This window comes from Lissotriton vulgaris, chromosome 3_1, assembly GCF_964263255.1.
Source record: "Lissotriton vulgaris chromosome 3_1, aLisVul1.2, whole genome shotgun sequence".
Classification (NCBI taxonomy): domain Eukaryota; kingdom Metazoa; phylum Chordata; class Amphibia; order Caudata; family Salamandridae; genus Lissotriton; species Lissotriton vulgaris.
In genome coordinates, this window is record NC_141689.1 from 1,209,901,270 (window position 1) to 1,210,045,448 (window position 144,179).

At 45.8% G+C, this 144,179-nt stretch overlaps 1 protein-coding gene and 1 long non-coding RNA gene across 2 annotated transcripts; both read left to right on the forward strand.

The window, feature by feature from the left end:
• The first annotated feature begins 26,810 nt into the window (after nucleotides 1-26,810).
• LOC147727658 (uncharacterized) lies at nucleotides 26,811-112,612 on the forward strand. The gene is made up of 4 exons (XR_015309336.1): nucleotides 26,811-26,898; nucleotides 82,060-82,242; nucleotides 85,048-85,101; nucleotides 112,093-112,612. It is a non-coding gene; the product is annotated as an uncharacterized LOC147727658 (long non-coding RNA).
• Nucleotides 92,790-94,658, forward strand: CCIN (calicin). The gene has a single exon (XM_086963152.1). The coding sequence runs from the start codon at nucleotides 92,790-92,792 to the stop codon at nucleotides 94,656-94,658; it is 1,869 nt and encodes a 622-aa protein (XP_086819278.1).
• Nucleotides 112,613-144,179: the final 31,567 nt, after the last annotated feature.

A 144,179-nucleotide genomic window follows, 5' to 3' on the forward strand; every position in this document is an offset into this window, starting at 1 on the left:
TATTTTCTGTAGCGGGTTGTGGGTTTATAGGGGAATAGGGTGGGAAGTAATTTTATTATAATTAATTAATTATGTAAATTAATAATAATTGTTAATTCATTAATCATAGGTAATTAATTAAATTATAATTGGTAATTAATTAAAAATATTTAATTGATAAATACATAATATTTAGTAAAAAAAATTCTGTAGCGGGTTGTGGGTTTATAGGGGGATTGGGTGGGAAGTAATTTAATAATAATTAATTAATTATGTTAATTAATAATAATTGTTAAATAATTATTAATTGGTAATTAATTAAAATATAATTGGTAAATAATTATAAATATTTAATTGATAAATAATTAATATTTAGTAAATTAATTTCTGTAATGGGTTGTGAGTTTATAGGGGGATAGGGTGGGAAGTTATTTAATAATAAATAATTAATTAAGTAAATTAATAAAAATTGTTAATTGTTAATTATTTCATAGTCATTTTAACCCCTACGCTATCCAGCGCTTTCCCTACTGCTGCACCCACTGGAGAGGGAATAGTAATTTTAACCCCTACGCTATCCAACGCTTTCCCTACTGTTGCACCTACTGGAGTGGGAATAGTAATTTTTACCCCTACGCTATCCAACGCTTTCCCTACTGTTGCACCCACTGGAGTGGGAATAGTAATTTTAACCCTTACGCTATCCAATGTTTTCCCTACTGTTGCACCCACTGGAGTGGGAATAGTAATTTTAACCCCTACGCTATCCAACTCTTTCCCTACTGTTGCACCCACTGGAGTGGGAATAGTAATTTTTACCCATACGCTATCCAACGCTTTCCCTACTGTAGCACCCACTGGAGTGGGAATAGTAATTTTTACCCCTACGCTATCCAACGCTTTCCCTACTGTTGCACCCACTGGAGTGGGAATAGTAATTTTTACCCCTACGCTATCCAACGCTTTCTCTACTGTTGCACCCACTGGAGTGGGAATAGTAATTTTTACCCCTACGCTATCCAACGCTTTCCCTACTGTTGCACCCACTGGAGTGGGAATAGTAATTTTTACCCATACGCTATCCAACGCTTTCCCTACTGTTGCACCCACTGGAGTGGGAATAGTAATTTTTACCCCTACGCTATCCAACGCTTTCCCTACTGTTGCACCCACTGGAGTGGGAATAGTAATTTTTAAACCTACGCTATCCAGTGTTTTTCTACTGTTGAATTCACTATAGTTGTTACACTAAGTTTTAAACAATTTGATATGCTACGGTAAAAATATTATATATGTTTAGTTAATAATATGTATTTATATATATATATATATATATATATATATATATATATATATTTATTAATTTTTTTTATTTTTTATTTACATTAATTATTTATTTATATTACATTTATTTAATCATTTTAAGTAAGTTTATATTAAATATATATATTTTTTTATTACTTTTAACTTAATTTAAAGACATATAAAAAAAACGATATTTTGACAGTCTATATTATTTACAGTCGATATTTTAGAGTCTATATTTTTGTACTTACCTGTATAAAGATAGAAACTCGATATTTTGTCCCTCGATATTTTTTCATCGATATTTTTTCAAGTCGATATTAATGGGCTCGATATTATTTCAGTGATCCCTTTTAATTTCTTCCTGGCTAGCTTCCAGGTTCACCTGAGCTAGTTTCCTGAAGCGTTGAGTATGGTTACTGAAGGCCAGCACATAGCTGAACACATCTTGGGGGGGTCTTACCAGGGGATTTTTCCCAACCCTCCTTCACCAGACTCAGAGGTCCTCGCACAGGGTGACCATAGAGGAGTTCAAAGGGACTCAACCCTAAGGACTTCTGGGGTACCTCCCTGTAGGCAAACAACAAGCATGGCAAAAAGACGAACCACTTCCATCTCATGGGTTCCGCAAGACCCATGATCATACCTTTCAGGGTTCGGTTGACCGTCTCAACCAAACCATTCCCTTGAGGAGGGTAAGGAGTGGTGAACTTGTAAGTTACCCCACACTCCTCCCACAAAGACTTCATGTACTTCGAGATGAAGTTGGTGCCCCGGTCTGAGACCACCTCTCTAGGGAACCCCACATGGGAAAAGATCCCCATCAATGCACGGCCCACCACGGGGGCTGGGATTGTCCTGAGAGGGACAACTTCTGGGTAGCTGGTGGCATGGTCCACCAAAACCAAGATAAACTTGTTGGGGGGCCACTGGAACACAAGTCAGCCGTCTTGGGCTTTGGTGGCCCCACAATGTTGACGCCCACCCGCTCAAAAGGTGTGCTTACCACAGGAAAGGGTTGGAGGGGAGCCTTACACTTCCCTCCACTCTTGCCACTTGCCTGACAAGTCTGGCAAGTCCTACAATGTGTACTGACGCGGTTCCTCATTTGGGGCCAGTAAATGTGGGTGACAAGCCTCTGATAGGTCTTGTCACACCCCAAATGCCCTGCGGCAGGCACGTCAGGAGCCAGACTCAATAGGAAGGTCCTGAAGCGCTAGGGTACCACCAGCACAGGGGCTGCACCGGGATCAGCGACCTTAGGCTCACTATAGAGTAATCCATCTTCCCAGTAAATGAGATCTGTTCCGGCCTCGCCACCTGCTGCTTGATTGGCAGCCTGTTGCCGCATACCAACGAGAGAAGGGCATTCCATCTGCGCCTTGCAGAACTCCTCCCTGGAGGAGCCTCCTTCCTGCTGCCAATGGGTCAGCTCAGGCAGGTCTCTCAGTTCGGCTACCTGTTCCCCTGCAGGTTCCAGGGCATCCCCCTCAGGTCTGCTTCCTCCTGCACAGTGGGAACGGCTTGGGCTGGTTTCCCACACCCCCTCCCCTCCTCTTCCTGGCAGGCACCTGGGCCACTATTTCAGGCTCCAGGTCCTCTTGATTACCCCTACTGGATGCCATTGACCGAGTAGTCACACAGATCCACTCAGGCAGTCCCAACATCTCTAAATGAGCCTGGCGTTCCACGTCCTTTCATGGGGAACCCTCCAGGTCATTTCCAAGCAGACAGTCTAAAGGTATGGATTGACTAACAACGACCTTCAAGGAACCTGAGACCCCCTACTCAAAGGGAACTAGTGCCACCTTACATAGGAGCACGGAGTTGTCTGCTGCAACTACACAGTGAGTACATTGGGAATAACCTGCTCCTCAGACACCCATTGACACCTGGCAGATGTCACACTGGCTCCTGTGTCTCTCAGAGCCTCCACCCTCCTCCCATTGATGGTCACCCACTGCCTGTACATTTTAGTGTTCTCAGGCAGGTAAGACTCCTGCACCATCTCTCTGTCTCCTAAAGAGACAAGGGTCATCACTGCTTGCTCCTCCCCTTTACTGAAAACTAATTCCTCCCCAAACGCTACACTCACTAAACCTAGTAACTGAGCACCAGTGGGCGCTTGGGATTTCTTGGGGCACTAAGGGGCAATGTGGCCCTTCTCACCATATGAGTAACGGATGGGGAGACCCTGTTGGTCATGCCGGCCCTTAGGGGGCTGTGACGTCTTAGGCGGGGGGCTGGGACTCCTTTCCCTCAGAACTGTTTTGGGGCCCTTTAGAGAACTCATTTTGGTTACCTTTGTCCCCCCCACTCTTCTGCTGGGGACCCTGCCAACCTTGGCTGTGGTACCCACAATCCCCTTGTGGATCCTGGTGCTAGTCCAGCGGTCCCCCTCCTTAACTACTCAAGTGCTCCCAACTAATTAAATGGCACAACCCCTCATAATCAGTAACTTTGCTGCCCTTCATCCAACCTTCCAGTACACGCATATACAACCTCACACATTCAACCCAAGTGTCTGAATCATACTTCCTGAAATTCCTGAACTTCACTCTGTACTGTTCTGGGGTAAGCCCATACTCGAGGCCTATGGCCTCCTTCATATTGGCGTAGGTTAGGGTTCCCGCCTTCACTAAGGGTTGTAAGACATCCCTCCCAGAAGCCTCAAAGTGTTTCCATAGCCCCCCCCCCCCCCAGTTCTTCTCAGGCACCTCATTCATCTTCAATGCAAGCTCATATGACTCAAACCATGCATATATGTTATCTCCCTTCTGGAAATTCTGTACTAAATACTTGGGTATTTACACCTTAACCTCATGCACTGGCTGTGCGCTGCCACCATTTGAACTGGACTCCAGTTGCTTGGCCTTGATGTCCAGTTACCTCATGCTCAACTCATGAGCCAAAAGCAATTTCCTCTCTGCCATTTGTGGCCTTGAGCATCAGAACTTCCAACTCATGCTTGTAGGAAGCTGGATATCTGACTATATGGTTACCCCAAGTTTTTGCCTAGTGTTTAGCTGTTTTTTTACTTAGTTGGCCTGAGACCCTGCTATTCAGGGCCCCAGGCTGTCTGCTCTCCCTGTAAAATGGACTCCATGTACTTTAGGAACATACCTAATTGGGAATTGGGTCACCTCTGTCAGCCCCTGTATACTGTACCATAGGTACCCAGGGCATAGGTGCATCCAAGGCCTACCAGGGGCTGCAGCATGTATTATGCCACCCTGGCTGGCCATCCAAACTGACACCACAGGCTGATCACTCAGCTTGGACAAGGTGGTGTAATCACCCCTTGCTTAGATATAGTATACCTATATCTACCCTTATATATAGACACATATATACCTATAAGTCACTCCTATGTCAGGCCTTGACAATCCTGAAGGCGGGGTGCTTGGTTTTATGTGAGAGGGTGCCCTAGCATGAGCTGAACCCCTCTGCAGCTTTCGGAACCATGTCCTTATAGCTGTTCTATGATATAGCCATACCATATACTCTTAAGTGCATTATAATCCTCGCGGTTAATGCTAACTTTGGTTCGGCTGTATCAAAACATGTTGTGTAAGGTGTCAAACACTTTGGAATACTACCCCCCCCGCCAGTTCTGGCGGCGGGGGTAGCATTCCACCCTTCTAGATGGAGAAGACATGTTGGTTACTGCTTTACCCGGTTAAAGTTAAACAGATGGTGTGACAAGCTATATCCATCGAAATGCGTCGACGCAAATCAGAGGACAATCCAGTAGACTGACACTATTGTTGAAATACAGATTGTATTGATGTATTAGACAAGGTAAGGTGTTATTATAGTACATTAGATGTACAAAAGTATTGGACAAGTCTTAATGTCTTACAAAATTTTTTTCTGTCTGTCTTTATTATGCAGGTCATAATTATTATGTATTAGATACGATTTTATGAGATTATTATGTTTGTTTTTATTTAGGTGACTATATATTGTATTGTGTTTTTGCATAGTGGATATCATTGTGTATTTTAAGTGAACTGTTAGAACAATATTCTTTCTTAATAAAGTGTCATTTTAATTATACAATAGGTGTGAAGGAACTGATATTGAGTACACTACTTTCTGTCTATATGATTGTTGGATCAAGGGGATCACATTGTGTTCTGGTACACGTAAAGTTAAACAGAGCCTCACCATCACAAAATGGATGCTGCTGCCACAGACACGAGTCTGACCTCCTGCTGCTGGATGAAACTCCGGCAGGGGAGGCCTGGACAATAGGGTTCCTGCCTTGGGAGGTGCTAGCACCTCCCCAGACAGGCTTTTAGTGTATTGGGGCATCCTGGACTGAAACTCTGAAACAGAACTCTTGGGCCTTCGACGTTCTATACCGACTAGAAGACTGAAGACATCTCCCTTGTGATCAAGGAGTGGCCACCCTGTGCAAACAGGCACCACCAGTAACTTGTGGGTTAACTTTGTCGATGCTCCTGCTGGAACCCGAAGACTCAGCGACTCAGGAACTGGACTTCCAGACTTCTCTGAGTCCGACCCACATCCACAGCAGAGCTGAGACCCGTCGCGGACACGAGAGACATGGGACCGGGCACCCTGGACTACCTGCTCTTTGCTAAACCGTGCAGCTTCTGAGGCACCCTCGAAGTTGTGCATTGGGGTTTGAGAAGCCCCAGACCCGAGCGCCATTTGCATCGAAGCTCAGCCCTCCACACTCAACGAGTGCCCTGTGGGAACTGCTCCTTCATTTCAGCTCAACGCATCTTCCCGGTCACTAGCCCGTTGGCTAGTTAGCCCTCCGAGGACTTTCTTGTAAAACTACCCCACTTGCCTGGTTGCTCCAGGCTTGCTCCAGCTTCCTTGCGAAGGAGAAGTTCCCCAGACCTTGCTGGTCGGACCTGAAGCCAATCTTCCCTTCCTGAGTGGATTGTGTTTGCCAAGGCTTTTTGGGTCCAATCCGGATACCGACACCGCAGTCAACTAGATCCTTTGTGGGACAGCTCGAATCCAGCTCCTGGTCATCGTCGACGCCCCCTCGTCCTCGTGGCTGCAGAGACAAGCTTCACCTCTTCACCTAATTGCATCTTGACATCGCCTGGTTCCTTCCTGGTTCCTTCCTGGTCACTGGCTAGTGACCCAGGCTCTGTCCCCTCTCTTTCAGGTTCTTCTCATCTTCGATCCACCCTTGGATCCACCCGGACACTTTTCTCCTGGTCGCCTGCAGCACTTCTTTGCAGCTCTCCATAGGAAACAGTGACGAAACCCGAAACGAAAGAACACTATGTACCCGGCTTCCCTGGGTGAGGTAACTCGAGTACTCCAGTGCTCTCGTGGGTGTTGACTCTCGAAGTGTCCTAGTTTAAAAGGGTTTTACCGTAGTCCGTCCGGAAGTGTCCTTAATTAACTACTTTGTAACTTTTACGTTCCCAATGTAACTCTAAGGTAACTCGCGACTGTGTTCCCACACTGCACGCGTCTCCTGTGGGTCTCCTACTTCCTAACATTTGGTTCTGTAGTGTAGCCCCAGCGATTCACTAGGCCCTAGGCCTATTCACTATTCCTGAAGTGGTCCTTATACCGCTTACTTAGTATATGGTTCGTGAGGCCCCTAGGGCAGAATTGTATTTGTGCAATTTATAGTATGTTTAATGAGTAACTTGTAACGTATGTCGAACTCTGACCTCATAAAGAGTGCAGAGGGGTTGTGTTAGTAATAAATACATATATATTTGATATATACCTTGTGTGGTGTCCTTTCATTTGGTATTCAAATGATTATATATGTTAAAACAGCTGGCTTCACATGCTCTCTGAAGTTTTAGCCTAAAACTGCTGGTCCATGCTACCACTAGGATAGCTGATCTATAAGGATGACTTTACAACCACCATCATAAGGGTCGTTTAGACTGGTGCAAGTTGCCCACTAGAATAGTGGACAACATATGCCAGGCTAACTTAACACAATGCTCTCTTATTCTTTGGTTCTCTTCCTGCTCCTCTGGGCAAATACTTCCAGCGGAATGGATGATGCTAGCCCTGGTGGCTCATCTTAGCACAGGCAAATCCTGTGACCTGAACCCATCCCCTTGTGCATCCTCATCCACCTCTGCATTCTCTGTCTCCTCAGCTTCTTTGGTCTCCCACCAAGCTTTTAAAGCCTTCTCTAGCTCATCCTTCTTAGAGCTACTCCTCATGGGACATCCCAAATCCTTGCAAAATCGCTTGAGTTGATCTATTCTGTAGGAATACAAATCCTCAGTGCAAAACTCCAATTCTGCCTTCTCACTTGCTGATTTACCATTTTGAGACATGATGCGTGGATGACTCAGGGATCAGATCAAAAATAGAACCAAAAATAAAACACAGTGTGTAGTGGCGTAGCGATCTGCACTAGTCTAGTGATGTCCACCAATCACTGTGGGTCAAGTACAAATACAAGCTCAAATCATCACCGCTGACCACCAATGTTAGAACTGGGGGTCTCTAGTTGGAAGAGGTAGGTACCTTTGTCCAAATAGGGACCCTTGCTTCTAGTCAGGGTAAGGGGGATACACACTTTAGATAACCCCTGCTAACCCCCTTGGTAGCTTGGCATGAGCAGACAGGCTTATCCCTAAGGCAATGTGTAAAGTATTTGTACAAACACTCACAGTAACACAGTGAAAACAACACAAATGGACATCACCACACGATGCGACAAGATGGCACCTCGATGTGTTGCGATGATCTGGTGCGATGCGATAAAATGGAGTCTCTGATGCGATGCGACAACGTGGATGCGATGCGTGCCCGCCCGACAGCCGTGGGGCGCAATCAGTGGTTTCTCGAGCCGCGACAGGCCCTGCGACACGCTTCTCCGGTGATGCGATGGCAATCAGCGGCAGCGGCAACACGCTTCCTTAGTGAAGCAACGGCCCGGCAACATGCTTCTCCGGTGATGCGATGGTGAACAGCAGCAACGGCAACACACTTCCTTGGCGATGCGGCAGCAGCGTCACAATTATCCCTCGTTGCCTCACGCTTCCAGCTCCCAACAGTTACAGGCACCTCAGGGTAGGTCAGAACTTCCAGCAAGGAAGTCAGCGAAGCTGGGAGTGAAGTCCTTTTGTGCCTGGGACTTCAGAAACAGGAGGCCAGCTCTTCTCAGGCCCTTTAAGACTTTTCTTCAAATGGACACAGCACACAGCAAAGTCCTTCTTCAAGCAGGGGACACAGCACAAAGCAAAGTCCCTTGACCCTCCCTTCAGCAGAAACAGCAAACTGCAGGCCAACCCCAGACACACAGCAAGGGCAGTACTACTCTTCAGTCTCTTCAGCTGTCCTCTTTGACAACAGTTTCCTCTGGATCACAAAGTAGTCTAAAGTTCAGGGGTTTCAGCTATCATATTTATACCCCAAAGGTCTTTGTTCTATATGTGTGGGGGGTCCTGGACCCAGTCCAACCCAGTTCTGGGTGCACTCTGCCAGTGCACAATTCTTCCTTTGTCAATGTGGGTCAGTGTCATCAGACGCACCACAGGAGGTGGAGCCAGAATTGTGTAAGGCAGGCACAGCCCTATTCAGGCCCAGGTGCTACTCCTCCCACCACTCCAAATGCAGATAAGTCTATTCAGCCTAGTGCTGACTCCCCCAGGCTCCTGGAGCCAACCCAGCCCCTGTCACTCTCAAACCAGACAGTCAATCCACAAACAGGCAGAGGGACACAGAAAGGTCAAACAAGAAAATAGCCACTTTCTAAAAGTGCTATTTTCAACACAGAATTTAAAAACCATCCTTCCTAAAAGATGTGTTATTAAATTCTGAGTTCAGGGATACCAGTCTCCAGTTTTATATCTCACTCCTATGGGAAGGTATGCAGGTCAACATGTTACACAGCATTCCCCATTCTGGCCTATGGGTAAGATAGCCTTTCAATAGTGAAAAACGAAATTGGCAGTATTTCACTATCAGGACATTACCCACACTAGTACATGTCCTACCTTTTACATACACTGCACCCTGCCCAGGAGGTACCTTGGGCCTACCATAGGAGTGTCCAAGGTGTAAGAAATGGGATGGGTGAGGCCTGGCAAGTGGGTACACTGGTCAGGTTGACATGGCAGTTAATAAACCGCACACAGGCACTGTTTCTTGGAAAACTCGGCTTCAGCAGTTAGGGACTTCCCCTTGCTGAATATTGATTTGTCCAAGAACTCATGGAGTTTTCAAAGAACTGAGACTCTTTGATGACATTATTATGTCCACCTTTACGTCAAACTCGGCAACTTCAAGGTATAAATATGCCCACACTTGCCATAGCAAATACATGGTGGTTTGAAGCAGTTCGACTATCTACTTGCCTGGCGCATCCTGCTACAGCAAGTGCCGAAGGAAGCCGAACCTCCAGCAGATGCACTGATAGAGACGCTGTCTTTTCTCCTGCCGAGAAATCCAGCTCCAGTGTTTCCAAGCTACCCTTGCGAGTTGTTGGGAAATCGAGTCCTGAGTTTGACCTTCTTCATTCTAAACCAAGGTACGGAGCTGATTAGACCCTAAGAGAAATCTTGGATAGATTCTTGACAAAGAATACTAAATTTATGCTACACCTCACTTACTTCTTCCCTCGTACTAAGCTTAGGTTAGGTACATCGGGGTAGGCGTATTTTAAAAGCACCAGTTTAGTACTTTTTAGCCTCTGTTATTTATGTATGTATTTATCTATGGTCTAGGAACCATACACTGCTCTTACAGTATTATTTTATTCTACTCTTTTTACTGTATGCACTATATTTTGCAGCCAGTATTACGATTGTAGCAGTTCATTTCTTATGCTTGAGAAAGAAGACTGTTCAATAAATCCTTTTATTGAAAATGCCCATCTATCTATATCTCTGCACCTCTGGTGAAACGAAGCATGCACGGATGACTGAGTAAAATATCTATCTATTGTTTTCACAACTCTGAAGATCAGTTTTATCTTGGGGAAACAAAGTTGTCATGTTTATGCGGTTGTCAGAAACTAATCCCTTCTTGTTTATTCAAGAAAGTTTCTAGTGACCTCTGAGCTAGCTGGCACTCACAATTAAGTCTAATATATTTCGATAGAGACCTAGTAGACATAAGTCCTATGTCACATCTATAGGATATATTATTCCAATGCACAGAGCCTATTGGGAATATAGGAACTACACTACATGGCGCCCTACGTTTGGTAAGGCACTAATTTAACGCTAGATACTAGAGTAACTCAGTCGTGTTTTTCACAGAGACCCCTTTAGCCCGTAAAATACTCCAATAGACGTCTGGAGTGGGTTAAAGGATAAAATATCCGCCATAACTGTGTAGGACAAAAAATCCTATGTATTAGTTTTTGGTTTTGTTCAACGTTGAAGGATACAGTGTTCCAAAATATTGTGCACCTTATCTTTATTTCCTTGAAACTTGCTCTGAGAGACTTTCAACAAAATGTCAAATAGTGACGAAGAAAACAGTAGAGATACAGTAAATGCAAACCAACCAGGTTTTGACGTTACAGGTTTCCAACATGACGATGCGGATGCTACAATCATCCCGGAAAATATAAGGAAAACCATAGCTATAAAGCTCATAGAAAATGGCCCATCAGCAAGAGGTGGTAGGGTAATTTTTGTCATAGAGGCACATGAATATCGGCAGACAGAGGAATTCTATTCATGGATTATCTTTCCACAAGCAAATCCAACAACACATGTGTTCCACTTCTACAAGATAGAGGAACCTCTAGCGGAATACGTTCCTTTTGAGGACATTGAAATTCCACTAACCTACCAAGAGCATCAGCTTTGGTTTAAAGGTGCCCTACAACATCAAAATCACATTACCAGGCTCGGTCCACAAGGTAGACCAGGAGCAACATGGCCGGGACTAGCCAGCTAAACACCACATCCTGCCATTGAATACACGACAGGTCCAGAACTATTAGCTCAGCTAAAACAATTAATTAAAATCCATAGACAATTGGTACAATATGACATGCAGACTCTAACAGTCCAACCTGCTATAAGAATTCCACAGCACACTCTCATCAGGGGAACACAAACAAAATTATACCGCAGACTATACAATCAGTCATCTGTAAATTACCCACAAAAAGGGAACAAATTCCATTCTGGTTAGCTCAAAAAATTACTCAGATCGAGGCACTATTTCCCGATAGTACACCTCATGAGAAACACAGGATTCTTACAATCTGTTTACCAATGGGGATTGCACCACACCTGGAAGACTGTGACACTTGGTGTAGTGTCTTTGCTGCTATCTACATAAAAACACATGGTGTTCCGTCCATGGCGGGAATACCAGACGTCCTGAAACAGATTCAAAATTAATACGGGGCAGAGCCTGCTTTAAATCTGAGTATGAAGTTACTGAAAGATTTCAAACAGGTCTCAGCTATAATATTAGCAAATATTAAAGGTGAAGCAGCATCTGTGGCAATCCGCCAAAAACTAAAAGAACTTGATGTAACTGAACAACCATATGAACTAGCCAGAATAATAGAAAAATCCTATGAAGAACTAGGAAGAGATAGTTTGAGAGGGAAACCAGTAAAGCCCGAACTAACAGAAAATCCTTTAAAAGTTTTTATTAAAAACACTCTCACTACTCCTAAAAAGAAGTGGGAAAATACTAGACAGACAGTTCCTAAAGAGGTAGGTCTCCTCAAAAGGAGCCCTCTGAAAAGAGGTATAACTTCAGAAACAGGGATAATTTGAGAAAACCTGATAGATATCAAGATACTGATACACGTTCCTCTCTTACCTTTCATACTTCCTCGCAGCAATCTGAAAGAAGAGGACGATCAGAACACAAGGAAGAACGCGTGAAGTCCAAAGACGATCAACACGTTCCAAAAAAAAAAGAAAACTCAATTCAGCAAAAAGAAGGTAGCAAGTCTTAAAATCAGACATGGCGAGGATCTTGAGGACACAACTCAAGAATGGGGAGTGGGCCCAGACAATGCTGGACAGCGCAGCAGAGGTTACCATAGCTCGCAAGATCCTGAAAGATCATCTGGAGACAGTGGACCTGAATGAATGCATTCAGGTTGAAAATGCAGATACGAGGGTTAGTGTACCACTTAAGTTATATGAAGTCACACTCCAAATAGAGGGGGACATAACTAGGAAAATAAAAGCACTATTTTGGGAAAAACTATCTAAGGGTTATGAAATTCTTCTGGTTGAAAAAGACTGGCAACCTGAATTTGTCAGGGAGAGCCCACATAGCGAAGAGATCATTATGCCAGCCTTCTCAAATCATATTCCTATTCATAAAAAAAATACACCTATGCCAGAAAATGGGCTGTGGCCCAGGCACCTGCTTTATATAAAAATCATGTCGGATGGGATGAGGATTCTCCTCACCGTAAGATCCAGTTAAAAAATCAACCAACTGCTCAGAAGCAGTATCCAGTTAAACAAGAATCTAAAAAGCATGTCAGGTAGATCCTAGATCAACTTGAATACCAAGGGGTGATTGAAACATGCACCTCGTCCATGAACAATCCTTTGTTTCCTGTCTCCAAACCAGACAATACATGTCGTCTAGTTTTGGACTACAGACATTTAAATTCCTGTTGCAAAACGTTTGCAGTACAAAATGCACACAGTGCAGCACTGATGAATAACATTGTGCGCAAAAAATATAAAACAACATTAGATATTTCAAACAGTTTCTTCTGTTAAAACGTTGCACCTGAAAGCAGGTATTTGACCGCTTTCTCGATAATAGGGACACAACAACACTTTTGGCATCTCCCCCAGGGATTCAAGACCATTCCTGGATTATTTCAGCCAGAGTAACAGAGTTACTACAAACGTATGTTGATGAGGCATTATTTTATGTCGATGACATCTATCTTACAGCAGTGGTGGCTGGTGACATTTGAAAGTGGTGAGGCGTAATTACTGTACTGTGGCGAGCGAGCATAGCGAGCGAGCCCGATCCACCTACAAGGGGTTCCCCAAGAAAATTTTGAAAAAAGATTGGGCAAATGGTGCATTCTCAAGCAAATTTGAGAAAGAGGTGGCTTGGCAAACACATCTCTGTGAGTAACCAGACAAGTTTATTTGCACTTGCACAGATATATCACTCTCCCTGCATTCACATAGGCACACTGCTCACCCTACACTCATAGACCCATTGCTCACCCTTCCCTGACACATCACTAATCCTGCATTCACCCATCCACATCACTCACCCTGTACTCACACAGGCACACTGCTCAAACTGCACTCAAACAGACATTACTCACCCTCCTCTGCACTGCACTCAGTAGGTTTAATTCATTATAGCCTGTCTAGGCCTGACATTGCCTGGTAGCAGACTGCAGTAGAACAGGCTTCAGCAATCCCCAGGAAAGCTCATGGAACATAACACCCTACAACATGACTTAAAATCATAACAAGTCCCCACTGCCCACTTCCACGTTTTCTCCATGGCCACCATATGAATCACTGGCATAAAGCATTATCAAGCCACGACTGTGCTCGGTCCCATTGCTGTCTTCCACGCTCCTATCAGTAGCCTTATAATTATCCTGAATGCTCTTCAACCCACCGCCTCCTCTTCAACTCCTGCACAGTAGACACACAAATACACTTAAACGCCGCAGGAGACAACAACAAATTCTCAACTATATTCCCAACAGGGGCCTAGCAAGGGTAACATGGAGCTAATAGAATCAAAGAAAATTGGTTCTCGTGCCAGTGGCTGGACCCTAAAAGACAGTTTTAAATGTGGTGTAGTCGACCCTCATACCTCTCAGCCCCAGAGATATGATACCTGCTGCCCCAATAATAGATACGCCCCATTTGAAGCCTACTGTATAGTCCTGGATCTACCAACACAGCCTAAACAAAATGGCTCAAAATGGAAATCCTCGTCCTAGCGCTGTTCCAAGTGAAGGCATGTTCACGGTATGCATTGTCAAGAGAAACAAGTCCCATCAATGGCACAGAGAGGCACCTAGAACAATTCTTGACATGGATTTCAGTCATAGCACCTAGATGGGAGCGGTGGGCAACCTTCCTTCTACTAATGGAAACCCCTTCAGATAAGCACTGTCCCCTTTGTGGCTGAAATCCACCTCATGCAAGTCAGTAGAGTGCCGCGCATGCCTGGACAGTGACTCTGCCCTCCTGTCAGTGTTCCAACAAACAGAATTAAAAGATTCAAAGGGCTTTAAATGAAACTCTCTGCACTGGTTAAATTAGGGCTAAAAGACGCCATTTCATAAAACATAAGAACAATTTACTGGTTTAAAACACAATCCATAAGCCCGCTTAAAATGTATAAGTGCCTCGAAGGGTCTGTATGCACATAGCACCAGGCCATACCCGACACTGGGGCGTCTCCTGCACGCTCACCTCTGATGACGCACACTTCCTAATGGCGCCTTCAACAAAATGCGGAAGCAGGGAAACCAGGCGCTTCTATGCCATGTGCCAGCCCCAACAACCTGGACAGCGACAGTCGTTCTCTCTGTTATACTTTCTATTTATAAATGCACCAGCATGTTACCTAAGGCCTCAGTTCGACGGTTCTCCGCTTACCATGCTGCTGCTCTCCACCCTCCTCCCCACTTCCTGCTTTCTATAAACATGCAGTGTCAATGTGTGTCGTGCTATTTGATGCAGCTATGTAGCAGCAACGTTCGAAATACTATGTCAAACGAATAGCTTCAAACATTTCCGTTTGTCCTTCTAGAAAGTACAGTTTCCCGCATGTAGAACAAGTCACGGCTCGCGGAGGTGGGGAGGGGGATGTTGCGCGGGGAGGGGGGGAGAATTATAAAACAAAACTTACCTCACAGTCACCGTTGGTCCGGGTCCATGCCACCTCTGCTCTCCTTGGCGCCTTCATGTCACGAATGGTGGCACTGGACTGGCAGCCCCTCTCAGCCAATCCTGGTGCTGCTGCAGCGCCAGGATTGGCTTGGGGCAAAGGTTACTCTTCGCCCGCAGCACGCCCATTAGGAGCCCGAAGGGCTCCTAATGGGCATGCGCAAAAAAGCGCAAACACAAGTGCGCATGAGTGGGCACGGGTAAAAAATTCACCCTCCGTCCCCACTCATTCGTACTTGTGTTGCTGCTTGTTGCCCTGTGACAATCATGTCAATCAACATGAAGCTAGACCCCCCACCCCCTTCAGACCCTGAAGGGAGTAGGCGGTCTGACGTCATGCTGACTGACATGATTGTCAGTTCTTCTGCCTTGGTTCGCGTCTTTGAACTTAAGTAAACTCAGTTTACCTAAGTTCAGATAAATGCAGAGGGAGCTGCGGGTGGCTGTGGGTGGGGGGGCTACGCCCCCACGCCCCAATAAACGAACTGCACCTGTCTTACAGATGATGATTGGGACAGGCACTTGAACAGGGTGAACACCATAATACTTGGTTTCGCCTCTGAAGGGTACAAATTCAATTTTAAAAAATCAAGAATTGCCCACCTCAACGTCCTATTTTTGGGATACAAACTCTCAAGTGAAGGTAAAAGCCTGGCAGCAAACTTTTTAGAAAAATGTGCGCTGCTCCAACCTCCAAAAACACTGAAAAACTTGCAGTCAGGTCTAGGATTCCTGACTTTCGGAAAAACTTATATTCTAAACTACGCAGAATGGGTTAAACCTCTCTACGAACTAATTAAACCTGATTTCAAATCTCCTAATTGGACTCAAAAACACACAGAAATTTTGCGTTCAGTGCAAACAGACATGTTAGCAACAACACATTTACAGACACGCATAAATGAACGCAACCTTGTATTCCGGATCATCCCAGGGAGATGCGGACTCACATACCTAACCTTTAATGAAGGTGGAAAGGTACCAATAGCTTACAAATCACACTTGTGCACACAAGCTGAAATGAAATTCACTACAACAGAAAAAATTCTGACAGCGGTTCAAACTGCAGTAGCAAAAGAGAGAGCCTAGCGCAGGGAAAACACATAAAAGTGGTTACGCCTGTACCTGCCTTAGAGGCAGTGACAAAGGCAAGCATTCCAAATACAAAAGCTTTACATCCAAGATGGATACAATGGGTTAATTCTCTTGCTGCTACAGACGTTGAATACGTTTTTGACCCCTACTTGAAGACACAAGAATTTCTCCAATACGAACAAGAATGTCCTCTGCCCACTGAAATTCTGCCTCTAGAACATTACGGCTGTATAATATATACAGACGGATCAGCACAGCCCGCAATTGGGGGAAAACAAGATTATAGTGCTGCGTGCGCGATTGTTAAAGGTCGCTGGCGCGATGGTAAATTCAGACCTATGGTACCAAAAACTCAATCCCTAGGAGACTGTACAGCTCAGCGAGCTGAACTACAGGCTTTCAAGTTGGAGCTTGAAAATACCAATCGCGAATTCCCCACACTCATAGTGTGCGATTCGTATTACTGCATACAGTCTTATAATGAATATCTGCAGAACTGGGTTCAAAATGGTTTTAAAGATGCAAAAGGTGGCACAATCAAGCATAAAATGCTTTGGGAACAAGTAGTTCTTTTGCAGAAAGAACTATAAAAGACTCACGTGATTCATACACTGAGTCATCAGCGTGATGGCTTTCACGTTGAAGGGAATTCATTGGCTGATGAAGCCGCGAAGGCAGCTGTGTAAACAGCTTCCGTAGCTGCAATCACTCGTTCAAAAACAAAAATAGATGGTGAAACGATGCTCGCTGTCATTGCTACAAGCAAAGGCAGCGGAGCTGTGTTACCTCTAAATTTTCCACTCGAATATACATACATAATTGATGCAAAATCCGTTCCTTTTGCTCGAATCCCTGGAGTGGGGGATAGAGTAATCCCAAACAGGAATCGGAGAGGTGCTTTGATTCAAGAAGCACATATGGGAGAGTGTCTGATACATCAAGGGATCTCAAAATCTCTAATAGAATTAAAGGAGATGTACTGGTGGCCAGGGATAAGCGCCCACATTTACGAATTTGGAATTAATTGCGATGTCTGCTACAGAGTTCACAGCTTGGAGCGCCACCAGACTCCTGACTACAGTGTAGGCAGCCCAGTACAGACAACATTGTTAGATAGCATTAGACTATCCATGCTCAGATCTCCCTATGGATAAAAGCGGTCCCACAACTATTAGGACAAGATTCATTTGGATGTGGCCTCAGCGCTCGGCTGACACCCAAACTGTTATAAAAGATTTGCAAGTCTTTATCGGCACATACGCAATCGGCATGCTACATTCTGACCAGGGTCCTGCTTTTAGCTCTAGGGCTTACCAGGAGGCCATGGCCAGCTTGGGCATCCATTCCATCCTGAAATTCGGTTGTGGAAAGAAAAAACTGTGACAAAAAGCAATCTATAACAGCTAGGGTATTAGGTTCGGGTGACGAGTGGGTCAAACATCTAATAAGTGTCCAACGTAGTCTTAATAACCTTCCTGGGTGGAATCACTCCATATGAAATCCTTTTTGGTACTAGAATGATGGTTGAAGACCTCGATCGTCATACTTCAGTGGTGGAACAAAACGCTCTTTGATATCAAAGATCGTTTGGCTGTTTTACAGGACTTAAATGAAACAAGAAGAAGTATAAGCAACACCATACAAAAGCCAATGACCACTGAAGAAAAACCACCTGTCCCAGCAAGACCTGTCTGGATTCCAAAGATTGGGGGTCTGGTCAGAGAGAAAATAGCGGATGAGAAGGAATTTGGGCCTTCTTACAGAAAACCAGTACCTGTACTAGCAGTCCACGAATCAAGAACAGTGTTACTGCCGCCCCTTTCTGGAAGAAAAGAGAACCGGTCTGTATCAATTGATCTGGTAAAACCACATCATGTGGCCAATAATAAGTAGTAGGCCCAGTGGACTCCAAAGATGTAGAAGACGACCAAATCTTGCTACTATCCAAGAGGTTCAAACTGAAAGACTCATCACCTTTGAAGAATCTGCAGTGAGAAAAGAAGGACAATGCAACAGAGCCATGGAACTTGTGCCTCTTGAAACCCAAATAACAGTTCGTCAAGAAACTCCCGTCCACAATGATGTAGCATCTGACTATACTAATATTTCAAGGGAACAAGCAGCTTCAGCGATTTCAAATACTCCGGATGCAATACCAACAATTGACAGAACGGCCTCTGGCTATTTCATCAACTTTGATACCTTTTCTGAAGATCCTAGTGAACCTGAAACTACACCAACAAACAAGACTTTCAAGGAACAAGTAACAGAATTTTTTCACCAGTTTGCAAATACATATCTGACTTCACCATGGGTTGAATTTTGGATTGTGTTTGGTGTACTTTTTCTCCTACTATGGCTCATTCTTCTTTTAAGTTTGGGAAAGCTGATAGATGGAAAATATAGTAAAATGGACACAGCAAGTAAGAACATTAACTTCCTCCTGAAACCACACAAATCATCTCATCGTGAACAAAGAGACCTGTCATCAGTGAACATCACAGCCGTTCTTCTACCTGGTGGAATAGCATGGGATAGAACTGATTATGACATTTATGGCCCTGTCGAGCTGCTGAAGATTCTACACCAATTTAAGGTTTCCTTGAGTGATTTTGTTTCACCGAGTACATTTTCTGATGATTGGGACTTCGAGACTGTTAATAACATGATGGCAGACTTAGAAATGTAGGCAAAATTTGCAAAACATGAATACTTAGAAGGTTCATCAAATTATGAAGAAATGTATTGTTTTAATCATTTTGGTCATCATTATTTGCACAAATCTGCAAACCCTAGAAATGTTTTAACTTATAATCAATGGGAACATTGTCCAACGCCACAAATTGTAGCTCAAAAACATTTTATGAAAAATGTCCATACTTCTCAGGTTTTAATGTCACAAATCCAGAATTATTATTATTTTTTTTAAACTTTATTTTGGAAATTTACAGCAATAAACGTCATCAAAGAGTGCATTACATGTACACATTTCAGTCCATTATCCACAATGCATGTATATAACCAGATCACCGGATACATATTCTTCAGCATATTGATACAATATTATTATCAGTTATTCTAATAGTACATTCAGCTATAGCACTTATCACAGGCCAAGCCTCTCATATCAACACTGTATGCCCACAAAATGAGGCCTTCCAGAAAATAGCGTATTTCGAGCGAGAACGTTCAACACATGGCAGCCCACGTCACAAACAGCCTCAGAACAGGTTGATCTAATGCCTGCCTGTATAGTACCCCCCCCTCCAGAAATCCTGCACACAGTACCCTTCGCAACAGGCTGGGTCCACATTTTCAGTACCCCACACACATTTGTACATTGAAAGAACACCCCAGTGAGGCAACCAAGGGAGCATTTAAACGGTTGGCCCCTCCTCGGCCTCGACATTCTCTTGCAATAGATAACATCGCAAAGGGGCCCAGACATCCCTGGGCCGTGAAGCTATTGGCAACAACTCGGAATATGTATTTAACTGTTCCTGGCAATAAGTAAGATCATGCAGCCATTCCTTGAATTTGGGGGCCCTGTCCCTACCCCATCTACATGCAACTCTCCTTTTAGCCACCAAGAGGGCTAGCGCAACAAACTTGCGGTGTACTGCCTGCAGGGGCTCCACATACCCTAATAGCGCCAGAGCAGGAGAGGGAGTCATCTCAGCGTGAATCATTTTGGACAGTGCTGTGAGTACCTGAACCCAGTAGAGCTGGACTGCATCGCATGCCCATGCAAGATGTAAAAAATCAGCCCCTGGAGCATGGCATCTGTCACAGTTGTCAGTAGTGCGAAGTTGAAGTCTACACATTCGGGCCGGGGTGTAATATATGCGGTGCAGAAATTTGTAATGTATAATTCTATATCTACTGCTAGCAAAAATGAGTTCGGTTTGCTGGAGACAAAATTACCACTGTCTGTCCATGAGTGGTGTCTCCAATTCTCGGTCCCATTTTAGTCTGGCTGCTAATGGTAGGTAATCTATTTGTGTGTGTACTGATCTGTATATTGTCAATACCAGCTTACAAGGGGTGTCATTTTGAAGTATAAGCTGCAGAGGAGCTAAGGCCAAAGGTTCATTTGGAAAGTCAAGCGTTAGGGTTTTCAGTCCTTGACGAAGCCGGATGTATAGAAAGACATCAAGCGGAGATGGTTGTATGCCTTCATACAGATGTTCCATAGAGCGAAACGTACCGTTATGATATAGGTCTCCCCATGTCTCAACATGCACCCTGTGGAGCAGCTTGCGAAATCCCGCTTCCTGTAATAAGGGCATATTCGGGTGGTAGGCCAGTGGCAACAGCGGCGCATAGAGCATTGTAGCCTCCAACCTAGCATCCAGTCGGGTCCATGCAGTAACTGTGCTCATTACTGTTGTGGGCGTCTTATCTTTGCCTGGCACCAAAGCATATAATGCTCCTTCTATGGGGATAGGATGGGCTAGCCAGTGCTCAGCGGCTAGTTGAGGCATGTATCTAGGCTGATGTACCCAAAAATAGGCATAATGAGCTTGAGCTGCCTGATAATACAATTCAAAATCTGGTATGCCAAACCCACCTTGATTATAGGGCCTAATCAGGGTGTCCCATTTTAGTCGAGGCGATTTCCCGCCCCATACAAGTTTGATGAGTTCCGTCCGAAGTTGCTGAAAAAAGAACCTGCCCGGGTAGAATGGAATATTCAAAAATAGGTAGAGTATTTATTTATTTATTTATTTTCAAAGTTTTATATAGCGCGAACAAGATCTTCGCAGATATCAGAGCGCTTTACATAGAAGGGTACATGATGGAACAAAGTCAAATAGGTAAATCAATAGATCACACAGTACAGAAGGGTACATGAGGGAACAAAGTCAAATAGGTAAATCAGTAGATCATACAGTACAAATAATACAAATAGGTGGCTGCAAAGCCAATCATGTGAGTGATAAGACAACTCATACAAATAAGTAAAGGGGTCAAGCAAGTAATACAGATCAGTGCAGGGTGTTAATAGGGTTCGAGATAGTAGATCAAGTGTATTTAGCCATAAGGATAGCTTTTACTTCTTTTTTAAAGAGTGTAGTGGAGGAGATAAGCCTGGTTTCGGGAGGGAGTGAGTTCCAAATCCTAGGCGCCATTCCTGAGAAGGAGCGCTTGTATGTTTTTTCCTTCCGGAATCTTCGAGGTTTCAGCAGAAGATTGTTTGTGCCTCTCGTGTTTCTGATTCCCCCAGAGATTGTCAATTTCTGAGCAAGGTAGCCGGGTGAGTTTAGGTATACCGCCTTGTGTGTTATGCAGGCGATTTTCAGATGTATTCTGGCTTCAAAAGGCAGCCAAGTCAGGGACTTCAAGTCAGGGGTAATGTGGGAGTGCTTTTTTGACCCAGTGATGAGTCTCGCTGCAGCATTTAGAGACGCTTTTAGTGGTGCGGTTGTAGTTAGTGGGAGTCCGCAGAGGGCGGTGCTGCCGCATTCAATTCGTGGGATGACTAGTGCTTGTACCGCAGTTTGGAAGTCTTTGGCTGGGAGGTAGGGTTTAAGTTTCCTCAGAGTATTGATCTGGAAGTTCGCTCCCTTTGTTGCCTGGCTGATATGTTGCTGCATGTTGAGATTGGTGTCGAGTGTTATGCCTAAAGATTTTGCTGAGTCCACGATGGTGGGTTGGACATTGAGTGCGGTTAGGAGTTTAAGCCAATGTTGAGTGGTGGATATCTTCGCTGGAGGTGAGATCAGAAGGAACTCTGTTTTCAGGGCATTGAGTTTGAGGTGATTGTCGGCAAGCCAGGATTGGGTGCATCTGATCGTTGAGTTCAGGAGCAGGATGTCATTGGGTGATTGTAATTTGAGGTAAAGTTGGGTGTCATCGGCGTACATGTGAAAGTGTACATTGGATGCTTGTAGCAAGGTGGTGAGAGGTTCCATGACTAGGTTGAACAAAGTTGGGGATAGAGAGGATCCTTGGGGGACGCCTAGCGTTACAGGTATTGGCGAAGACATCAGGTTGTTGCTCTTGAATTTCTGCGACCTGTTGTGCAGAAAGGAAGTGAACCATTTGAGGACAGTTCCAGATAAGCCCATTCTTGTGTTTAGTAGTTCTAGTAGATTCTCATGTTTAACGGTGTCGAATGCTGAGGAGAGATCAAGAAGGATGAGGAGGCAGGTGTCGTTTTGGTCTAGCATTTGAAGTGCGTCGTCAATTATGTGAGTCATAGCAGTTTCTGTGCTGTGTCCTGCTCGGAAGCCTGACTGGTGAGGGTTGAGGAGATCGAATTGCTCAATGTGTTTAGTCAATTGTAGTTGTGCGCATTTTCCAGCAGTTTGGCGAGAGTGGGGATATTGGTGATGGGACGGTAATTGTTGAGGTCAGAGGGGTCGGCTGTTGATTTCTTTAGTAGAGGTGTGACCTGACCAACCTTGAGGGAGTCAGGTATGTTTCCTTGTTGGAGAGAGCTGTTGATGATTTTAGTCCAGGGAGGGAGAAGCAAAGGGGTAAAGTCTTTTACTGCGAAGGCAGGGAGGGGGTCCTTGAGGTGATTGGATGGTTTCAGGGTGCTGAGTAATTTGCCAATTTCTTCTTCCGAGTATGTGTCAAAGGTTGACCATGTAGCATTGTTTTTTGGTTCAGCGGGTGCTAGGCATTTGGGTTTGGAGTAGAGGCTTGCGTCAATGAGGAGATCGCTTTTTATTTTGTCAGTTTTTTGGATAAAGAAAGCAGCGAAGTCTTCACAGGAGGGTGCCTCACGACCAGTGTTGAGTGGTTGTGGTTGTTCCTTGGATTGCGATTTGATTAGCTCAAACAGTTTTCTCGGGCGGTTTTTTGCTTGGTTAAGTTGGAGGCTGAAGAAGTCCGATTTTGAGCGTTTTATTTTCCTGAAGTAGGCGTTTCTCTTTTTCTTCAACTCCTTTAGGTGCATTGCGGAGGGGGCTGATCTCCAGGTCCGTTCTGCCATTCGCATGTCTCTTCTATCTTCGTTGAGACTCCCGTCGTACCATGGTTTGGAGATTTTAGTAGAGACTCTTTTTAGCTGCATAGGTGCAGCCTCATTAATTATAGAGGTCATAGTGTTGAGATAGTGGTCCGTCAGAGTTTGGACGTCCGAGGCGCCTGCAGGAGGGAGTAGGAGATTGCAACTGTTAGGGGGCAGAGAGCCTGGGTTGAGCTTTTTCGAGTCTCTTTTCCAGACTTTGGGCTTGGAGAGTTGCGCCGGGTTGACTTTGACTTTTTCGTTGATAAAGAATGTGATAATATGATGATCTGACCAGTCACAGGGTTGGATGGATTCGAGTTGGATAGAGTCCTCTTTGGAGATGATCAGGTCGATGTTAGAGCCTTTCTCGTAGGTCGGGCTGTTGCATATTTGGGTGAGGTTAAGGGCATCGAGGAAATTTTTAAGACTATTTACCACCGCGTCGTTGCGGTCGTTCCAATGGAGGTTGAAGTCACCAAGGTATATTTGGGTGAGCTGGCGTCCGGAATTGGTTGAGATCATATCCATGATTTGTTGGGAAAAGGTGAGGTTGTCCCTGGGTGGGTGGTAAATGCTGTGAAGAGAGCATATCGGTTTGCCCTCACTAATAATGTCGAGGCAGATGTATTCCCAGGATGTTGGTGATGGTAGGGATGTGGAATTGACTTTCTGAACAGAGAGGTTGTTCCTGTATATGCATGCGATTCCGCCACATATTTGGCCTGTTCTGTCGAGCCTGATAATGTGGTAGTTGGGAGGAACCAGAATGTCCATTATGGGTGTCGAATATTCAGTTAGCCACGTTTCAGTCAGGATGATTAGGTCAAGGTCCCGCGATAAGAGGAGCTCAGCAATGGCTGCTGAGTGTTTCGTGGCCGATCTGCAGTTGAGAAGAGCGCACTTGAGACGGGGTGTGTATAGGGTGTTAGATGGTTCTAGCGAGAGAGGGACTTTTCTAAGGTTATTGGGGATGGAAAATCTGCTGTTTAGTGTGGGTGGTCTAAGGGGATTTGGGTGTATCGTGGGAATGTTGCGGTGTGGGGTGCTTGTGTGAGTTTGGGGGGCTGGGTCATAGGAGCGGAGAAGGGTGAGTGTGTCGAGGTCAGAAGAAGAGTTGTGGGTGCGGCGAGGGCGGTTGTTGCGATTAAGAGCTGGGATTGATGTGAGATTGGGGGATAGCTGGGTGCGAGAGTTATTCGGAGGGGTGGGGGACAAGTTTGGCGGGGAGGTGTAGATGTGTGAGGGGTTGCAGGGGCGATGCGGGGGACGAGGGCAGTTGCTGCACCTATGAGCAGGGATTGACGCCTGGAGTGGGGCGTGATGAGGGTGGGGGTCCGCCGGCGGCGTAGGAGACAATTTGGGAGGGGGGGTGGAGGTGGGTGGGCGGTGTATGGGGCGTGTGGAGAGTAGTTCTTTGATGGCGTGAATGTCTTCTTTGATCTGAGTGAGGGTGGCCGTGATGTATTCCATCGTAGGGTAGGTGGTGGGGGTGGGAGTGGCAGTCAGGGGTGAATGGCTGGCCAGGGGATTCGTGTGCAGGTGGGAGGGAGGGCTGGTGTTCAAGCAGGTCTGCGTTGTGTTGGTGTGCGGGATGGGGTTAGGGATGCGAGAGGTTTTGGACGGGAGGGGTGTGGATGAGGTAGGGAGGAAGTTGGTGTTATGGGTGGGGGCATTGGTGGTAGGCGGGGGGGACAAGGTGAAGGCTGGGAGACTGGTAGCCGTGGTGGGGGTGTAAGGAGGGTAGTGGGGGCTGAGAGTAGGAGGGGAAGTGGGATTGGAGATGGTCCTGTTGAGGGGAGGGGGAGTTAAATTAGGAGAGGGGGTACGTTCTGCGAAGTTGGTTGGAGGGTAATGAGGACTGAGAATGGGGGGGATAAAGGGGGGGAATTGTCGGAATGCGTGTTATTCTGGTGCAGGACTAAGTTAGGTGTGTTATGGGTGGGAACTGTGCTGTCAGCGGTGAGCGGGGTGTTAATGCCCGATGTAGGTGTGATAGGAGTGTTGAGGGTATGTGTGGAGGTCCGCAAGTTGGTAGAAGGGGCGGGGGAAAGAGCGGTGTATGAGGGGGAGTGATCTGTGTCTGTGACGGAGTGCTGAATTGGGATAGTGGGGTTGTGGGTAGGGGATGGGAGGTCAGGGGTGGTAGGTGTGTCCCTGATTGAAGAGTATGTGGCTGTGAGGTCATGGTTGGTGGGACTGGGGGAGATATGAGTGTTTGTCCGTGACTTGGAAAGGTGTTCTTTGAAAGTGGGGAACATGTTGTCTAGCAGTTTCAGGTTCCTGTCTGTGGATTGTGATAGGACAATCCCGTTATTGTAAATAGTGATGGTGGCTCTGCCTGGAAAGACTTGGGATGGTGAGATGGTGAGAGTTAGGCTGTGAGCGGATTTTCTAGTGGAGGAGACGGTGAGTAGGGAGAAGAACGCTTTTCTCCATTGAGCTCTGCGTGTAGTGTGGAAGATGATATCGGTGTTCAGGGATCCATTGACCGGTGAGAAGTAGGTGTCAGCAAAGGGCGTTTCCGAGTGTGACCTAAGGAAGTTGTGTTTAAAGTGTTTGGCGGCTTTTTTGGTGAGTGATGGTGGGTAGTTGATTTTGTATGTGTGTTTGCCGATGGGGTCCATGTTGCAGGATTAGGTGGGTATGAGAGGATGCAGTAGTGCACTATAGTGGTACCAATGTGCAGAAAACCATGTGTGTAGAAAAACAGGTGCATATAGTAGGATACACAGTAATAAGTTATAAATTACAAAGTGACACTAGTAATCAACCAGCATATCCAGGATGTAAGAGTGAGCAGTAGGGCAAATACATACGGTAAATTGTTCGGTACAAGGTGTAAAAATAGGCATAATACTGATAATATATAATATATAAGGGTAGGGTACAATGGGAGCGTGCACTAATGCACTATAGTTGATAATATTGATAGAGTATAGAGGAAGGATCCAGATATAACAATTTACATGAGTCAAAACTCAAAAATCGAAGGTGACATTGGTTGTCAACCCAAATAGTGTGAGGTAGCAATCTGTGCATTTACAAATGTTCAAAATACAAGTAAGAGTGGCACTAGTGAGGAATCCTAATATACAAGGTAATAATCTGTGCATACAGGTGTTCAAAATACTGATATAGGTATAGTACTACAATGGTATGTAAGCACTCTGTCATATTTAAGGTAGTAATCTGTGCAATACAAATGTTTAAGATAAAGCTAGAGTGTACTAATGCAATGATGGCCAACACTCTATCATGTATGAGGTAGCAGTCTGTGTAGTACAAAAATTCAGAAGAGGCTAGTTGAGCAATATTGCAATAATACAGTAATAGGTAGACATTCTTTCAAATATGAGGTAGTAATCTGACCTAAACAAATGCTAAAACTATAAGTAGGAGTATAATAATACAGACATAGGCCGGCAATCTGTTCTACTAGTCTAAAATACTATAATCCAATAAAAACTAGAAACTAGACTAAAATGGCCGCCAAATAGTTCAGATCAAGCCAGTAGTCCTTTGTTTGTTGCTATGCAGGATGGGAGAAAGAGAAAATAGTCCTCTGTTTGCTGCTATTGCTCTGAGCACAGGGGAAGAGATTCCACTTTCTGTTTAAGCAAACAGAGCTCAAGGCTAGCTGGGAGGAATCTTATCTCTATGTGGGGGAGTTGAGCTGAGCTGAGGGCCACGTGGACGACAGAGGTATGGGGGGATTTATTGTTACAGTTTTATGGCCCCAGCCATTTTGTACAAAGGAGTTAGATTTTTTAGAAGAGATAGATTTTTCAAAAAATAGAGCCGGTGGGTGGGAGAAGTAAATACCTGAGTTTTTGTGCTTCAGTAAATATAGCCAGTAGTATTTTACAGAAGCACTACATTAATCCATGATTGGCTTCCGAGATTTATGGCTACAGTTCAGTGGCTCCAACCATTTTGAACAAAGAGGTAGTTTAAAAAGTTTAAAAGTGAGCCGGAGGGAGAAGTAAATACCTTATGTTTCTGTGTTTTACTGTTGAGTCTGTTAGCAGATTTTTGCATAGTTTTTGTGCACAGAGTGTCTCAGTCCCATCTGATTTGCAGTTTTTGTTGATCCAAGAGTGTCTCAGTTCCTTATGCTCTGCAGAGACAAGTTGAATGTATGTACGTGAACACACATGTCTGGTTCAGGGCTCCACTCCTGTGTTATCCTGGGTAGTGGCGCTAGACTCGTTGCTGTGGAGCATTGCTATGGAGCGGGCGGGCGGTGTCGTCTTGGCAGGCTCCCGGAGCTTCAGCTGCCTCTGCCTGGGGTGCCCTCCTATGCTCCTGTAGTGCTGTGGAGCGGGCGGGCGGTGTCGTCTTGCTCCTCGCTCCCGGAGCTTCAGCTACCTCTGCCTGGGCTCCTATGTTCCTGTGGTGCCGTGAGTTCTCTCTGCCCCCCAGTGCCCCTGGGTCTCCTATGCTGCCGGAGGCTTGGGCCGGCTCACCGGTGCACAGCCCGCGTCTCCTCCGTGTAGCGGGCGGGCGGGGGGGGGCTTGCTTCAGCTGCAGCCGCCCTTGTGATGCGACGGGGGTGTCCTCTACGGCCGCCTCGAATTCCGTGCTGGGCCGATGGAAGCGGGGGTGGGGGATGACTTCAGGCGGGCGAGCTCAGCCGGCTCCCCGAGTTTCAGCCGCCTCTGCGATGCTACGAGGGTGCCCACCACAGCAGCTTCAGCCGCCCTTGCGGCGCGACGGGGGTGCCTTCTTCTCCCGCCGCGAGTCCAATGCTGTGCAGGTGACAGGATGTTCCGCAGTGTTGGCTCCGCAGACTCCGGGAATATCAGCGCTGGGGGTGTCTGCGGCGAGAGTCCGGTCTCGGGACCCTGCAGTCTCCAGCCTCCTCTCATCCGGTCCGTGGCAATCGGTTGCTTTTGTGACTTCTCCGTCACTATATCTGATTGTGTTTCGTTTCGTTTCGTCGTGCTGGTCGTGCTGGTGGTGGTTGGTGGGTGCTAACAGGGATAATGCCCTGAACGGGATCCCAAGCACCGGGAGCTCTTCACCGGAGCTCCTACCAGGCGGCCATCTTGCTGTAGTGTGAAGTAATTGTGGAAGGATTACCATCTTGATCAAGGATGTCCTGCCAGCCATAGAAAGAGGCAAGGTAATCCACCGTGCAACATTATCAATAATGCGATTCATCGTAGTGCCATAGTTGGCTCGGAGTAGTTCATCTCTATCTTTCTCTATGCGGATACCCAAGTACTTAAAATCACCCTCGCACCAGGTGATGGGGTAATCCAATCCAAACTGTGTTGTGGAAGGTGTGAGTGGGAATATGCAAGACTTACCCCAATTAATCTGAACTCCGGAGAGCCTACCAAATCGTATAAATTCCCTGAGAATGGGGTTCAGGTTTTCGCTGGGGTCACGCACATACAAAGTGATGTCATCTGCATACATCGATATTAGTATTTGCCTCTGAAAACAACGTAGTGCGCTGTCCCTGTGATGCTGTCACAGTTTGGTGGCTAGAGGCTCTGTAGCTATCGCAAATAGGAGAGGCGATAGAGGACACCCCTGCCTAGTCCCCCTGGTGACCGGGAATTCAGAGGATAGTCTGCCATTAATAAGTACTCTGGCCACCGGACGCTCATAAAGGAGTTGAATCCAGGAAATGAATATTGCCGGAAAGCCCATCCTCTCCAGGACCCGAAACACATAATCCCATTCAAGGGAGTCAAACGCCTTAGTGGCATCGAGGAAGATGGCAGCCATCGGTTGGTCTTCGTGCTCTGAGTTTAGGACGGAGAAAAAAGTACGTAAATTATGTGAGGTTGCCCTGCCAGGCACAAATCCGGATTGGTTGGGTAATATCAGGGTGGGGAGCAGGAGGCTGATACGATTAGCAATAAGTTTGGCTAGTATTTTAACATCGCAATTTAGCAAGGAAAGGGGCCGATAAGAGTCACATTTGTTCGCAGGTTTCCCGGGTTTGAGTAGCAATGTAATAAGTGCTACCTGCATAGAGGGCGGTAAGGGGCCCACCTCAAGGGCATCTTCGTAGACCTCTCGCAGTACTGGGGCCATAAAGTCTATGTAAGTTTTATAAAATTCTATTGGGATTCCGTCGAGTCCCGTGGCGTTCCCTGACCGCATACCCATAATCGTGTCCCTCACTTCGTCCAATTCGAAAGGTGCACTTAGAAAGGCCCTCTGTGCATCACTAAGCCAGCCAAGGGAGACATCAGCTAGGTAATCTTGCAGTTGAAGATCCCATACTCTGGAGGAAGCGTACAGCGTGCTGTAGTGCATCACAAAGGAATTGAGGATTTGTGCAGTGTCTCGAATCTAAGCATGGGCAAATTTTGCGAATCTCGCGTTCGCAAATTTTGCGGATTTGCGAACTCGCAATCCGCAAAATCCGCGAATTCTCGCGAATTTGCAGATTTTATTTTTTTGTGTTTGCGCGGGTTTCTGCCAGCTCGCGAGGGTTTTGTACAATTTCGCAAATTGCGAACTTACCTGTCGGGTCGCAAGTTTCGCGAACTTGTTGTTTCTACGTGTCCAGCCTGTTTGGGACACTCTTCTTCATCACTGCCACTCTCTGTCACCACTGCCACTCTCTGACTACTCATGCCACCCTCTGGCCCACCCATGCCACCCTCTGTTTCATCACAGCACCCTCTGGTTGTCCAGTCAGTGTACATTATTGTGGCAACGCAAGCACACCTTCCCTGCCTCAAGTGACCTGAATTAATTTGGGGCTGATTAATGTGTCACAGAATATTTTTTTAGCTGGCACCTGCTTCCTTAGTGCTTCCTGATTAGTGATCTTTTGCACTTGCTAAGTGCTTTCATTGTTGCAAAATTAGTTACAACACCTGCCCTGCCCCAACTGACAATAATTAATTAGGGGCTGATTAATGGATTTGAACTTCCAGCCTGGCTCCTGCTTGTCTCCCTTAGCTGTAATTCAGGACCTTTGTGGCATATGTGTAACTATTCTGAGGTTCAGAGCAGGGTCACATAATAGTTGCAACTGGCAACTGAACTCTGGAGGGGCCCCTCAGGAAGCACTACAGGAAATGGCTACTAATGATGAGCCTGAACTTTTGAACCTGGTAAGTAGTTTCAGTTTTGCTAAGATCGTATTTCTGCAATTTTGCACTTATTCGCGGGGCGCGAAGTTGTACTGGGAAGCCGCGAACTCACGCGAACAGTGCGAGCAAAATCCGCTGCTCGCGGATTTGCGGATTTTGCGGGAGATTCGCAAATCTCGCGGATTGCGAATTTACCGAAAATCCGCAAAATCCGCGAGCGAAACGGATTTTCCGCCCATGCTTACTCGAATCACCTAACCCTCCGGGTCTTCGAGTTCCAATATAATGTTGGGTGCACACATCAATTTAATCGTGGCAGCCAAGGCCTTCCCTGGTCTTTCGCCTTCGCCATAGCGGCGTGCGATTCCCTAGTGGCTTCAGCAGTGTACTCAGAAATGTTCTCACGTACACTTGAGAGGGCAGAATCAGTGGGATCTATAGCCAATGAGGCCTCAAGGCATTTAAGTTCCTTTTCTAGTGTCATTAGTCGGGCCACAATGTTCTTTAGAACCCCGGACCCCTTATCAATGCAAATCCCTCTCAAAGTTACCTTGAACGCGTCCCAGATAGTCTCAACATCCTTAACAGAATCCTTATTCCTCTTGAAAAAATCTAAACATTCATCACGCAGCTCTTCTTGAAAGGTGGAGTCAAGCCACATCGTAGGTTGCAGTCGCCAAGCAGTTGTAGGGGGACCTAGGTCTGTCGAACGCAGCGTGATTTCCACAGGGGAATGATCCGAATATGTTCTGGGGAGATGTTGTGGCTGAACAAGCGAAGTATAGAGCTGCGGTGTTAGGAATATATAGTCAAGCCTTGCCCATGAGCGTGCCTGTGCCGTAAAGTGTGTGCCTTCCCTCGTGTCAATTTGCAAATGTCTCCAGGCATATATTAAATTGTGGTCTGTAATTGCCGCACGCAATTCCGGTCTCGCCCTCATGTAATGGTGTGGGGATGGGTGCGACCTGTCCAAGGTAGGATCTAGTGTAGTGTTAAAGTCACCCCCCCAAATGAGGTGATGTGGACCCGTTCCCACTATCGCCGCCCATAGCTCAATGAAGAACTCAGGATCATCAATGTTGGGACCGTAGCAGCATACCAACGTGACTGCGATGTGTCCTAGTCTGCCCCACATCATGCAGTATCTCCCCTGAGAGTCTACCTTGGAACCAGCCATGGTAAAGGGTGTACCTCTCTTTACTAAAATCGCTGTACCCCTAGCGTATGTTGAGAAGGATGAGAATACTGTGTGAATTGCCCACCTGCTGGCAAAGGTGTGAGCAGTCTGCGCCCTGAAGTGAGTCTCTTGGAGAAAGGCTATGTGCACCGAGTGGCGGTCCAGGTATAATAGAACATGTCGCCGTTTCCTGGGGCCCCCCAGCCCCTTACATTCCACGTTAAAACATTTAAGTCAGTGTCCCCCATGAGTGGTGTAGGTTCTTATCCTTTAAAGGCTATCTGGTATAGGCCAACAACCAAGTACTCCGGGCCTCAAAGTAACATACATACCGGTGGTTGTTTGTAGATCAGTGCTCATGTGTACAAAATGCACTGCGAGAATGCCTTCTCACACATCATTATCACAAAATCCTATCGTATCAAGGTGTAGCAACTCTTCGATAGTCATCGCGCACAAGATTATCTCGTAAATTGTAAACAAACATTCTTTCCCTCCCCCCCTCTGAAACAACCCCAGATATTCAAAAATAGAAACATCTACAATAACGTCAACTGTCAATGCGATAAGCCCCATCCAATACTGTGCAAGGTTTCGCATCCCGTCCTCCCTCCATTGCAAAAACATTGTGCTTATCCAATCCCATATCAAAATCCAAGACAGATCAGTGTGCAAGTCTAAATTATAGCATATGTTATTCACTCCTGTACTTAAATGTCGGAGTTCATGCCTCAAATAATCAGCTTCATACATTGCCGAGAGTAGATCAACCGAATCAGGGATGATAGTACAAAAAAAGCAATTCTCTCCAAACAGCTCAACACCACCCCCCACCCACTGAAACATCCCCAACTTGCCAGCAGCCCCATCCCTCCCCACTCCCTCAGCAACCCCAAAACAACCCAACATTTGCATTAGCGTCAACAAGTACATTGGGGTATACCCTATGGAGTACGGCCTAGGTGCGCACCTAGCCACCCCCCACATCTCGCCCTTCGTCCTGTTCGGCCACATTTGGGCGCATTCAAGGGAGGGGGGGGTGGTGCCTGGAATATGTTACCACCAACAGTCCAGTGCCCGTCCCTGGGACCCTCGAACAGCAACCGAGTCTTCTTTCATATGAATCACTCCAATGGGCCTCTAGGTAAAACTCATGGAATAGCTCAGTACCCCGGTAAGCAGCGCCTTACAATACTCATCTTCATTTGCCGAGTGGAAATCTTCCTGTCTCTCATCGCCATTGCGTCTATTCCCAGCACGCTCTCGTCTCAATGTCTTCAAAAAGTCTTCCACCTGTTGTGGGTTTGTAAAGAAGTGTTGCTTAGCTTGATGCGTCACTCTCAATTTTGCTGGGTATAACAGCGCATAGTCCACTTGTAATGTTCGGAGCTTTTTCTTGACTTCCAGGAATTTGCGTCGTTGTTCCTGCACTACAGGCGTGAAGTCCGGGTAAATGGAGAAACTGACACCTTCACACGTGAGGTTTTGGTTGGTGCGTGCAGCTCGCAATGCAGTATCTCGAGCGCGGTAATTTAGGAGCCTTGCAATGATGGGTCGTGAAGGGGCTTCAGGCTTAGGCCTCGGCTCAAGCGATCGGTGCGCCCTTTCAACGATAAATTGTTTGGAGAACGCATCAGGTCCAATCGCAGCGGTGAGTATTTTCTCCACGTATTCTTCCATGCGCCCGTGTTAGTGGATTCCGGCACGCCTATTATGCGAATGTTATTCCGACGGCTGCGAGCTTCCAACTCCTCATTCTTTGCTGCGATAATTCTGAGGACATTGTCCATTCTCGAAAGTTGCGCTGTGTTTGAGGCCGTGGTGTCGTCCTTTTCGGATATACGCCTTTCAGTTGCAGTGATGCGTTCTTCCTGAACATCCATTTTTTGTACCATAGCGTCCATTCTTGATGACATCCGGTTGACTTTGTCCACTATTGTGGCAAACCCCTGCCTCATTTCTTGCATCATCTGTTGCAGTTCAGACTTGGCGGAGTTAGTACCCATTCCTGTCGTAGAAGGGCTCTGAGAGCTCCCTGCGTCAATGTGCGCTAAGCAGCCCCTTCTTTGATGTGGTGGATTCGAATGTCAGTTTGGGTTGCCGATTGTCTGGTTTGCCCATGGTAGGTCTCTTGTAGGGACTGGTCACGGTAGGTGAGAGTTGCTTTTCGCGGTCTTCCCGGTGAGGGCCGGGGCCTGTACTCATGAGTAAGAGCCACGCGTTCTGGTGTCTCCGCCTTTAATATGTTGAGGCACCTGGGCAGTTTATATCAGTTTTGGGACGCTGGCTAGTATATATGTTCAATGCTCGTCTCTGGCGGAGTAGCCACAGTATTGTACAGCCCAGCGGCAGTCGCAGCTAGTTAGGTGGAGATGGGAGGTTGGTGAATTTGTTCTCTATTCCTAGCTCTACTGTCCAGGGAGACAGGGAAATGTCGTGAGTGGTCTTCTGTAGTCCCAGGTATCAAATACAACCTGCCCACGTGGCTCAGCAAGCAGCCCCTTATATCTCTAGTTAGGGAGAGCAGGAACGTGAGGCAAAATGCGGCAAATCAATACTTTGCGGCGAACTTCGGCAGGCCTCATAGTAGCGCACAGTTCGGCGACCCCCGCATCGTGAGCAGGCAATTCCTCAAGGTATTACGCAGTAATCAACGGCCTTTCGGGCCAGGCGTTCCGGCGGTTCTATTTATGAACAATGGTCTCCTGTAGAATCCGCTGCGAGAGCGGAAGCTCGCTTGGCTGACCCCGCAGATGCCGGCGTCTCACTCCACCAACCAACGTCTCAGTTAAATCCTGGTATCCTGCCGGGAGGCGCAGACAGCTCTCCCTGAGGGGGTCTAATTTCTACAGCAGGGGGGCCGCGCCGCTCTCAGGTCGGATCACGCTGCCGCCGGAGCCCGATTTACAATGTCCAGGAGCGGAGGGGGTGGGTGTTTTAGCTTTCTCAATCCCCGCTGCGAGGTCTGCAGGCCATGTAAATGTTTCAACGCCCTGTTACAGGGCTTCAGTAGTCTAGTAGTCCCCCTACCAGGCAGCTCGCCTTTCCCAGTGTCCAGTCGCCCCCCGCTTGCCGCACAAACCTTGATTTGGGGAGATACAGGCGTCGCTGTGGCCAGTAGTATTGTTTATTACTCCTCCATTTCTCCCGGGCACCGGTCCCCAATCAGCGCCGAAGGGAGATCGCTTCCCTGGGGTTCTCTCTCAGAGACCTGTGTGCCTCGTGGTGCGCCGCGGTCTGTCGTAGGCTGCAGGTCCCACCAGCGCGTCCAGTCTAGCACCAGCTCAGCCCTCGGTTAAAACTCCGCTTGTCATAACTTCGTGGCGGTAAGGCGTGGAGCATTGAAACTTTCACCGAGGCGGCACATCGGTGTTTTCTGCATCCGTGGGTGGTTTGGACGGGCAAAGGAGTCGGATAAACAGGATAAATGTTGGAGTTTGTTTCCAGGCTGCAGGAGCCTCACATGAGTGCGGCCTTTCTGCTTGTGCGCCCTCTAGCGTCCCCCACAAATCCAGAAACATTTTACTTTAAAAATGTTAATAAGACAGGAATGAAAAATATGTTGACTAATACTAAGCAAATTTATTCTGCAGCCTTTTATGCTCAATTGTCCATATTAGGCTTTGACTTTTGGAAAAGACAACATTGAGAAAAAAACTATTTGGGGCACAAAAGACTGGCAGGTACAAGGTTTAGAAGCATTATTCAGAACCTGCATCATTCCAGAACAAATACTGTTCTTAAATGAAACTGTTCAACAAACATCTTGTCTTGGCCTGGTTAAGATAAAAGATTTAAACAAACCATCCATACCTAAGCCCACACCTGATAGTAATAGAACTACAGATGAGGAGGTAAACGTAAATTATATTTTAAAAGAAAACAGAAGTAATCCTGAATGGAAAAAAAAGGTTAATCTAGCCTACAGACACGAATAACTGTCAAGATAGATTCCTGAACAAGACACAAGGGTTTTCAATAACTAGGCCAGATCCAAGATATGTCTAGAGACACCATCCAGGGATAATAACAACTTACAGTGTAAGAAAACTGTGCCTTGAATGGCTACAAAAATCCACACTCCCAGAAATAAAGCAATACTTAACTTTACTTAAAGATGGCATTGATTTGAGAGAATTCTTACTGGGACCTCGCAAACAATGTCATAAACGTTTCATATACGCCGGTATTTACCCTTCTTACAATGAAGCTTGGAAAGTCACGCAAATGGAAACTGCAGAACGAATACGAGAAATTGATCATATTAATTTAGAGAAAGCACTCTCTGTAGTTGACAATGGATTAACAACTCTGTCGTCCAGAATTTACTCTTTGGACCGCATCGTATCCTCTGCCATAGACATAATGGAACAAGACTTGTTAATGTTACAACATGGCCAGTCTCAATTACGTTCTATAATGCTGCTAGGCTGGACGTTACAAAACCTTCGTTCTGGCTATGTGCCTTGGCGTCTAATCAACACTACGTCATTATTTACTGTATTTAATGTTACAGATAAACAAATCTCTTTGGCACAAAGGGGAGCAGACTATATGGTGCTGAGCATAGAAAAACTGGAGAGATTACCATTAACCGTTTCTGAGAAACCAGCCATTGAATGGATAATACAGGGCACCATCACGATACCAGTGACCATTTTCCAGTTTTAGTATTGCTTAAAACACATACCATCAGGCCTGTATGAAAGGTTAGGTAAAGAGTACATAAAGTCGACCTGGGATTTAACATACACACACAAATGTTGGAGTGTGGGAAAGGAGGTATTTCTTAGTGGTAAAAACTGTAAAACCACATTAAGCTGTACACTTCTGTGTCAAGGCATTAATTTACATGGAGCCTGTGATGGTTTTTCAAACAACTTACATGCCACTTGCGGAGTTCCCCGGCAGCAGTGATAGATCCAATTTTTAGGCAGCTTTCCAATGGAAGCTACATAATGCTTAATGATCACAGCTGTTGTGGAATGATGCCAGGAACAGCCTATCTGGTTAGTGTGTCAGCCAGGGTCACTTGTTGTATGCAAGTATTGTTTCCAAAAACTAAGACAGACGGGGAGTCACCACTATGGCCTTCACTGAACATCTCTTCTATACGAATTGATACTTTAAGCAGAATGAAAGCCATTCTTTTTTTTAAAAACTGTGCCACTGCCCTTGTCCAGAGAGACGTATGATCTGCAAGTTGCAAGGTCCTCTGCAGAGCTACATGCATTATTATCAACAAACTGCCCCATGCATTTCGCAGAAATGTTAGGTCATATCTTAAACATGTCTGATACCAGCGGTATTGTGCATGTATTTAAGACGATTTTTTCGGGACTGTTAGCACTCTTTGAAGCAGTCCTGGGCATTTTTCCTAACTTCGTGCAGTCTGTGTTTGGTGGCCTGCCTCTCATCTTGGGACTCGTAGCAGGGATACTATTTTTATTTCTACTGCTTGGTTATGGCTAGTCCAGTCACCAGCGTTACCCAAATTACCATGGAGAATGCTCATCTGGCAATGCAGTATCATGAAAGAATAACACAGATGCTTGGCTTGGCTCGTTTGAGAGATCTGAATACCACATGGTTCCTGTCATTCAGACCAATCTGGCAAGATTGCATCTTACCTGTTCTACGATGCCTGCTTTGTGGAGAGGAATGCGATTTAGTTATCTGTCTAACACTTCAATTGGCAATGCCAATGGATGTTGACGCTTTACTGGGTCCGGTAACAGCTCATGTATTGTGTTGCCCCCAACGGCTACCAACCCTGAGGACAGCATTCATTGAGATCTCACTGGCAATTCCAGCTGAAGGTGTGATACGACCTGCAGGCGCACGGGTACCATCTACGACGAACATTGCTAACACGACTGACGCTGACGGCGATGCTTCTCATCTGTGTACGATTGATCTACTTAATGAAGTGGTTCAACTTTCATCTACTGTGGTAGACGATTTCTTTGCCAGCCTAGACGACTTAATGTTTTCTCCTGACACCGAGAATAACTTTTGAAGTTAGCACACAGCGTTCTTTCAACTCTGAAATTCGACCTTCATTTTTTTCAAAACAAAAGCTTCTAACTTTGGAGCTCTATTTATCTACAATTTGATTTGACTTTTTTCCAAAACACAATGAACTTTGGCACAAAGCAATCTGCTTAAAGTAGAACTATTCTTAGAGAACAAGAATACTTTGAATACTTCCTAGAAACAATATTGACCTAATCGACAAACCAAAACAACTTGTATATTCTGCTATGGGATGGTCTCAATTTTTTTTTCTGTAACTAAGAGCCATTTCATAAATGTAATTTCATGATTCATTCAGTTAGCATTTCCAATATCATATTATAGGCTTACAATGAAATCATTGCTTTTAAATGTGTTCAGTACAAATGCTCATTTTTCGTGTGCAACCATTTCAAATGCATTTTATATGTATTTTTGGGTGGGATTGCAAACACATGCTATATGTTTTAGTGCTTGGACTTTGTTGAACATGATAACGTGGAGTGGTTGTTATATAGTATTGTAGGACCCTACTGTAATTTTGCTGATTCCTGATTCATGCTCTTATATAGGTATAAATCACCATATCCTTATATAGGCATAGAAATCATACTCATACATAGCTCATGCAGGTCCAAATACGGCAGGGCTACTTCCACTAGTTCCAAAAATCCACAATGATTTCTTGGAAAACTCTGCTTCAGCAGTTAGGGACTTCCCCTTGCTTGAATATTGATTTGTCAAAGAACTCATGGAGTTTTCAAAGAACTGAGACTCTTTGATTTTTTTTAACTCTTTATTCGCCACTGTACAATAGTGTCACCATCATATCATTTTGTTCTTATTACACAGTCCAGTCTTTTTCTCGTTTTCTCCCCAACCAAACAAGGCAGTTATGTACAATTTCAGCGTGTTATGAATGTCATAAGTAAAGAAGTACAGAAGTACAGTACATCATACTCTTCCCCAACCTACATTTCTATGAAGGCGCTTGCACGTGCATTGGTACATTTTACAGTATCACATCAACAAGTTTAGCAATCAACAAACTAAAGGATCAAACCCCCAATCCTCCCCCCTTCCTGTAACGCCCACCCTATTCCCGTACGTCTCCTGATCGTATTTAGTCCAGGATGTAACACTCCGTCGTAATAAAATCAGACTATCACAGCGTATAATAATTTCACAGAAACTACACCTGTGCGTTAGCGGGCTTTAGTTCACCTATACTGCACACGTCAGCGGACCATGTACCATTCTTTCATTCACACCCCCTCTACCTGCGATGTTGCCATCTCTATCTCCTCCATTTCTAACAGCATAACCTCCCAATCCTGCGCTATGCGATGCTTCCTTTACCCCCTCCCCTCTTCCCGTCTCAACACTGCGCTCTCCGCCCTGCCCCATTTCAGCATCTTGGACTGCCATATAGAAACTCTAGGTCATGGGTACTCACAAACTTTCTCTCGGGGGCCAAATTTACAGTGTGGTTTGTGTCCGAGGGCCGCACTGGTGGGGGCGGGGTCAGTGGGGGAGGGGGCGGGGCTAGAGGGAAAAAAACCTGACCATGAGGTTGATCACAGGTCCATGCAGCGGACGCCTTCGCCCACTGAGCCACCAGACCCGGCATACACACATTTCTCTCTCTCTCTCTCTCATTCTTTCTCTGTCACTCTCTCTCTCTCTCTCTCTCTCTCTCTGTCTCCCTCCCTCCCTCTCTCCCTCCCTCCCTCTCTCTCTCCCTCCCTCTCTCTCTCCCTCCCTCTCTCCCTCTCTCTACCTCTCTCTCCCTCTGTGTCCTTCTGTCTCACTCCCTCTGACTGTCTCACTCTCTCTCTGTCTCCCTCTCTCTCTGTTTCCCTCTACCTTCCTCTATTTCTCTCTCCCTCTCTATCCTTCCCTCTTCCTCCTTCCCTCTCTTTCCCTCACCCTCCTTCCCTCTCCCTCCCTCCCTCTCCTTCCCTCTCCATCTCCCTCTCTCTCCTTCCCCCTCCCTCATTACAAGGTCTCCCTCACTCTGATGTCTCCCTCACTCTGATGTCTCCCTCACTCTGAGGTCTCCCTCACTCACTCTAATTATTCACGGGCGGCCGGCCGTACTTTCACTTTCACGGCCAGTAGGCCGTGTCTCGTTTTTTTTTACTTCTTCATGGACTCCTGCCACCCTCCTCCCACCCTCCCTACTCCTCCCACCCTCCCCGCTCTTGCTGGTATGTCTTTGACATGTCCGTGGTTTCTTATACCCTACTTTACCTATTTTTTTGTTTTCAACACGTTTCTTACAGTCTTTCCCTTTCTGTTCTCCTTATTCATTAAGCGATTTTCCCCGAGTTTTCTGTTAGCCATGTTACTCTCTCATTATCCTTTTAATATGCATATTTTTTATTATCCTCTGTTTCTATTATCCATTCGCTGATTTCCTTTTTCTTCTATTATTATTGTCTCCCGTTCTCATTTTCTTCTGGTCCTCCTATCTTTCAGCATCTCACCATTTACCTTTTTCTTACGATCTTTTACCCCATCCCCTTTTTAAGTATACCGTTTTTAGGAACTGGAATAAAAAAAAACGATATAAGGTGAACATACCGCAGTTTCCTCTGCTCTGTCATTCTGTCCTGCATGTAAAATCAATCATCTCGCTGACGTAGAAGAGACCCTTAACACACCTGCTTTGGCCTTAAAAAATCACACCCGTTTTATGTCTCGGTCCCCTTTTTACTCACAATCACAGGATGGGGCACCACTTCAAATATTGCTTCTTAATAAGACTGCAAGTGCGCTAAAAATGCCAAATTCTCAGTTTGCGCATGAAAGGACCAATTCCCAGGGTTCTTGGCCAGCATCTGTGTTTGAAGTTACTGCTCGTTTCTCGTACCCGAATCACAATCCTTCCCTTTAAAGCCCAGCAGCGAGTGTTGTTGCTATCACTAGTGCAGCAGGTGCAGTGGCACCGATGCCGAGTGGTTAGCAACTCCCGCTGCAGCCCCGTCCTTGCTTCATTTTAGTACCCACATGGTGGGCAAGTGTTACCCTTTTCTTTTGTTGCATAAGGTAGCATGGAACTTAAGGTATGCTCGCGCGCTTCTGGTGTTCTGGAAATGGACACTCGTGTACTAGCTATGCGCTTTAGACGTGTTTTCATTCATTCCAGTATTTTGCACTAAATGCAGGTGCACTGTGAACTTGCCAACACTGAAAAACGGGGTGCTGTAGCGGGCTTGACTTGCACAACACCGCACCTCACAGCTCACATGTGTGATCTTGTTCAAATGCATCCTATAATCCACAAACTGGTTCAAGAGCAGTTGGAAGTCTTTCAAGGCATTACAGGTACATGATGTGGTTCACGCTGTTCTAAATCTTCTCCACGGTTTTTTTGGCCATTGGTGGTAAACTTGTGCCGAAAGAATTCATTTTTGTGTTTTAAAATGTAATTTTTCAATGAGCAACCAAACACGTCGTCTTACAGGTGCACCTGCAACCAGAGGCACAAGTGTCCTTCCTGTGTCGACTTGTAGTTAGTTCACGCGCGAGGAGCGGCCACCTAGTCCTCACTCTAACACAATAACTGCCTCTTTTAACATATACACTGGAGGATGTGTCTACTGTTTTTTTACTCTGGGAAACAGCGGTTCTACTGCGTTTACCTCTAACCCGCTGTATTTTCACCGAGATGTTGTGGGAGCACACCTATGGTAAATAGATAATTACATTAGAACAGTGACATTTTCACAGACACTTATTTGGATCTGTCAAATAAACAAACGAGGATTTTCTTTTTTACTTTTCTCAGTCAGAGCTAGGAGTGTGCACATTTCAGCGAGTTAGAAAAGACAAATGCTTCCATGGGTTGTTTGAACAATCTGCTCGCGTATGAGCTTTTAAACATTGTAGCATTCCGTCATTTGTATGGGGGCTTGCAGCGAGTTTCCAATACACAATGCTTCCCTGGAATTCCCTTTCTGAAAATAGCCAGCTCGCGTATGAGCTTTGATGTAAAATTGCAGCATTGTAGCCGGCATGATTTAAGATTCTGAACTGGGAACTGCCACTCTCGCTTAGTAAATTAGACTCCAAACATTTGTTCTCTTGTGCCTTCAACATGATAAGCCGGCTCGGCAGTGAACTTGCGAAGTAGACAAACTCGTTTGGCTCAATTCTATGCGAGGGACATTGACTTTAGGAACAGAATGGAACAGATTAGGCAACACTTACTTACAGGCCATTTCTAATAACAAAATTAATACTTGTATATTTTGAAAAACATAAACAAAAATTAAAAAATATTTACATTTTCCACACCAAAAGCTCAAACTTTTCTATTGCGAGACCTATTGCATTTCCAATGCTTGTTCATTGAGCAACCAAACACGTCGTCTTACAAGTGCACCTGCAACCAGCGACACGAGTGTCCTTCCTGTGTCGACTTGTAGTAAGTTCGCGCGCAAGGAGCGGCCACCTAGTCCTCACTCTAATACAATAACTGCCTCTTTTAACATATACACTGGAGGATGTGTCTACTGTTTTTTTACTCAGGGAAACAGCGGTTCTACTGCGTTTACCTCTAACCCGCTGTATTTTCACCGAGAAGTCGTGGGAGTATTCATTTTGGGCGTTAATGTTCAACGCTGCATTAACCGCTTTTCAGGACTACAGGTGGGAGCACACCTGTGGTAAATAGATAATTACATAACAACTGTGACATGTTCACGGACACTTATTTGGATCAGTCAAATAAACAAACAAGGATTTTCTTTTTTACTTTTCTTCAGTCAGAGCTAGGAGTGTGCACATTTCAGCGAGTTAGAAAAGACAAATGCTTCCATGGGTTGTTTGAACAATCTGCTCGCGTATGAGCTTTTAAACATTGTAGCATTCCGTCATTTGTATGGGGGCTTGCAGCGAGTTTCCAATACACAATGCTTCCCTGGAATTCCCTTTCTGAAAATAGCCAGCTCGCGTATGAGCTTTGATGTAAAATTGCAGCATTGTAGCCGGCATGATTTAAGATTCTGAACTGGGAACTGCCACTCTCGCTTAGTAAATTAGACTCCAAACATTTGTTCTCTTGTGCCTTCAACATGATAAGCCGGCTCTGCAGTGAACTTGCGAAGTAGACAAACTCGTTTGGCTCAATTCTATGCGAGGGACATTGACTTTAGGAACAGAATGGAACAGATTAGGCAACACTTACTTACAGGCCATTTCTAATAACAAAATTAATACTTGTATATTTTGAAAAACATAAACAAAAATTAAAAAATATTTACATATTCCACACCAAAAGCTCAAACTTTTCTATTGCGAGACCTATTGCATTTCCAATGCTTGTTCATTGAGCAACCAAACACGTCGTCTTACAAGTGCACCTGCAACCAGCGACACGAGTGTCCTTCCTGTGTCGACTTGTAGTAAGTTCGCGCGCAAGGAGCGGCCACCTAGTCCTCACTCTAATACAATAACTGCCTCTTTTAACATATACACTGGAGGATGTGTCTACTGTTTTTTTACTCAGGGAAACAGCGGTTCTACTGCGTTTACCTCTAACCCGCTGTATTTTCACCGAGAAGTCGTGGGAGTATTCATTTTGGGCGTTAATGTTCAACGCTGCATTAACCGCTTTTCAGGACTACAGGTGGGAGCACACCTGTGGTAAATAGATAATTACATAACAACTGTGACATGTTCACGGACACTTATTTGGATCAGTCAAATAAACAAACGAGGATTTTCTTTTTTACTTTTCTTCAGTCAGAGCTAGGAGTGTGCACATTTCAGCGAGTTAGAAAAGACAAATGCTTCCATGGGTTGTTTGAACAATCTGCTCGCGTATGAGCTTTTAAACATTGTAGCATTCCGTCATTTGTATGGGGGCTTGCAGCGAGTTTCCAATACACAATGCTTCCCTGGCATTCCCTTTCTGAAAATAGCCAGCTCGCGTATGAGCTTTGATGTAAAATTGCAGCATTGTACCCGGCATGATTTAAGATTCTGAATTGGGAACTGCCACTCTCGCTTAGTAAATTAGACTCCAAACATTTGTTCTCTTGTGCCTTCAACATGATAAGCCGTCTCGGCAGTGAACTTGCGAAGTAGACAAACTCGTTTGGCTCAATTCTATGCGAGGGACATTGACTTTAGGAACAGAATGGAACAGATTAGGCAACGCTTACTTACAGGGGAAAACTAAACATGTACCTTTACTAATGCTATAGATGTAACATTTGCTAATTTTATAACTATTGCCATTTCTAATAACAAAATTAATACTTTTATATTTTGAAAAACATAGAAATTAAAAAATATTTACATTTTTCACACCAAAAACTCAAACTTTTCTATTGCAAGACCTATTGCATTTCCAATGCTTGTTGTTTGTCTGTTTATTTGTGGCATAAATCATGAAGATTGGTAAGTCAAATCACGCATATATGTTGCTTAAAGCTAGGTAAATACTAACCGGGATATCATTAGAAAGGGGGAGGTAAACAGAAAGGGCTTTATTTCGTAAATATACATCTATTTGTGTTTGTTTCTGTAATAGTTCCTAAATTGAGGCCTATGTGAGCCAATAAAGATGGGTGTTGACTGGAATTCCGAGATGGCGGTAGAAGTGCGCAGGCGCCAGATCGGAGATGCAAGCTATCTGTGACTGAGCTGTATGGGTCAAGGACAGCGTGGCCTACTTCATGGGGCCTAAGCCAAGTTTGTTGAAGTCAGCAAGTTGAGCCGTGGGAAAAGAACTATAAATAACAATTTAAAGGACACTTCGAAGGAAGTAAAAGTTACCACAATGGCACCCCAGATTTCCGCGACATAAGGATGACTCCGAACAAATTGAACAGTAAAACGATGAGGTGATGCTCATCCGACTCTAAATTGACCAATCGCAGACATTCTAGGACTTAAGAGTTACGAATTTAGACAGATAAGTTAGTGAAGAAGAGTATAAAAGAGGACATTTGGGACATTGAAAGATGCTCGCTTTTGACCAGATCTTGGCACCCCGAGATGCTGTCGGTCTGCGCAATTTTTCCAATGGCGCAGGGACTTTGACATTTTTCTGAACTTTAACTTTTGAATGGGTGCAAAGTTCTTGGGAAAGAGAGAGAGACAGAGAGATTTTCGTTTGGAACTATTTCATTCTATGCTGATGTCTGCGTCTCTATAACTGGGTAATATGTCTCTGATTTATTTTTCAAAGCTGTCATGTTAATAAATGAATGTTATTGAAATTTAACTTTTCTTTCAGGATTCATTGCATAACTGAATTATTATTTTTTCCTTTTAGTAAAACGTAGAGATCATGCTAGGAGATTAAATCTCTAAATAAAAATTAAATAAATGGAAAGTTAAGCAGGTCTAGTTGTCCTTTAGTTAACTTTTACTAGCAGATCCATTAAAGAGATGAATAGTGGGGTGTTTTTAAAATTCTTCTTTTAGAAAACCATGATATTAGAAATAAAACGGCAGGTGTAAATCCATACTAATATAATAAAGAGAGAGCCCAAACCTTTGAGGCGGCTAATCTCAGGAACCACAGCACCAATCACAACACCCAATACAGTGTTGGAAAGGACAGTTGCAGCAGAAGGACATAGGCTATGCAGACGCCCACCATATACATTCAAAAGGTAAAAGAACTGTGCCAACAAAGTAGTCCCTTGTGGGCATGTCTGCGTTGTGCTGTGGGCGTGTGCTGGGGGTGTGACAAACGCTGGGGGCGTGTGGTACGTTTCACCCTTCATGCAATGTCTCCTATCGTGTGCTAATCCCACCCTGCTCCCTGTAAATACCCCTGCACCCCATAACCATAACCCACCCTTACTCCTTAAAATACCCCAGCACCCTTAAACACTAACCCATCTTAACCCTATAAATATACCCTGTACCCCAAAACCCAAACCTATCCCTAAACCCTAAAAATACCCCTGTACCCCAAAACCTAAACTTAGCCCTGAACCCTATAAATACCCCTGTACCTCAAAACCCAAACCTACCCCTGAACCCTAAAAATACCCCTGTACCCCAAAACCCAAACCTAGCCCTGAACCCTAAAAATACCACTGTACCCCAAAACCCAAACCTTCCCCTGAACCCTAAAATACCCCTGTACCCCAAAACCCAAACCTAGCCCTGAACCCTTAAAATACCCCTGTACCCCAAAACCCAAACCTACCCCATAACCCTAAAAATACCCCTGTACCCCAAAACCCAAACCTAGCCCTGAACCCTAAAAATAAACCTGTACCCCAAAACCCAAACCTACCCCTGAACCCTAAAATACCCCTATACTCCAAAACCCAAACATAGCCCTGAACCCTAAAAATACCCCTGTACCCCAAAACCCAAACCTAGCCCTGAACCCTTAAAATACCTCTGTACCCCAAAACCCAAACCTACCCCTGAACCCTAAAAATACCCCTATACCCTAAAACCCAAACCCAGCCCTGAACCCTAAAAAGACCCCTGTACCCCAAAACCCATACCTATCCCTAAACCCTAAAACTACCCCTGTACCCCATAACCCAAAACTATATCTGAACCCTTGAAATACTCAAACATCTCAAAACATATACTTCAGTACTCCAAAACATATACCCCTATACCCATACTTACCTTATCCAAACATTTTAAAAAAACACGCTTTTACCATTCATGCATTTACAATGAATTTCGTGTGTAAATGTATGCGTGGTAAAAGCATATAAAATGTAATGCCATGCGTTATAATGGCATTGCGGAGTCATGGTACTTTCGTAATGAAAGTATGCGGAGTGATGGTATGCGGAAAGAAAGTTGCGGAATAATGGATGTTTACCCTCCCCCGGTAAGTACATTGGTGACTCGGCGTCCCACATCTCCAGCAACATACTCATATTTTTTCACCACCCATTTGAAAAATGCACAGGTCTCTCTCATTGATGGCCAGCACCGACATTACTTTTAGACACACCTCCCACCACAAGTTCTAGAATTGCGAACTTTAGAGCTGGGGAGCTACGTTCGAATCTCGGCATCAGCTCAACATCCTGTGAGTCCAGGCAAATCACTTTGTCTCCCCGTGCCTACCACAAATGAATGTGTTCTTCTGTAATGTAAATTGTGCTCATGCCATATTGTCGAGTTTCGCTATATAATAGTGCAAGGAAAAATATAGTAGGGAAACTCGAGTTCACACACTACTGAACGCGCACTCTTAAGTGCATCAGCAGTGCACTGTGAATCGGAGCGTTTCACAGGCCTGTCACAAATAAGAAATGCTATCAAAACGAAATCCTACAAAACAATATACTACTGGCCGGCAGCAATTCATACCCGGACAACGTCGGGACGGGCTGCTAGTTATGTATAAAGTTTAGTTTAGGCACTCCGCTATAGCACTGCAACTCCTCTTTTGGATCCTTACTTAATCCTCGGAACAGAGTAAATGTGTGAATGAATGCAAGGTAAGAATGATGGGCCCAGTTGTGAGAAAATAGTAAGCAGCTCCGCGGGTTAAGGTGACGGTTTATGAACATTTTTTGGAGCCGCGCTTCACCAGTAATTCTTGGTAGCAGAGCATAGCTTGCTATAGGTTAACTAGGATATATGATGTGTAGAATAGAATATATAGAATTGTGATGTACAGACTTTTTTGGGACTAACGTCTGTTGAGTTCGTATTGCGTTATATGTGGTCTTGAAAAGGCTTCCGGAAAGTGTGGGAAGCAGGTCACTCTGTCTGCAGGCAGAGGTAGTGTGGCAAGTGAAGTCGCACATCGCATAGTCCATTTCAAAGTGGTGACATCGTCGTATGTTACAAGTTTAGGGACCTTTACGTGTAAAAGTGGTGAATGTATAGCGAGGGCAACCTGTGAAATCTTGAGTCTGAGTATAGGGATCATTGCGTATTCTGTCTTAAAACTCTACCTGGAGAGAGTAATAAAGTTTAACCTAAGCTTGAGAGAAGGGTAAGGTAGAGGAAAGTGCTACTTTATCGGAAAAAGTAAAATTCTGTAGTAGAGAAGAGGTAAGCGCTGTCTACTGGAAATACAGAATTCTTGTGTGATTGAAAAACTTTCCTTTTGGTTTTAGCGAAACAGAGCAATGGAGTTTTTATGTAGTTACTAACTGATTTTGCTGTATAAAATGTGTAAATACAGTGTGCTGATACATTTTGTAAAGGAGGGGTCAGTTGAAGCTGCAGAAGCCGGAGCAGGGCTGACGTCAAAAGTGTCGCGCTGGGATTGGTCCGCGTGACCAAGACAGAGTAAGGACTGATTGGTGCATCAGCGAAAGCAGCGCAATAATTGGTTGAGAACTAATAGAACACATCTTGTTCTAATTGGTGCGATAGTGTGAACCGCGCTGCGATAGACTGGTGTTACAATGCAGTTTACGGAAGTGTGTGCGATCTTTTGAAAAGACAGGAGAATAATAACAAAATGGAATTTTATTACGGAATGGAGAAAGAGAAATCTTAATGGTTTCAAAAATTGAAAAATGTATTAAAAAAAGACAAAGTAATTGAAACTAGAGAGGGAAAAATAATTCCTCCGCCGAAAACGCCTGCATCATACATGATGACAAAATATGCCTACCATAGATGTATATGGTTAGAGAATTGGGCAAGGTATACCAGAAATGATGATGCGTTAGCTCTCCCAGAAGAAGGATCTTTCAGTCTTGCGCTATTAAGAAACTTGAGAGACAAAATGATGAAGCTTGAACCAAGGCCTAGACCAACTCAATTTGAAGCATTGGCTGAGTGGGAAGATGAAATGCATGATTTAGAGCAAGAAAGGTTTGGAGACTACCTAGGAACAAGGAATAGAGGTTGTAGATTTTGGAGAGAAATGCATGAGACTAGAATGCGAAGATGGAGAGATGCGAACATGTGTGATGGAATGTATCTGGTTAGATTGGTAGATGAGGAAAAAGGGCAAAAATGTACAGAAAAGAGGAATAATATAGATACAGGAAAGAGGAGTTATAAGGATTGTGGGTCTGAGGATGCAGTATTGGAAGAGATCCTAAATAGGAGACCACCGCCATACCAAGCAAATTCTATGGGGACAACTCCAAGTGCTCCACAGTTGGAGGATAGACTAAGAGAAACTCCAAAATGATTCTCAAATTTTAGAGATCTCCCAGAGAGAGTAGAAATGAGATATGAACCAGATGTTCCATTAATCGGAACAAGATATATGGGGACACCTAAACAAGGAAATGGTATGGAGAGTATGGGAAATAGAGTACAACAACAAGTTGAAGCACAACAGAGTACTGCTGAATATATATGTTCAACAAATGAATTAGTTGAAAATATACAAGAGCTTACTAAAAAATACAGAAGCTGTAACTTTTCCGGTAACAATAGGTCCTGTAATCCCAGTGTTTGAAAATCAGAAAATAAAAGAACCATCTTTAACTATTCCTTTAATTCAGAGTTTACAAAAAGTAAAAGAAAAGGTTTATCCAAATTTGTCAGAAATTAAACGTACCAACCACATGACACTGCCAGATTTGACTTTTAATCAGAGTTTTCCGTAAAAATTTCCAACAGGAGCAGAGTCAGATTCTGTAACTCCTGAGAAGGGTGTAGAGAAAATCGATTTAACACAAACTCCAGTAGGGCCAACAGAGCAGGAATTAAGTGATTGGATCAAAACATTAAAGCTGAAAGAAACAGAATCAAAATTGCTAGATGTAGCCAGGTTAAAAGTTGATATGGAAGAACTAATAATTGGAACAATTGGTACAGATAGATTGAAAAATTATCAGGATGATGAGATCACATTTATGTGCAAGAGTATTATGTGGAAAACAAAAAGCATGCATGAAGGATTTGAAAGTGAAATGGATGTGGATTTTACAAAGTATTGCAGAAACCGTATAGAGTGGATTTTACTGACAAAGATATAGAAAACATGAATACAGCAGGGAGAATTACTCAAATAAAAGAATTAATTGTAATATTGAGAAAATGGGGAGATATGGATAAGTGGAAAATGATTTAGACAAAGAAAAGAGAGGAAAGCAGCGACAAATCCACATTAGCATTCCCGGCAAGAGGAAAAGAATAGGTGGTAAAAGAATTCCCTATGAGAGAAATACCCTCTGAGGATATGTACGTGTACCTTGGAGCAGACAAGATATTTTATCATTCACAAATGATTTTCCCAGATTGAGAGAGAAACTAGTAGAATGGTATAGGCAAGTAGATCGATTTGTGAAAGTTTCAAAAGTTTTGTGGGAAGATTTAGATGGGTTGTTTGACATAGAAGTACCAGCAGATTTATGGTCAGAATGTAAAATTACGGTGGACTGGCCAAAAGAGGATTATCCATGAGATATAGTGACAGGTGCTCCTGGACCTGAAGTAATGCGAAAATATGAGCAAGTGATAGTGTTTCTGAAAAATAGAATTCCACCAAAAGAGACAGATTGGGTACAAATAGACAGGACAATACAAGAAGCTAAAGAGTCAGTTCATGCATTATATGAAAGACTGTTATTGGTATTGGAACAGTACAGTGGATATGAGGAATTGAATGAAAAAGATATGAGGCACTTTGTATATCGCTTTGTGTTTGGATTGAGACCAGAAATAGGGGATATGATTAAGCATAATTTGATGGGATGGCAATCATGTTCCGTGGACGAAGTTCTGAGACATGCAAAATATTGTAGTGATGAAATTGAGGTAAAACAAAGAAAACTCAAAGAGAAAGCAATGTGGGCACAAGTAAAGGTTGCATAACATAAAGTAGCTCCGTTGGAAAATAAGAATGCAGAAGGTAACCATAATAGAGTAAAAGGAAATTCTAGCAAGCCAAAATTAACTGGAAATATAGAAGAATTAAAGAAAAAATATCCATGTCATAATTGTGGTAGGATGGGACATTGGAGGAAAGAGTGTAAGTATCCACCGAAAGTTAATCCGGAAAATACATAATTGAATCCACAGGTGCAGAATGAGATAATTCAGCAACCATCGCCACCACAACAGGTAGTTAATTCACAGCGTCAGGTGCCACAACCTCCACTTCCTCACAATGTAAACCTACAGAGATACAGTACAGACATGATTTTGCGCAGGAGACCAGGTAACAAGAAATAATAGAGTGCATGTGAGTCCGCAATGTTGGCTGAAAGAAGACGGAAGCGAGTTGGATGATAGTTTCTGATGGTGCCTGAGAGAGGGCGAAGAGTGCGTGCTTGGCGCTACTCTAGAGGTAGATCAGTCTGGTCCATATGTGAATGGAAAGGTGAATGATGTAGATGTGACTTTCCTAGTGGAAACAAGTGCTACCTTTTCTACTGTTAGATCAGTGGAAATTCAAAATCTTCCTCTCTCTGGTGAACACATTCAAGTGGTGGGTGTAGCAAATCAGCAGATTAAAACGTCCTTAACAAAACCAATTGAAATAGAGATTGGAAATTTCAAAGACATGCATCGATTTATCGTGTGTGACAGTAGTCCTGTAAATCTCCGTGGAAGGGACATACTGTGTAAAATGAACTGTGCCATTTATTGCTCACCAGATGGCATTGAGCTCCAAACTCCAGATAAGGATAGTCTGTATAAAATGACAATGACACTAATTGAAGCAGAAAAGAATAGATACCTTTTCTACTGTTAGATCAGTGGAAATTCAAAATCTTCCTTTCTCTGGTGAACACATTCAAGTGGTGGGTGTAGCAAATCAGCAGATTAAAACGTCCTTAACAAAACCAATTGAAATAGAGATTGGAAATTTCAAAGACATGTTTCGATTTATCGTGTGTGACAGTAGTCCTGTAAATCTCCGTGGAAGGGACATACTGTGTAAAATGAACTGTGCCATTTATTGCTCACCAGATGGCATTGAGCTCCAAACTCCAGATAAGGATAGTCTGTATAAAATGACAATGACACTAATTGAAGCAGAAAAGAATAGAATGTTTCCTGTGTTCGATCGAGAGAAAATACCTAAAGAACTGAAAGAGGTAGTCAAAGAACAAATGTGGAATTTTACAGGAGAAGAAATTGGTTTGATTAAAAATGTAGATCCTGCAAAGGTTCTGTAAAAGAAGGAGTAAGTTATCCGAATATTCCTCAATACAAGATGACAGCTGAAACAATTGAAGGAATAACGCCATTGATAGAAAAAATGATTGAGCAAGGGATTTTGAGAGAAATAAAAAGTAGTCCTTGTAATTCACCGATAATCGGATTGAAAAAGCCTAATGGAACGTTTAGATTAGTTCAGGACCTGAGAAAGGTAAATAAGATAGTTGTTCCATGTTGTCCAATTGTTCCAACAATTGTGCCAAACCCAGCAGTAATCTTATACCAAATTCCAGATGATGCAGAATGGTATACAGTCATTGATCTATGTAATGCGTTCTTCACAGTTCCATTACACCCTGAAAGCCAACCAATATTTGTGTTCCAATTCAGAAACCGTATTTTAGCATGGTGTGGAATTCCTCAGGGGTATACTGGAAGTCCCTCAATCTTTAATCAATTGTTAAAGAAATCTTTAGAAGATCTAAACCTACCTGGAGAATCAGTTCTATTGCAGTACATTGATGACCTTTTATTGGCGTCAAAAACAAAAGAAGCATGTGTTTCAGACACTGTTACATTGTTAAATCATCTGGTAGATGATGGACATAAAGTGTCACTGTCGAAATTACAATTTTGCCAAAAAGAAGTACAATATTTGGGCCACAAGATTGCTAAGGGAATCAGACAGGTCACCTTAGAAAGGATCAAAATGATACAGGGAATGAAACCTCCAAAAACACAGAGACAAGTGAGAATGTTTCTTGGAATGGTTGGATTCTGTCGACAATGGATTAGTGGGTGTTCACTAATAGCTAAACCTTTGCAGAGATTGACAAAAGCAGATGTAAAAGACCCAATAACTCTGAATAAGGCAGAACTGGAAGCTTTTGGGCAGCTAAAAACAAGTCTATGTGAAGCACCAGCTTTAGGAATGCTAGATTATGAAAAAGAGTTTGAGCTACACTGCAGTAAGAGGGAAGGATGTGCTTTGTCAGTTTTAATACAGAGACATGGAAAGCTGAGAAAGCCAATTGCATACTTTTCTGCTGTTCTGGATCCCGTTGCAAAGGCATTTCCGGGATGTTTAAAAGCAATAGCTGCTACAAGCATGAGTATTGAACAAAGAGAAGGTATAGTAATGGGATTTCCATTGAGAGTGTATGTACCTCACTCGGTGGAGATTCTCCTCACTAGAACTAAGAAACAGTCCCTTACCAATAACAGAATGATAAAATATGAGAAGACAATTCTATGTGCAGATAACGTTACAATTTCAAGATGTGTAAATGTGAATCCATCTACATTATTACCTGATGTCATGAATGTGGAAGTAAGAGATGAAGTGGATCACAAATGTCTGGATGTACTAGAATATTGCACCAAACCAATGCCAGACATCACAGATGTACCTTTACCTTAATCTGACTATGTGATGTTTGTGGATGGATCATGTCTGGGAACAGATGAGGGTGTACTGAGCGCTGCATATGCTGTTTGTACAGTAGCAGATGTCTTGGAAGCATCTTGTCTGAAAGGAATCCGTTCAGCTCAAATTGCAGAATTGATTGCTTTGATTCGAGCATGTGAGTTGGGAAAAGAAATAAGGATCACCATAGTGGCTGACAGTCAATATGGATTTAGGGTTGTCCATGACTATGGTCCACTGTGGTCCCAAAGAGGTTATATGACTTCGGCAGGATCCCCCATTAGAAATGCTGGATTTGTGAAAATGTTGACTGATACCATTCAATTGCCAGATAAGCTAGCTGTTGTTAAATGCGCAGCTCATAAAAAGGGAGATGACTACATTACAGGTGGTAATAAATATGTGGATTGAATTGCAAAATACTGTGCCAAAAAATCAAGCATCTATGAATCGGGATAGACAAACTGAACATGTTTCAAGTCCATTGATGCTAACCACAGTAGTGGAGACATGACAGGAGGTAAAACAAATGCAGGAAGAAACTAGTGAAGAAGAAAAGGATAACTGGTTAAAGGCAGGATGTAGACAAAGAGAAGAGGATGAAATCTGGGTTTATAAAGATGAAAGACCAGTAATGCCAGATAACATGATCTCAAATATGGCCCGAATGTATCATGGTCAAGCTCATATTGGAAGTGACACTATGATCAGATTGTTTAGACAGACATGGTACAATCCAAAGTTTAGGATGACTGCTGAAAGCCTTTGTCAAAGATGCCTTGTGTGCCAACAACTGAATCCAAGAAGAAAAACTGTTGTGAGTCTGGGAACCATAGGACGGGAGGGAGGTCCATTCACCAGAATGCAGTTAGATTTTATTGAGCTTCCTTCATGTAACAGACTTAGGTATGCACTTGTGATCATTTGTTTATTCTCACGATGGGTTGAAGCATTCCCCACTAGGAGGAATGATGGAGTGACTGTTGCCAAACTCCTGTTGCGTGAGATACCACGCCACGGTTTGCCAGGAACTAGTGAAACAGATCGTGGATCACATTTTCATAACGAGCTAATGCAAATGATTTGTGAACATTGGACATTCATTAAAAGTTGCATTGTGCTTACAGACCAGAAGCTTCAGGGGTGGTTGAACAAGTAAATGGAACAATAAAAAACAGAATTGCCAAAATGTGTTTGGCTACAGGGCTTAAATGGCCTGATGCACTGCCACTTGTTCTAATGACCCTGAGGAGTACTCCTGACAGAAGAACAGGATTAAGCCCACATGAGATTTTGATGGGAAGAGTAATGAGACAAGCATTTATACCAGTTGATAAACTGTTGAGCATAAATAATGGTATCATACTGGATTACTGCAAAAATCTGTCTGATGTAGTAACTTTTGTGTTCCATCAGATGGGTACTGGGTCACAAACGAACGAAAAACATCCAGCTCATGATCTAGTCCCTGGAGATTGGGTATGGATAAAGGTTCACAGGAGAAAAAATTGTCTGGTGCCTCAATGGCAAAAACCACGACAAGTCATTCTGGTCAGTACCACTGCAGTTAAGTGTGCTGGAATCAAAAGATGGGTGCAGGCCAGTCACACTATTTGTGTGCCAGAGCCTGAAAATCTGCAGGAGGAGAGTGAAAGCACCACTGATTCAGACACTGAAGGTGAACCAGAAAGAGATCCAGATATTGAAGCTCGACATGTTCGTCGACATCTGGAGATATCAGATACTAGCTCTGCATCAGAAGGAGAAAATGAAATTGTTGAAATACCAAATATTGAAGATCGACCTGTAAATCGAGATTTGGTAGAAACTGATACCAGCAAGGACACCGAGCAAAGTGAAAAGAAAGCTGGTAATTTGGAAAATACTGAAGGACAGTCTGAAAGCTCTGAAAGCAGGAACGGAAATCTCGAAACTGGTGAAAAGGAAATAACTCACGATGAGGATGAGCTTCCAGGTACCAGCTATGGAGAAGTCCCTAACAGAGTGAAAGAACTGAACAGAGACAATTTAAATTCCGAAAAAGAATAAGAGCCTGTGAAATTCATTATAAATGAGACTATAGAAAGATCGGAAACAGAGACAGATGACAGTGATGATGAAGCTGATTTGAGGAGAAGTACGAGAAAACGAACTTGGAGAGTGGGGCGAAAAACTACTGAACCTGAAATAAAAAGAGTAAGAAAAGGAGATAATTGGCCTAAAGAAATTGATGGACTGAAAATTAAACTGGTTAATAAAACAAAAGTGCAAAAGGATCAAGTAAATGAAATATCCAGTCGAAAGGAGTTGTTGGGAAAGAAAATAAAAGTTGTGCAAAGGCCAAAAAGAGTGAGAAGACCAAATCAAAAGTACAAATCACCTGATTGGACCTACATGGTGTTGCCTCCAATAAGAGAAGTAAACAGCAGCCAAGAGAACTTGCATAGCCAAGGTGTTGAAAAGGAAAGTGAGTAAACTGTAACACAAAGAAAGCAAAAGGATTTTCCAAGTGTAACAGTGAGAAGAAAGGGATATATATATATCCAAATGAAAGCTGTAATTGAATGTGAAGGGACATTGTAAGTAAAAACAAGGTTAAAAAGAGACAATTGAAAGTAGAAGTTTTGAAATTTTTGGTGTGTAAAAAAAATGGCTACTAATGAAGTGACGTGTAGGGAATAAACAAAGGCCCCCTGAACTTTAATCCTGCGATTCCTAGGACAGGGAATAAAACATATGTGAAAAGACAGTTCCTAGGCAATCCTAGTGGATAAAAATATATGGGCAGAGGGTATCACAGAAACCAAGGACAGTAAGGAATGTCTGTAAAGGTAAGTATCATATTTTTAATACATCACTAGTTAAAAACATTAATCATAGTACATTCCAATCATAGCTCAAAATTTCAATTAATAAAAACAGGTAAAAAATACAGTCAATAGGTAATACAATTATACAATCAAAAAAGAAATCGAGCAATAATAATCCAATCAATACACAATACAGTTATACAATCAGTAATAAATCAGGTAGTAATCATTTGACACGCGTTTCGGCGTAATAGACGCCTTCTTCAGGAAATTACTACAACAAAACCTATAACATAAAAAATTATTGTTACAAATTTGTAAATGTTTTATATAATTATATAACCACAACATAATTAATTTCGCTTCGGCGTAATAGACGCCTTGATTAGGAAATTACTACAACAAAACCTATAACATAAAAAACTATTTTGTAAATGTTTTATATAATTATATAACCACAACATAATTAATTAATTACATCGCAATTATTGATCTTTGATTATCTTAGTCTATGATAATCCACAATATGAATGTCTATTTTTATGGACTGTACAGTTTTAATTACAAAAAATAAGGCAAACTCTATGTAGTTCTACATCTATGGACATCCATCTATACTGTCTGTTAAAGAGATACCACTCCATTGATCATATATATAAATGACGTTCGATGATTAAAACTAGACCTTAGCTACTAATAGAGTACTCTACTCTTATATACAGTAGGATATAACATATTCGTTGATGATGTCTCCAGACTCCTTATATGAACAGTGTATAAAAGGCTGAATAGTCAGAACACTCCCATATAGGTAAAAATGAAGTGTGGTATATAGATAAAGTCAGATAGAGAGAAAGATAGGTAATGAAACGAGAAGAAAAGAGGTTATACCGAATAAACCCAAGAATAGCTAAGCAGAATTAGATCGTAGATAAGATAATTAGAATATCTTATCTTAATAATCGTTCTTTCGTAGAATTAGACTAAAGAAATTCTTTAATAGTGAGGATTCACAAGATAGGAATATGATCTTGACTAATACCCTAAGTTTACCATCCACTTTCAGCCCATCGTTAGATCAGTTAGGACCAGAAGTGGCTGCTTTTGAATTAGTCACTCTACAAAGATTAGAACAAGCAACACGTTTTATTCCAAAACCTCTGTATAACCTAAATAGACAAGAACATGATGCACTTACTTCCCTATCAAAAAATAAAGATGTAGTGATCCAAAGTTGCGATAAAGGAGGTGGCATTGTGATCATTGACACTACCGACTATGAAGCAAAAATGAACACTGTGCTTAGTGACAATGCTTTTTACAAGAAAATTGCAGTTAATCCTAGACTAGCCATTTCCAAGAAGATATACGACCTTACACGTACAGCCCTTCACAATGGAGAAATTAACAATAAAGAATTTGAATTTTTGAACTTTAAGAATAAGACAGCATGTATATATGGCATGTCTAAAGTGCACAAAAGTATGGTAGATCCACCATATAGGCCAATTGTATCTACCATTGGGACTAATACTGAGCCCCTATCTAAATTTGTGGACCACTATTTACGTCCACATATTCCCAAAATACCGTCTTATGTCAAAGATACAGGGGAGATGATAAACAAGGTGTAGAATATTACCTTTAACCCCTTCGAAGCTGATGACGAGCTCAGCTCGTCATCAGCCACGGGGGCGTGTGCGGATGACGAGCTGATCTCGTCATCTAACGCAGCTTTTTGAAAAAAGCCGCGTAGCGGAAAAATTACCGCCGCAGCGATGAGGTTAATCAGAACCCTGACCTATTAGTCACATTAGATGTAGAGGCTTTATATAACAATATTCCCCTGACAGGTGCTATGGAAGCAACCAAATGGTTTATTGAAACATACCATATAAACTGTCCTAAGCTATTTATCTTAGACATTTTAAATATCGTACTGTCCGAAAACATCATTGAATTTGGTCATGACTTATATCGCCAGATTAAAGGCGTAAGTATGGGGGCATCAGTGGCGCTTTCTGTTGCAAATATATATATGGCAGCATTTGAACATAGTTTCATACACAATGAGATAGCACCGTTTTTCGAGTCGCTCTCCCATTGGTCCAGATATATTGATGACATCTTTTTTGTCTGGACCAATGGGAGGGATGTTTTACTCGAATTTCTTGAGTGGCTTAATGCTACTGATCCAAATCTGAAATTCACTGCCCATATCAGTGCAAAACAAGTAGAATTTTTGGACATATTGATCTTTCAAAGTCAAGATAAATTAAAAGTGGATTTATATGTAAAACCCACTGCACGAAATACAGTTTTACATGTTAGCAGTTTCCACCCCAGAAATCAGACGTAGGGCATCCCTTTCTCCCAATTCTTAAGAGTAAGAAGAAACTGCACTGATCTAAAAGATTTTGATCGTCAAGAAACCTTTGTTCACAATGAATATAGTATTCGTGCGACAGAAATGTGGAATTGCAAAACTTCAAATGTTGTTTATTTTATCTTTTGCCCATGCGCTTTAGGCTATGTGGGAGAGACATCACGACCGATTCAAACTCGGCTCACAGAACATCGTTCTGCCATCCGTACCAAAAAACTTCTGTCATCTATGGTCAAACATTTTGTAGAAAAAGATCATAGACCAGAAGATTTCAAGTGAAGGATCCTAGAAAAGATTAGGACCCCAACTAGTAAGGGAGGTGATAAGATCCGTAAGAAACGAGAAGTTTTTGGGCTTTTTTCACTTGATACTCACAGAAGGGTTCTTAATAATGAGATCACTTGGGAGAATGCTATCACCTAGCATTTGTTAAGTATTGTACTGTACCCACAACAAACAGTTTTGCACTAAAGATACATTTTCAGTTGCAATTAAGAGTGATAATAAGACTTTAAACAAAACGTTTGCTTTGCAATTATCTGTAACAATTTAGAACACTAATTTGTCTCGAAAATATCATTTTTTGATATTTTAACTACACTACGAGATAGACTGAATCTTATCTCGAATGGATTTTTTATTTCGTTTAACCTCATCGCTGCGGCGCATATTTTTGCGCTACGCGGCTTTTTTCAAAAAGCCGCGTTAGATGACGAGCTCAGCTCGTCATCCGCACACGCCCCCCGTGGCTGATGACGAGCTGAGCTCGTCATCAGCATCAGAAGGGTTAAGGTCCGTGATATTTTCTGCATGTGGTTGAAAAATAAGAAGGCAGAATTGAAACAACGATAATGAACTGAATAAACATACAGAGAAGAGTTGTATAATAAAATAGAGTCAGGGACAAATCCATTACATTGTAGTCCCAGAACCTACTCCAACATAGTCTGTTGTCTATGTCCATACTAATATGTTCACATTAAATTGCTCCCGTAAAAAACAAAAAAGAAATAGGAACATATATGTAGATTTTTATATGAATAAAATGTCTATATATTTTGTATATCAGATAAGATCACATATTAGTATCTCCGCAACCCGCTGCTTACGATCGTTTATGATAAAAATCCGGGACAGGAATTAGTTCCGTAATCACATGACTGCTTACTACCAATTAGCAGCCATTACTTAAAGTGGCTGCTCGACGGGTTGAAATTGTTTGACTTCCTTATCCTGTGACGTCAGACGCCATCAGCGGACGAGTTTCCTAGCTGAAACGTTGTATCACCAACCAGTACTCTGACCCTCCAACTCGGTTACGATAATATGGAACCACGCAACATATTAGATTTAGTCACTCACGTTGCGCCCCCATTTGTTCCTTCTTTTTATCATGCAGCATGACAAATTCTATATGCAAGACTCACTGTCGACCATATCCAGTGTGTCAGTTTAAACAATTGGGGTCTTCGCTGTGCCCATAACATTGGGGTAAAAAGGTATGTACTAATCGGAATTTAGATATTGATACTAGGCGATGGACATTAGTTAGAAATTCTTTGACCTTAAAATAATTATTAATCACAGTCTATCACTTTTTATTCCTCCAGCGTTGCCGTGTCGAAATTTAATATATACTTACTAGGAGACGTTACCAAGCCGCTTCTATGACTATTCTCATATATTAAACAAGGCTATTCCGCATACAGGTATGAGTAGTGCACCTGTACTTATATGTTTTTAATTTTTTTAAATAACTTTTGCATTAGAAATATAATTGATAACTATTGACAACTATAGAGAAGTTAGTCTTTCTAATCAAGTAACCCACATTGATTAAGTAAATCAAATAAATGCTGATTTTTTATCCAAGATATATCCGATGCGTTCATTATAGAAAAATAATAAATACTGGGTGAAATAATTAGGACACATTTTTAACGGTGCAACACTGGATACACAGTGATGTCTTCAATAAATGGAATATACTACTCCAGAGAGGGAAAATGAGACATAAGTGTTTATATAGTAAATCTGTGTAGATTGAATTAAATAAGACATCCCTGTGTTTTACTAACAGGAAACCCTTGGATTGACTTTTTAATGAAAACCTCTTATCCTCAAATTCTTTTTTATGATCCCTATATCAATGAATGTGAGACTTTTTAGTAAGTATCATAAATTTTATCCGTTTTAGCCTATCCTGTAATTTTCAATCCAATAGACAAGTAATATTAAAATCTCTTTATAAATGTATATTCCAGAAAAAACTAACATAAAGCAAGCAGAATTAAGAACAGAAGCGACTTTATTTTAAAGTTTGTCCAGGCTCCAATTTAATAAGTAAGTAGATTTAAAAATCCATCTTTATAATAGACTAAGAATTACTTTTCTTCATATTCGCTTCCTTAGATATTTTCTCTAATTTCTCCCCCTCACGTATTCTAATTATCATATCTACGATCTAATTCTGCTTGGCTATTCTTGGGTTTATTCGGTATAACCTCTTTTCTTTTCGTTTCATTACCTATCTTTCTCTCTATCTGACTTTATCTATATACCACACTTCATTTTTTACCTATATGGGAGTGTTCTGACTATTCAGCCTTTTATACACTGTTTATATAAGGAGTCTGGAGACATCATCAACGAATATGTTATATCCTACTGTATATAAGAGTGGAGTACTCTATTAGTAAAAAAGGTCTAGTTTTAATCATCGAACGTCAATTATATATATGATCAATGGAGTGGTATCTCTTTAACAGACAGTATAGATGGATGTCCATAGATGTAGAACTACATAGAGTTTGCCTTATTTTTTGTAATTAAAACTGTACAGTCCATAAAAATAGACATTCATATTGTGGATTATCATAGACTAAGATAATCAACGATCAATAATTGTGAGGTAATTAATTAATTATGTTGTGGTTATATAATTATATAAAACATTTACAAAATAGTTTTTTATGTTATAGGTTTTGTTGTAGTAATTTCCTAATCAAGGCGTCTATTACGCCGAAGCGAAATTAATTATGTTGTGGTTATATAATTATATAAAACATTTACAAATTTGTAACAATAATTTTTTATGTTATAGGTTTTGTTGTAGTAATTTCCTGAAGAAGGCATCTATTACGCCGAAACGCGTGTCAAATGATTACTACCTGATTTATTACTGATTGTATAACTGTATTGTTTATTGATTGGATTATTATTGCTCGACTTATTTTTTGATTGTATAATTGTATTACCGATTGACTGTATTTTTTACCTGTTGTTATTAATTGAAATTTTGAGCTATGATTGGAATGTACTATGATTAATTTTTTTAACTAGTGATGTATTAAAAATATGATACTTACCTTTACAGACATTCCTTACTGTCCTTGGTTTCTGTGATACCCTCCGCCCATATATTTTTATCCACTAGGATTGCCTAGGAACTGTCTTTTCACATATACTAATGAAGTGACTAAATCCAAATGTTCTATTTTTAGAAAATGGTGTAGAATGTGACTAATTTGTACTGGAATATTGATGTTGATGTGGTTCATTCTTGCTATTTTCATTCCTTTTACTTCTAACATTGAAAGACTGAAAACAAATGAGAGTTTGAAAGATAAAAATAATGATTTGAAAAATGAGAAATTACATGTATATAGGCCTGAAATCCATCAAGATAATTCGCTCAGCGATTTTTCTAAAAACACCTTTTCAAAATTATTGTCTGAATATGTGAGGACCATGGATGCCAGCGTTTGTTATGTTTGTGTAAAGCTGCCTGCATTTGTGTCAGAAGGTGTGACTTACCACCATTTACCGCTAACATATGGAGTGACTTGTAGTGTTACTAAAACATGGCAGATGGCGGAACCTTCATAGAAATGCACCTGATCCAAAATAACCTCAATAATATTTTCCCTTTATAAATGGCTTACCGGGGATTATGTGCACACTGATAAGACACCCGCCATCACAGTGACAGTCCTAAACAGAACTTTAACATGTAATGAATTGATAAGCACAGGTGCACCATAAATTACAATTTACGAAGACAACAAACGTATTGTAAAAGCACAAGTAGTGATGTCCAGAAGTCTTATTTGATTGATTCATTTATTTTTCAATAGAAAGAAACGAACAGCCGACGCGTTTCGTCCCGGGTGGGTCTTCTTCAGGGCTGTGTTTACAAAAACATATAAAACATACAATTAAAATCATAAACTATTGTATAGCTCAGCCGAGCAACAATAGTCACAAGTTTAAAAAACATTACTGTTAATGTTACAGAAAAAACGGTCTTGATTGCTACATTTAGAAGCCTAAGAAATCATGGCCTCCCCCAAGATGATCAAGAGAAACAGGTACCTTTCTGGCTATTGAACAGACATTATAACAGCATTACTTATTCTTTTGAAAATATATACAATTACAACAAGTGCATGTGTAAAATGTATTTGGAAGCTTATGGACACACAAACAAAGAAAAAGGGGGCTATAGGGCAATCCCCAAAAAACATCATAAGGTAAGGAAAAGAATGACATGTGAGATAGAATATGGTCGCCACCTAGTTAAGTGATGTAGTGAATATAGAAACACCTACCAAGAATGAAATGACAACTCCTTGACGGTGTAAGCAGTCGTGCAGTGAAGGCCGGAGTATGACAATACGTTTCGCAGTCTCAAAATATGAGTGAACACTATTATCAAACAAGAAAAAGAAAAAAGACCCATAAGAAATCCAATCCGGTATATATAGTACAACTCCAAAAGAAGAGAAGGAGTAAAAGTGCCTAGTATTTGAGGACATCAAAAGCTCCCCTTGTTAAAGTCCTTGGGAGGAAAAAGGCATAATGGTAGAACAAAGTAAATAACTCACGTTAAGATGCAAAAGCAACTGGAGAGCTCTATATTATTTCTATCCACCAGAGTAAGTGTAAAGCTGGGCTTGAGAGTTCACTATAGAGAAAAAGAAGTACCTATTTAAAATGTTTTAATATAATGTGCTCTGATCTCTAATTTATACTGAACTGATGGATAGGATCTCCTTATGGGGTCCCTACTCTGAGAATATACTTTAAAAAGGTTCATCCCTTTTTAGTCGGGACACCAGTACCTATCAAGACTAATCTTTTTGAACTACCAAGTCTGTGAAGCTTACCTTAAATTTGTGGATAATAATAAAACAGAGTCACATATATTCTGAACAGAGGTAAGTATGCCCGAGGTGCACCATCCATAGGTTGTGCACCTTAATCTAAACAAAAGGGAAAAGTATGGGCATGAGATAGGACAAACTAAATGAAAAATGATGAACAGAATGATCCATTATGAGCTGTTCTTATACAATAAAGTCCTCGATCAAAAATATAGGTATATATCTCAAAACACCTCCTTACTCCTCGACCAAATTTCTAAACACAAAAAAAATAACCAATATGATACATCATTTTAGTATTGAATTAACGATAGAAAAGAGAAATCCTCTATATACAAATGAAGCCTCAAGAGACATGAGGACTCAAAATAAACTAACACAGTCCCTCCCTCCACAACGAATGATTGAAACAAGAGTATAAACATTAAAATGTATAGTCTCTCAAGATCGTACATCCATTAACAGCAATTTGCCGGAAGGTAATTATAGGCATGAGAAACAACAGAGTTCATATGGCAAACACTCAAAACACATTGTGTCTCCAATAGTAAAGAAGTCGACACAGTAAGGAGACCCCTTATGGAACACTATGGCGTAAACTAATGTGGTCCATAAACCAACATGCCTGAGGCTACTCCAAAAAAAATGGCACAAAAGTAATTACAGCTAACGAGAAAAGCTACCCGGAATTTTGCATATTAACTTACCGCGAGAAAAGACGACATACGATCTCTGTCAAGTGGAGCCCAGATGCCGTGCACCCTCAGTACGTATAGCACCTGATGGTGACCATCCATGTCTATGCCCATATTTATACCCCACGTAATTGTTTAAGTGGGTGCACCTGGATTTTGCGGCACCGAGCATATGCAAAATCACAATCGCTAAACGGCGGCCATCTTAGAGAGGCGTTCATAATATCAAACCAATGGTCTATACGGATCTATACGGATAAGAAGAGACACTTATGAATAAGGCCAAGCGTGTTTATGAAAAGGATAAAGTCCTTTATGAGATGACGATAATAACTAGGAACAATAACCATACATCCTCACATGGATGTTTAAGAGTATCATGTACATATAAGGTATCAAACGCGACTGGCGGCCTTATTAGAATGGTAAAAAGCATCTGTAGACCAATGTTTAAAAGACATACTCAAGGGCATTTATATATTAAGCCAAGCGTATAGATGAGTGGATTATATCCTTCATAAAATCGCAAAAATAACTCGGTGTATAAAACGTACATCCTTACATAGATTATTCTGAGTAAATGTACCTAAAGAGTATCCAACGCGAATGGCGGCCATATTGGAATGGTGAAATGCGTCTGTGAACTAATGCTTACTCGAGGAAATGGTAGCCGAAAATAAAAGAAGTATATTTATATTAACCCTATGGTAAAGCCGAGAGTGTGTAACCGAGTAGCCTGGGATGTAGTGAATCATAGTCGGTCATGGTAAATAACTTGAACCAAATGGACGGATGCCTATAGACCTATAAGTAACGGACACATAAAAGGCATGTGAGGAAGGTAAAAAGAAAAAATTATTTAAAAACAATGTGACATGGGGGCGTGGCTTGGCGGGCGATGATGGCGGTCGCAGCCTTGTAGAGCTCCCGCCGGCCCGGACATACTCTGCTTAATTATCCCGGCCCCCGAGCCCGCTGGTGGCACCACTTGTCTGGCAAGTGTCCCTGGCGGCGCCCAGACCTCTCCGGTGTGCAGTGCAGTCCTCCCGGGAGATCCAGTGAGCCGGGATCGCCTGCGGAGCTGCGTGGCCTAGTGCCTGTGCCTCGATTTTAAGGTGGCCGAGCGGAGGTCTGCTGACGGCCGCCGGTGGACGGACCGGCGAGGGGACGCCCTGGCCTGCAACTGAGGTGCGGGAGATCTGTGGAGCGGTGGCGGTGCCCTGCAGTGCCAGCCTGCGCTGCGGGGGGGCCCTCAACGGCGGCATAGAGGCACTGAGGCCTGGGCGGCCCCCGCGCAGCCGGGGCCTCGAGTTTCACGACCCCGGGGCCGGTCTGCCCCGATTTGCTGTGGATTGGCGCTGGTGTTGCCTGAGGCTGGTGAGGCAGTGGCTGTGCCCCGAGTGGCCACCTGGTGTGTGACAGAGGTGCCTGGAGTGACGAACAGTGCAGTGGCCTGGGTGTCCTGCGAGCGGCCGGGGCCTCGATTTCTGCGCCCGTGAGCCCCGGTCCTGCATGTGGAGCGGACCATCAGTGGGAGCTACATGACGGAGGCCCTACGGGGGGACGGAGAGGCCTATTGGAGCGGCTGTGGAGGGGCACCTAGTGGATCGTGGAGTGACCGGCGGCGGGTGTACAGCCCAGAGACCCACCGCAAACTGTGAGTGCTTTTCACCCGGGTCTTACTGATTGCTTGGGGCCGGTGGTGAAGCAGCGGGGCCGTGTGCTGGAGTGGACCACAGGACCAGACACACGTGGTGGCCGGCGCAGTGGGGGCGATCCTAGACCGGCACCGACTTTTCTTGAGCGCATTGCCTGACTCGGGTGAGGGCCCACCTGCTGCTGAACTCTGTGGAGCCCCAGCCGCCCTCCCCCCGGGGGGTCGGGAGAGCCCCCAGTGCTGCTAGGGTTGAACATCCTTGGCGACCCGAGGAACTCGTGCAGCTGCAGGTACAGGGGGCCTGGTAGCCGCGGGACCGCACGCAGCAATGACCAGAGGAGGTGGCGGTCCGCCCAAGCAGGGTCCCATTGACAAGTTCACAGGGCCTAGTGGAGGGCCCGGTGCGTCCAGTGGCAGCAATGGAGCGGGGCCGGACAACGCGGCGCTCCTGGCGGCAATCACCCAATCCAGGGATATGCTGGACGCCAAGATTGGAGCAGTGGGCGCGGATGTGACTCTATTGCGCCAAGACCTGTGAAATGCGGTAGCGCGGATCACGGAGACAGAATCCAGGATCTAGGTAGTTGAAGATGACGTTGGGACCCTGAAACGGAAAGTAGCGGAGATGGAGCAAGTCCAAAAGACTCTGGTGTCGCGGGTGGAGGATGCGGAAGGGCGCGCACGCAGGAATAACCTCCGCTTTATAGGCTTTCCGGAGAGATGTGAGAAAGACGAGATGGAGCAGTTCCTGTCCCGGTGGCTGGAGAGCTGGCTGCCACCGGGGGTTCTATCTAATTGCTTCGTGATTGAGCGTGCGCATCGAGCCCTGACGCAGAGGCCGCCGGAGGGTGAGCGTCCTAGACCAGTCATTGCCAGACTATTGAATTATCATGACCGGGATGTTATTCTACGGGATGCGAGAACCAGGGGCTCCATCTCCTATGAGAATCACATGATCATGATTTTCCCCGACTACACAAAGCTGGTACAGCAGCAACGGCAATCCTTTGTGGCGGCCAAAGCCAAGTTGCGGGGCCTGAAACTTCAGTACTCCTTGTTATACCCGGCTCGTCTGCGGGTGGTGTACCAGTCCCGAACCCACTTCTTCGACTCCCCGTAGGACGTCTTTAAGTGGGCAGATGAAACTGTGCGGATCAGGCCGCATGCCCAGCTGGGCCTGGACCCGGGTGGATCGAGGGAATCGTCACAGGAGCGGGTGGACCGACCGGCCCGGAGAAGACGACATCAGAGATCCCGATCATGCAAGAGATCCGCCTCTGCCAATGCGACGCAAACCAGTGGGACAGTGGAATCCGAGCATTCTGATGATGGTCGTTGATCCCTGGAGGGGATCTGCCTCTCTCTACGGGACTGCTGCCTTGACCTGCTGTGGTCTCACGGCGGGAACGCACACTGGGGGACGCCGCTGTTATAGAGCTGCCTGCTCTGAGAAGTGCATTGAACGTATGTGGTGTCACAACTGGGGTTTGGGAGGCAACTGAATGGGGGCCACCAACTTCCACGAGGTGTGGGAGTTGCCTGGGGGGGGTGTGACCTTATGGTCTGCGGGGTGTTGGGATCCATTGGCATGGTTGGTCCTGGGTCCTCGGTTCTGGGCCCGGGGCTGTCCATGCCGCGACAGGTACTTCAGTGTTCTATGAGGTATAGGGGTGGGGGGAGTTGGGGACTGGGGGGGTGAGAGGAGAATTGTTGGGGGCGGCTCGAGATTGGGGTCGGGCGGGGGTAGTTGTTGCTGTTTGGGATTCTGGGGTTGTTGGTAGGGGGACTTGCACATGCTGCTTACTGATGTTCTGAGTGGGGTGTGGGGTGTGTGGGGGTGGCACAGGGGGCCTGGTTGGGGCAACCACATTGACTATGGCTGAACAGACCAGTACACTCCCTAACAAGTCCCTGCGTGTTGTCACCTGGAACGTCAGGGGGATGCTTGATAAGATTAAACGAGGGGCGGTACTGCGCTGGGGGAAAAGGGAAACAGTCGATGTACTCTTGCTTCAAGAAACACATATGTTGGGTTCCAAAGTACTTAGCCTGCAGAGGTTCGGCTTCCAACAGGTCTACCATGCCGGGTTTACTAGAGGGTCCAGAGGCGTGGCTATTTTGGTGCATCGTAGGGTGGCTTATGTCCATGAGAAGCAGTGGGCAGACCCGCAGGGTTGGTACATATTTGTCCAAGGAATGGTGGGTACTGAACCTGTGGTCTTTGGAAGTGTGTACGCCCCTCCCCCTCTGCAGTGGGCCTTGTCAGAAAGGCTGCTTGCAATATGGGAAGGTATCCCGGAGTCCTTGACGGTGGTTGGGGGGACTGGAATGAAGTGATGGATGCCTGTGTGGACCGTCAGCGGAGAAACGATGTAGCTGCGAATGCTCCCCCTTCCCGGCTACGTGCGATGGTGGAGAGTATGGGCTGGGTGGACGTGTGGCGCCATATGCATCCGGTGGCGCGCGAGTTTACGTTTGTCTCTGCAGTGCATGGTTCCTTCTCGCAGTTGGATTATGTGTTTATGCCTGGTGCCTGCCTGAGTAGAGTGCGGGAGGCTGTTATATTGCTGAGAGGGCTCTCTGACCACTCCCCTGTCTCCGTCACGTTAGAGCTTCACACAAAACGACAGCCGTTCCGTTGGAAAATGTCTTCATGGCACCTAAAACAGCCTGAGTATGTCCGCCATATGAGGGAGGCGATTGATCAGTACTGGCGGGATAATCTTGTAGATGATGTCGACGCCGTGGTGGTTTGGGAAGCGATGAAGCCCACTATAAGAGGGGTCGATATTGCTTGGTGTTCGGCCGCCCGCCGGAGACACCGAGAAGCCATTACCGCTGCAGCTGCACAGGTCGAGGCCCTAGAACAGCGCAGCCGGGGAGGAGGTGATGAGACCGCGGTACGGTTGCTCCTACAGGCGCAACAGTCTTATGCCTCTGTCCTGCACGACGAGGCTAAGCAAGCGTGGCTTGCCACGCGGAGCAGAATCTACCAGTGGGGAGACAAGTCTTGCACGATGCTCCATCGGTTATGTCAATGCACTCTTCAGCCAGTCACACTGCCAGGCCTCACTGCGGACGACGGGTCGGTGATGACAGACCTGGCTGAACTGGCGGCTAGTTTCGCCCGTTACTTCACGGAGCAGTACTCCGCACGGGAGTGTCTGGATGCAGACGCGGTGGCCAAATTCCTTGATGACCTGCGGCCGGCGCGGTCTCAGATGAGGCCAGGACAGCGCTCGACGCTCCGCTTACGGCTGAGGAACTCGGGGAGGCTCTGGGGCAGCTTAACACCAGGAAGGCACCTGGGCCGAGTGGCTACCCATGTGAGTTCTACAAGAAATTTCATCTTCTGTTAGGGTCTCACTACCGACGTGCGCTTGAGGCGGCCCGGACCCGAGGCAAACTGCCTTCTGATTGGCGCCACGCGGAAATTGTGGTGTTACAGAGCCGGGTAGGCCACCTGACAGACATTACTCGTATCGCCCCATATCCTTGCTAGACATTGAGGCCAAAATCCTAGCGAAAGCTCTAGCGAATCACCTACTTCCGTACATCACAGATCTGGTCCACCCAGACCAAGCCGGGTTCATGCCTCATAGGGCGACGCGCCACAACATCCGGCGGGCACAGGCGGTGGTGGATGCCATGGGGGCCTTGGGAGAACAAGCAGCTTTGCTGTTAGCGGACATGGACAAAGCCTTCGACTCTGTGAGTTGGACGTACCTCTTTGCACTCCTGCCCCGTCTTAACCTAGGCCCGGTGTTTTTGTCGTACCTTAAGCTGCTGTACACTGACATCACGGCCTCGGTACGGGTCGCTGGGGCTATCTCCGAACGGTTTCGGATTGGTCGGGGCACCAGGCAGGGATGCCCATTGTCTCCATACCTGTTCGCCCTGGCCATGGAACCCCTGGCCTCCTGGGTGCGCATGGATGCGCGGGTGCGTGGGTTTGTGTGGAATGGGGACCTAGCGGACAGAATTGAGTTATATGCTGACGACGTCCTCTTCTTCCTTACGGACTTGCGACGTTCTGGGCCCCGGGTACTGGACATTATGCACATCTTTGGAGAGGTCTCTGGCCTTCGGCTGAACCTACATAAGTCTACCCTGTGGGTGTTAGGGGGCGGAGCCATCACGGACCCCTGGGCGACAGGCCTTCGGGTGGCGTCCAACGAGCTGGAATACCTTGGGGTGTTTCTGTCGGAATCGGCGGCCGTTGCTTGGGAACGCAATATGGTGCCTGTATGGGAGCGAGTCCAGGCTGACACCAAAACGTGGTCCAGAATGTCTTTAACCATATTCGGCAGGTCCGCAATCTTCAAGATGGTGGCGCTTCCACGCCTGCTGTATCAGTTGCAAAACTACCCCTACCCTGTCAGCCCGCAGTGGTCCCGACAAGTTAACTCGGTGTTGGGCCGTTTCCTATGGGCTGGAGGTGCGGCCAGGGTGGCGCTACGGACATGCTTCTTGTCCACCTATTGTGGGGGCCTGGCCACCTCCGATCTGCTGTCTTATTACCAAGCCTCGCAGCTGCTTGTTCATAATGAATGGTGGTATGGTGACAGGGGAGACCCGGCCTATGCCTTGGAGCGCTCGCTCATGGGGGAGCATACGCTACACACAATCTTATACTCAGCCCGACTGCGGCGGACGTTACCGTCTGTCACGAAAGTGGTGTTTGCTGTCTGGAGACAGGCACTGTGCCGAATGGGCTGGTGGGGCAAGCTGACAGCAGAAACACCGCTGTGGCATAATGGCCTGCTCCCAGAGCTTTCTACCCTGGCCGGGTTTGAGGGATGGAAGGCCATTGGGATCTCGATGCTGGGCCAAGTAATGTCAGGAACTACCCTCAAATCTTTTCAAGAGCTCAGTGCGGAGTTCCATATGCCTCGATCCCAGTTCTTCCGCTATCTGCAACTGCGCCATGCGCTCACCCCCAGTATCGCTCACTTGGAATCTCTCCCTGAGTTTAGTCCGGTGGAGGCGAAAGTCTTTATGGGAGACCTGGGGGACAAGTAGGTCTCCGGCATCTATCAGACACTGGTTACTCACTGCTCCTCTACATTGCTTCCCCTTCGGGCGGCATGGGAAGTGGACGTGGGCCCCTTGGACGAGGATGATTGGAGGGAGGCCCTGGAGTCCCCGCGAGGGGCTGCTATCGCCATGCGGCTTCGGCTTATTCAATTTAAATACCTCCATAGAGCCTATTACACCCGAGAGCGTCTGTGGAAAGCGGGACTGATTGAGTCTCCGGAGTGTCTGCGCTGTGGGGCTGCACCGGGTACGCTGCTGCATACGGTGTGGTCGTGTGTTAGACTATCTGGTTTTTGGAGAGGTGTATGGGGCTGTCTGTCTGAAGTCCTGGGTTGGGATCTTCCCCGCACTCATCGGCTGGGGTTGCTCCATGTCATGGAAGGTATTGGTGGGAACATTTACAAACGCCACCTGCTGTTGCTGGGACTTGTGGTGGCTAAAAGAGACCTGGCCCGGGCATGGAAGGGAGAGTGAGCCCCCCCCCTGTCGGCGTGGAAGGCTGGACTGGATTACTACATGGGACTGGAGAAACCGGTGTTTGAGGCAAGGGGATGCCCACGTAAACATTTTAAAATCTGGAAGAGGTGGGCCGATTATAGAGGGCTGTCCTTGGATCCTCCGGCCGAAAGGGAGGAAGACATTTGAATGTACTGTGTTGTAATGGCCTGAGATCTGTGGCATGCCTACCACACCGCACCCAAGACTTGCTTGCTGCATTTTGCACACGTGCGTGGGGGGGTGGGAATGGGGTGGGTTGGGGGGTTGCGGGGTAGGGGGAGTTGGTAGGGTGTGGGTGGGTTGCGGGGTTCTTCTTATTGAGCTGTTCCCTATTTATCGATAAGACATTTGCGCATGTGTGATAATCTATGCCATGACTGTTGGTGGTGATCTCCTGATTGTGGGGAGCCACACCTTCCCTTGCTTTAATTGCTCAATAAAATTTGTTGTGAAAAAAAAAACCAATGTGACATAAAGAAGAAATAAGGGTACTTAGAAGAGATCGAGTTGCAATAGCTTGACCATATTTTAAGAAGTTCACATGTCATCCTGGAAGAGAGAAAGAAAGAAAGGGGAATGGGGGTATTCAGAGAAGGACACATTTTCAATAGCTTTGCCATATCTTGAGGAATTCACATGCTATACTGAAAAAGTGTAAGAACCTTTCATATATATAAAAAAACACACATAATGTATAGTATGCACAAAGGGTACAGACATAATAACTTGATGTACACCTATCAAGTTACTCCACCAGTCTGGTTTGTTTGGAAGATCAGCAGCCAGCGACTGGGAGTATATCATGTAATAAAGAGGGACATACTATTCACACCTGGAAAGCTGGAACAATAAGGGTCACAAAATGAAACATATATAAGCAGTTTAGGGGGAACATATGACCAGAAATTCAGATATTCATGGATAAATTTATGTCAGGAAATGATGCATCTCATCATCAAAATTATGACCAAATTCTAGCATTCTTAATCTGCAGATCCATATGGCCTCCTTTCTTCGCAGGGCTACTAGTCTATCCCCCCCCTAGGGTTAACGGGGATATGATCTATGCCCATGAACCAAATGGTTTCTTTTGGTAAGTGTTTCTCCTGCATATGATTAGTCATAGCATATTTCAGGTCCCCATTTCTGTGTGCCCTGACATGTTCCTGTACCCTCACTTTGAGGGCCCTTTTCGTGCTGCCCAGGTAAATTTGACCACACGGACATCCTAGGACGTACACCACATAGGTAGTATTACAATTTATGTAATGATTAATTTTATACCTATGTGTAGTATTGAAGCAAAACTCATTCGTTTTGTCCTTGCCAAGGTTACACATGTTGCATCCCCTGCATGTGTAGAAACCTACCAACTTATTGCTCAACCAGTCTACTCTTTTCTCCCTGGTAATATAACTGGGACAAAGAATATTTCTCAGATTGGGACCACGTCTGTATGTCACCCTGGATTTAGCTGGCACAATCCCTTGTAAACTGGGTATAGATGTAAGTAAGTGCCAGTGTTTCCGAAGAGTGTTATAAATTCTAGCACGCTCGTCTGTATATGGTGTAACGAGTTCAATGCCAGGAGACTTGGTTTTCCTGTTTTCTGACGGGATTAGGGTAGATTCCCTTGATACCTCGTTGACCCTTGTGAGTGCTTTGTTCAGAATATGGGGGGATAACCCCTATGTCGGAAACGATTTGTGGTCGCTTGATGTTTTGAGAGAAAGTTTCTGGGGTGCTGCAGTTTCGTCGCATCCTGATCATCTCCCCGTAGGGAATGTTATTAATAACGTGATGAGTATGTGCACTGGTAAAGTGTAACGTACTATTGCAGCTGGTGGCCTTTCTGTGGGTTTTGCTATTTATCTTGTTATTTTCTACAAAAAAGGTCACATCAAGAAAGTTTATCTCTTTAGTATTATATTCCATCGTAAAGTGGACATTGTAGGGGTTATTATTCAGAAAATCAAAATAGGTCATGAGATCTGGGACAGGTCCATTCCATAACATAATCATCTCATCAATGTACCTGCCCCAAAAGATCACGTGTTCTGACCACTGTGCAGCCCGACGGCCCCAGGCATGCTCCCGCTCAAACCAACCCATGAAGAGGCCGGCGTAAGCGGGAGCAAACCTAGAACCCATAGCCGTGCCCTGGGTCTGTTGGTACCACGTGGAATCATACAGGAAAAAATTCTTAGACAAGATAAGATAATATTGGTCATTTCAATCAAAACTTTATTGTGACCCAAATGCCTAGCTGCTCTCTGTCCCAGATAGAATTCCTTCTTTATGCACGTGACATCAAGTGTAACAAAGATCAAGTTTTCTGCCCATGTGAATTCCTCAAACTTAGCCAGTATGTCCTTTGTGTCCTTTATGTAGGACGTAAGATTTTGTACAAATGGTTGTATATATACATCCACATATTCTGATAGGCGTTCAGTAGGTGAATTAACCCCTGAAATGATAGGGCGGCCAGGTGGAAAAGGGCCGCCCTTGTGGATTTTGAGTAATATATATATACAGGGGAATGTGGGCTCAGACACCATAAGGTATCTACATTCTTCCTCACTGATTAGTCCCTCTTCACGCCAATCTATGAGTCTTATGTTGATATGGGCACCAAGGGAGGATTATGGGAAACTTTAGTGTAACAAGAGGTATCGGAAAGTTGTCGTTCAATTTCCTTGTAGTGTTATATCAAGTTTATTTTATAGATCTGGAAAATTAGAATATTATTATTCTGACTCAGATGATGTATTTGCGAAATTGAAAATTGTAGCAGAACTAAATCAAATTAAGCCTCCTAAAGTTTTTGGTGAATATTTCTTAGAAACACAAGCATTGACACATGATTATGCTTTTAAACATAATTTGACTTGTAAAATGAGAAATGAAGAAAAAGCTTTTCTGAATATGGTAGAAGAAAGGATAAAACAATATAAGAGACAAGAAAAAGTAAAACAGACTAAATCTACAAAATGGGTATTTTCAGATGATAATATTGAAGGACATAATGTAAATGTGGCTATAGGTATAGATACACCAATGTTAGGGAAATTATGTATTCAAAGAGATAACACTGTGTATGACAATTACTTCGTGGGTGCTAGTCAATGTGAAGATACATATGTTATCAAAGGGGGATGGGGAATTAAAGGTGGAAATGACCCAGTTTTTCCAGGAATTTATTTTCTTTGTGGGAACAAAGCTTATTATAGGTTACCCTACCACTGGTATGGTTCATGCTATATTGGATTGGTCTTTCCAACATTTTTTCATGTTGACAGAGGTACAAATGGAATTCATGAAATAGGTAAACCCCTAAGTCGTAGAAAAAGAGAACGTGTAATTGAAATAATAGGTGATGTTTTTGGAGCATTGATACCAGCAGTAGAATTAGAAAATTGTCAACAATAGTAGATAGACTGTCAACAGACACAGCTGGAGGTTTTTTTTTTTTGTAAAATTTTTTATTTTGCATACAAAGAAAAAATAACAGTTAACAAAAGGCGTCACAGTGGGCGCACGAAAGGTCCCACACAGTGGGAAGGCTGAAAAGGAAGATGAGGCAAGGCAGTAAAGCAAAAAGTCTTCAGTGCTGGTAATGTCGGCAGTCCCGCAGCAATCCCCCGCCAAGGGGTAGCTCAAACAGTGCAGCCAGCAACTAGTCCAGGAGCTCTCCAGCGATCAAGTATGCCTCATCTCGGTGAAGTAACTGTCCCAAAGCAACTCCCTACCCTCCCCCCAGAAACAAAACTCCCCCCTCCCCCCCCCGTGACGGCGCCGCTCGCAAATCTCATTCATACACCAAGCACACTCTAGAGTTGAAACAAGTGCAAGTTCCTCAATGACGCCGGACAAACAGCCGAAGGCAAGCCAGCAGACAGAAAGGACACCAAGGGGCCCCACACGTGCTTGAAGTTTTTATATTTGCCTATAAATATATCCGCCATTCTCTCGAGACTCAGAAGCCTCCACAGTCTGGAGTGCCAAAGGGAAACCGCCGGGGCCTCCTTACGTTTCCAGGCCGAGGCCAGCGTGAGCTTGGCCGCGCCGAGACACAGCCATAAGATCTTTTTGTCAGCTCGCGATTGGTGTTCCAGGCCAGGATCTCTCAACCCCAGCAAAACGAATTCGGGGGAGTCATCGATAGGGTACTGCAAAATGTCTTTAATATGCGATAAGATCTCGGCCCAGAAGGGCTTAATGATCGGGCAATCCCACCAAACGTGGCGGAAATCCCCCAAGAGGCCGCAACCCCTCCAACACCTGTCCGTGGCCGCCGGGAAAATGCGATGAAGTCGGGCCGGAACCATGTACCATTGCGTTAGGGTTTTGTAATGGGCTTCCCTCAAGAGTACGGAGTGGTTAAACTGCGTCATGTCCTTCCAGAGCGCCGACCATTCTCCGTCAGTGATATCCCTCCCCACCATCTCCTCCCACTGCTCCATGTAACGCGGTCTAGGGGAAAGGGCCGAGCGGAGCAGCAGCTGATATAAAAAGGAGATAGCCCCCTTCATGGCCGAGGTCTTCAGGAGAAAGGCCTCAAAGTCGGATAAAGGTCTCGTCGCTGCTTCACGCACCGCGGGTGAAGTGGCCCAGTGTAGCAGTTGTAAATGCCGATACCTTTCCCCCGGCGGCACTTGATAGTCCCGCATGCAGTTCTCGAACGTCAAGGGGTCGGGGCCATGGAACAAGTGAAGTAATGCCCGGCATCCCCCCTCCCTCCAAACGTCAAAGGGGCCCTCTGTGAGCGCCGGGGAAAACTCCGGATTAAAATGCAAAGGGGTGAATGGGGATGGGAAGGTCGTCCACCTCTCGTCACTGGCCAGTGTGTCCCAAACTTTCAGCGTGGTCCCCGTGGGGGTACTAATGTACGCGTTTACCGGGCGGTCTCGCTTCGGCTTCCACGCTAGGTCCCAGATGGACCGGCCTGCCACACTCCGGTCCATGTGCAGCCAGTGTTTGTCAGAGAACTGCTGTGACCACTCCACCATAACTCTAAGTTGGGCCGCCTTGTAGTAGAGGTGGAAGTCCGGAAGGCCTACCCCTCCGTCATTCCGCAGGCGCCGCAGAAGTGTAAATGAAAGCCGCGCCCGACCACCTTGCCAGATAAATTTCAACATCATCGATTTGAGTTGGCTAAAGAAGGTAGAGGGCAGTGGAATAGGCAAGGCTTGGAACAGGTATAGATATTTGGGGAGAAGGACCATTTTGACAGCATGTACCCGTCCCAGCCAGGACAGGAATCTAGGCTTCCATTTCTCCAGCTCCACGCGTGATCTGGCCATGAGGGGCGGGAAGTTGGCCGCAAAGAGACCGCCCACTGTCGGGGTGAGGTGTACCCCGAGATATAGCAGGGAGCCCGAGGCCCAGGCCAACGGCGTCGTCGCCTTCACCCGTGTCACCTCGGCCTGAGATAGAGTCAGGTTCAGGACATGCGATTTGCCATAGTTGACTTTGAAGCCGGCCACCGCCTCAAATTCCAGCAGTATATCACGAACATACGGAAGGGAGTTAGCGGGGTCGGCCAACGACAAGAGGACATCATCCGCAAACAGGGTGATCTTGTGCTGTTCCCCAGCGAACGGGATGCCCTTCACCCCCTCATGCTCCCGGACTGCCAGCGCCAGAGGTTCAATGCTGAGTGCAAACAGCAAGGGTGAGAGGGGACATCCCTGCCTAGTGCCCCGCGAGTGTTGGAAGAAGGCCGACAAGTGGCCGTTCACCGCCACCCGTGAACGCGGGCTGCAGAAGTTAGCACTTACCATCGCGATAAAGCGATCGGAAAACCCAAATGCCCGCAACGTGTGGAAGAGAAAGCCCCAGTCCACGCGGTCAAAAGCCTTCTCCGCATCCAGCCCCACCAAGACCGCTGGGATGCGGAACCTGTCCGCCTTCTCTATAAGGTGGATGACCCTCCGGGTGTTATCATGCGTTTGGCGGCCTTTGATGAAGCCCGATTGGTCCGCATGGATAATCGACGGCAGCAGGTCTTGCAGGCGGCTCGCTAATATAGCTGAGTAGAGCTTGGCGTCGATGTTGAGTAAGGCTATAGGGCGGTATGAGGCACACCGCTCCGGGTCCTTCCCCGGCTTCGGCAGGACCGTGATCACTGCTTCCGCCAGGGTCCCAGAATTCACCCCAGGTCCAGCCATGTCGTTAAAGAGGGCGGCCAGGAAGTCACACACCTCAGTCGCATAGGTCTGGTAAAAGACAGCGGTGAACCCGTCGGGGCCGGGGGCTTTGTGTAGTTTCAGGTTTTTAATAGCCGCGAGGACCTCCTCCCTTGTGATCGGAGCCTCAAGTAAATCATTCCAGGCCCCCGACACCTGCGGAAGCGATAAGCGCTGCAAAAAAGCGCGTTGATCAGCCGCGTCCAACTCTTCCCCCGCGTACAACGCAGCGTAGAAGCGGCCAAAGATATCAGCCTTCGCTCCGTCATCGTGCTGGAGCACTCCTGCCACGTCTCTAATCCCACCTACGTATTCCCGCTCCCTCTTGTCCTTCAATTGCCGGGCAAGGTGTCTACCAATCTTGTTGCCCCCAGAGTAGGAGAGCCGGCCCAGCCGCAACAGTGTGAGTTCCGCCCTATTCGTGTAGTGAGACTTCAACTTGCCCCGTACTGCCGTCAGGGGACGTAGGGTCACCCTCGAGGGATTAGCTTTGTGTTCCCTCTCCAGCGTGAGCACCTCTGCCTCCAGCGCTTCCCTCTCCTTCCTACGTAAGGCGTTCAATTGTGAGTTGAGGCCCAGGCACGTCCCCCTGATCGTCGCCTTAAAGGCGTCCCAGGTGGTCATTAGGGACGTGTCCGAGGGAGGGTTGCTATCAAAAAAGTCCCGGATGGCCTGACGCAAGGCCTGATGGGATACATCGTCTCGGACTACCGAGGCCGGGAAGTACCATTTCCGGTTCGCGGTGTCCGGCGGTGACCACCGAAGCGTGAGCACTAGAAGACTGTGATCTGAGACAGAAATCGGGAGAATGGCGGCATCTAAGATGTTCCCTCTAAGGGACTGGCTGAGGAAGACGTAGTCCAGGCGGGAGTAGGAGTGGTGCACATGGGAAAAGAACGTATAGTCCTTCACAGCAGGGTGAAAAAACCTCCAACCATCCACCAGCCCCATCTCTTCCACCCCCCTCTGTGTACTCCCCGAGAAAACCCCCGTGTCCGCCCTTCGACCCCCAGAGCTGTCCATCTCCCCATCCCAAACCAAGTTATAATCACCCAACATGAATACAAGTCCTTCCGCAAAGTCCCCCACCTTCTCCAGCAGCTCCTGCAAGTACTTATTTTGGCCAGAATTAGGCAAGTAGAGCACCACAAACGTACACAACCTGCCCTGGATGTGCCCCTTGACCATCAACCACCGTCCTTCTCTATCAGTGCGGACTCCCACAGGCTGAAAATGCAACGCTGCCTTAAACATTAACGCCACCCCCCGATGCTTCGTGACAGCTGAGGACCTGTACACAATGGGGTACGCCCTGTGTCGGAGCCGCATTTCATCCTTTCGAGCTAAGTGGGTTTCCTGGAGCCCCACCACATCAAGGTGATGGTCTACAAGGTATTTCAGGACCTTCTGTCTCTTCTGAGGGGAATTCAAGCCTTTGACATTCCAAGTGCCTATACTAATCGGCATGATAAACACCTCCCAAAGATCTTGCTATCAGAAATACAAAATGGCGACCAACCATCCTTCCACCCCTCCCCCCCACCACGTGCTCCCAAGCGTTCCCAGAACCGTCGCAGGTGCAGCCCCTCTACAGCATGGCGCGTATTCCACCACTCATTCTCTACATTCATCCCCAAAGGCCTGCCGTCACGGCCCCCCCTCCCCCTCCCCAACAGTCCCCCAACCAAAACCCCCCCGAACCAACACAGAACATTGTGCAAAAATGGAAAAAAAAGTGCAAAAACCATACTCAACGGGATCAGTAGGCCGAAGTTCGTAGGAAGCCCCCAATCGAGTGACAGGCCAGAGGAATGAGGCCACTATTCCCTTTGGCCGTAATCAAGGTCGTCTCCACCAGAGTACTTGTACACCCTCGATCAGAAGGCCCGAGCCTTCCCGGCGCCAATCCGCCATTTTGGGGCTCACGCCGCCCCAGAGCTGAGCTGTGAAGCAGCCAACGTGGCCGACGCCACCGAAGCGACCGCTGCTCCTCGTTCCTGCAGGCTAGTAGAGAGGTCCGGGCGTTGTCTTGCAGGGGATCCGGCGGGAGAGCGCCCTACCCTGTGCCAGGAGTTCGATCGGCGGCGCCGCCGAGATGGGGAGGCCGCCGTGGCCTGCGATGATGGAACATCCGCCAATCCCAGGAGCTCCTTTGCCGCCTGAAGTGTGCGCACTTGGGCCAGGCGGTTCTGCCATCTGAATATTATTCTGAAAGGGTGCCCCCAAGAGTAGGCAATCCCCCTCTCTTTCAGGAATGCTGTGATAGGACGGAAGTCCCTTCGTTTTTGTAAGGTAGAGGCCGCCAAGTCCTGGAACAGCTGGGGTCTATGGCCACGGAATTGCAATGAGTCGATGGTCCTGGCCTTCCGCAGTATCCTCTCCTTGAGTTGAAAATCGTGGACGCACACCAGTATGTCGGGGGGAGGACCCCCCCCTCGCCGCGGCAGGCCCACCCTGTGCACCCTGTTCATCCGTATCTCCTTCGTGTCCTCCTCGTCTAAGACCTGGAGGAACAGCTCCTGTACGTATCCCCGGAGGTCTCCCGCCTCACCGTCCCAGGGCACCGCCCGTATACGGATGTTGTTCCTACGGGAGCGGTTTTCAAGGTCTTCCGTATGCAATTGGAGGTCCAGGTTCTGCTCGGTGAGGCGGATAATGTCCTGCTGGAGCATATGAACATCTGTGGCGACGCTCAAGTCCCTGTCCTCCAGGGTCGCCACCCTCTCACCTATGCCGTCCACGTCCCTCCGCACCTCCCGCAGATCGGAGGCGAGCTGCGACCTGAGTTCCGATATGTCCTCCTTGATGGAGGCAAACAGCTCCGACATGAAGGCCTTCGTCACCGGAGCTTCTTCATCAGATTGCCTTGATGACCCACTTGCTCCAGGGGAGGCCGGTTGTTGGGAGGCCTTGTCCTTTCCCTGGTTTCGTTTGCGCTGCACTGTAGACATGACGCCCTGTGTCGACTCCACGTGGCCAAGGATGCAGCGGAGGCTGCCGGCGGGCCAAGCACTCGGTTCCTTCCTTCGCCTCCAGTCGTTTCCAGGCTCCTCGCCCCCAGGCACTCGACTGTGAGCGTCTTCTGTATCCCAGACGGGAGTTCCAGGGGGCCAGCGATCTGCCGCCCCGGTCCTCCAAGCTTCCGCCACCAATGAGCGATAGAGTCACTCCTGTGCCCCGTCGTCGTCCGGCTCCGTGCAGCGACCCGGCCCTAGGCTCGGACAGTTCAATCAAGCCGCAGGCGCCACCCACGTGGGGGGCCAGTCGATGGCGTTAGCAGGGGGCCACCGGTTGTGCAAGTGGCGCTACTCGGCCAGGGGTCCTCTCCCAGGCGTGGCGGGGTATGAGCCGGGTCTCGCCGATAGAACTTCCCTCGTCCAAACTCCGGTCCGCTCAGCCGTCCGTCTGCTCCAGTGCCTGCAGGCGGATCTAGGGCCCCGCCCCTCGACCACGCCGGGCCGCGATAGTTGGAAAGCCCGGGGTCTCACAGGCCGTAGGCTGCGAACGTCCTCGCAGGCGCTCTGGGGGTCCCACCGCTCCGGGGACCCCGCCAACGTCCGCCGCTCTGCTAGGCGAACGTCTCCGCCACCTTAGGGGCTCGTGGGTGCCCCCAAAATCGTGCTATTAGTTGCTATGTTGGATCAGCGCCGGAGCGGCACGGAAAGGCGTCCTACTCCGCCGCCATCTTGGCCACGCCCCCAGCTGGAGGTTTTTTAATGGTTAACACTGAAATGTTTGCTATGAGAAGTATGGTAATGCAAAATCGACTTGCTTTAGATATAATCTTGGCAAAAGAAGGAGGAGTCTGTGGAATTTTAAAAGTCCAACACTGTTGTACATACATTCCTGATAAGAGTCAGAACATTGAGAGATACATTACAAATACATCACAATTGCATAAATAAATAGAACCACTAGAAGTAGAAGGTGTTCTTGAGAAACTTGGTAGAAGTTTATCAGCAGTTAGAAATTGGTTTATGAAATAAGTAGATCTATTATAGATAAAATACTAATACCAGTAACTGTAATAATAATAGTGATCTTAATTTTGAGATTAAGTTGTCAATGTAGGCAGAGAAGAAATGTCAAAAGGTCTTTGAAGAAAAACATGACAGGGAAAGAGAAAAAGGTGACATTGAGATGGAACAAATTAAAGAAAAGTTTTATCAGGATACAAAGTAATTAGAAGAAACAGAAATGTAACAAGTACTAATTAAAAGAATTTGAAACATGTTGAGATATACATTTTCTAAATTTTGGGAGATATTTGGTGATAAAATCACCAAAGGGGAAGTTGATGGAGCAAGGTGGAAACAAAACTTTTTGTATACCCCATGTGAAATTAACTTTCCATAACAGTAATAAGTACTAAATGTGTGGTTTTGAAATTAACCAACATAGAATAGAATGCACACACAAATACACGTGGAATACTAATTTGCATGGAATTGCTAAACATAATTTACTAATTTGTCATATATTGTGTCATAAAGAGTACGCATTTGTTATAATCTATTTGAGAATTGCATGAATGTGCTTTTGTCTGTTTATTTGTGGCATAAATCATGTAGATTGGTAAGTCAAATCACACATATATGTTGCTTAAAGCTAGGTAAATACTAACCGGGATATCATTAGAAAGGGGGAGGTAAACCGAAAGGGCTTTATTTCTTTAATTTACATCTATTCGTGTTTGTTTCTGTAATAGTTCCTTAATTAAGGCCTATGTGAGCCAATAAAGATGGATGCTGACTGGAATTCTGAGATGGCGGTAGAAGTGCGCAGGCGCCAGATCGGAGATGCGAGCTGCCTGTGACTGAGCTGTATTGGCACCTGATCGCAGAGTATTGTGACTCCAGACAGAGGGCACTTCCGATCTTGATCCCAGAAAGTGAGTGGACTATATTTCTTTATTATATAAACCTAATAGCTCAGTCCCATTTCAGATTCCTGTAATAGAGGAGGCTGGTTGTTGCGATTATGGTCCGACATCAAGGGCTGAAGTGATGGGTTACATAAAGAACGCTAGAACCTCTGGTGCTCAAGGCCCTGATGGTATACCGATCATGCTAATTAAACGGGATCCAGTCGCATGGGGAGCTTTCCTGGTGCCACTGTTTGACTTTTGTTTTCAATCGATTAGCATTCCCTCATCTTGGAAGGGAAGTATCATAGTCCCGCTGTATAAAAAGGGCTCAAAAAGGTCATCTACTAGCTTCAGACAGATTACGCTGCTAGACGCTGCGGGCAAATTATTTGCAGAAAGTATACTTCAGCATTTGCAGCAGTGGGCCCAAGACCAGAGCACCGGCGGAACAGGCAGGTTTCAGAAAGAACCACGGAATGCTGGATAACATTGCGGTCGTTCAGACTATTGTGGGGAAATATGTTTTTACAAAAGGCTTGTTGGTCTACACAGCTTTTATTGATTTGACAAAGTGGATCGTCAGACGCTGTGGAGAAAGCTCTTTCATCTGGGTATGCCTTACCATCTCCTGGGCCTCATAATAGAATTACACACAGACACTTGGTGTCAAGTGATGATGGGTGGCTCGCAGGGGCTCTCCTGCAGGATTAATACACATAATGGCCTCAAGCAGGGTTGCCTGTTAGCCCCTCTTCTGTTTTCTTTTTATATTTATGACCTCCAGGTGAAAGTAAACTCAGCGAAGGGGGATGCCCCTAGAATTGGTACAATGTCTATTGGCACTCTACTATATGCAGATGACGTTGCTAACCCCCATTGGTTTGCAGCGTCGCCTGGATGCCTTGACTAATTATGCGGAGGAGCATTGTTTGAAAATCAACATTGCCAAAAGTAAAATTTTAGTCTTTCGCAAGAAAGGTCTTAGAATAAAGAAAGGGTACAAATGGCTTTTGGGGCAGGAAGAACTTGAATTGGTCAATGCGTACCTGTATTTAGGGAAGGGTTTTTCAAAAAACGGGCGTGACTCAGAGCACATCAACCGGTGTGTTGGTAAGGCCGCCTCCCAGGCTGGAGCTCTAAATAGATTTTATAAGACCTGTGGGAGACGTCATTTTAATCATGTTCTGTCAGTGTTTACGGTTAAAATTCCCCCGACTTTAACCTATGCTGCAGAAGTTTTGGATAGGAATTACTGGCTCTCTTTCGATAAGGCTGAAGGCCGGTTTTTCCGTCAATTTTGTAATTTAAATTCCATGGCAGCCCCACATGTTCTTCGTTTGGAATTCCATTTAGTTTCTTCTTACACTTCTTACCTAGCAGCGGTCCTGAGGTGGGGGAACTCTCTTTGTTGGGGTGTTGAGGGCACGTTAAGGGCCGCTTTGAAGCTAGAAATTTTTGTAAAATTAAAAGAGAAATCAGCTTTTTTTTAGATCTTTTGCTCATGCAAACCATCTATTTGAGCTCAATTTAAATAGTGACTCACCCATCCCAAAGTCTGTACTGAAGTCGTTTTTAAAGAGGTCTGTAAGCATGATTAGTACAACAAGAGATATAGCTTTAAGTCATCCTAAAGTTCGAAACAAGGTGATCTGTGTGAGTGCGATGGGGAGCGGACCCCAGCCCTATCTCTCATGGAATGTTCCACATGGCATCAGAAGATTAATACTTCTTTTAAGAATGAACCTATTGCCCTTGAGAGACGTAACGGGCATTTGGGAAAAAACTCCTAGAGATGAGAGAATTTGTGAACTGTGCTGCTCCCAAATACAGGATCTCAATCATGTGCTATTTGTGTGCCCAGAACTTTTAAGGGCAAGGCGTATGTTTTTGAGACCCTCTTTTATTAAATTTAATATTTGTTCCACTGAGGAGGCCCGATCTTTTGTGTTGTCCCCTCTCAATGAAATGATCTGCCATAGAATATTTAAATTTTTTAAAACATGTCTGGTTATTTATTAGAATTTCTGAATTTCGTCAACAGGTCAATGCCTGTGATTTAAACGGGCAGGTACGTCCATATGAAGTGGAGCCTGGTGGTGCAGGGTTCATGTCGTTGCTCGTGTCTCGCCGAAAGAGTGTACCATTTAAATCTCATCATTATCAGACAGCCACACAACGGCTGTCTCGACACCCGCAAACCGGGTTGGAATTATCACGGGTCCTTCAATACCCGCACTACATGCTTTAAGCCCTGAAGAGTCACAGGCATTGACCTGTTGATGAAACACGTGTCGGCTGTCGTTGTTTTCCTCTTGAACATCTTCACATAAACATCCCTTAAGAAAACCACCGGTGTCGACTGTATCACATTTCCAAAATTGTATTAACTTTTGAGTCTATACGTGTGCCCAGGATTTGTTCATGTTTGTTTGGCGAAGAGCTATCAGCTCTTCCCTCATTCAGGGGTTTTGGGTCTACCTCTGACCTGGTAGCACCACATGCTTTCGTTCCCCATTCTGTCAGTATCCTACAAGGTTACCTGCCCAAGCGCCACTTTCCTGCTACCCTAAAACCCTGTGCAGAATCAAGTCTTTATTGCTGTTTCTACAACCAACATCTCACCTTCTTAGTGTGTGGGTGTCTGCATCCTCGTCAATTTATATTAACTTACCGTCCCAATCAAGTCTTTATTGCTGCTTCTAAGCAATTTCTCCTATCAACATCTTCCAAAGTCATTTAATTAACCAAACCTCTGAGATTCTTTATTAAGCATTTATTTTTTTTATTGGATTTCATTAATATATTCTCTGTTTTACCACCTCTTTTCAGGTGTGGCCTCCTCACAGAATATATTACATCCTCCTCCGTCCTTGCAAAAACCAGGTAAACTTGAAATTAAGTGGAAACAATGGCTATGCAACTTTGAGAGTTACCTGGTTGCCATTGACAGTCTTGATTATTCTCCTAACAGGAAACTTGTCTTGCTTTTTAATCATCTAGGTGTCGCAGGGCAGAATGTTTTTGACAATCTTCCCGTTATACCTCGCCCTGCAGGGGATTCTGTTTTGAATGTATACATAGAGGCCAAAGCAAGACTTAAAAAACAGTACTCTGATGAACCCAGTGTATTGTTAGAAGCATCATTTTGTTATGCGTAAACAAGCATGTGATGAAACTGTTGAAGAGTATATAGCTGTGTTATGTGTGCTAGCTGCTCCTTGAGAATTTGAGTATTCAGTTGGCAACTATATAGGGGGTCAATTTGTTTTTAGTTGTTTCCCCCAAAGAAATGTAGAAGAGGCTACTTACCTGTCACAATCCTTCCATTTCTGTTGTGATTGACATTGCTAAAAGTACTGAACATTCCATTCTTTCTACCCAAGCCCTAGCCTCTCATGAGAAACACCCTAACTGATGATAACACCATTGCAACGGTTACATTTAACAAGGACAGGAAGAAACAACTGCTATGTGATCGCTGTGGCTCTAAATCCCATATTGGTAACAATCCCACATGTGCTGCTATTGGCAAAAAAAAATTGAAAATGTTGACATTTTTTTCACTGTTTGCAGATTACAAAGCACTGTCAGCAAAACAAGTATACATGCTGTTCATCTACATTATGGAAGTAGTCAAGACACCCCTGACACTACTGTTCGTGATTGTGCATTCAATTGGTCTAATTTTGTTTTCACCATTGAAAACGGACAAGATTTGGGGGCAATAGAGGGTCCTTTTGTCAAGCTTTAATTGGAGAAAAGTCTCTGCAAGTCATGGCAGATTCAGGTGCGCCTATTACTGTTTTAGCCAATTCCACTATTTATTCATTGTGGTTTGCTGCGTTTGAACTCAATGCTCCTGATATCTGTCCCCAAGCATTTGGTGATAAAGAAATTGATCTTCTTGGATATTTCTTTGATAACGTAGAAATTTTAGGTAGGAAAGTACGTAGCAAGATTTATGTAGCCGTTAACGGGATAGGCCTAGTGGGTTGGATGGACTTGGCCAAACTGGGCATTTATCTTAAACCAGGCCACAAACATCCCATTGTCTTAGGAGAAATGCCTTTGTTATGTTTTTTGGATGATTCCACAAATTAAGGGCCCGATTCACAGAATGAACTTAAGACTCAATCCTAAATTTACTACTATTTTGATATTCACAGAATGCACTTACTACTTTTGGCATTCACAGAATGCACTTACTACTTTTGGCATTCACAGAATGAACTTACTACTTTTGGTATTCACAGAAGTTAGGATTTTGTCTTAAGTTTGTCTTAAGACAGACTTAAGACAGACTTAAGACAAACTTAAGACAGACTTAAGACAGACTTAAGACAAAATCCTAACTTCTGTGAATACCAAAAGTAGTAAGTTCATTCTGTGAATTTCCAAAAGTAGTAAGTGCATTCTGTGAATGCCAAAAGTAGTAAGTGCATTCTGTGAATACCAAAATAGTAGTAAGTTTAGGATTGAGTCTTAAGTTCATTCTGTGAATCGGGCCCTATGTTTTGGCCAGCAGTTTTTAATGATGAAATAGTAACAGTTAATGGTTTTGAACATGAGATAAGGTTAAAGAAAATTCTGTGACCGTTGTAATTCATTCATATACTGGGCTACTTCTTATCGCCTCGCTGGGACAAACAAGAATGATTTGATTACTTGCACAGTAATAATATTTTGTGTTAATAAAAAGATGGAATACAGAAGATAGAATAAGAAATGGATGTCTTTATGAAAGAATATTGTTATTTACTATGTATTCCATCTTTTTATTAACACAAAATATTATTACTGTGCAAGTCAAATCATTCTTGTTTGTCCCAGCGAGGCGATAAGAAGTAGCCCAGTATATGAATGAAATTATCTGAGCTATTTATCTGAATATTCTATCAATTCTGAGCACCGGTCAATAATCAGGTAAATGCTCTCACAACTAGAAGGTACCCTACCTTAACTGGCTCAACTAAAAATGCACACTAAAGAAATAATGTTTTCACTATGCAGGTTCTCTATCAATCCGCAAACTGACCTAGATGGCAAATTGATTATTATCCTCTTCGCATCAAATATGTTCTTTTGCTTATAATAGGTAAGCTTTTCTCCAAAACTATAAATGTTACAACTATAGCCAAAGTAGAATAGTAATAGAAATATAGGTGAAACACAGTATAACCTTACCCTCATAGCGATGCCATATATTGCTATGCCACGTATTAACCTGTCATAAACAACATTCTTTACATAGAACAGCGAGCAACATCTAAAGTTAGATCCCTATAATCATATCTGGAAGGGGTCATATATCCATACCTTCCGTGTTCTCTCTACTTTAGTAAGCCATATATCTATGCCATCTGTGCATCTTTTTCTTTTTTCTTTCTTTATCTGCTCTCATTGTTTGGAGTGAGACATTAGTATCATATATACGATACTGTGAATAGATAGAAATGAACAGTATATTGTCTTTAGTAAGATAACATTCATTAAAATGAGTCTCTTATGATGTACTGTACTCAGCTTTTGGGCAGATGTATCAAATTGTTTAGGATATGTTAAAAGTCGGTATTATCAACGATGAAAATAACCAACTATGAGCACATGTTAGAAAAATCTTGGCACTAATTGTTATGTACATAGTAATACAATATTGTAAAATCAATTTTAAAATCTTTTTACAGTGTGATGGTACAGTCCTGAGGAAGGCACACAAGTGTCGAAACGCGTCGACAAAAAACAGGAAACCATCTATCTTTTATATCCAATGAACTATTCATTTGATTGAAAATATGCATATAGTTATATGCCACTAATCCTTTTATCTTTTTTGTATAATTATGCATCAATTTTATCAAATATCATGTTATTAAATTTGTATCTTTATATGTACATGCAATGGTGTAGTATCTTTCTTTAAATATGTACTGATTTATTTCTTCATGTGTTAGTTGGTTCAGGAAATTTGCCTGGGTAATTTTTCTCACACTTGTTCTATGCCCTGACCCAGGAATTCAATCTGTATCAGGGGGTCCTTTGTTATTTCACACTACTTTTCACACAGTGTGGACATTTATTTTGAGCACTATTTTTGTTTGATCTTATGGAGGTCCCCTCGCGCTGGCAGTACACTCTCAAGCACAGCAACCTTCGTCGTTGGAGTCACGTTTTTTTTTCTTTATGTGGAGAGTGTTTTACTTTGCCCTGAGTGTTTCTTGACTTATTCAGAGTGCTGTTGGGACTTGGCCGTTCTCGAAGTTATAAGTATGAGTGGCAGCCCCTCAATTACTGTTTTTCCTGTATCCTTTAATTTGGAAAAGCACACGGGCGCACGTACGACTTTGAAGGTGCGAGTGGCCGCCTCTCCATCATTGCTGTGATGCACACGGGGCGCACGAACAACTGTGAAGGTGCGAGTTGCCGCCCCTCCATCACCGTTGGGCTGACATGTTTAAATTTCGAAATGTACACGAGCTGCGCACATCTTACCTGTACACGAGCGGCACCCCGTCATTTCTCTAGGACGTCTGTCTTGCCTTGGCTGCCCTCAGAAGTCTTTGCGCAGCAACGTGCCTTGAGCCATCCTGTGTGCGTCGTGCGGACGTACCGCCATCTTGGGTTTGCATTACCCTTGTCAGTTTCCGGCAGCCTTCTATGCAGTTCTCCCGCACAAGCGTTGCCAACCACGGTGTTATTTTTTTTCAATAAAGTTACAAGTGTCGGGCAGTTTTGCAGATTCGTTGGTGCCTGCTCTGCGACTGGCCGATTTACTGGGGTTGTGGACTGTGGAATTCTCAACAGGGACTGCAGGGACTGTGGATGTCTCAACTTTTGAAGAACTCCTGCAGCTGTCTTCTTGTTTTGGTCGGAGGTTTTCTGCATGTCACCCCTCATCAGAACTTTTGGACAATTCTGCCTAAGAAGACCTCGGGTGAGATATCGCTCACCGGAGCTGAATTCTTTTGTTTATTTTTATGCTTATGCTTCAACTTATTTGTTTTTCAGTGTATGTTGTGGGTTGGTGTGTGTGTTGAGCATAATGGTTTATTATATTTACCTTTGGGAGGTTGTTGTATGTCAGTGGTTGTTTTATGCTGTACCCTATCATTGTGAGTTTGTGTTGGGTTCCTAAGGCAATGTTTTAACCCTATGGTGTTCCCTTATTTAGGGGAGGGTCTGTGGCCAGTCAATATCATATTTTGAAACTAGGGCGATGTTGTACCTTATGGTGTACCCTGTATATTTATTTATATAGGGGACGTTTGGTCTCACAGGGTGTGTTTCCTGTGTTTCACCCTGCTTTGCCAGCTTGGGTGTTTGTGTCTAATTAATGCCCCATCCGTGTACTTAGGGTTAGTACTTATGGTGTACCCTTACTTAGGGGAGGTCGTGGGGTTGTGGTGCCAGTCAGTGCCTACATTTTGTTTCCTAGGGTCTTGTTGTTACCCTTTGGAGATGTTACGTTGCGCACTTTCACGTGGTGTACCCTTTTATTAGGGGAGGTTGTCTGCATGTAACTATTTTGTTTGAAAGTTTCAAGGATTAGTATCCTTTGTGTACCCTTTTCTGGGGAAGGTGGTGTGCGTTGTCAGTGCCGCCATTAAGTGATGTTGCGTTGAACAATTTCTACATTGTTCAATTGTGTACCCTTTTGTTAGGGGAGATTGTCTGTGTTGGTCTAAGTTGCATCACTCTATGTGGGTAGTCGGGGTGCGTTGTCAGCTCTACCTCTTGGTGTAGTTGCGCCACTATTGTCAGTGTGTGGCTACTGTGTGCTTTGTTCCTGGGGTGTTAGTATCCTCTGGTGTAACCTTTCCTGTGGAGTTGTTTTGTTCCACAGTTTAAAGGTTGCCTTGTTAGGTGTACCCTTGGAGGGGAGGTTGTTAGTGCTTGTCATGCACTAATCTTTATTGCAAGGCATGCCCTTTTTCTGTGTAGGTTGCTAGTTCATCTTATTGTGCTTACTTCCATCTGCACACATTTAGTCATTTTGTGGTTTCACCCTACTTGGTTTGCCAGGTTCACTACCTTGTTTTATTAAGGAGGGTGGGCATGTTATGTAATTTGCATTCTTGGGTTTTGTCCAACCATGACCATTTGTGCATCTTATGTATATCTTTCTACATGCCTCTTTTTATTTTCCTTTGCTTCTGCTTTCACGCTTGAGAGTCCTGCTTTTCTAATTGTCTCTTTGACTAGCTCTTGTGTCTACAGTCTCCTCTGAATCCTTCTGCTCCGTCTTGTCTTCTTACTTGCTGTTGTTCGCTAACGGAAGAGGATGTGTGGTAAATGGTTTCTATGTATTTTCCCTCTCTACCACTTTATCAGAATGTCTTGTGACATCATGGAATGTTAGTGTGCCTCACTGTGTTGGGATTGTCAGTTGGTCATCTGAGGCTGAGGAGCTGGTAGCTCTCTCCTGGTGGGGTTTCTCCTTGTAACTTCCTATCCTGTACCCTGCCACCTAACTACTTGTCAATAAAGAGGGATCTTCTACTACACCTGGACTACGCATCCTTGTTTGTGTACCACAGTGGCCTCTCATGAATGAAGTTACCTTTTATGTCAACTTAAGTCGTCAGTGCATTATTGCATTATTTCTGATAAGCACTGGAAAACTGCAGAAAAGCCATGACATCATGTTTCTCCTACCTGATGGGCCTTGGTTGAAAGTAGCCTTAGATTTTGCTGTTTCTTTTATTCTCCTTCCCTCTTGCAACAGATTTCTTATAGTCCTCATTTACTATTGTTCTTAATGGAAGTATTTTTCTTTTGTTGAGTAGGGTTTCACCCAATCTATTTTGAATTTTCTTAAACATGTTTTTTCTCTTGAAGGTACTCCAAGAGAAATTGTGATTGACAATGGTATGTATTTTAGTTATGCACTGATGAAACATTTTCTTTTTGAATCTGACATTAAACATCTCCAAGTTGCCCTATATATAGGGTGACAGCTCGCTGTCCCAGCAGATTTCCAGAAATTAAGCTTATGTTTTTATGTTTTTAGAGAGGATCGTCTGAAAATGGTGGGAGGTATCTTTTTATGTTTTGCTAAGTAGGGACAGTTAGCAGCTGTTACAAGAAAGCCATTTAATTAACAGGCATGCTAATGATTTTAAAATGGCATTTTATGTACGTTTTTACTGCCTCTTCTGTAATTCTCTGTGCGCTGTGTTGAAGTAAAATTGTAGTCCTTCATCTATTTTTGGGAAATGTCCCGGTTTTTGGCTTTAAAATTATGGTCATCCTACCAATATAGTCCCTCAGCCAATGGATTGGTGGAGAGAGCTAACCGTTTAATTAAAAATAGTAGTCAATCTGCTCTCGCTTCCGGTCTTGATGTGTACAGTTTCCTCAGGAACAAAATCAATGCTTATCACACTACCCCCCATTCAACTACAGGGTTCACTTATTTTGAACTATTGAGAGGAAGTAAGAGTAGAACTAAAATTTGACCTACATGGCTTGATCTTCGGCTAACTCAAAAACTAATGATAGACTATCTGTATCCTCTGTTCGAAAAATGTTTTTGTTGAAGCAAGCACAGCAGAAACTCTATTTTGATTCTGCAAAATACGTTTCTGACATAGAATTTCTCGTTGGATCTTGAGTTCTTATTAAGAAACCTGTTAAGGTCAAGAAAGGAGAATCAATCTACTTTTCTCTTTGTAAGATTGAGTGGTTTGGCAAACGTTCCGTTCTTTTGCAAGGGAGTGGAATAAAAACAATCTTTTTCCCATTTCTGATACAGAAACATACATTTATCTTAATTCTCGTACTCCTGTTGAGGATGATTCTATCATTTAGGAACCAGTTCTTTGTCAGGTGAAGTGTCTTATCACATTGGTTGTCATAATAAGGATTTTACTAGCAATTCTATTATACACTCTTCTGAGGCCTTGTTAGTTCCATAATAGTTCACAGTGTGATACACAGAGTTTTGAATCTAGGCTCTCAACTCCTGTTTCCCAAAATTGTTCTTCACAGAGTTCATAGTGTCCTTGCACTATGGGTCCCAACAATTCTGTAACTGTACTCACTTAAAGAGTCTCCAGATTGCCATCACGTTTTACTGATTATGATATGTCTTAAATGTTCTTTATGGTGGGAATATGATATAGGGTGCTATGTCCTTTGCTTCTCTGATCAAATCTATTTATTTCTTAGTTTGATGTATTTCCTCCTTATTCATTGTTGCCTTGTGATGTATGTATTATTCTATTCTGGAACATATCTCTGGTTGCCACGAAAAGGGTCAGAACCTTCTGGACTTTCTACCGAGCAACTGGTGTAGGCTGTGGGTCCATATCCTTTGAACCTGTTTCTATAAATAAACTACATTTGACGCTAATCTTCGTCTCCTGCTTCGTGTGTTTGCCACCCCGATACTACAACGGACAAAGTAAAGTTCTATTGTGACGTCATCGTTCTGCTTATTGCGTCACTTTACTACCATTTTGCCGTCGAAAGTTCGCAGCGCAACCGTTAGGTTTCTAGGTCACTGCTGAAGCCACAATCCGATTTCAAAGCAACTAAGTTCTAAAAGGCCCCTTCCGCCGAACACCGCAGCCATGAGGATGGAGTTCATGGACAAGCAGCACAGCCAGCGGCTCACACAGCAGCTGAACTGCCAGCGCCGCCGCGGACGGCGCTGCAACCTGGAGGTGCGGGTGGGCGCGCAAGTGTTCCACGCGCACAGGGAGGTGCTGGCCGCTGTCAGCCCTTCAGTGGAGCAGGAGCTGAGCGGCAACGACGTGCAACCCCAGGACGCCTTCGTCATCACCATCAGTGCCGACTGCATGAACGGTGAGGCGGTGGAGCAGCTGCTCGACTTCATGTACACTGGCCGGATTCTGCTAGGCGAGCACAACGTCGAGGGCCTGTTGCGCGGAGCCCAGTATTTCGCCCTGCCGAACCTGCGCTCCCACTGCCGAGACTTCCTGCAGGAGTCCCTGCGCAGCGACAACTGCGTGCGCCACCTGGCGCTGGGTGAGCTCCATCAGCTGGAGGACGTGGCCGAGCGCGCCTACTACCTGCTGCGCGACGGCTTCTACGCACTGACAGGCCCCCAGGTGGCAGCGTTATCACGCCACGTGCTGGAGAGGTTGGTGCGTGACCAGGACCTGCGCGTGAGCGGAGAGGACCAGGTGCTGCTGGCGCTTGCGCAGTGGGCGCGAGGGCCACCAGAGGCGGGGCATGGGCAGGGAGATGAGATGGATAGAGAGCGCTTCAGTGCCTTTGAGTGCATGTTCGGCCACGTGCTGCTGAGCGCCGTTTCCGAGTCTGCTCTGAAAAGTTTGATGTTCGACGAGGTGCTGTCTAAACAGTGTCCCTCAGTGCTGGCACGGGTTCAGGAAGAATTTGTCAGCAGGAAAGACGGAGTATCCTTGTCCCCGCTCGCACCTAGTGAGCCTGGAGCCCAGGGACTGAGTAAGATGCTGCTAATGCAACGCAAGGGTGCACTGCTAGAGTCTGTGCTGATCCTAGGTGGCCAGGGCACTGATGGGCGCTTCAGCAGTGCCGTCTTTGCCTATGTGGTGAGTGAGGACACCTGGCTCAAGTTGACTGACATGCCCTATCGTGCTGCCGCCTTTGGTGTCACATCACTAGGCAGGTATGTCTACTTGACAGGTGGTGCCTCAGAGGAGACCATTGGCCTCCGTGCAGCCTGGCGCTATGAAATCGACACAGGATGTTGGACAAAGCTGCCAGACCTTCCACAGGAGCTGGTCTTTCACACCATGGTGACATGTGGAGGGGCTATATACACAGTGGGTGGCAGTGTGGCGCCACGCCGGTACACTTCTAACATCTACCGCTATGACCTACGCAGGGAAAGTTGGTCACTGGCTGGCAAAATGAGTGTGCCTATGGATGGGGTGGAGGTCATTACCAAGGAAGATAAGTGCATCTATATCGTGACAGGTCGCTGTGTTGTTAAGGGGGCAATTTCCCGTGTGGGAGTGGTGGACTGCTTTGACACAACCACGAATGAAGTAGTGCAGTGCATGACCTTCCCCATCCAGTTCAAGCATCGACCCCTTCTCTCATTCCTAGATGATAATGTGCTGGCTGTACAGAGCCACAAGCAGAGCCTAGAGATAAACTTACAGAAAGTGCAGGCCACAAAAACTGCCAGGACTGTGCCCCTCATGCCAGGGCAAGTAAGGCTGGATATTTGCCACGCAGTCTGCAGGTTGTCAGGGCATAATGTGTTTGTCTGTGGTAGAGCAGTATCAAGAGAAGACCCAGATGCAAAACCCAACACCATGAACCAAATGGCATTCCTTTTTAACCTGACGAAAGGCGAGTGGAGCATACTAGCCACACCCCCAGAGGCTCTTGATTGTGCAGCCTGTTGTTGTGCCCAGTTGCCAAGAAAACTTCTGTGTAAGGGAGAAAGTCAAACAGAGAAAGGAAAGTCACGAACAAAGAGCTAGCAATGCAAACACAACAATGTTCCTTCAACACAGAAACGGATGAGTGATTGTAACCCATCTTTCAAATATTATTCAATATTTTTTGCACAGAAAGAGCATGTTAACACAACGAGATGTCAGCAAATTCATCCACTTTTTTTTATACCAGAATCACTATGCACACAATAAAAACATACCATATTAATGAAGACTGTTGATTGTAAACGCTTCTCTTTTATGATCAAATAAAGCTGTACCTTTAAATATTTAATAGATGAAGGGAAAATGATGCAGAATCTGCACATAAATGTAATTTAAATGTACAAAGGCAGAGAATTTTTTTAAGACATGGAAAATTATACTACTAATGATGTTGAAAGTTTTAATATGATAAACCCTTTTGGCTCTCTCTGTTTTCCAACAGATACCAACATCTTTCAGAAAAATTGGCAATTTGGATTAATACAATTGCGTGTGGTATGTTGTCAAAATTAAGCAATGTATTCTACTGAAATATGCCCTTTGTCTTTCATAAACAGGAGGAACATTGGTAATGATAGCTGAAAATGACAAGGATAAGTTCTTAGAAACTAATTTTTCTTAGACCAGGTTTCTTTGGGTCTTTTGGTTGTATTTCGACGTTGGTTTTTATAAGTATGCATCTCGGTTTGTCTTATGCTCGCTTCCACATTATCTAACCAAGCTGATGGTTTTCTCACCCTCCAAAAGATTTAAAAACAATTTCTCGCTCAATGGGGCACCCCTGGAGATGGTCGATTCATTCGACTATTTAGGGTTGCGGATAAATAGTCGAATGAATTGGAAGGACCATTTGGCTAAAATGTTACTTGGTCACAAAAGAGTAACCGGGGTGACCTTGAGGGAGTATCGAGAGTCAATAAGTAAACCTGTGTCACCGGTCATGGCCATTTATGAGGGCCAGATACTCCCGGCTGCATTATATGGCTCTGAGCTTTGGGGGTTCGAAAACGTTTTGGAGCTATCCTCAGCGGAAAATAAGTTTCTGAGGGAGGTGGTGGCTCTCCCCGCATCTACCCCGTTGATCCCCCTCCGGCTAGATCTGGGCAGACAAGCCCTAAAAGACCTAGTGAGGCTGCGACCATTGCTCTTCTGGGTCCGTCTAAGAAGGACCAAGGAGCTTGCCAAATATGCTGAAGGGTTGGATGACTTAATATTGCTTGATACTGGCAACAAGATTGGATGGCTGAACAATGTGAGACACCTGGTTCTCCAATTGGGATTGAGAGATGTGTGGGAGACCCAAATGCCGCCGCCCAAACTAGTGATTAAGAAGTTATACTGGGATTGGGTGCAGGGTGAGGCAACACGAGGCGGGACTGGGGGTTCACTCACTGAACGGTTCTTAGAGTTCAAATGGGTTAGAAAGTTGGAACCCCTTTTTGATCTTATAACTAAGCCACTAGACAGAGCGCTATATTTAAAACTAAGGTACGGGACCCTCCCGGTGCATGAATTCACCGCGAGGTGGTCTAACTCTGGTGGCCCATCGCGATCGTGCCCTGGTTGTGCGGCCCCTAAGGAGTCTGTGGCCCACTTACTTTTTGCCTGCCCCACTTACAAAGTGGCACAGAAGATCTGGCTGAAACCTGTATGTAGGGAGTTGGGGCTGAGGTGTCACAGACTGGCCTTACGTGTACTCTCTACGGACTCAACATCCACTGCCATGATATGCGGGGTGGCAAAATATTTGAGCAGTGCATGGCTGACGCGCTCAAAATTACTGAAGCTGCACTCTAGGCTACCAATCGATTAGACTGGATGTAATTGATGGTTCTCCTATTATAACATAATGAACTGTTGAGGATGCTTTGGCTAAGGCCCATACTAATTATATTGTTATATTTTATCATTGTTTTAGTGGAGGAAATGTACTTTACTGTGTAAAATGTACTCTTTTATGGTGAGCAATTTTTTACCGAATAAAGATATTCAACAGCTAATATTATCTATTACTGGAAATACGGAATAGACTTGCAAAAACCCTAGGCCACACAGTAGCTACTAAAACAAAAGCCATGGAAAGTCAGACCATGGGGAAATGGGGAAGAGAGTCAGCAAGTACTGGTATGAACGGCACAAGGGTCTATCTGTGAAGTGTATTAGCCTCAAGGATAATGACCATAATGCTGACAGTGCTCACTGTGTTTAAATTAATAAAGGTGTGGAGGAGTGAAGGAAAGAACTCATGAGTTGTATGTTCATTTATTTTTGTGTTTGGTTGGGAGGTGTGCATTATGAGTGTGGTCTGTATGAAAAGTTTTTAATGCCTTTCATGAAGTCATGGAGTGTACTTCTCTTGTCTCTGCAGTGATGTAACTGTGCTTATGCTTGAGTGGAATGAAGTCGACTTAGAGTTATGCATGTGACCATGCCTATATCATTAAGTGGGAATAGGCTCTGGTTTGTGGGTGTGCATGGTGTCTTATTAGCTGATGCTTCTTCTTTCCTTGTTGGCCATAGCATTTGTTCAGTAGTTATTGTCGTTCTGTAATAGTTGCTCAGAAAGAACCGTGTCATTACTTCCTTGGGTGGATGTGAACGGCTCCTGGGTGCACCCTAAACAATGGGGTCAAAGTTCCCTGGACCAATCTGTGAGAAGGACCAGGAATCCACGAAGCCGACAACCGGAAGTGGAGCACAACGGGCGAGGACTCCCAAACCAGACTGGAAGCCGCCAGCGGTCTAGCTCTGTGTGGTGACGTTGGAGCGCAGAAACAGAGGAGGGACGATAAAAACACACCACCAACGAAGGAGGGGCAGCACAGTCAGGAAGCCGTGACTTGGAGGTCAGCGGGAAACAAGGAGCCCAGCGATCAAGAAGAAGGAGGAGACCAGCTGTCGGAGGAACCAAGCGGAGGAAAGCTACAGGAAGGACCGAAACCCGGAGACATGCTGCCGGAGGAGCCAAGTGGAGACGAGCCGCGGAGGGAGTTGAGCGCGGAGGAGAGCCACCCAAGAGTATACAAGGCGCACACACCCGGCGGCCCAAGGAGGGGAGAGGACACCCCGGGTCCGGACGCCACGGCCCTGTTGACGGGTCGTGGCCCAAGGCAAGTGCCATTAAGGGGCGCATTCTGGTGGGGTTGGTGGGGTGATAAGGGGTAACACGTACAAAGCACTGATATGGCCAGCCTCCCTTCTTGCACACCCTACCCCCTTACTTTTGAACCCCCTTTTCCTTTCACTACGCATGGTGATGGTAGCACACTCTAGCCATTAGAAAGACAGGTGTGATTAACCCCGGTCCCTTTCTTTTTGCTCTCTGCCCTTCCGTGGGGCCTGACGGGGAGAAGTCCAAAAGAGCAGCAAGTCCGAAGGCCAAGCCCAAGAAGTAGACGCTCTGCCCTGCCGACAACACCCGACCTTCCTCATCATTTGTTTTGTTTTGTTTTGTTTCTCTTTTCTTCAATTCTGTCTAAGAGAAACCTCTCTTACAAAATAGACCAAAGCCCTGAAAATAAAAGGTACTTTATAAAGAGTCTAAAGACGACCCGTTCCTTTTGTGTTGGACACTCGGACAGCCTACACAATCCTACCCAATTTGGGCAGTTTCAAGATGGCCGAAATCTTTGTCCATACTAAACTTGGGCCCTAAATGTTGGTGTTGTGTGTGGGAGTGTACTAGGTTAAATCTAGTGCCCTCCACATATAACTCTGAAATCCAGCTTGGAGCAGCCACTGTTCCCACAATACATTTCAAAACACGTGAAAGTTGTTCTTGAAGATTACTGCTAGGCCTCCTTTGGTCTTTTTAGGTTGGTTCATGTGAGAATCAGCAAGCACATTGTAAAAGATTGTCCCATGTATATGAAGACATAGACCGCGGCTGGACCTCGCATTACTTTAACCTTAGTTCATTTCTTGTAGCTAATCAGGGAAATTTTGTCTTTCAAGGTTCCATTTACAAGTAGTGCAGCGTCCAAAGAATTATGTTTTGTGGTGTGTGTTTTTTTAGTTTCATAGCAGCTTTCCATATTCCTTTATTTTTCTGGTGTGGGTAAGCTGAATGTTACGATCTGTAATTTATTAAACTTTACTTTTTGTAGACTTTCATCGTTGTCAGAAAAAACAGCAGTAACACCATTATATGTAATTTTTTATTCAATTCAACCGCCAGTTTATCACCAAATGCTAGACAAGATACCAAGAGCTTTAATCCACTTAGATTAAAAGTAGTGTGCAAATTTAATTGTGAATAATCCATTTTGGGCTCTGAGATTTGCTTAATCACACCAGTTCTTAGACGGAGCGGTTTCTTCCTATAAAGTCCAATGCAGTGTTGCGCGTGGGCTCATATCGTTGCAGCCAAATCCTTATTCATCAAACAAGCAATATTGCCAGTGCTAACACAGGCCCAAGTTATTCCAGTAACATGGCAATGGGTCTTCTACCAAACAGTCCATGGGCTGTCCCAAATCAGGCCCCAAAGCATTGCCCCCACGTGACCACTGCTACTGGTGGGCACGGAGCATGGCAGCAATTGTCAGATCTACAATTGGAGAGCACCATCAAAAGGCATTCTTTCATGATGACCAAAACCAGACATCAGGTTATTTTTTTGATGTTATTCTGCTGCAGACCCATGCATTTTTAGGTCTCGACTATTTATCCCGCAGGGATAAATAGACGAGAGTATAGTAGGCAAAACAAGTTCTTGGAACCATTGCGGATTTAGTACAGTTCATGTGAACACAATCACGCACATTCTCCCCACAGGCATTTTTTTCAAGAGCTTTCATTGGCTCTTCACTTTGTGCACGCTGCATTCAGCTACCCAGTCCTCCCACTCCCTCCCTCTCCAGCACGCGCCTCTCACTCATCACACCCCCTCCCTCTCCAGCACGCCAACACGCAGGCCACAGCCTCTCTCCCATTGCGCATTCTCCCCACGGGCATATTTTTCAAGAGCTTTCAATGGCTCTTCACTTTGTGCACGCTGCATTCATCTGCCCAGTCATCCCACCCCCTGCCTCTCCAGCGCCAGCGTCTCACTCATCACACACCCGCCCACCCCCCCCCCCCCCACCCCCCACACAGCAATGCTGAGAAGCTTGTTTCCTCTAGTAACATATCGTTGGCTACCTCTTGCATTTTTATTTTGTTTGATCTTGATACTTGCACAATTTTCACTATTGCCTCATGTAACGTAACGTTTGCTTTTGTAACATGCTCACTTGTAATTTTTGCTTCATGTATCACTACTGTTCCTATCGTGTTAAGTCCGCGCTATATAAAAACGCCTCCCTCGCTCTTCTGCCGCCACCATTGTCTTGGGCTCTCTCGCTCCTTTCTCCCTCTCTCCCGCGCGCTCGCCACCGCTCTGAGCCAACCAAAGAGCGAGTACAGCAGCTCGTGCACCAACTGAGAACAGCGAGCAAGCTCAAAAGCCAAACTGGATAACTACGCACGCGCGTGAACTCCCAAACGCAACTCGTACCTGCGCATTTGTCACTACCTTAATTTGAACGCACGCGCTCTCGCTGTCATCGGAGTCACGCGAACAGTCTCACTATGAAGCTCGTGACTTTCTTTTCTCTGATTGCAGGCTCTTTGTGTGGTCTGCGCATGTGTGCTGGTGAAGTGTTTTCCCGTTTCTCATCCTACACGCCCTTTCAGCGCCTCTACTTCCCGAACTACGTACGCCAGATTTTTTGTCACAAGTAGAAGTGTTAAGGTGCCTCTAAAGTTAAACTTATTTCATATTTTGCACACGGTAGTGGCATTATGGTGTATATCAGCTACAGAAGTATAGCATTACATGCCAATCTACGTTAGTTTCATTGTTTTCGAAGGAAAATACCGATCTCGAAAATGGTCGGTGGACAAACCTAAATATAGTAAGAAGCTTCTGCACGCGCGCCTTTTGTTAATGCTGTGGTACTGGATGCTTAAGGGTCCACTGTGGCCTCGGAAAGCAAGCTGTGGAATGTCCACTTTCTAAAGGCGTTTTAAATAGAGAGCTATTTAATGTTAGCACCAATCCCGAGATTGCATCTCGGCGATTATTGCTGAGAGCCCCAGGGGCTCGCAAGTATTTACAACCCTGTCTAATCTGAAGGTGGAATGTCCCACATTTAGGGGCCATCACGTTAGGGAAGTCATGTTGACATTTAGCTGTGTGCTAAGCTTTGTTGATAAAACTATCACAAAGCATACATGCATAGTTAAATGTACTTCCTTTATGGGCCTTGGGTGAGCCTTCCAAAACCATAGGTCGATTCCTGTATCATTAACATTTTCTTCCGCCCTCTGCTACATCCAACATGGACCGCAAGGTAGCCCACTTAAGCCATGTGCTCTCTTGCTGAGTCAGTGTTTTGCCTAAACACATGTAAACAACTGTGTGAAACGGTGTTCCCTTCACCTCCAGGGCTGCTGGTTGAGTCCTTTTATTTTACATTTTCTTACAGGTTTCCTTTAATTTGCTTATTTCTCCTTATAATTATTTATTTTTGTCTCATTCGTCATCATCTACTACTAGGGCCACATCCCCTCCCCCCCTTAAATGTCTCAATTGACATTTGGGTATAAACAACGATACTGCTGCATGCTGCAGACTACCACACAACTCACACTCATGCACGCCTCACACTCCTGCACGCCACACACTCCTGCACGCCACACACTGCTACACACCACACACTGCTGCACGCCACACACTGCTGCAGGCCACACACTGCTGCACGCCAAACACTGCTGCACGCCACACACTGCTGCACGCCACACACTACTGCATGCCACACAATGCTGCACGCCGGACACTGCTGAACGCCACACAACACCACCACATCACTTGAGGACACCACCACATCACTCGAGGACACCACCACATCACTCGAGAACACCACCACATCACTCAGGGACACCACCACATCACTCAGGGACAACAGCACATCACTCAGGGACACCACCACATCACTCAGGGACACCACCACATCACTCAGGGGCATCACTCAGGGGGCACCACTACATCACTTAGTGACACCACCACATCACTCAGGAACTCCACCACATCACTCATGGAAACCACCACATCACTCAGGGTCACCACCACATCACTCAACTCCACCCTCCAACTCCAACTCCATGTCAGGCTCTGCTTTCTGGCCTCTTCGGGGCTGTGCTGAATTACCTATAACCTCCCCTTGTGAACGTCCTCAGAGTCTGAAGTATAGACACCAACCGGGGAGGGAAAGGATGGGGACAGCAGGGAGGGAGATCTGCAATGAAAAACAACAGGTATTTAGAAAACACCCCGTGACTTTCAGCACTGACCCACCCACTTGTGTCCCTTAAATCAAAAACTTCAAATTAGCTCCCTGGTACCTGTAAAGGAAAATACAATGGACTAATTCCTAGGAGACAAGAAGCGAGGTGGTACCAGGGACTCTACCCAACTGCAGGGAAAAACAGAAAGACATACAATGAAACATGAAACCTAGTGTGGGTTGCACTGTTGCTGACGAGGATCTCCTCACATACCAGAGTTATAAGTGAACAGGCTTTAATGGGTTATCTATAATCCCTCTGATTGGGTACCCCTCATATGTCTCCTGAGTAGGATGAAAAGATAAACAACGTTGTGGAATGAAATCAGAAGAACATAATAGCAGACGGGGTTAAATGAATTCACAATATGGTCTGCATATGCTGTTTGTGCAATTTCCGTGGGTGTTACAGACACACCTCTAAACCATAGCACAATCACTAGGTGACCCAGGAAACCCGCCGTCGTTTGCATGGGGGTTTAAGCAAATGCGACAGCTCCAGGGTATTGCCAAAGTCACAGAACGTCCTTTCATAGCGGGAAGAGCCTTGCTATAAAGAACCCAAAACGTCCGCTTTCAAATGCGGCAGTACTTGTTCCCTCTCAGCCGAGAGAAATCGAAACCGCCCAGAGTGCCACGCAGGAAGCGTGAACCACAACTCTAGTACCAGGAAGTTCCAAAACGATACCAACACAGAGTATCGAGGCTCCCTAGGGGTAAGAGCCCGTTCTCTTACCGCTACTCCGGAATACCAACCGACAGCCAGGAACAGGAACAGATTATCAGCACCGCCAATCCTTTCGGTGTCTCTTTATTTCCGGGGATGCACGCGCACCGTGCGTCACATACGTGACGTGCCTCCCTGCATGCTGGGAGCTGTAGTTTGTTGCCATCGGGAAGTTTGTTTAGGAGCACGCTAGCCGGGTCAACACACCATACTCATGCAGGTCTTGACACTCCACCCTCCAACTCCACCCTCCAACCCCAACTCCACCCTGCAACTCCACGCTCCAACTCCACCCTCCAATTTCAACTCCACCCTCCAACACCAACTCCACCCTCCAACTCCACCCTCCAACTCCACCCTCCAACTCCACCTGCCAACTCCACCTTCCAACTCCACCCTCCAACTCCACCCTCCACCGTCCAATCCCACCCTCCAACTCCACCCTCCAACTCCACCCTCCAACTCCAACGCTAACTTCCAACTCCTTCTTCCAACTCAATCCTCCAACACCACCCTCCAACTCCACCCTCCAACTCCAACTCCACCCTCCTACTCCACCCTCCAACCCCAACTCTACCCTCCAACTCCAACTCCACCCTCCAATTCCAACTCCACCCTCCTACTCCACCCTCCAACCCCAACTCTACCCTCCAACTCCAACTCCACCCTCCAATTCCAACTCCACCCTCCAACCCCAACTCCACCCTCCAACCCCACCCTCCAACCCCACCCTCCAACTCCACCCTCCAACTCCACCCTCCAACTCCAACTCCACCCTCCAACTCCACCCTCACTCTATCTATCGCCCTCACTCTATCGCCCTCACTCTATCTATTGCCCTCACTCTATCTATCGCCCTCACTCACTCTTTCACCCTCACTCTATCGCCCTCACTCTATCGCCCTCACTCTATTGCCCTCACTCTATCGCCCTCTATCTATCTATCTACCTATCTATTGCCCTCTATCTATCTATCGCCCTCTATCTATCTATTTATTGCCCTCTATCTATCTATCTATCTATCTATCTATCTATCTATCTATCTATCTATCTATCTATCTATCTATCTATCTATCTATCTATCTATTGCCCTCTATCTATCTATCTATCTATCTATCTATCTATCTATCTATCTATCTATCTATCTATCTATCTATCTATCTATCTATCTATCTATCTATCTATCGCCCTCTATCTATCTATCGCCCTCTATCTATCTATCTATCTATCTATCTATCTATCTATCTATCTATCTATCTATCTATCTATCTATCTATCTATCTATCTATCTATCGCCCTCTATCTATCTATCTATCTATCTATCTATCTATCTATCGCCCTCTTATCTATCTATCGCCCTCTATCTATCGCCCTCTATCTACCCTCCTACTCCACCCTCCAACCCCAACTCTACCCTCCAACTCCACCCTCCAATTCCAACTCCACCCTCCAACCCCAACTCCACCCTCCAACCCCACCCTCCAACCCCACCCTCCAACTCCAACTCCACCCTCCAACTCCACCCTCCAACTCCAACTCCACCCTCCAACTCCACCCTCACTCTATCTATCGCCCTCACTCTATCGCCCTCACTCTATCTATTGCCCTCACTCTATCTATCGCCCTCACTCACTCTTTCACCCTCACTCTATCGCCCTCACTCTATCGCCATCACTCTATTGCCCTCACTCTATCGCCCTCTATCTATCTATCTATCTATCTATCTATCTATCTATCTATCTATCTATCTATCTATCTATCTATCTATCTATCTATCTATTGCCCTCTATCTATCTATCTATCGCCCTCTATCTATCTATTTATTGCCCTCTATCTATCTATCTATCTATCTATCTATCTATCTATCTATCTATCTATCTATCTATCTATCTATCTATCTATCTATCTATCTATCTATCTATCTATCTATCGCCCTCTATCTATCTATCTATCTATCTATCTATCTATCTATCTATCTATCTATCTATCTATCTATCTATCTATCTATCTATCTATCTATCTATCTATCTATTGCCCTCTATCTATCTATCTATCTATCTATCTATCTATCTATCTATCTATCTATCTATCTATCTATCTATCTATCTATCTATCTATCTATCTATCTATCTATCTATCTATCTATCTATCTATCGCCCTCTATCTATCTATCTATCTATCTATCTATCTATCTATCTATCTATCTATCGCCCTCTATCTATCTATCTATCTATCTATCGCCTTCTTATCTATCTATCGCCCTCTATCTATCGCCCTCTATCTACCCTCCTACTCCACCCTCCAACCCCAACTCTACCCTCCAACTCCACCCTCCAATTCCAACTCCACCCTCCAACCCCAACTCCACCCTCCAACCCCACCCTCCAACCCCACCCTCCAACTCCAACTCCACCCTCCAACTCCACCCTCCAACTCCAACTCCACCCTCCAACTCCACCCTCACTCTATCTATCGCCCTCACTCTATCGCCCTCACTCTATCTATTGCCCTCACTCTATCTATCGCCCTCACTCACTCTTTCACCCTCACTCTATCGCCCTCACTCTATCGCCCTCACTCTATTGCCCTCACTCTATCGCCCTCTATCTATCTATCTATCTATCTATCTATCTATCTATCTATCTATCTATCTATCTATCTATCTATTGCCCTCTATCTATCTATCGCCCTCTATCTATCTATTTATTGCCCTCTATCTATCTATCTATCTATCTATCTATCTATCTATCTATCTATCTATCTATCTATCTATCTATCTATCTATCTATCGCCCTCTATCTATCTATCTATCTATCTATCTATCTATCTATCTATCTATCTATCTATCTATCTATCTATCTATCTATCTATCTATCTATCTATCTATCTATCTATCTATCTATCTATCGCCCTCTATCTATCTATCGCCCTCTATCTATCTATCTATCTATCTATCTATCTATCTATCTATCTATCTATCTATCTATCTATCTATCTATCTATCTATCTATCTATCTATCGCCCTCTTATCTATCTATCGCCCTCTATCTATCGCCCTCTATCTATCTATCGCCCTCTATTTATATATCTATCTATCTATCTGTCTATCTATCGCCCTCTATCTATCTATCTAGCGCCCTCTATCTATCTATCGCCTTCTATCTATCTATCTATCGCCCTCACTCTATCTATTTATCGCCCTCACTCTAGCTATCGGCCTCACTCTATCTATCTATCTATCGCCTTCACTCTATCTGTCGCCATCACTCTATCTATCGCCCTCACTCTATCTATCTATCTATCGCCCTCACTCTATCTATCGCCCTCACTCTTATCTATCGCCCTCACTCTTATCTATCGCCCTCACTCTTATCTATCGCCCTTACTCTTATCTATCAACCTCACTCTATCTATCTATCTATCTATCTATCTATCTATCTATCTATCTATCTATCTATCTATCTATCTATCTATCTATCTATCTATCTATCTATCTATCTATCTATCTATCTATCTGTCTATCTGTCTGTCTGTCTGTCTGTCTGTCTGTCTGTCTGACTGTCTGTCTGTCTGTCTATCTATATATCGCCCTCACTCTATCGACCTCACTCTATCTATCAGCCTCACTCTATCTATCTATCGGCCTCACTCTATCTATCTATCGGCCTCACTCTATCTATCTATCGGCCTAACTCTATCTATCTATTTATCGGCCTCACTCTATCTATTGGCCTCACTCTATCTATCTATCGCCCTCATTCTGTCTATCTATCGCCCTCACTCTATCTATCGCCCTCACTCTATCAATCTATGTATCGCCCTCACTCTATCAATCTATGTATCACCCTCACTCTATCTATCTATGTAACGCCCTCACTCTATCTATCTATCTATCTATCTATCTATCTATCTATCTATCTATCTATCTATCTATCTATCTATCTATCTATCTATCTATCTATCTATCTATCTATCTATCTATCTATCTATCTATCTATCTATCTATCTATCTATCTATCTATCTATCTATCTATCGCCCTCACTCTATCTATCTATGTAACGCCCTCACTCTATCTATCTATCTATCTTTCTATCTATCTATCTATCTATCTATCTATCTATCTATCTATCTATCTATCTATCTATCTATCTATCTATCTATCTATCTATCTATCTATCGCCCTCACTCCATCTATCTATGTATCACCCTCACTCTATCTATCTATGTATCGCCCTCACTCTATCTATCGCCCTCACTCTATCTATCTATCGCATCACCACAGCATCACTCAGCACTACCACAGCATCACTCAGGGGCACCACGACATCACTCATAGGCACCACAACATCACTATGCGCTACCACAGCATCACTGAACACCACAGCATCACTCGTCGCTACCACAACATCACTCAGTGCCACCACAGCATCAATCTGTGCAATCATTCATCAACAACTGGTTCAAATATGTTCGCTCAATGTTTCAAGCTTTATTACAAATGTCACAAAAAGATGTTAATATTTCACTTCTGTTCTTGGATTTTCTTCATAATAAAATACAATGAACATAATCTTCACAAACGTTATTTACAAAAGTTTGAGCTATTGCCATTATAAATTACAATGACTTTTTTTAAGTATTAATTATTTAAAAAATTACAAGCCATTGTCATTTGTAATAACAATACATCTAAGTCATGTAAATGCAGCACATATTGTGTTACAAATGCTATAGGTGTCACATTTGCAAAAGATAAAACTATTGGCATTGTAAATGACAAAGCTATTAATTTCTCTATTTTCAAAACCAACACATAAATAAAAAATGTGTTATTTACAATACCAATAGCTCAAACTTTCCTAATGTGAGACCTATTGCATTGCAAATGCTTGTTTGTGGATGTTTGTGAGAGAAAACTCAAGTACATGTGTGAAGAGCATTGTCCTTTGCCGAGTGAGGGGGAACTATTCTGAGGTACGTTTTTCGCTCACTCCAGGAGGAAGCATGCACATCACATGTACAAATAAAAGAGGATTGTTATGTAAAAAGGAGAGAAACAGGCAGAATTCGATATCGCAAAAACAAACATATGAGGAGAAAAGTGAAAGAACTTCTAAAAAAAAAAATGCCAGAATCATACACTTTTGGAAGAAAAATACCAAAAAGAAACTCCACGAAAATTAACGAGCTAGATTAAAAGATACAGTTGAAAACAGGAAGAGAAAGAAAAGTACAAAATGTTGTGAAAGATAAAAAGCTACATAATGTGGGTGGCAAGAAAAGAGAAACATATGGAGGGGAAACGGAAAAAGAATATGAAGAAAAAAATAGAAAATTAACAAAGCATGGACAGGGGAAACTACAAAAATCCACCAGATTTTAAAAAGAGGGTCACACAAGAAGAGAAAATGTTGAAGAACAAAAAAGACAACAGTAAAACATACAGACCCTGTACCTTACAGGTTAATATAAATTGTGGAAACTTAGTGGGTCAATATCCACTGCAGAAAGTATATAGTTTTAGGTCACACGTTCCACGTCTTAGTGAGACACTTGAGTGGTCAATACACCTACCGAACTGATCTAGGTGTCATTTTGCAGGCCAGAATATTTCTGGTGAGATAGTGATAGTTCAGTCAGTTATTATACTTACTGCGGAAGTCTCTTTGCAAACCTTGGGTCACCAGTCACAGTGAGCGGTGGCCTAGAGATTACACACACGTCTGTGTGTAATCTCTAGGTCACTGATGCCAATCCTAGTAAGCTCTCTCAAATGAGTGAACCGAGAATGCAAATTCTATTTAATCAGAACACAAAGATTAAAGAGACAATTTAAAAAACAAACATTTATGAACTAAAATCTACTATTTATGTTCCTAAAACTACCTGATATGGCAACTCTTGAGATCATGACCTTGTTGCAGGCTCCCGATGTGGATCGACTGATGTATCATGATGTTGGTGTCACTCCAAAGGACAGAGTTCCTCGCAGTCTTTGCTCCTACTGAGATGCATGGTCCTTGTGCAAATACATCTGTAGTGTCCCCCCTGAACAGTTAGCTCTCTCCCTCGAAGAAGGATGCAGGAAGGCTCTCCAGGCAAGCTTATTGAGTCTTCCCCAAGTTGCTGGACCTGCACCTGACAAGGGGAGTTGACAGTCAGTACCCCAATCCTGGATCTCAAAGAAATCTTCCAGTCACCACTGTTGTGAGATCCTTGGCTTCTAGTCAGGAAATCTTGCACCCATCCTGGAAGTTTCTACCATATCTTTATACTCAAGTTGCCGACGTTCCTTCTGTATTGTAGCTGTTCAGTTTGTTGACGGTTCTGGCCAGATCTGTATTTTTGTGAATTCTGCATAGGTTGGTCCAGCCATGATCTTTATCACAAGTCTGAGCAGGAAGACAGGGTGGAGCTGGGAGTCTCCTTATAAAATCAACCCAAAACAATACTACAACGACAAGTTAGGCTCCTTACTGATATTCCATTTAACAGTTTGGGTAATAGCCTCTCCCACGAATCAAGGGGTCAGTAAGGGGCAAGAGGAACTCTCTGGTTTCAAAGGAACTCTGTGTCTCCTTTCTTAATTTTAGCAACACCTTTCTGTCTGACCTACTGGAAGAGATCCATGAATTTACTGAAAGGAAGTCCTACAATATACATTTCCTCACTGGGCTTTCCCTCCAAGTCTCTATCTTAGGTACCTGTTACAAAATGGAACCCAGTGTGGCTGTACACACAAATGTTTACAAATGAAATGCAACAAAGCATCCCTTTCTCTAATGAATGGGCAAAGTACATCGTTATAGGGAGAATGACAGAACAATTTAAAATGCAGGGGAGACTAGTAGGCTCTCTCCCCAAGTAGGGAATATGAAAAAGGCATGCCCTGCACTATTTTCATTTTTATGCCACCACTGTTAGTCCTCTACAGTCTGGGAAGATGAAAGTAGTCACTCACCTGAGAACAGGAGGTGGACTTGGTGTGCCATTCCAACGACAGTGCCCCATTCAATGTCTCCTTCCACTTCACAAAATGCTTTGGTGCATGCCCATACATGATCATCATGTGGGCTGAGATGGTGGTCAAAGCACTACAACTTGCTGTGTGGACTTCAAGTCAGGGTCACACACTGCCCAGAGCCATTCAGTAGACCTATCTCCGTCCTAACAATCACCCTACTTAAGCTTTGAGTAGTAAGACTTTCTATAACTCTGTTTTTGGAGGCCTTAAATGTGTCTTTCTCTCCCATATGTCTTGTGTTACCGAGTGTGAGTAAAGATGCCATTGTGTTGTTGCTGCATCCATGCCCCTATAGGTCATTCTCCTGTCAGACTTTGATTATGGGGGATGTAGCAAAGTCAGTACTGCTGGCTTTGGGTGAATGAATGCATGTCAATAAAAAAAGAGAAAAAGATAGCCACCCCAAACAGGAAAAAAATAGCTGTAGCACAATGCGGAGAAAACTTCAGCATGAGGATCAAACACCCGAATATCATTAAGAAGGGTTTGAAGCATGGTGAATGCATTTGAACATCCATGGACACTAAAGGAGGTTTCTGCGCATGTGCAGAAGAAAGAGGTGGCAGGAAAGCTGTGGTTAAGATTTGGAGAATGTATGAACAGTTATAATAGGGGCATTCATTTCTGGAAATCCTGCCCTTCAAAGCGAGACCATGTATATCATCTTAGGGCCTAGAGATGGGAGCTATGTATATCTAGTAATGTTTCGGCCTTCTTTCTTAATTCGTCTACTTGAGCTCATGTTGGATCTTTGGGCTGTTACTGTTAGTATTGTAAGATGTATGTAAGACTGTCCAAGTAGTCTGAAGTCACCATCAACGAAAACTGTTAGATTTTGGCCAATAGTGGCTTGGACATTTTGTTATTTGTTTTAGAAACACATGGGTTTAGACTACTTGTCAGTGATTGTACAATTCATATTTCTTGGAAACTTTGTTTTTTTGTTCAAAATTTCCAAGAAATTATCTAGGTTGGGTTGATGTTTTCCAATTGCTTTATTGAAGGAATTGTGCCATCCCTCAATGGCACTGTTAGTTTTTGTGCCTCCCTCTAAACAGGTTGTGTAACAGTTCCACCATTCAATTTAACATTTTGGCTTCCTCCTGCGACCGGACCTGCTTAGACGACCAATCTATGAGTCCTTAGAGTAACTTAGCAATGTTGCAAATTTTTCTTCATTTTGGGTTAAAAAAATCAGATTCTAAAATTGAAGTGTCGAATTCTTCGACACTGTCAGGAGACACAAAGGCTAATGAACATAGTTTTCGTATTTCAAACTGTAGTTTAATTTTTGAGATGTAATCTTCAACTACGGATGTTTTTTTTATTTTACTCCAAACATCCTGTGAAAAGTGAAAAAAGTATCCTTGAATTTGGGTTGAGGGTAAAGTTTGGTTACAGTATTTGTCACAGTCAATTCAAAGTTATTGATATCTTTTCTAGGATTTTTTGTTAATTGTTTTGGCTTTCATAACTGATACAAATTTACTGTAGGTTTAGGATTGCTTGTCCGGAAAAGCTATATGCTAATGGGGCTGTAGTATTATTGATGTTAGCACGAATCGTGTACATTTGGAAAATGGATGGTGCTTGGACTTAAAGCGCCCATCCATCATTCATATTTCACTATTTTCTACAGTTACAAGGTTATGTGTTGTGCTAAATAGTAGAACTATTTTTTGAGGGTTTTGATTGTCATGCAGCAGGAAAGGTTCATCAGTGACAGTTATGGTTAGTTCAGGGTGAATGTTAATGTTTGAGTATGTTTGAGGGGTTACATTTTGTGGATTGCTTGCATGTTTTTGTCTTTGGACCAGTCTTCAGAGTCTGTGTATGGAAGGCATACTCCTTGCATCATGCATGGGAGTTGTTTGGGATACTTCCCTCAGAACTGTGCCACAGGGCTCACTGGAGTGGAGGCAAGCATTTGAATGTTTTGTACATTGTTTCTTACTTCAATCTCCATTGAGGAGGCTGCGTGGTAATGCTCTGCCTTCTCTGGAGTAACCGTTCTGCCTGTGCAATGGACTGAAAAATTCTCAACATACCTCCAATAATTCCTGGGCTAAATTATCTTCTGGTTACAATAAGATAACTACCATACTTAAGATGTCTGTTACCTCGTCTTGATTTTATATAGCGTGCTTGATCAGGAGATGCCATTAAGTTGTGGTCTGTAAAAGGAAATGACAAAATAAAATGTATATTGAATACATTTTACTGCATTAATTTTGATAAGCTTTTATTAGTTTTAATCTGCGGAAAGAGAAAAAAAGTATGTTCGTTTTTCCTGTCTGTGGATAAAGAAAAAATGTTAATTTTATGTGGAGTGAAAAGTTTCGAAGTTTAATAACTGTTGTTGCCTGGAAAAAATATTGTTCCTTTTTGTCTAGGAAAAATGTTTTTCGAAGAAAGGTACCCCCCATGCATACTTCTAGGTCCAAGAGTCAGGGGGGAAGAAACGCAAAATCACATATGTAAGTACTCTTGTCAGATCTATGTCATTTTACTAGTGGCCTGCAAAAGGCTCAATAAAAGGGCGGTTCAACAATGATCAGCCTTTCAATACAAAGTTTTACTAAAAAGAATACGTTTTATTGATAATTTTTTTTGTTTTGTGCATATTCATCATTCTCTATTTTTATGAATTTTTCGTTTTATAAAGTCTTCATTTGCAAACATCTAGACATATCTATTTAGAGATCTCAGTGTGCAAAAATACAAACAAATTCATAATAGACATTTCAATTTTAACGTGTGCAAGGAGTATTATTTACAAATAAAATACACAGAAAGACATATATTGTACATTGACTTGATTCATACTTGTGCCCCCACTGGAAACAAATGCTACCTCAAATCAACCAATCTCAAGAAACAAACCACATTCTCACAAACAAAACAATCACACACAAAAGAAATAGTTGGGAAAAGGGGCCTCTGTTCATTTGTATGAAATACACCGATAACGATCAAACGGACTGAATGAATCACAGTGTATTCCACCTTGATGTTATCTTTGAGGGGTTTCCCATAATCCGGTCAATGTACGTTTCGGTGGATGTACATGACTACCACCTTCATCAGGACCACTCTTTCTGTATATTTTCAGGTGAGTGGGCAGGGTCCTCTTATTTGTCATGCCCCGAAGTTTCGGGTCTAAACTGTTACAGGCCTGTTAACAGGACAGGCAGATTGCAGACAAATATGACAAAACTGGTCTAAGCATTTAGCATTCTCTGAAGAGTAACTCCTTGTTGTTATCGATGACTGCAATCAGATTTGCCATCAGTCATTGTCCTGTGCATGCCCTGAGGGATGTCCCCAGCAGAGTCAAATAAAAAAACAGCCAAATGCTACTCTGCAGCGCAAGCCCTAACAGACACCCCTAGGGGAGTTAGAATGAAAAAAGGCCCACTGCCACTGTCCAGAGCCTGTCCTGATGGACGCCCCCACTGGAATTAAAATACAAAATTAGCCACCAGTCATTTCTGCTGGAACCTGGGATGTCAGGTCACCTAGGGTAGCCTGGCCTAGGGTAAGACATAAATTCTAGAGGCACAAGTGTGAAGGTTGCAAACCACCCAGCAGTAATTCCACGCAATAACACACAAAAATGACACTACACCAAAGTATGGAAAAATATGAGCTGATTTATAAAAATAATATTCTCTTTGTTTTAGCTCTTAGTATTCACAATTGAAAATTATACATTCGATCAGGAGAAATAATATCACTTTTCTGTCTGTGGAAAAATTACAGCTCAATACATTCAGATGTCATGAAATCAGTAGTACTACTTTCAGAGATGCTAACTTATTTCAGTAATTATCATCAATAATACATTTAATCAGACACCAGCATTGACCAGATTTGACTTCAATGAGGTGCCCTAAACTCTTCTCATCAGCACCACTACCCCACCAACCAGGTACACATTCAATGAGAGGTTTCAGTTAAACCAGAAGTTTACTTAGACACCAGCAATCTCTATGAGGAACTTATGCCTTTACTTAACCAGCAGGTTCCTTCAGCACTCTATTCGCAGTTGGTTCCCTCAAGCTACTCCCCACCTTGTTTCATACAGTGGAGGAAACAACCAGTGTCTAAGTTACTCCTTTGTAGGCTTTAGCGCCACTTTCCCCCTTCAGATCACCTCCTTACTTGTGGAAGAACTGTTGGTTGCAGTCTTGATATGCCAGTAGGTAGGGGAGATTACCCGGCAGGGCAAAGGAGCCAGGCGCTGGCAAGGTCAACCAGCCTCTAGGGCCCCTCAGCTCTCTCCCCACCCCGCTCGAGCCCACTCCTCTGCGTGGCGCTCAAACGAATAAGGCAGTTTCCGCCGTATTCCCCAAGCCGCTTTTGGGCTCCACAGTTCTCCCCTTCCGCTCACGCCAGCCTCAACGTGTGGCGCTTGAGCAGGGGAGAGAAGTTACCTCTCGCCTCAGCCGCCGTAGGACTCCCGGCGTTCCTCTTCACCTCTCCTTTGCACTGATCGGGGGAAAACACTGCTCCTCACAGCTGGCTCCGCCTCAGAGGGCCAAGCACGCAACCGGGCATGCGCGAAGGGGAAGCGTCTCCCCGCTGAAGCCCGCGCTCTCCGCTACTCCGCCCACTCCAGGACTGACAAGGGCATAAACAGGATCGCTCCTCACCACAAAAACGATTCCTTTGTCGCGTCTCTCCCCACGCTGACCCGGGGGCGGATCAGGACGTCCTCGCTCCGCTTCTGCTCCCTCAGTGCTCGCCACTCTCCTCAACCAGCAATCGGCGATGGCAGGTAGGAGGAGGGACACTGTAGGGCTTTTTTCACTTGGAGGAAATTCTGGCAGTCGGAAGCAGAGTTAAGCTGATGAGCTGAGCAAGGGGTAGGCCACAAGAATTAACCCCTTTCTGTCTGGGCAATTCTCAGCAATAGTCTCTTCACTGGGCAGAGGACTGCACCCCACAGTGCTGTAGTCTCCTTCTCCTGTTCACCTCCCTATTCTTCCGGTCTAGGGATTAGTCAGGCGCCCAGGGTCTCCCTTAACCATACACAGCGGGGACAAGACAAGGATCCCAAAGGAGGAGTAGAGAAGTGGATCAATTAGGCTGCTTCCCAGTCCAAGAGGTCAACCCTTTCACTAGCCTCTCCCCACCTTCCAAGATAGCCTGTCCTCCAGCTGATTCTCTCTGGCAAGACAAAATGGCTGTCCAGCATTCCGCCTTTTATAGGCTGACCCTCAGGAGTCCAGAAGGGACCAGAAGGTTCTGGAACGCCCTATACTTCTCTATGGGACAGGTTCCAGGTGTGTCAGTTAGGGCAGTTGGTACCCACCATTTTGTGACTCCAGCTATTCCTATCAGAACAGGCCTCTAGGCCTGAGGTGAAAAACTATGAGGGGGGAAAAGAACACCTATCCCCTGGACCAACACCTAGAAAAAGTTAGTGGACACAAAAATTAATAAAGGTATGAGGGGCAAAAAGGGGACAAAATAAATAATAAATTGGAGGGACTACGCAAAAAGCCAGACAGGTCTAACACGCGTCCCCCCCCCAGCTGAAAGTGGGGAGAACTACCCAACCCCTTGGGAGTCCTCATCACTAAGGCGGAAATACCTGGAGAGACCATCTGCATTGGCGTGGTCCACTCCAGGCCGATGTTCCACCCGGAAGTCCATTCCCTGTAGGGAGATGGACCACCTCAACAGCTTGGGATTTTCCCCCTTCATTTGCATCAGCCAACGAAGGGGTCGGTGGTCAGTCTGAACCAGGAAGTGCGAGCCAAACAGGTATGGCCGCAGCTTCTTCCGCGCCCCCACCACCGCAAAAGCTTCCCTCTCAATTGCACTCCACTTCTGTTCCCGGGGAAGCAGTCTTCTGGATAAGAAGACCACAGGCTGATCCAGGCCCTCTTCATTTAGTTGTGATAACACTGCCCCAATGCCATGTTCTGATGCATCTGTCTGGACAATGAACTCCTTGGAGAAGTCTGGGGCCCTCAGGACCGGTGCTGCACACATTGCCTGCTTTAGTTTCTCAAAAGCTTGCTGACAAGCTCCCGTCCAAACTACCCGTCGAGGTTGTTTCTTAGAGGTGAGCTCTGTGAGAGGCGCTACAATAGTGCCATACCCCTTCACAAAGCGACGGTAGTAGCCTGTGAGGCCCAGGAAAGCTCAGACCTCAGTCTGTGTCTTGGGGGGTTCCCAGGCCATGATTGCCTCAATCTTTGCCTGCAGGGGCTGCACTGTCCCCCTACCCACCAAGTGTCCAAGGTACACAACCGACCCCTGCCCAATCTGGCATTTGCTGGCCTTGATTGTCAATCCAGCTTGTTTCAGGGCCTGGAGAACTGCTTGCAAATGTTGCAAATGTTCCTCCCAACTGCTACTGAAGACAGCAATGTCATCCAGGTAAGCAGCAGAGAAACTCTCCATTCCAGAGAGGACCTGGTTCACCAGCCGCTGAAATGTGGCAGGGGCATTTTTGAGCCCAAAGGGCATCACGCAAAACTGGAAGTTCCCTCAGGCGTGGAGAAGGCTGACCTTTCCTTTGCTCCATCTGTCAAGGAGATCTGCCAGTACCCCGAAGTGAGGTCAAAGGTACTCAGATATTGGGCAGTTCCTAGCCGGTCAATTAATTCATCCGCCCTAGGGATCGGATGAGCATCAGTCTTTGTCACTGAGTTCAGTCCTCGGTAATCCACACAGAACCTCAGTTCTGGTGTGGTGCCTGGTGGCGCGGCTTTTGGCACGAGCACCACCGGACTGGACCAAGGACTGTTGGAAGGTTCGATAACTCCCAGCTCTAGCATCTTGGCAACCTCTCCATGGATGCTAGCCTTCACCTTGTCGGACAGCCGGTAGGTCTTCGACTTCACTGGTGGGCTATCCCCTGTGTCCACATCATGGGTACACAGGTGAGTCCTTCCCGGGACAAGGGAGAACAACGTAGAGTACTGCTCCAGTATCTGGCGGCAGTCCTCCCACTGCTCAGGAGTTAGAGTGGGAGAGAGAATCACTCCCTCCACCGACCCATCCTTCTCTTGAGACGAGAATAAATCTGGGAGAGGTTCGCTTTCCGCTTCCTCTTCCCCATCAGTCACCATCATCAACATGACCTCGGGCCTCTCATGGTGGGGTTTGAGTCGGTTGGCATGCAGCACCCGTAGGGGCTGTTGAGGGGTCTTAAGGTCCACCAGGTATGTGGCCTTACCCTTCTTCTCCAACACTTCAAAGGGGCCTGTCCAGTGATCCTGGAGGGCACTAAGCTCTCCAGGCTCCATCACCCACACTTTCTGGCCAGGCTCCAGTTCCACCTGGTGAGCAATGTGGTCATACCACTCTTTCATGACTGCCTGGCTGGCCTCCAAGTTGTCAGAGGCTTGCTTCCACAACTTCGCCATTTGGCTCCTGAAGGCCAGCATGTAGCTCACCACATCCTGGGGGGGTTTCCTGGGAGACTTCTCCCAACCATCCTTCACCAGGCTGAGAGGACCGCGTACAGGGTGCCCATACAGAAGTTCAAAGGGGCTGAAGCCCACTCCCTTCTGTGGCACTTCCCTGTAGGAAAAGAGCAAACAGGGTAGGAGGACGTCCCATTTCCTCCGCAGGCTTTCGGGCAGACTTCTGATCATGCCCTTCAAGGTCTTATTGAACCTCTCAACCAGTCCATTCGACTGGGGGTGATAAGGAGTGGTGAACCGGTAGGTCACTCCACACTCCTTCCACATTGCCCGCATGTAAGCTGACATGAAGTTGGTCCTCCTGTCAGACACAACTTCCTTGGGGAATCCCACTCGGGTAAAGATCCCCATTAGGGCTCTAGCCACCACAGGTGCAGTGACGGTCCTCAGAGGAATTGCCTCTGGGTACCGTGTGGCATGATCCACCAGAACCAGGATGAACCTGTGACCAGCTGTTGTTGGTGGATCTAAAGGCCCTACAATGTCGATGCCCACCCTTTCAAAGGGGGTGCTAAAGACTGGAAGTGGTTCCAGGGGAGCCTTCAGCTTCACCCCTGTTTTCCCTCTGGCCTGGCAGGATACACATGTCCAGTGTAAACAAATTGGCAAATTATCGACATAAATCAAGAGAGAAAAGTAAGTAAGACACCAAACTAAGTAATTAAAAAGGGTATGAAGTATCGTTTAATTAGTCAACACATGTTCATATTTAAAAACAGTTAAAAAAATACATAAATTATACACAATAAATCTGTTACAAAAACAACCAAATAATTCTAAACACAATAATTCCCTTAAAAAATTCCTGTAACATAACATATATTTGTGGCAAACAGATGGTGTTGTTCGACGCGCGTTTCGGCGTTGTTAGGAACGCCTTCTTCAGGAACCACAATATTATCAACAGCAAGGAAAGTAGTAAATGGAGTGGATACTGCCTTTATCAGTCAGAGTCTTGAAGAAACAGTATAGGTTTCAAAGACCGTCAGAAATTACTTTCTTTAGTGAGGAGGACTTCTTTGTGTGAAGGTCAGATAGAGGATATGTCTATCTGGCTTGTAATGCCTCCATTCTTTGTTCCGGAAATATCTAATAATTGAAGGCTCATAGCGCAAATGGTTTGACAAAGTGTATCGGTTTTCAAGGTTAAAAATGTTGTATCCGTAATGCGACCTGTCTTGAGAGAATGGTCTCAAAATTGCGGCGTGGCGGAACTAAAAGACGCTTAATTACTTCCAAGCGGTTCGTGTTTTTTTTTCCCACAATGTTAAAGAATGCCGCTTCCAGTCAGATTAAAAGGAAAGATTCCCGTCGTGTCTGTATCTTAACGGTACCGATGTGTCCGTTAAAAGCAACCTGCGAGACCCGCGCTGGTGCAGACTGCTGGCGTCTCGCAGCCGTTGCAGGAAAAGAGTAGGATACACATGTCCGACAGTAAGTGTTGGACGCCACTTTCATCTGAGGCCAGTAAAAGTGGAGGACAAGTCGAGCAAAGGTCTTGTCCTGACCTAAGTGTCCTGCCAAGGGTATAGCATGAGCCAATTCCAGCAGAAAGGCTCGGTATTGTTGCGGGACTACCAAGGCCCTTGATGAACCAGGTAAGGGTACCTTGGGTTCACTGTAGAGGAGTCCATCCTCCCAGTAAATATGGTAGTGTCTCGTAACATCACCTGCTGCCTGGGCTTCAGCCTGTCGCCTCAGTCCCTCAAGGGTGGGGCACTCCCTCTGCCCCTTACAGAATTCCTCTCTGGTAGGACCTCCCTCCACATGCCACTCAGCAGGGATGGGTAAATCCTCCAGAGAGTCTACTTCCCCCTCCACGGACTCCTGGTCCACCACCGCAGGTGGCCGATCTATCACATGGGGTGTGGAAGCCGAAGCAGGCTCTTCCTGTCTCCGGGTCTGTCCCTTTTTGGCAGCGGGTTGGGCCATTGTTCCAGGCTCCAACCCAGGCGAACTCCCTCTCTGGGCAGTCGCAGACCGTGTGCTCGCACAGGCCCAATCAGGTGTACCCAGCATCGCAGAGTGCGTCTGGTATTCCACCTCTCTCCAAGTGTTGTGCTCCATGTCATTCCCCAGCAGACAATCAACTGGCACGGCAGGGCTTACGGCAACTCGAAGTGAACCTGCAACCCCCTCCCACTCAAAGGGAACCTCAGCCACTGGATAGTGGCCCATTCTGCAGTCAGCCATCGCGGAGGGGTGGAGTACATTGGGAACCACCTGCTCTGGAGACACCAGTTGACTTCTCACCATAGTCATACTGGCTCCTGTATCTCTCAGAGCCTCCCCTCTCTGGCCATTGATGGTGACCCATTGCCCATACTTTGTAGTATTTGGGGGCACCTGGATCTTTGGAACCATCTCCCGCTCTCCCAGGGGCACTAAGGTGACAACCGCCCACTCACCCCCCTTATCTAAGGGCAACTCCTCCCCGAGCGCTACAATAGCTACTCCCGGTGGTTTTCCTCCGGTGGGAGGGGGTGGTCTCTTTGGGCATCTGACATCTCCTTTATAATGTCCAACACCACCACACTCAAAACAGTGGAGAACCCTTGGCTGCTGGCTTTGGCCAGGATTAGGGTTTCAGGGCGGGTTTGCCTTAGGGGTGAAACCTGCTCCCTTCCCTTGGAAATTATTTTGGGGACCTTTAGAGAACTCCCTCTTTTTATCTCCCCCCTCCTTCTTCTGGGGGGCGCCCTGTCCAGCCTTTTGGGAATCCCCTCCAGTCCCCTTTGAGGACACCCGGGTACTTGCCCAGATGTCCGCCTCCTCTGCAAGCTTCCGGGGATTGGTCAGCTTGCTGTCCACCAGGTGTTGGCGCAGCTCGGGAAAACATTTCTCGAGGAGGTGCTCTTTCAAAAATAGATCATACAGCCCCTCATAATCCTTCACCTCACTGCCCTTGACCCAGCCCTCTAAGGCCTTTCTGGCGTAGTCAAGGAAGTCCACCCAGTTCTGGGTGCTTAATTTATGGCTCGCCCTGAACTTCTGACGGTACCTTTCTGGGGTAAGCCCAAACTTCCTTACCAACGCCAGCTTCATGGTGGGGTAGTTGGTTTGTTCCTCTGGTTCCAGGGCCAGCAAGGTGACCCGACCAGCAGGAGGCAAGTATTTATACAAACCACCCCCCCAGTGCTTTTCCTGCACCCCATGGGCTCTTAGAGAGACCTCATAAGCAGCCAGCCACTAGGCTATGTCGTCCCCCTGACTGAAGCTAGCTATAAGGTCTTTCGGTAAATAGGGTCTGGACTCCCTGGCTGTCTCTTTTGTCTCGCTGCCACCATTCATTTCAGGAGAGGACCCCCGTCGCAGGCTTCTGAGTTCTAATTCCTTCAACCTGAACTCATGGGCCATCCTCCTCTCCTCCTTCTCCTGCTCCAGCTTAGCCAACTCCCATCTCAATTGCCTTTTCTCCCTCCTATCAGTGAGCTCGGCTTCAGTTAAGCTTCCCCCAGAGGTGCTACTGCCCCTCCTGGAGTAGGACACTGGTCCTGGGAGTAAGTTTTCCCCCTCAAAGTGGAATAACCCATCTATCTCCACCACCGTGTCCCGGTCTGCCCCTTCATCCTCCTCCTTCCCTTCTCGGTGTGCCTCCACCCAAGCCCTTGGACTGGTCTGGAGCTCCCCCTTCCTGGCACCATGCTTGAAAAATACCCCCATTTTCTGGCAGAACTCTTTCAGCTGAGCCACAGAATAGGTATCTAGGTTTTCTAATGCAAACTCCATTTTGAAATAGGCAAAACCAGTTTATACACACCAGGAAATTTGAGTTGCAAGGGCAACCTAAAGCTACCTCCACCCACCACCAGGAACAAATTTGAAAAAACAAAAGGCAAATCAGGAGGGCCGCAAGGAGAAAACTCCTGGTGTAGGCCAGTGGATTGCGTTTAATTACTATTGAGTAGCTACAACCACAGTCAGGATCCCACCGCTAGACACCAATCTGTTGGAACCTGGGATGTCAGGTCACCTAGGGTATCCTGGCCTAGGGTAAGACATAAATTCTAGAGGCACAAGTGTGAAGGTTGCAAACCACCCAGCAGTAATTCCACGCAATAACACACAAAAATGACACTACACCAAAGTATGGAAAAATATGAGCTGATTTATAAAAATAATATTCTCTTTGTTTTAGCTCTTAGTATTCACAATTGAAAATTATACATTCGATCAGGAGAAATAATATCACTTTTCTGTCTGTGGAAAAATTACAGCTCAATACATTCAGATGTCATGAAATCAGTAGTACTACTTTCAGAGATGCTAACTTATTTCAGTAATTATCATCAATAATACATTTAATCAGACACCAGCATTGACCAGATTTGACTTCAATGAGGTGCCCTAAACTCTTCTCATCAGCACCACTACCCCACCAACCAGGTACACATTCAATGAGAGGTTTCAGTTAAACCAGAAGTTTACTTAGACACCAGCAATATCTATGAGGAACTTATGCCTTTACTTAACCAGCAGGTTCCTTCAGCACTCTATTCGCAGTTGGTTCCCTCAAGCTACTCCCCACCTTGTTTCATACAGTGGAGGAAACGACCAGTGTCTAAGTTACTCCTTTGTAGGCTTTAGCGCCACTTTCCCCCTTCAGATCACCTCCTTACTTGTGGAAGAACTGTTGGTTGCAGTCTTGATACGCCAGTAGGTAGGGGAGATTACCCGGCAGGGCAAAAGAGCAAGGCGCTGGCAAGGTCAACCAGCCTCTAGGGCCCCTCAGCTCTCTCCCCACCCCGCTCGAGCCCACTCCTCTGCGTGGCGCTCAAACGAAGAAGGCAGTTTCCGCCGTATTCCCCAAGCCGCTTTTGGGCTCCACAGTTCTCCCCTCCCGCTCACGCCAGCCTCAACGTGTGGCGCTTGAGCAGGGGAGAGAAGTTACCTCTCGCCTCAGCTGCCGTAGGACTCCCGGCGTTCCTCTTCACCTCTCCTTTGCACTGATCGGGGGAAAACACTGCTCCTCACAGCTGGCTCCGCCTCAGAGGGCCGAGCACGCAACCGGGCATGCGCGAAGGGGAAGCGTCTCCCCGCTGAAGCCCGTGCTCTCCTACCGGTGCTCTCTCCGCTACTCCGCCCACTCCAGGACTGACAAGGGCATAAACAGGATCGCTCCTCACCACAAAAATGATTCCTTTGTCGCGTCTCTCCCCACGCTGACCCGGGGGCGGATCAGGACGTCCTCGCTCCGCTTCTGCTCCCTCAGTGCTCGCCACTCTCCTCAACCAGCAATCGGCGATGGCAGGTAGGAGGAGGGACACTGTAGGGCTTTGTCACTTGGAGGAAATCCTGGCAGTCGGAAGCAGAGTTAAGCTGATGAGCTGAGCAAGGGGTAGGCCACAAGAATTAACCCCTTTCTGTCTGGGCAATTCTCAGCAATAGTCTCTTCACTGGGCAGAGGACTGCACCCCACAGTGCTGTAGTCTCCTTCTCCTGTTCACCTCCCTATTCTTCCAGTCTAGGGATTAGTCAGGCGCCCAGGGTCTCCCTTAACCATACACAGCGGGGACAAGACAAGGATAAAAAAGGAGGAGTAGAGAAGTGGATCAATTAGGCTGCTTCCCAGTCCAGGAGGTCAACCCTTTCACTAGCCTCTCCCCACCTTCCAAGATAGCCTGTCCTCCTGCTGATTCTCTCTGGCAAGACAAAATGGCTGTCCAGCATTCCGCCTTTTATAGGCTGACCCTCAGGAGTCCAGAAGGGACCAGAAGGTTCTGGAACGCCCTATACTTCTCTATGGGACAGGTTCCAGGTGTGTCAGTTAGGGCAATGGTAGCCACCATTTTGTGACTCCAGCTATTCCTGTCAGAACAGGCCTCTAGGCCTGAGGTGAAAAACTACGAGGGGGGAAAAGAACACCTATCCCCTGGACCAACACCTAGAAAAAGTTAGTGGACACAAAAATTAATAAAGGTATGAGGGGCAAAAAGGGGACAAAATAAATAATAAATTGGAGGGACTACGCAAAAAGCCAGACAGGTCTAACAGTGCAGTGCCTGCCCTGATAGATATCCCCAGAGCTGTTAGAATGCAAAATAAGCCCACAGCAACTGACCAGTGCCTTCCCTGACGGACGCCCCCAGTGGACTTAGAATAACAAATTAGCCCCCTTGCCTCTGTTCAGTGTCTGCCTTGAGGGAAGCCACCAGCGGAGTTAGAATGAAAAATTAGCCCCCTGTTACTGTGCACTGCCTGTCCCAAGGGATGTCCCTATAGCAGTTAGAATAACAAATATGCCCCCAGTCACTGTCCAGTACTTGTCCTGAGGAACACATCCAGCGGACTTAGAAAAAATATTTCTTCCCCACTCACTGTCCAGCAACTGCCCTAAGGAGTGTCCCTAGTGGAGGTAGAATCAGAAATTAGCCCCCAGTCATGGTCCATCACCTCACCCGCGGTACGCCCGCAGACAATTTCGAATAAACAATAAACCCACACTCACTGTCCAGAGCCTCTTCTGAGGGATGTCCTCAGTGGAGTTAAAATAAAAAATTAGCCCCCTGCCACTGTCCAGCGCCTGCCCTGAGATACTCCCAAAGAGGAGTTTAAGTAAATGGTCAGCCCCTGCTTCGAGGGATGTCTCCTGCGCCGTTTAAACAACAAATTAGCCCTCTGCCATTGTCCAGCACATTACCTAAGAGACGCCCCCAGTAGAGGTAGAATACAAAATTAGCCCCCTGCCACTGTCCAGCGCCTGCCCTAAAAAACGCCCCCCAGCAGAGTTTAAATAAAAACTTTGCTCACTGCCAGAGTTAGAATAAAAAGTTAGTCCTAAGTCACTGTCCAGTGCTTGCCTTGAGGGATGCCCCCTGCAGATTTAGAATAAAAAAGTAGCCCCCAGTCACTGTCCAGCACCTGCCCTGAGGGCCACACCCAGCACAGTTAGAACATTAAATTAGACACCTGCCACTGCCCAGTTCATGCTCTGAGGAAAGCTCCTGGCAAAGCTAGAATAAAACAATGGCCCCAGTCACTGTCCAAAGCCTGCCCTGAGGAACGCCCCCAGCGAAGTTAGAATCTAAAATTAGCCCCCAATCACTGTCCTGCGCCTGTCCTGAGGAACGCACCCAGTGTAGTTAGAATTAAAAATAAGTCCCCACTCATTGTCCAGCATCTGCTCAGAAAAGTGCCCCAGCAGACTTTGAATAATAAAATAGTCCTCAGTCACTTTCCAGCACCTGCCCTGAGGGATGGCCCAAACGGATTAAAAATATAATGTACCCCCAGTCACTGTCCAGCACCTGCCCTGAGGGACACCCCCAGAGAAGTTAGATCAAAAATTATCCCCCAGTCACTGTTCAGTGCCTGCCCTGTGGGATGTCCCCAGCGGAGTTAGAATAAAAAATGAGTGTCTCAGCCACTGTCCAGTACCTGCCTTGAGAGATGCCCCCAGGAGAGTTACAATAAAACATTAGCCCACTGCCACTCTCCAGCGCTTGACCTGAAGAATGCCCACAGATGAGTTAGAATAAAATATTTGTCTCCAGTCACTGCCCAGCACTTGCCCTGAGGAACGCCCCCAGCGGAGTTAGAATCTAAAATTCGCCCCCCAGTAACTGTCCTGCACCTGTCCTGAGGAACTCACCGAGTGTAGTTAGAATAAAAATAAGCCCCCACTCATTGTCCAGCATCTGCTCAGAAAAGTGCCCCAGCAGACTTTGAATAATAAAAGAGCCACCAGTCACTGTCCAGCACCTGACCTGAAGGATGGCACAAGCAGATTTAAAATAAAATGTAGCTCCCAGTCACTTTCTAGCTCCTGCCCTGAGGGACACCCCCAGTGAAGTTAGATAAAAAAAAGTATCCCCCTATCACTGTTCAGTGCCTGCCCTGGGGGATGTCCCCAGCGGAGTTAGAATAAAAAATTAGTGTCTCTGCCACTGTCCAGTACCTGCCCTGAGAGATGCCCCCCAGGAGAGTTACAATAAAACATTAGCCCACTGCCACTCTCCAGCACCTGACCCATAGAATGCCCACAGCTGAGTTAGAATAAAATATTTGTCCCTAGTCACTGCCCGGCACCTGCCCTGAGGAACTCCCCCAGCGGAGTTAGAATCTAAAATTAGCCCCCCAGTCACTGTCCTGCACCTGCACTGAGGAACACACCCAGTGTAGTTTGAATAAAAAATAAGCACCCACTCATTGTCCAGCATCTGCTCAGAAAAGTGCTCCAGCAGACTTGGAATATTAAAATAGCCCGTAGTCGCTTTCCAGCACCTGCCCTGAGGGATGGCCCAAGCGGATTTAAAATAAAATGTAGCCCCCAGTCACTGTCCAGCACCTGCCCTGAGGGACACCCCCAGCGAAGTTAGATTACAAAATTATCCCCCAGTCACTGTTCAGTGCCTGCCCTGAGGAATGTCCCCAGCGGAGTTAGAATAAAAAATGAGTGTCTCAGCCACTGTCCAGTACCTGCCTTGAGAGATGCCCCCAGGAGAGTTACAATAAAACATTAGCCCACTGCCACTCTCCAGCGCTTGACCTGAAGAATGCCCACAGATGAGTTAGAATCTAAAATTCGCCCCCCAGTAACTGTCCTGCACCTGTCCTGAAGAACTCACCGAGTGTAGTTAGAATAAAAAATAAGCCCCCACTCATTGTCCAGCATCTGCTCAGAAAAGTGCCCCAGCAGACTTTGAATAATAAAAGAGCCCCCAGTCACTGTCCAGCACCTGACCTGAAGGATGGCACAAGCAGATTTAAAATAAAATGTAGCTCCCAGTCACTTTACAGCTCCTGTCCTGAGGGACACCCCCAGCGAAGTTAGATTACAAAATTATCCCCCAGTCACTGTTCAGTGCCTGCCCTGAGGAATGTCCCCAGCGGAGTTAGAATAAAAAATTAGTGTCTCTGCGACTGTCCAGCACCTGCCCTGAGAGATGCCCCCCAGGAGAGTTACAATAAAACATTGGCTCACTGCCACTCTCAAGTGCCTGACCTGAAGAATACCCACAGCTGATTTAGAATAAAATATTTGTCTCCAGTCACTGAACAGCACCTGCCCTGAGGGAGGCGCACAGAAGAGTTAGAAACATAAATGAACCCCCAGTCACCTTCCAGCCACTTCCATGAAGGTCACCACCAGTGGATTTTGAATGAAAACTAAGCCCCTACTCATAGTCCAGATCCTGCCCTCAGTCACTTTCCAGCGCATGCCCTGAGGGATGCCCCCAGCAGATTTAGAAAAAAAAAGCACCAAGTCACTATACAGCACTTGCACTGAAGGACAACCCCAGCGCAGTTAGAATACAAAAAATAGCCCCCTGCCACTGTTCAGTGCCTGCCCTGAGGGGTGCCCCCAGTGGAGTTAGAATAAAATATTTCTCCCCAGTCACTGTCCAGCGCCTGCCCTAAGTGCTGCCCTCAGTGGTGTTAAAATTAAAATTAACACACAGTCACTCAAGTCATTGAAGGACGCTACCAGAGGAATTAGAATAAAACATTATCCACTAGCCACTGTCCATCACCTGTGCTGAGGGATAAAGTATAATGAATTTCACACCAGTCACTCTAGTACCCTGCCCTGAAGGAAGCTCCCAGCGGATTTCGAATAAAAGATTAGCTCCAGACACTGTGCAGTCCCTGCTGTGAGGGATGTTCCCAACAGAGTTAGAGTAAAAGCTTTGCTCCCTGCCACTGTCCAGCACCAGCCCTAAGGGAAGCCCAGAGTAGAGTTTAAATAATAAATTAGCCCCCTGCCACTCTGCAGCTCCTGCCCAGAGTGACGCCCCCAGCGAAGTTAAAATAAAAAGTTAGCCCCTATCACTGTCCAGCACCTGCCCTAAGGGACGTCCCCAGTGGACTCTACATTAAAACCTAGTCCCCTGTCACTTTCCAGCACCTGCCCAGAGGGATGCCACCAGCAGATTCAGAATAAAAAAGTAGCCCCAAGTCACTGTCCAGCGCCTTCCCTGAGGGACACCCCCAGCAAAGTTAGAATAAAAAACTTAGCACCTGCCACTGTGCAGTGCCTGCCCTGAGGGAAGCCCCCAGTAGAGTTAGAATGAAAAGTTAGCCTCCAGTCACTGTGCACTGCCTGCCCCGAGGGATGTCCCCAGAGGAGTTAGAATGAAAAATGAGCCCTCAGTCACTCTCAAGCACTTGTCCTGAGGGACACCTCCAGCGGACTTAGAATAAAAAACTCAGCCCGTCAATGTTCAACGCCACCCTAAGGGACACATCCAGTAAATTTAGAAAAATAAATCCCCCTCTCCAGTCACTGTCCAGCACCTGCCCTGAGGGGCGTCCCCAGTGTGGATAGAATTAAATATTAGCCCCCAGTCTAGGTCCATCACCTCGCCCGCGGTACGTCCGCAGCCGGGGTTTGAATAAAAAATGCACCCACGCTCACTGTCCAGCCCCTGCTCTGAGGGATGTCCCCAAGAGACTTCTAATAAAAAATTATCCTGCGATCACTGTCGAGCACCTACCCTGAGGGATGCCCAAGTGAATTTAGAATAAAAAAGTAGCCCCCAGTCACTGTCCAGCACCTGTCCTGAGGGACACCTCCAGCAGAGTTAGAATAAAAAATAAGGCCCCTGCCACTGTCCAGGTTATGCCCCGGGAGATAACACCAGGGAAGTTAGAATAAAAAAATTAGTCCCAGGGAGGAGCCACGCGCCGGTCCATGATGGCCACGTAAGAGCTCGGCTCCGCCAGACCTGTCCCCCAGCCCTATAATCCTGAGACTTATTCTGTTCCTCGGCCCGCCGCTAGTCAGAAGACGCCGAAGACACGGAGACGGATTGCCCCGTGAGACGTTACAAGAAGAAGAAGCTTGGACGCGAAGACAAGAAAAAGAAACAAACCAGGACGACTTATCCACGCCAAAATTACATACAAGATACATCAACCGTATTTACCTTACAACAAACCACGCCACACCGGGGGTTAGAATAGACAAACACACCCTCCTCCAACAAGAAGGCGGATGAGAATTTGTCCTACAACACATTAAAAACAGCCCTGAAGAAGACCTTAACAAAATCGAGAGTGAAGGTCCCACATCGACAAGGTCGAAACGCGTCGGCGAGATTACATTGTTCATATAATCACAAGTGAACGTTACAATAAGTCACGAATATCTGGTGGAAAAAATATATATTCCCCGATACATTTACTATGAACTAAAAATATAAATTTCATTTTTTGATTACAGTGTTTAAGGACCACAATTTAGACATGTGGATATGATCAAGAAGGTAGTTAATCTTGACAACATCAGTAAAGTAGGACTTTTTGTTTGTATATACATGAAATAAGTTACGATCAAGAAAATGTGCAATCTTGCAAATCTCAGTTAAGTAAGATTTTGTGTTTGTATATACAAGTGTTGATTCTATATCGAAACATAGACAACAAATGGATGTAGATATATGTACAGTATGAGTAATATGATGTAAATATTGTTAATGCAATGTATTGTATATAAGATAAAAAATGAAAAGTCGGTGTGTGATATAAAAAAAACATATACACAAAAAAAGGACTTCTGTAAGTAAGACAATTGTGTAATCTATGGTGTCAGGGGTAACTCTTTTTGAAATACTAGCCAGTCTGCTGAGGGCACCCGGTGCTCATTGAAGTGACTCCGACCCCTCTACGACATCGGGGGCCAGAGCTACACCTCTCGTCTTCTGCGGCCTATCCATCGCCCTGAGCCTGGGGTTCGACACCGGGGCCGAAAACTGGAAGTTGCCGGTCAAGCCCCGGCACCAAAGCGCTTGCGGCTGGCGGCCGTGAGGTGCGTAGCGGCGGTGAGGGAAGCTACTGAGAGCCCCCCGCCTGGGAGAACAGGAGTGGATTGCCTGCGGAGAGGTGGCAGTTGTTGGAGGAGCGTGACCGGACCTAAGAGGGAGGCCGGTGAAAGGCAGTATCGGCCGCTCTAGTGGCGGGAGCGGGCTGTTGCCGGGGTCCGCTCACGCTGCTATGACCAGGGAGCCATCGGCTTCTGGACACCCCCCTCAGATTGGCTGGAAAGTCCTCAGCTGCTGCTGGCATCGTGGCGGAGGTGCTGATGTGGACTGTGGCTCTGGGGGGAGCTGCTGACATTGGGGCCTTCACTACCATCTGTTGGTGGCTTGGGAATCCCACGCAATTATAGCTACACTGAGCTGCTGCTGCGGGCCCCGCCGGGCGCCTGTGCTGCTGCAGCTCTGAGTTGGGGCAGAATTTGACATAGTGGGCTGCTGCGGTGCGGAGGTGGCTCCCCGTGACTGCTCGGGTGGCAGCGCTCCTCCCTCTGTGCTCTCCCATCGAGCCGCCATTACCGCTGTGCAGTCTTCTCCAGTGAGGGCCATCTTGTGGGAGCGCCCGTGAATCACCTATTTGATGCTGCGGTGTGTTTCCGTCTGGGGCACCAGTCTGGCCGGATTCTCGACGCTGGTGGTGTGATTTCATTTGGCCCTGTGATGCTTGGATGACCAAGGAGCGAGTTTCTGGGCTGTGATTTCCATCTTCGCCCTCAACGCGGTGATCCTACAGTTGCATGGTCACGACTTTCTGGCCCTGCGGCTCTCCTGCGGTCAGCCTTGGCGGACCTGCCACCCCAGTGGACCAGCTGCTAATAAGTGACTGAAGCCTCTGTGGCTCTTCTCATCCTGTGACTGGCGCTGGGGCTAGGCCCGATTGGTGCGTTGTCCAGTTGTTCAACGCAGCCGTGTATTGTTGATCTTTGTGGTATTGCCGCATCTGGCAGGGCGGGGAGGCCGGCGCACACCGAGGGCTGCACTCCTGATGGCGACCAAACCAGATGTAGACAAGATTCAGTCCAGATCCGCCAAAGGGTCCAAACAGATCCAAACCAACAAACTGGAGCGCTACACGAGGCCCAGAGGTTCTCCTACGGATTTGAAGCGGATTCAGTCAGCCGGAGGGACTCTTCTGGCCCAGCGGCTGAGGCGACGCTGCTTGACGTGATGGCGGCGATCGATTGCGTCCAGTCGTCACTGGGACAAAAGATGGAGTCACTGAACAATAAACTGGACACTGTCACAATTGAGGTCAATCTCGTCCGGGCAGACCTCAACAAAGCAAGCGAAAAAGTCAACTCACTGGACATAAACACTGCCAGCTTAATCGATGACGTGGGGCTGCTCCAGCAGGAGGTGCGAGACCTCACAACCTCTCATGACCTGACCGATCGGAAACTGATGAATACGAGGGAAGAGCCCGACGCAACAACATACGTATTCTTGGTGTTCCTGAGAAGGCCGAAGTCCCGGCCCCAGACCTGTTCGGCGAGGACATCATCCTTAACCATCTCAAGCCCAAGGGACTGGGTAACTTCTTTATGATCATGCACATATGGTACCGGGGGGGGGGCGACCCAGGCCTGGCGCACCACCTCGTCCGATGATAGCGAGGGTTTTGAATTTCAGGAACAGAGACGCTATCCTGTAATCCTGTAAGCATCCCGCTCGGGAGGCCCCCTGAGATAGGAGAACGCTACCCTTTCCTTTTTCCCTGACTTTACGCAAACTGTCCAGAAAGAAAGCCAAAATTTCCTTGCTGTAAAGAAAAAACTCAGGGACAGAGGTTTGAAGTATGCCATGATGTTCCCGGCTCGGTTGAGGGTGGAGGTCGAGGGGAGGGCCTGTTTTTTTGATAATCCGGAGGTGGCGTCGGACTAGTTGGACAGTCGTCCCCTGAGCGGGCGGAGGGACAAGATCGAGACGGAGGAGGCGGATTGCAGGAGCAGGAATGATGGAGGCAGTAGAATCTATGGGACTTTTGAGAACTGTCAGGTAGTGGGGTTGACCCAGGTGTATTTCATCTGTTTTGAAACCATGGACTATGGGCTGTTACAGACGCGGGGAGGAGTCATCTTTCGTGGGGCTGGGGGGGGGAGATTGGGCACCGGCCCTCATTTCTACCTTTAGTTAGTCAGTAGTTAGATTATGGGGCGAAAGGCAAACTGCCAGTTGGGGATGGGCGGAAGACATGAGCAGGGGTGCAGGGAGGGGGTGTGGGGGTTGGGGTTGGTGGGGCTCCTGGTTCTCGGGGCGTTTGTTTTTTGTTTCATGTTTATGACATTAGGAGACAATGCAGCAATGCTTCTATACCAGCTCAATGTCAAATGGTAGGAGGGGATCGGGGATCAAAGTGCTTAGCTGGAATGTGAACAGGTTGGGTGATAAAATCAAAAGGGGGATGGTTAGTCAGTTCATTACAAGTCACTCCCCAGACGTGGTGCTGTTGCAGGAGACACATTATCTGGAATAGGTGCATGGCCCTCCACAGGGGGGGGCTATAAGCTGGCTGCACATGTGGGGTTCACGTCTGGGTCGAGGGGGGTCGGCATATTGCTCAAAAACTCTTTTCCTCTGACTATTCAAGCCACTTGGTCCGATCAGCGGGGTAGATACGTTGGCACCTCGGGTCAATGGGAGGGGAATACTGCTACTTTTGTTTCCATCTATGTCCCACAAGGTCTACAGACGGATACATTTTGAGATTTGGGCGTTATTTTCCTAATTCTGCCTTTGGGCACCCTGGTCTTGGGTGGCGATTTTAATGCCGTGGTCGACGGTGAAACGCTGTGACCGGCGAAGAGGTGGCTCCCTGACTACTTGGATAAAACGGGGTTAGTGGATAGTTGGTGGCTGTATAATCTAAGCGGCGTGCAGTATACGCATGTGTCGTACGCACACCCGAGTATGTCTAGGATAGACTATATCTTAGTCCAGGCCGCCCAGGCGTATGCTGTCCGGGAGGTGCGGCACCTGGGGAAGGGCATTTCAGACCACTCCCCGGTCTGGTTACAGCTGGATTTTGAGCAGGTCACTGCTGGCAAGATTGCCCCCATCAACCCTTGGCACCTGAGGGGCCCTACTGTTAAGAAAGATATAGTCAGGGCTATGGACAGGTACTTCCAGGACAACCAGGGCACGGTGGACTCGGCGCAAACCTTGTGGGAGGCGTTCAAAACTGTTGTCCGGGGAGAGGTCCTATCCCTGATTGTAAAGAAAAAATGAGGGAGCGACAGGCCGAGTTGGTGAAAGCGGAGGAGGCAGTGATAACTCTGGATAAGGAAATATCCCAGGCAGTCACCCCAGAAGGTCTCCACCATCTTGAATTATGGCAGGATGAGTTTGGGAGTCTTGCGAAGGGGAGGGCCAGGGCGCAGTGTGGCGAGACCCAGAGTAGGGTATATGAGCACGGAGACAAATCGGGAAAGTTGATTGCATGGCTGGAGAAGAGAGAGTGGGCATTGCAGTTAGTGCCTGAATTGCAGGGGAAGGACTCTGAGATGATCACTGACTCGCAGGCCATTGCCGATAGGTTTGCAGACTACTACATTGAAGTATATCGTTCAGAAGGCGTGTACACGGAGGAGGATAACAAGGGGATGATTAGGGACATCCAACTGCCCACGCTCTCCGACGACGACCCTAAATATATGGATTCCCCGTTCACGAATGACGAAGTAGCGCAGGCTATCAGAGGAGTACCCTCCGGCATGGCCTCGGGACCAAATGGCATTCACGTCGAACTCTACAAATTGAGTTTCAATAGAATAGCTCCATTCCTTTGCTCTATGTTTAATGAAAGTAAAGATAGGGGGCAACTTTCGTATCACCAAAGTATTGCCAACATAGTGGTCATCTACAAGGAAGGTAAACCCAGAGCGTGCTGTTCGTTGTATAGGCCTATATCGCTTTTAAATGTGGAACCCAAGGTCCTGGAGAAGTTGCTGGCCACGAGGTTGACCAAGGTCATCACCACTTTGGTGCACCCGGACCAGTCGGGCTTCATGCCGCACCAAAATACTGCCCTCAATTTGCACTGACTTCACAGGGTCCTGGGTCGGGCCCCAACAATTCAGGAACTGGCGATGCTGGTGTCATTGGATGCCACTAGGGCATTTGACAGAGTCAAATGGCTACCTTTTTGCGGTGCTGGAGAAACTAGGCTTTGGACCGGAATTTATTGGCTGGGTGCGCCTTTTGTACTCTGCTCCACTGGCCCAGGTAGCGGTAAATAATCACAAGTCCCCGATTTTTGTCTGAGCAGAGGGACCAGACAGGGATGCCCCCTGTCCCCACTCCTATTCGCTCTGGCCTTGGAGCCATTGGCGGCATGGGTCCGACAGGACCGTTCAATACGTGGGATGAGATGGACTTTGGAGTGGGAGGATAATATCTCACTCTACTCTGATGATATCCTGCTTTACCTCACCAACCTGAGGTGGTCCCGGAGCTATTTTTTGGATGTTTTGGCTATTTTTGGGAGGTACTCAGGTTTCGCTATTACTTGGTCCAAATTGGTTCTCTTCGTCCTCAAAGGGGACCCACCATTCGTTCCTAACGCTTGCCCAATACAAATCAACCCATTGGGCTTTAGGTACCTCTGTTTCTATATTACATTAGATCCCAAGTTTCGTTATACTAATAACCTGTCCCCCCCACTGGCGCGATTTAGGAGTGATGTGGCACGCTGGAAGGCGCTCCAACTCTCCCTTTTAGGTAGAGCGGTACTCTTTAAAATGTTGGCCTTGCCCCGGTTCCTATACGCATTGCAGAATGCAATGGACCTGGTTCCAGTGTCCTATTTTAAGGAAATAGAGTCCCTCCAGAGACAGTTACTTTGTGACGGTAAATCCCGCATAGCGTTTTCTAAGCTCACCCTTCCCTGGTATGATGGGGGCATTGGCCTGCCAGACCTCAAGAAATATTATTGGGCCTCTCAGTTAGCGGCAGTAAACCACAGGATATATGGTGCCCCCGAATGACCCTGGCTATGCCATGGACCTTTGGCAACTGCCAGGGGGCGACTACACCAGAGCACTTTATGCTGGGCCCCGCAGATTTCCCCTCAGAGGACCCACGGCACATGCAGTCTAGGTATGGCAGAGCTTTCCAAACTGTGTGTCCTGACACAGTACTGTGTCGCCTGCAAATGGTGGGTGTGTTGCGGGCACTTAGCACATAACTGCTGCTAATTAAGAGGCATTCCTAGACACTCTGCTCTATGGGGGCCGGGCAATTCACAACAAAGCCTCATTAACAAATAAATGGTCTTTTAAAGACCTATGAAGTGCTCGGGTGCGGCTGTGTGAGTGGGTGAGGTATTAATACAATGAGAGGAGAAATGGGCAATCACCACTCAAATTGAGTAGTAGGTCCAGCCACAGCAAGTGCCCAAAATTACAAAAAGGTGCTGAGCCGTTCCTGGGTTTAAGAAGTAAATAAGAGTCACGTGATGAGGAGGATGTTGTTAGGGTATAGAAGATGTACCCTTGGATATCCATTTTGTTGTATATAATGCCCTCACACACCTTTGCAGGTGTCATGCTTCATCATTTGGGCCTGCTCCTCATTGGGTCGGTGGTGCAATACCCAACAGGCGGCACCTCAAAGAGGGGCTCTTTAGCGGAGATCTTTTTCCAACTGCCGAGGAAGATAGATGGAGGGAGACAGACAAGAGGGAGACCGACAGAGACAGACAGAGGGAGGGAGGGAGTCAGAGGGAGACAGAGGGAGGGAGACAGAGGGAGGGAGACAGAGAGAGGGAGACAGAGAGAGAGGGAGACGGAGAGAGGGAAACAGAGAGAGGGAGACAGAGGGAGAGTGACAGAGGGAGACAGACAGAGGGAGACAGACATAGGGAGACAGACAGAGGGAGAGCCAGAGGGAGACAGAGGGAGCGAGAGGGAGAGAAAGAGAGAGGGAGACAGATGGAGGGAGATGGAGGGAGATAGAGGGACGGAGACAGAGGGAGACAGACAGAGGGATGGAAACAGAGGGAGACAGAGAGAGGGAGACAGAGAGCAGGAGACAGAGGGAGACAGACAGAGGGAGGGAGATAGACAGAGGGAGACAGACAGACAGAGGGGGGCGGGCGCAGAAGAAGCGAGACAGATAGAGGGAGACAGAGGGAGGTAGACAGACAGAGGGAGACAGAGGGAGAAAGAGGTAGGGAGAGGGAGAGAGAGGGAGGGAGACAGAGAGAGGGAGACAGCTCAAGAGAGAGAGGTAGATAGACAGAGTGAGTGAGACAGCGGGAGACAGAGAGAGGGAGAGAGGAAGGGAGAGAGAGAGAGAGAGGGAGGGAGAGATAGAGAGAGAGAGGGAGACAGAGAGAGAGAGAAAGATGTGTATATGCCGGGTCTGGTGGCTCAGTGGACAAAGGCATCTGCTGCAGGGGCCTGTGTTCAACCTCATGGTCTCCCATTTGCTTGAAAATGCACCATTTGCCCACTTTTATTTAAAAATAAAACTACGGCGGTAGAACCCCCGAACACCCCTTAAGTGGTTTGGGCTCTCTCGCTACACTGCCTTACTCTGTCCCAAAATGATACATCTCCAAAAAGTGTGTCACCAACATGAAAAGTTTGGAAAGCTGTGATGTATGGCATGCGGTCAACAGGCACCTTAAGTGGAATGGGAAACTCACACTCGCCTCTCCATTTTGGAGTTCAGAGAAGTTGGGAAGTCTATGGAAGTCGAAAGGCTTTGACAAATGGGACCTCATTGGTATCACGCGCATAATGGATGCTTGGGGGTACGGTACGATTCACTCATTTGACTCCCTTAAGCTACAATATAACCTGAGTGACGGTTAATATTTCCGTTATCTACAGGTGCGGCATGCACTGTTTACGCCTATCCCCAGGGGTACGACACTTCCTGACGCCTCTTCTCTAGAAGATAGAGTGTTAGACGGCCACCTTCCCGAGAAAACTACCTCTCTACTATATAAGAAGCTTATTAACAATATTGAAGACCCGCTAGAAGTTCTTAGACGGCGATTGGCAGGAGGATGGGTTGGAGCTGGATGATGAGGACTGGCAGGAAGCAGTGTCATCCCCGCAGGTTGTGGCAATTCAAATGAGGCTCAGATTGGTGCAGCTAAAGATCTTACATAGGTCGTATGTCACTGGGCCCCGGTTGGTCCAAATGGGCCGCTCGGAGAGCAGGGAATGCAGGAGGGGTGTGGGTAACTGGGGACATTCACTCATATTTTGTTGCATTGCACGAGAGTGCAGGAGTTTTGGGGGAGGGTCCACAGCATGTTGCGAACAGTCCTGGGAACAGAAATGCATTTGGAAGCACGCAGGTGTATTCTGAATATCTGGGAACCAACCAACCTTAATGCATACAAAAAGCAATGGGCAACATTGGCATTTATGATAGCGAAGCGCAATATTGCCCAATTGTGGGGAGCCTGTCAGCCACCTCGTGTGGAGAAATGAAGGGAGGATTTTGACTGGTGTATGTTTAGGGAAAGATCAGTTTATTCTGCCAGGGGCTGTCTGGGGAAGTGGGGTAATATCTGGGAGGCCTGGAATCACTATAGAGGGGATATCTGTACCACCCCCCCGACAGGTCCAAAAGAGGCTGATGAGCACACGTCCCCTTGATCCACCAACTGTGATAACCGCACAATATTCTGAAGGTATGGAATGTCATCTACTGAACTCTATTATTTTATAATGTGTCACCTGATGTTTTTCTTTGTTGATTTTTGTTTCAATAAAAAGAAAAAAAAATAATAATAATTAGTCCAAAGTCACTGTCTAGTGCCTGCCCTTAGGGATGTCTCTAGCAAAGTTTAAATAAAAAACTTATCCCCTTGACGCTGTCCAGCGCCTTCCCTGAGGGGCATCTTCTGGAGAGTCAATCACTGTCCAGCAGCTGCCCTGATGGACAACCCCAGTTTAGTGAGAAAAAGAAAATAGCCACCAGCCACTGTCCAGTGTCTGCCCTGAGGGAAACGCCAGTGGATTTAGAATAAAAAATTTGCACTCAGTCACTGTCCAGTGCCTGCACCGAGAGAGAGTCTCAGCAGAGTTAGAATAAAAAAATAGCCCTGCCACTGTCCTGTGCCTGCCCTTAGGGACGCCTCCAGTGGAGTTAAAAATAAAAAATGTGTCCAAGCCTGTCTAGCGCCTGCCTTGAGGGATGCCCTCAGTGGTGTTAAAATAAAAAATTATCCTGCAGTCACTATCTAGCACCTGACCTGAGGGACGCCCCCAGAGGAGTTAGAATCAATAATTATCCCCCGGTCACGGTCTGGCACCTCACTTCAGGTGCATCCCAAGCTGAATTAGAATAAAAAATGTGCCCTCAGTCACTATGCAGGGCCTGCCCTGAAGAACTCCCTCACCATTGTTTGAATAAAAAATAAGCCCCCTTTCACTGTCCTGTGCCTGCTCTAAGGGACGCCCCCAGTGGAGTTTAAATAAAAAAACAGCCAACTGCCAATGTCCAGTGCAAGTCCTACGGGATGTCCCCAGCGCCGTTGGATTTTTTTTTTAGCCCTCTGCCATTGTCCAGCGCAATTCCTGAGAGATGCCCCCAGTAGAGTGAGAGTAAAAATTAGCTCCCTGACACTGTCCAGTGCCTGCTCTGAGGTTCTCCTCAGTGGAGTTTAAATGCAAATGTCGCCCCCTGCTACTGTCCAGCACCATTTGCCCACTTTTATTTTTTTTTAAATTACCGCGGGAGAACCCCGAACACCCCTTAAGTGGTTTGGGCTCGCTCGCTACACTGCCTTACTCTGTCCCAAAATGATACATCTCCACAAAGTGTGTCACCAACATGAAAAGTTTGGAAAGCTGTGAGGTATGGCATGCGGTCAACAGGCACCTTAAGTGGGATGGGAAACTCACACTCACCACTCCATTTTGGAGTTCAGAGAAGTTGGGAAGTCTATGGAAGACGAAAGGCTTTGACAAATGGGACCTCATTGGTATCACGCGCATAATGGAAGCTTGGGGGTACGGTACGATTCACTCATTTGACTCCCTTAAGCTACAATATAACCTGAGAGACCGTTAATATTTCTGTTATCTACAGGTGCGGCATGCACTGTTTAAGCATATCCCCAGGGGTACGACACTTCCTGACTCCTCTTCTCTAGAAGATAGAGTGTTAGACGGCCACCTTCCCGAGAAAACTAGCTCTATACTATATAAGAAGCTTATTAACAATATTGAAGACCCGCTAGAAGTTCTTAGACGGCGATTGGCAGGAGGATGGGTTGGAGCTGGATGCTGAGGACTGGCAGGAAGCAGTGTCACCTCCTCAGGTTGTGGCAATTCAAATGAGGCTCAGATTGGTGCAGCTAAGGATCTTACATAGGTCGTATTTCACTGGTCCCCGATTGGTCCAAATGGGCCACTCGGGGAGCAGGGAATGCAGGAGGGGGTGTAGGTAACTGGGGGCATTCACTCATATTTTGTGGCATTGCACGAGAGTGCAGGAGTTTTGGGGGAGGGTCCACAGCATGTTGCGAACAGTCCTGGTAACAGAAATGCATTTGGAAGCACGCAGGTGTATTCTGAATATCTGGGAACCAACCGACCTTAATGCATACAAAAAGCAATGGGCAACATTGACATTTATGATAGCGAAGCGCAATATTGCCCAATTGTGGGGAGCCTGTCAGCTCCTCGTGTGGAGAAATGAAGGGAGGATTTGGACTGGTGTATGGTTAGGGAAAGATCAGTTTATTCTGCCAGGGGCTGTCTGGGGAAGTGGGGTAATATCTGGGAGGCCTGGAATCACTATAGAGGGGATATCTGTACCCCCCCCCCCCGACAGGTCCAGAAGAGGCTGTTGAGCGCACGTCCCCTTGATCCACCAACTGTGATAACCGCACAATATTCTGAAGGTATGGAATGTCATCTACTGACCTCTATTATTTTATAATGTGTCACATGATGTTTTTCTTTGTTGATTTTTGTTTCAATAAAAAGAATTAAAAAATAAATAATAATTAGTCCTAAGTCACTGTCCAGTGCCTGCCCTTAAGGATGTCTCCAGCAAAGTTTAAATAAACAATTATCCCCTTGACGCTGTCCAGCGCCTTCCCTGAGGGACATCTTCTGGAGAGTCAATCACTGTCCAGCAGCTGCCCTGGTGGACAACCCCAGTGTAGTGAGAAAAAGAAAATAGCCACCAGCCACTGTCCAGTGTCTGCCCTGAGGGAAATGCCCAGTGGATTTAGAATAAAAATGTGCACTCGGGCACTGTCCAGTGCCTGCACCGAGAGAGAGTCTCAGCAGAGTTAGAATATAGAAATAGCCCCCTGCCACTGTCCGGTGCCTGCCCTTAGGGACGCCTCCAGTGGAGTTAGAATAAAAAATGTGTCCAAGCCTGTCTAGCGCCTGCCCTGAGGGATGCCCTCAGTGGTGTTAAAATAAAAAATTATCCTGCAGTCACTATCTAGCACCTGACCCGAGGGACGCCCCCAGAGGAGTTAGAATCAATAATTATCCCCCGGTCACGGTCTGGTACCTCACTTCAGGTGCATCCCAAGCTGAATTAGTGTAAAAAATGTGCCCTCAGTCACTATCCAGCACCTGCCCTGAAGAACTCCCTCACCATTGTTTGAATAAAAAATAAGCCCCCTTTCACTGTCCTGTGCCTGCTCTAAGGGACGCCCCCAGTGGAGTTTAAATTTAAAAAAAGCCAACTGCCAATGTCCAGTGCAAGTCCTACGGGATGTCCCCAGCACCGTTGGATTCTTTTTTTAGCCATTGTCCAGAGCATTCCCTGAGAGATGCCCCCAGTAGAGTGAGAATAAAAATTAGCTCCCTGACACTGTCCAGTCCCTGCTCTGAGGTTCTCCCCAGTGGAGTTTAAATGCAAATGTTGCCCCCTGCTACTGTCCAGCACCTGTCCTGAGGGAAGCAAAGAGTGGAGTTTAAATAATAAATTAGCCCCCCTGGTGCTCTCCAGCGCCTGCCCTGGGGGGTGCCCCCAGCGGAGTTAAAATAAAAAATGTCACTGTCCAGTGCCTGCCCAGAGAGAAGCTCCCAGCAGAGTTGGAATAACAAATTTGCCATCAGTCATTGTCCTGTACCTGCCCTGGCGGATGTGCCTAGCAAAGTCAAATAAAAAAAAACAGCCAACTGCCACTGTCCAGCGCAAGCCCTAACAGACACCCCGAGGGGAGTTATACTATAAAAAAAAGCCCACCGCCACTTTCCAGAGCCTGCCCTGATGGACACCCCCACTCGAATTAAAATAAAAAAATTTGCCCCCAGTCACTGTGCAGTGCCTGCCCTGATAGATATCCTCAGTGGTGTTAGAATACAAAATAAGCCCCCTGCCACTGTCCAGCGCCTGCCCTAAAGGAAGCTCCAAGTGGAGTTTAAATAAAAGTTTAGCCAACTGCAATTGACCAGTGCCTTCTCTGACGGACACCCCCAGTAGAGTTAGAATAAAAAATGTGCCTCCTTCCACTGTTCATTGCCTGCCCTGAGGGAAGCCCCCAGCAGAGTTAGAATAAAACATTAGCCCCCAGTTACTGTCCTCTGCCTGCCCCAAGGGATGTCCTTATAGGAGCTAGAATAAAACATTTGCTCCAAGTCACTCTCCAGCACTTGTCCTGAGGAACAAATTCAGCAGACATAGAAGAAATACTTCCTCCCCACTCACTGTCCAGCACCTTCCCTGAGGAGCGTCCCTAGTGGAGGTAGAATCAAAAATTAGCCCCCAGTCACTCACAGTCCATCACCTCGCCCGCGGTATGCCTGCAGACGAGTTCTAATAAACAATAAACCCTCCCTCACTGCCTGTGCCTCCTCTGAGGGATGTCCCCAGTGGAGTTAGAATAAAAAAAAGTTAACCCAGAGTCACTGTCTAGTGCTTTCTCTGAGGGATGTCCCGAACAGAGTCAAAATAAAAAAATAGCCCCCTGCCACTGTCCAGCGCCTGCTCTGACGGATGTCCCCAGCACCGTTAGAACAACAAATTAGCCCCCTGCCATTGTCCAGCACATTACCTAAGAGACGCCCCCAGTGGAGTTAGAATAAAAAATTAGCCCCCTGCCATTGTCCAGCGCCTGCCCTTATACAAGCCCCCAGCGGAGTTTAAATAAAAAAGTTGCTCACTGCCAGAGTTAGAATAACAAGTTAGTCCTAAGTCACTGTCCAGTGCTTGCCTTGAGGGATGCCCCCTGCAGATTTAGAATAAAAAATTTGCCCCCAGTCACTGTCCAGCACCTGCCCTGAGGGCCACACCCAGCGCAGTTAGAAAATGAAATTAGCCACCTGCCACTGTCCAGTTCCTGCTCTGAGAGACGCCCCTAGCGGAGTGAGAATAAAAAAATAGCCCCCTGACGCAGTCCATGCCTGCCCCGAGGGACTTCCCCAGCTGAGTTAGAATAAAAAATGTATCCCCAGTCACTGTCCAGCGCCTGCCCTGAGGGATGCCCCCAGTGGGAGTAGAATAAAAATTTAGCCCCTAGTCACAGTCTAGCACTTCACCTAAGGGACACCCCCAGCGGAGTTTGAATAACAAATAAGCCCTCTGCCACTGTCCTGCACCTGCCATGAGGGATGCCCCCAGGAGATTTAGAATAAAAATAAGCCCTGCCACTGTCCAGCCATTGCCCTGAGTTAAACCCCAGCGCAGTAACAAGACAAAATGTCTGTCACTGTCCAGTGCCTGCCCTGAGGTAAGCCCCAGCGGAGTTGGAATAAGTCACTGTCCTGTGCCTCCCTGAGGAGTGTCCCCAGTGGGGTTAGAAGAAAAAATTAGCCCTCTGCCTCTGTACAACGCCTATCCTGAGAGACAACCCCAGCTGAGTTGGAATAAAAAACTTAGCCCCCTTCCACTGTCGAGTGACTGCCCTGAGAGATGCCCTCAGCGAAGTTTAAATAAAAAATTGGCCCACTGCCTCTGTCCTGTGCCTGCACTGAGGGACGCCCCCAGAGGAGTTAGTATAAAAAAGTAGCCCCCAGTCACTGTCCAGCACCTGCCCCATGGGACAACCCTGGAGCATTTAGAATAAAACATTTGCCACCTGGCAATGTCCAGTACCTGCCTTGAGGGATGTCCCCAGCGGAGTATGAATAACAAATGTGCCCTGCCATTGTGTATTGCCTGACCTGAGAGACGTCTCCAGTAGAGTTAGAATAAAAAATGTGCCCCCAGTCACTGTCCAGTGCCTGCCCTGAGGCATGTCCCCAGAGGAGTTAGCATAAGAAATGTGTGTCTCTGCAGTTGCCCAGCGCCTGCCATGAGAGACACCCCTAAAAGAGTTAGAATAAAAAAATTGTCCAAAGTCACTGTCAAGCACCTGCCTTGACAGACCCCATCAGTGGTGTTCAAATAAAAAATTATCCTGCAGTCACTGTCCGGAGCCTGCCCTGAGGGACACTCCCAGCACAGTTATAATCATAAAATTAGCCCCCAGTCACTGTCCTGTGCCTGCCCTGAGGGATGTCCCCAGCAGAGTTAGAATTAAAAAAAGCCAACTGCCACTATCCAGCCCAGGCCCTAAGAGACTCCGCTAGCAGAGTTAGAACAACAAATTATCCCCCTGCCACTGTCCAGAACCTGCCCTGAGGGACGCCCCCAGTGGAGTTTAAATAAAAAATTAACCCATTGCCACTGTCCAGAGCCTGCCCTGAAGGACGCTCCTACAGGAGTTAGAATAAAAAAATTAGCCCCCAGTCACTGTGCCGTGCCTGCCCTGATAGATGTCCCCAGCAGAGTTACACTACAAAATAAGCCCCCTGCCACTGTCCACTGCGGTTGTATGTCAGTACAACGCATGCTTTTACCCCGCATGCCATTACAACCCGGGGATTACAACGCAAGTCGTTACAACGACTTGCGTTGGGGGGCACTGGATAGTGGAATAGTTTAATTTTCTATTCCAACTCCAGTCCCCTTGGACAGTAGGGAAGGTGTTGGATAGAAAATTAAACTATTCCCTATCCAACAGCGCCCTCCAGTGAAAATCATTGTAACGACTTTCGTTGCAATCCCCGCGTTGTAATGGTAGTGCGGGGTAATAGTTGCGTCGTAAAGGATGTTCCCCGTCCACCGCCTACCCTAAAGGAAGCCCGCAGTGGAGTTTAAATACAAGTTTAGCCCACTGCTACTGTCCAGGGCCTGCCCTGAAGGCCATCCCCAGGGAAGTTAAAATAATAAACAAGCCTCCAGTCACTGTCAAGCAGTTGCCCTGATGGACACCCCCAGCTCTGTTAGAAAATGAAATTAGCCACCTGCCACTGTCGGGTGCCTGCCCTGATGGAAGCTCCCAGCAGAGTTAGAATAAAAAATTAGCCCCCAGTCACTGTCCTGTGCCTGCCCTAAGCAATGTCGCCAGCAGAGTTAAAATAAAAAAAATTGCCAACTGCCACTGTCCATCGGAAGCCCAAGAGATACCCCTAGCAGAGTTAGAAAAACAAATTAGCCCCCTCTCACTGTCTAGCGCCTGCCTTGAGGGACGACCCAGTAGAGTTTAAATAAAATATTAGCCCACTGTCCAGAGTCTGCCCTGGCGGATGGCCCCACTTGAGTTAGAATAAAAAACTAGCCCCTAGTCACCGTGTGGTGGATGCCCCGATAGATATCCTCAACAGAGTTAAAATACAAAATAAGCCCTCTGCCACTGTCCGATGCCTGCCCCAAAGGAAGCCCCAAGTGGAGTTTAAATAAAAGTTTAGCCCACTGCAAATGACCAGTGTCTGCCCTGACGGACACCCCCAGTGGAGTTAAAATAAAAAATTAGCCCTCTGCTGTGTCTAGCGCCTGCCCTGAGGGACGACCAAGTAGACTTTAAATTAAAAAATTATCCCACTGTCCGGAGCCTGCACTGACGGACGCCCCCACTTGAGTTAGAATAGAAAACTAGCCCCTAGTCACTGTGTAGTGCCTCCCCTGCTAGATATCCTCATCAGTGTTAGAATACAAAATAAGGCCCCTGCCACTGTCCAATGCCTTCTGTAAAGGAAGCCCCAAGTGGAGTTTAAATAAAAGTTTAGCCCACTGAAAATGGCCAGTGCTTGCCCTGCCGGATGTCTGAATGGAGTTAGAATTAAGCATTAGCCCCCAGTCACTGTGCACTGCCTGCCCGGAGGGATGTTCCCATAGGAGTTAGAATAAAACATTTGCCCCCAGTCACTGTCCAGCACTTGCCCTTAGGAATGCCTCCAGCGGCCTTAGAAAAAAAAATTCCTCCCCAATCACTGTCCAGCACCTGTGTGAGGGGCGTCCCCAGTGGAGGTAGAATCAGAAATTAGCCCCCAGTCAAGGTCCATCACCTCACCCACAGTACGCCTG

Excerpts from the sequence above, each read along its gene's own strand:
- CCIN (XM_086963152.1), top strand. The coding sequence starts at position 92,790 with ATGAGGATGGAGTTCATGGACAAGCAGCACAGCCAGCGGCTCACACAG.